Below are 144179 nucleotides of genomic sequence, written 5' to 3'. Positions count from 1 at the left end.
ATTTATTTCTTAAAACTGATACTTTCTAATTTCCTCTATAGATTTTACTAATTATGAATTATTCTGCATTGACAGGTAAATGCAGAAAGTAATTAAAGTAGCTGGAGCCCAGTAGTATTCTGGATACAGGTGAGGTCTACTGGCGGCTGGAACAGGGGGAGGAGAACTAGGTATGGCAGGTTGTATTTTCCAAAAATTTCCATTACAATATCTCCTATACAATATGCTCTTATGTAATGAGACCTTGACATTTCCTCATTAGGAATAGGAGTCTCATTACCCTATCCTGGGCTTGGCATCAGTGACTTGCTTGACCTATAGAATATGGCAGAAGTGACACTCTAAAATTTCTGAGACCAAATCATAAGAAGCCTTTCATATTCCACCTGGGCCTCTTAGAAGAGTCAGTCTTGAGATGTTGCTATGCTGTGAAAGGTCTGAGTCACATGGAAAGGCTTTGGGTAGGTATTCAGGTGGGCAGCCCCAGCTGAGCTCCCGGGAAACAAACAGTATCAACCACCAGCCATGTGACATTACAACCTAACTGAACCATCAGATGAATCTAGCCCTAGCCCCTACTTGACTTCACCTACATGAGAGACCCAAAGCTGAGTTCAGTTAACCCACAGAAATGTGAGATATCATAATAAATTGTTGTTTTAAGCCATACATTTCAGGGTTTCTTATTATGGAGCAATAGTTAATCAGTACCTGGGGTTACAGGGATGATTTTTGAAAATTTCCTTTTTCTGTGGCTAGTAATACTGGGGCCATAACACTTAGAGTTTTCACCTTTAGCAGACTCAGAAATTCACTCAGTTCCCCCCCCCCACCTTCTGATGCTCTAATAAAAAGTTTGGTGGAGGATAAATATAAAGTTAAAATGAGGTTTGGGATTACCTGGGGAGTTTGATTCACAGTGTCTCCAGATTGCCTATTGCTGCACATAACTGATATTTGGCTAGAGCCTGGAGCAGTTGAAAATGCAAAACATTCTGTAGCAAAAGGCCAGTACAGAGAGCGAGCACTGGAGATAATTGAGCTATTACTGAATACCTTAGAGAACCCACACTCTGTTGGTAATTGGCATTCACAGGGGGAACATTTCCAGAGAGATAAATGAGACCTTTCTCAAACAATTAATAACAACATCTGTGCAGCTTGTTATGTTGCTGCATTTCCTCCTGAAATATTACAGGCACCAGGCTATTTCACTTACCTCCAAACCTTCAATTTTTCAGTCTCTGTTAATGTAGGGACATGATGCAAAATGTAAAATGATTCTCAGTTTACAGTCAATTCTCAGTTATCCAAGGCTTATGGAATTACAGCACAGTCCATTAGAGCTCTACTTAAACATGGGCTTCATTGACATCTGGAAGTTCAATCTGTGTAATTTTAATTTTGCTGACATCACTACTGTTCTTTGAAATCCAAATACCCTGTCACCTCTCATGCAGATTTGGGTTAGATGGAAGGTGGAAAAAAGTAAACATTTATAGGTTGTCTTTTGTGCTTGGCATACATTTCCTAATTTAATCCCTGCAGCAACTCTCTGAAGTATTTTTATCCTTATTTTATAGAAAATGAAACTGAGACTCAGAGAAGACAGCTTAGGTCTGCTTCCTTCTGCCATTTTTTGCTTAACATTATAATTAGGAGTATATACTCTAGGATGAAACAGATCAGAATTAACCCTCTCTTCATCACAATATGTTGTCATTAAAATAGGTTTCCTAATGTACAGTTCATCTGTTTTTATATATGGCTGTCTATGATTTAGCTTTCAAAAAAGTTATATTTTTCTCTCAAATAACTTAGTTTTTCCTATTTTTAATTCACAACTACACTTATCTATCTGGTAAGCACCTAGCCTTAGAGGTGAAACCAGCAACCATTTAATGGTACATAAAAGCAGCATCATGCACTGGAGCAGAATAGGAAGGCAAAAGAACACAACAGGTCATTATAAAAGGTACCTGTCCTAGAATTTTTTGACAATGTCTGCTCCTTGTTCTCAAAACCACAATTCTACCAGTCAATGTGTCCTGAGTTTTATTTGGAAAACATGGTTCCCCTCTGTATAGAGAGGAAAAGTAGCCCCAGAAGAGCAGTAGTACCAGCTATCAAGGACTATTTTGTGGCAGCAATTAAAGCATGCATGCTGTCAATACAGTCTTTTGCCAAACATGGGCCTTCAATGTGGGTACACAGATCCCTGCCAATTTTGCTTCATATTTTACATGCAATACAGGACAGAAATACAAATGGTCTGCAATGTGACTTGTAATTTCTGCCTATTAAAAAATTTGTGGTGGTGATTTTCTATTAACTAAGGGAACTTAACTCCAGGCAGATGGTTCTAATTCCCTTTCAGTAGTGTGTTGTTTGCCTGGCTCTCAACTGACAATTGGAATTAAACAAAGACGTGAGTTTCATCCTACAGTATGACAATCTTATGGGAACAGTAAGAGGTAAGTAAAACATTAGTCTACAGTCTCTCATATAATGAAACCATAAAAGCATTTTCAGGCACCATGTAAAATGCAGCAATAGATGCAGTGTTCTAAATCAGAAAACACATAGACCATGCTGAAGATTAAGTAATAACAATGTACAAATTAACTTCAGCACTAATTCTTAAGGAATATCTTTTACTGGAGTAATATTAATCTTAACATAGGCAGGCAGGAGAGAAAGAAACAAATAAAAGCAAAGATCAAAACAGAATCTCTACCAAACAGATGAATTTTTTTTTTTTTTTTTTATTCGTGACCGGTACTCAGCCAGTGAGCGGACGGGCCATCCCCATATAGGATCTGAACCCGCGGCCGGAGCGTCGCCGCGCTCCCAGCGGGGCACTCTCCCGAGTGCGCCACGGGCTCGGCCCAACAGATGAATTTTTTAAATGTAAGATAAAATGAAGAAACACAATATTAGACCTCACCTCTTTTAATCTAAATGAAAGTGTGAAGAAATTAAAATTTTCTGTAAGTGATAACTAATTGGCCAGAGTAGCATGTCAACCTGCAGAGACAAATAAAAACCCAAGTAAAGACAGCACATTATTTGATATCGACAATCAAATAAATATGAAAGTAAGATGTTTAGAAATTAGGAAAAACAATTTAGAAAATTAGACTCACTGAAGAAAAGTTATCAGGGACATGTCTAAATACATGGTAGTTTGAGCTGAAAAGGCCACCTTCCATTACAAACTATAAAAGTTTCATTCATGAATGAAAACAGTTGGCTCTACCTGACACTCTGGCAGCCCAGAGTGGTATTGGACCCAAATATAGGTTCTAGAGGATAATGGCTTGGATTTTAGTGTCTTGGTCTAAATGAGGTTCAGGTTGGGCATTGGGAGACAATACTAGTACTAGAACCCCTGCAGAGAGCCAGAAACTAGTCCCAGGCATCCAATTCATGAAATAGAAACTAGAAAGACCCTGTCCCCATGAAAACCAAAGTGTCAAGGAAACTTACCTTCTTGGTGGGAAAAAAGAAAGTCTTCTGAAAGAAATTTAAAAACTCAGACTTGCCCTACATGCAGAGGTAGAGTCAAATTTTACAATTCCTTCATAGGGCAGGCATTTCCACCCAAGAAATTAACATAAGAATGGTCTGGAACTGAGGAAATGTCTGAGGCACTGACAGAAGCAAATGATGCCACTTTGAAGGGATGTTTCCAACTCACTGTGACTCAGACTCCAATGACACAATAGAAACAACAGCGAAAAGATAAGTTCACAATAGAAAATTGCAAGTCACATAGGGAAATGAGCCACCATGAGGAAGAGATAGCACACCAAAAACTGAAAAACTTTGCAACCTAAAGATTAGATATAATACAACTACTTGAATTTATAAATTAAATGTGTTTGAAATTATTAAAGAAATTAAAAGTAGAAATAATAAATATCTTAGACATTTCTTGATTTCTGAACTATGTCCTCAAACATTCCCTTGTTAATGTTGGAGTAAACTCTCTATTTTTGTTTATCTGAAAATGGGGGTAGGAAAAGGTATTGACTACAAAGAGCATGAGAAAAAATTGAGGGGCAATGGAACTATTCTATAACTTGATTGTTGTGGTGTTACAAAACTGTCTATGCTTGTCAAAAGTCATCAAACTTTACATCTAAAAGGGTGAATTTTACTGTATGTAAATTATGCCTCAGTGCCTAATACTAAAAACAAATTCAATTTCTCTTCTTCCAGGGTATCCATAGACAGAAAAAAGAACGAAATAGATATTTTCATTCAGAGCAAAAGAATTTTTGCAAAGATTTACCAAGAAGTAAACTCACCCCAAAAAGCAAAGTCATGGAAAAATACTGGGTTCAAATCATATCAAGGATTCATGGATTTAAATCAGTTAAGTCTTGCCTGTGCACCAGGGCCCAAAGGCATACACGGGAGACGTGGCTTCACATGGGAAGCAGCTCCCCTGGTGAGATTCAGCATCAACTCACAGCCACATCCATTTTTGAAAAGTTTATAATAACAATATTCATATTCCTTTGTTAACACTCGAAAAATAATAACTAAATCTTTGGTAAACAGGCTATCACTGAAAAGTGATATTAAATTTATTCAATCAGAATATAGGAAAGATAATTTGAATCCAGACTTTGCCAAAAATGAGTAATACGATCTTACGCCAGATGGCTCACTTCTCTGTTCCTTAGAATTCTTGTTTGTGGTGATAAAAGGAATGAACCAGATGATCCCTTGGGTCCATTCCTGCACTCATGTTCTAAGAGTTTGTCACAATTTGGACTTGGACAAGGAACCCTTAAGACTTCAGAGTCAAAATACTAAATTGAAGAAAAATTAGAAACTTGTAAAGTCTAACTGCCATAGTAGATTGAAATTGTCCAATTTTACAGAGTAGGAAAACCATGCTTTCCCCAAAAAGAAAAAAAAAATCTCAGTTTGGGAGGTTTTATTGTAGGAACTAATTTTTCACAGATGTAAACAGAAGGAAAATGTCAATTACAATATTTATGTAAAGTTTAAGAAGAATTAGCAAATAACAGCTTCATACATCATGTCCCATTGCCTTTGTAAGAGATCATTGAAATAGTAGCCCACTCCAGCCAGCTCAAGGAAAACTTGAAGTCTATTAGAAAAATTCCAGCAGATCAAATAGAACCCAAGAATGCAATGTACAACCAAGCCTCAGAAGGCTCTGAATCAGAAACATCAGAACTAGAAATTACTCTTTCTGATTCTCTGGAGCTGTATGATAGTTTATTATGACACAAACTGGTACAGTGCAATTTAATTCTGGCACTAACCACTTGGAGTTAGCACAGACCCCACAGATTAAGAGCTCAGTCCTCCACAAGACTACCCTTACTTCAGACACCAGCTGGACATCAGGGGTTCCTAGGCCACCTACACTCTGACTGACTTCTACAACTTTGGGGGTTCCCACAAACACTTCAGGTTTGATAATTTTCTGGACCGACTCACTATAGCACTATACTTGAGATACAGGTTTATTATATGTGATACAGATCAGGACCAGCCAAATGAAGATACACATAAGACAAGGTCTGGGAGTTTCCATATCCTCTCCCCATGGAATCAGGTAACATCAACTGGTCAACTGCCAAGAACATTGATGGTTTCATCTATCAGAAACCTCCACTGAGCTTTGGGGTCCAGAGTTTTAATTGGTGTTTCATTATGTAGGCATGATTAATTAAATCATTGGCCATGGGACTGAACTCAATCTCCAGCCCTTCTATCCTCCCCAGAGGTCAGACTGGCTCAAAGTCCCAACCTTCTAATCATGTAGTTGATCGTTCTGGTGTCTACCCCCATTCTGAAGCTATTAAAGGGTCTACCTTGAGTCATCTTATTATAAAAAAAACTCAGGTGTGATCCAAGGGACCCATAAATAATAGATACCTCTATCACTTGGGAAATTCCAGGAATTTTAGGAGCTCTGTGCCAGGAGCCTGGGACAAAGACCAGACAATTTCTTTCTTGTACAACATAGCTCATCTCAGCTTCTCTCTGTGCTCTCCTTTTTAATATTCTTTTTCTGAACACAGGCTTTCCTGGCTTCAAGATGCTCATGGATCACAACTGTCTCAACTGCAGAGCCTCACTTTGATAAGACCTTTTTCTTTAACACCCAACTCCAACTAACTAACATCCCTATGTTACCAATTTAAATCCCTGGGAGAGAGAATCCAAATATACCCAGTTTGAGTTGAGTGCACTGGTATAAAAAGTTGTGATCAGAGGGGAAAAGGTCATAGGATGCTTCAAGATGGGCCTAGCAATCTTCTGAGAACAGAACATGGACATGGCATCAGACAATGTATCTAAATATAATTTCTATGTTCACGAAAAGCACAGGTGTGCAAAACAGGCTTGGGAAACATGAACAAGGATGTGCACAGAGAGAAGCAAGTGTAATCAAACTCCAGGTTTGCTGCCTTCCAGCCGATGCTCTCTTTGTAAAATAGCTGTAGAAATAGTTCGGTTCAACTTTACACAAGTAGGATGTCATTAAGATTAATATTTGTGGGAGGCAAACCCAAATTGGACATGTTCTTTCTTGTGTGCAAATGGTGCTATTTGGTTTTAGAGAATCGTTCTAAATGTGAAGAGCAGCTGTAGTGAATGGTAAAAAGAGAACTTCCATTTGGAAGTATTTCCTGGAATCAAAACATGAAGAGCTAATAGAAGACAGATAAAGGCTATCAAATATTGTATATTTAAGCTAAAGAAATAAAAATAAAAAGATAAAGTCTCTCCAGCCGCAAGCGAGGGGAGCTAATGAAAATAAACTGAAGAAAAATGAGAATATGTCATAATGATGAAGGGATAGCTCATGAACCCCAAATGCAGAAGTGCAATCTGGACTAGGACCAAGGCCTCAAAAGCTTCCGGGAGCCCAGGCAGCTTCTCTTAGTATATGTTACCTTCTCTCTCTCTCTCCCAACATTCTCTCATCCACTGTTTCTCAGGCCACAGAACTGTGTATGATGGCCACTTTTCAACCCTGAGTTTACTTTGTCTCCATTTGAAAGACCAGACTACAGAAAGCTAGAATTCCTTAGTTCCAGTTTTTTTTAGGTCCAGAAGACACTGTCTGATTGACTACTCTGGTCTGGTCAGCAATGGCCCAGAGGTGGGCAGCATGCAGGGCAGACATGGCTAAGGGAGGCCCATCACTGTGGGTCAGGGAGGCAGTTAAGGAGTCATTTATGAGTTGAGAGGATGCCCCAGAAAGTGGCTCTGATACTACCCCATTCATTTATTTGGAAAAAAATAATAGTTGCCTTGAAAAAAAGAAAATGTCCTAGCAGCATCTCTCTGGACTGCATGATGGGTTCTGTATTTAATATTTATATAAATTCAGTAAAGAGCAAATGCTCAAAAAATCTCATATTTGCTGAAAAACAAATATCTCTGGAGTATGAATAAGCCAACATGATAAGAATAAAATGCCAATTGATGGACTTCAGTGTGAGTGTAAGGAAAAGGTAACCCATTGTATCTAAGAAACCAAAGGAAAATATTCTTGCATGCACTGAGGAGAATTTCCTGATAAAAACCTGAGAGATCCCTATGACCTAAAAGATTAATGGGGAACTTTTATTTATTGAATATGTTCTAAGACTCAAGCTTGGATCACTCATTTACTAATGAAACAGAAATATAGAGAGAAAGTGGAGGAAGAAGAGTGAGAGGAAAGGGAGAGACCAGGAAGGAAAGAGAAAGGAAGGGAGAAAGGAAAAATTCATCCTAATACATCATGGCTACCTTGTGAGGCAAGAATTATCAATCACATTTTTCAGATAAAGAAACTGTGACTGAAAATTACATAAATTACTCATGATGACCAATTAGTAAGTAGAAGAACTAGGATTTCAGTTCTGGTGTGTCTGTCTGACTCCAAAGTACATGTTCTCTCCACCATGTGATTGCCCCACATTTTTAAGTTTTACCATAAAATTTTTGGTAAAAACATTAGAAAGCATTTGAATAGCTTAATGGAAACCCACAGGGTAATTGAATTTTTCTTTAATACTATATCAAAGTCTGAAGATGAAACAATCCATTTGGAGCCAGATTAGAAAACAAAAAAGTTAAACGCAATTTCTCTCCTCACCTACCTTCATACACTAAAAATGCTGCCCTGTTTACTGGTCAGGGCCTACAATTTCCTAGGGGAAAACTTTTGTCTCAAGCAAAATGAAAATATTCAAACCCAAATGCCAAGAAGAAACAATGAAGAAAAAAATGATATACCACATTAAAGAAAAAAATTACTTTCAGGCAAATAATATCAAAAATAAAGTTAAACTGGAAGTCACGTTTGTAGTATATATGACTGTTACTATTCTGCTTTTTAAAAAAATAAATTTTATTGTATATATTTAAGGTATACAACATGACATTATAGGATACATATAGATAGTAAAAAGGTTACTACAGTGAAGCAAATTAACATATCCATCATCTCACATAGCTACCATATTTTTTGTTGTTTCTGTGGCAAGAGCAGTTAAAATCTACTCATTTACTATGAATCCCAAATACAATACCATACTATTACCTGTACTCCTCGTGTTGTATATTAGATCTGACTTGCTCATCCTACCTGTCTGCTGCTTAGCATCTTCTGACCTACATCTCCCCATTTCCTCCACACCACATCCCTCCCCCACCCCCCACCCTTGGTAACCACTGTTTTGTACTCTGTATATTTGATTTTTTTTTTTTTTTTTAAGATTCCATATATGAGTGAGATCATGCGGTACTTTTTTTCTCTGTCTGACTTATTTCATTCAGCCCAATGTCCTCCAGGCTCATCCACATTGTGGTAGATGGCAATTATCTCAATTGTTAGGGCTGAATAATATTCCACTGTTATGTATGTGTGTGTATACATGTGTGTATATGTACATATTCCACAGTTTCTTTATCCATTTGTCCATCAATGTACACCAAAGCTGTTGCCATAACTTGGCTATTGTGAATCATGCTGTAATGAACATGGCAGTGTAGGTATCTTTAAGACATGGTGATTTCATTTCCTTTGGGTATATTCCCAGAAGAGGGAGTGTTCGGTCATATGATAGTTCTATTTTTAATTTGTTTAGAAACCTCTATTCTGATTTTCATAATGGCTGGACTAATCTACATTCCCACCAACAGTGTACAAGAATTACTATTCTTACTAGCTAAAAAACTCATACAACAAGAAAAGATTAAAAATGTCAACAGAAAAAGGGTAAAGGTGTATATTTTGCAAATATTTTCTCCCACTCTGTTGGTTGTCTTTTAACTCTTTTAATTGTTTCTTTTGCTGTGCAGAAGCTTTTTTAGTTTGATATAATCCCATTTGTTGTTTGAGTTCCTTATATATTCTGGATATTAATCCAGAATATATAAGGAACTCAAACAACTTTACAAGAAGAAAACAAGCAACCCAATTAAAAAATGGGCAAAAGAGCTAAGTAGGCATTTCTCTAAGGAAGATATCCAAATGGCCAACAGACATATGAAAAAATGCTCAACATCACTCAGCATCCGGGAAATGCAAATCAAAACCACATTGAGATACCATCTAACCCCAGTTAGGATGGCTAAAATCCAAAAGACTATGAACGATAAATGCTGGCGAGGCTGCGGAGAAAAAGGAACTCTCAGACATTGTTGGTGGGACTGCAAAATGGTGCAGCCTCTATGGAAAATGGTATGGAGGTTCCTTAAACAATTGCAAATAGATCTACCATACGACCCAGCCATCCCACTGTTGGGAATATACCCAGAGGAATGGAAATCATCAAGTCGAAGGTATACCTGTTCCCCAATGTTCATCGCAGCACTCTTTACAATAGCCAAGAGTTGGAACCAGCCCAAATGCCCATCATCAGATGAGTGGATACGGAAAATGTGGTACATCTACACAATGGAATACTACTCAGCTATAAAAACGAATGAAATACTGCCATTTGCAACAACATGGATGGACCTTGAGAGAATTATATTAAGTGAAACAAGTCAGGCACAGAAAGAGAAATACCACATGTTCTCACTTATTGGAGGGAGCTAAAAATTAATATATAAATTCACACACACACATACACACACACACACACACAAACCGGGGGGGGGGGGAGAAGATATAACAACCACAATTATTTGAAGTTGATACAACAAGCAAACAAAAAGGACATTGTTGGGGGGGGAGGGGGGAGGGAGAAGGGAGGGAGGTTTTGGTGATGGGGAGCATTAATCAGCTACAATGTATATCGACAAAATAAAATTAAAAAAAAAAAAAGAAAAGAAAAAGGGTAAAGGACTAAAAGAGAAGAGCATTTGCCAAATCAACTTATTTTTAAAATGTCCATCCTTATTAGTAATCCCATTATTTGTCTATCTAACTGCAAGTTGCTCTCTCTCCTTTTTTAAAATGATAATACCCAGGGTTGAGGAGGGTGTTGTGAAATGTGCTTTCTTAAATATTGCAAGTGTGTGTGTAAAATGTTGCACATTTCTGCAACATAATGAGTCAATATATATCAAAAAATTCAAATATCTATCTACTCTTTGACCCAAAATTTGCACGTCTAGGAATGTATTCTAAGAAACAGACTTCAATAACAAAGTATCTATAAAAACTAAAAGAAACCTAATGTCCAAAAATAACAACTGCTTCAAGAAAGTTGATACATCCATACATTAAAATGTTTTGCAACTACTAAAAAGTATGCTATAACAGAATATTAATGTTCTGAGGAATTAAGTGTATATTTTTCCAGAAGTTCATGGAAGCATTCTTATTATCTTTTAATTCAGTTTTTCCATGAACTTTTTGAAGTATCTTTGCATATACACTCACCAGACATACATCAAAATATTAACAGTGGTTCTTTCTGGGTAATACTATTATAAAGGATTTTTACTTTGTATATGTATGTTGTTCTCTATTTTTCAGGTTGGATAACAAATTAAATTGCATTATTTCCATAATCAAAAAACAATTATTTTTAAGTTAAAATGCAAATTCTTCAAAGAGGGAGGAGTTATTTCTAGCTATCTTATCTGTGTAAAGGTTTTAATCATGTCAGAGGAGGTCACAAAGGTGGCAGCACATTTTGAGTGCCTGGAAGTAAACTCTTCTCAAATTTACAGAGCCTTTTAAAGTATTTCTTCCCAAAGCAAAACACAACGGTGCATTTCTAATAAGAATAATTAGCTTTTGAAGATGAGTTCTACCAAAATAATTAAGACAGGATTCAGAATCCTTAAAAGCAATAATGCAAACAGTAACAACAGCATAAAACACACAATAAAAAGGATAAAATACAAAATCAAAACAAAGTCATCTCATTAAAAACAAGCAATTACTGTTGAAAATGTCTAGGCTCTCACCAGAAGTAACTTGTTTTCTTTAATAATAATTTTGATTTGTGAATACCAGTGCCAAAATGACTTTATTTTCCTCTCTTAGTGGTGCTTTTACGATTATGTTTGGCTATCGCTGAGAGAGTTCATGTAGCTGAGTGCTAAGAAGAGTATGACTGGAGAATGAGGAAATGTTTTATCTGCAATATTCAAAATTAGCAAAACAAAATAGACCATGCTCATAATTAATAAAATGTACTACTTTTTATTTCCTATAAACATAGTATAAATTGAGTTAGGTTTGTCCCTTCTCTTCCTGCTTTTCTCTCCTTGCCATATATTTCTCCCACCTCATGCCAAAGCGGCCAATATACACCACTATTGAGTCATTCCTTGGATCCTGAAGGCATTTACCTTATGAAGAGTCTTTCATTACTAAAGGTAAATACTCTATGAGCCAAATTCAGCCCAGTCCTTGATTAGTTTCAGCCATCTGAGAGCAAGAAACTGACCAAAAATAACATACATGTGAGGGGACTGTGTACCAAGGATATTTTTAGAGGGAATGGTAAACAAAAGCAAAGCAAAAGGGTAATAAAAGCAAGCAACACTTATCAACTATGTATCTGTGAACAGATAATAGAAATAATAATCAAACTTTAAAAAATTATGTGCTTTTAAAATCGAGGAAGCATCCACTTCGTCTCACCTTATTAAGGCATAGAAAGCAAGCAATCCCACTCCTCGAGATGAGCTCCTTCCTCTACTAACCACGAGGTGGAGCTCTATTTAGGATCTTCTTGCTCTGGTGATATACTCAGAGCTAAAACAGTCAACCCCTTAAGTTAGAAAATCCATTTATAAAACATTCCCTTCCAGGGCTGGCCTGTGGCTCCCTTGGGAGAGCGTGATGCTGACAACACCAAGTCAAGGGTTAAGATCCCCTTACCACTCATCTTTTATATTAAAAAAAAAGAAAAATTCCCTTCCAGTCAAATTTTAAATAGTACTTGTTGCTAATAAGCCGCTCTTCTCGAGTATAGACCTCTATCCAATAAGAACCCTTCATTATTGATGCTGCATTTATATGGGCAAAGTCAATGCTAAGTTTTAGCATTAAGGATCATCATTTTCTGTAATGAAATGAATGTCTGTGTCCCTCCAAAATTCATATGGTGAATCCCTAACCCTCAAAGTGATGGTTTTAGGATGTGGAGTCTTTGGGAGGAAATTAGGTTTGGATGAGGTTATGAGGATGGCAACCACATGATGGGATTATATACACCATGTGAGGATACAGCTACAGGTGGCAGGATTAGGATACAGGTAGCTATCTGAAAGCCAGGAATAAGGCCCTCACCAAGAACTGAAAGCATCTTGATCTTGGACTTCCCAGTCTCCAGAACTATGAGAAATAAATGTCTGTTGTTTAAGGAATCTAGTCTATGGTATTTTGTTATAGCAGACAGAGCTAAGATAAAAATTGGTGCTGAGAAGTGAGGTGCTACTGTAACAAATACCTAAAAATGTGCAAGTGGCTTTGGAATTGAGTGATAGGTAGAGGTTGGGAGAGTTCTGAGGTGCATGCTAGAAAAAGCAATACTGTTGTTAGGTTACTGCTAAAAGTGATTCTAGTGAGGGCTCAGAAAGAAAAGCAGAGAGCTGGAGAGAAAATCTCCATCTTCCTAGAGAATACATAAACAATTATGAACAGAATGTTGGTAAAAATATGGATGGTAAAGGCCATTCTGATAAGGTCTCAGACAGAAGCGAGGAACAGGTTGTAGGACAATGGAAAAAAGGCAAGTCTTGTTATAAAGTGGCAATGAACTTGGTTGATTGTGTTCATGTTCTGGTGTTCTGTGGAAAGTAGAACTTGCAAGTGATGAAACTGGATATTTAGCTGAGAAGATTTCTAAGCAAAGTGTTGAAGGACTGGTTTGGTTCCTCCTGACTGATTACAGTAAAATGCAAGAAGAGAGAAGCAACTTCAAGGTAGAATTGTTAAGCAAAAGGAAACCAAAACTTAAAAATTTGGAAAATTCTCAGCTTGTCTATATTGCAAAAAATGGGAAAGCACATTCAAAAAGAGCACCAAGGTTGTGGCTGACCAACCATTGATAAGAAGATTAGTGTAGATGTGAACCATAGACCTAATCAGCCATCTCGACAGAAGTCAGAAATAGAGATGAGATTACAACAGCAAAAACATAGCCAGTTGGGACTGAAAAAAAACATAAAAAATGGGATAGAATGAAGGAAGGCTGTGAACATGTGCTATTCCTCAAGAAAAGAATCCTCTCTCCACCATGTAAGGATATAGCAAGAAGCCTGCTACCACCTTTGATTTTGGACTTCTCAGACTCCATAACTGTGAGAAATAAATGTCTGTTGTTCAAACCATTTAGTCTATGGTATTTTGTTATAACAGCCCAAATTGACTAAGACACTTTCTTTCCTCAAGCCGAGATTTCTGCTATCATTATGCCTCTTCCTCTTTCTTCCTTTATTTCTCGGATATTGTCACTTTATTTTTGTGTCATTACGAGTAAAATGAAATATCATGCTATAGCCGATATGGAGATTTGCCATCCAGATTATACTTCAAGGAAAGACTTGCTGCCCAGCAGTGGGGAATGCAATCACCAGGCAGTCTCCAGCTGTCAGCTCCTTCATAGTCACAGCTGTAGAGAGCTACCTTGCTCCATTCCATGCCCTTCCCAGAGCAGCCTGCCTCAAGTGGCTGAGCAGAGTGTCAGTGGGGACTCAGCAGGGTAGGAGAGGAATTAGGAATATGGGGACTCAGCCATTTTAACCCAGTGTAAGACAGCTCTGACAGGCAATGCTTGTTCTAGAGCTACCTATGGATGCTTCGCTGGGCCTGAATTGCATGTCAACTTTCCCCTCTAGTTAATTTTTCCAACCCTTCTCCTTTTACAAGTCATAATCTCTAATAAATATCTTGCACCCCAAACTATCTCAGTATCTACTTTCAGAGAGCACAAATTGCAACAATGCAAAAATAAATTGCTTAAATCATCTGATGATGACTGGCACATCAAATAATTTGGAACACTGAGCTTTTGCTTTTGTACAATTTCAGATTTTTTCACTGACTCACCATTTATTCATGTATTCAATAAATATTTGAGTGCCTTCTATGAGCTAGGCACTGGTTTGGGAGAGGATACATAAAAATATCTGGAATGCAGACACAGTACTGGGGTGAAACAGACATCTTGCAACCACAAAAATGAAAGTAACATTTTAAGGGATGGCAGAATAGAGAGCCAGAAAAAGCTTTCATGGAACAATTACTGCCCTGGATTGCCTATTTTTGGCCTTCTTGCATGAGAAAAATAGCCTCTCCTTGGGTTTTCTGTTACTTATAATAGAACATAAACCCTAGCTGATGTGATCCCGCAACTTGGCACTTACTATGCCCAATGCAATTACTATGCCTTGGTAGTCGTTTATTAATTTACTGATTGAATGAATGAATAAATTAATGATAGTGCTTCTCATTATTTTACCCCATAGTCCCTGGTCAAATCTACAAAGTCAGTCAGTAGTAAGAAATAACGCCCTAAGAATAGTCTGGTCTCTGGCTGCCAATCCCTTGGATTAAATATGTTCACTCTATTCTTCCATTTTCATTTCAAAAGTACATCCATGTTACTCCTTTTAGGGCATGAACACATGAAAATGAACAACAAGAAAAGGACTTCTCCAGTAAGGTTATTTTTGACAAGTTTTTCTTCCATATCTCATATTCAAAGGAGAGGAAAATTTGATACATAGCAGGTGGGGTTGTATAAACATATAGAATATCATGTAAATGCTTCAGTTTCAGGATAACTGAGAGATAAATGGCATGTCTTTAATTATCTCTCCACCGTTGACAAGATTCAAATTACTATCTGCTTTTAAATGTAGAGAGAATTATTTTTCATGAAATTTCAGAAGTTGTACATTCATTAATTTGCTATACATTATACCCCTAGACATAGAAGGTATTTTGAGATTCTATTTACTCTGAAGTTCTCAGTCAATCTGTTTGATTGAGATATAAGAAGACCACCAAAAAATAAATAAATAAATAAATAAATAAATAAATAAATAAAAAGAATGTGTGAACAATGAAAGGAGGGGTTTGCACATCATGATGATAGAAACTTCTCTGTGCACTGGTAGCAACTGCAAAAAAAAAAAAAAAAAAAGAAGACCACCAAGATAAGTCTGACCACCAAGCAAATCCAGGCTCTGAGGTTCAGAAAAGCTTTCCAACAAAATTAAAACCACCAATGTTGTGACACTTGATTCACCTTATCTCCCTATCAATTTCCTTCTTCCCAAATACATTTCCTATGAATTAACTGATTTGCATATCTATTAAACAAATATTCACTTAATACTAATAATAGGCAAGCACAGTGACAGGGACTGAGAAAGAAATAAGGCATGGTCCTGAACCTCAAAAAAATAATTCACAGACATATACAGCAGACATGTTGTAAAGCACTTCAATAAAATATAGTGTGCCAAATAGAAGTAAACATGGGCTGCTTGGGGAATCACAGGAGAGAGAAACCCAACCTAGTATAGAGGAAGAGTTCAAGAAATATCTCTGAGAAGGCAGCCTCTTAGTTATCTTAAACAGTGAACAGAAGTCACCTCTACTGTCTGTAAATATTGTTCAGATCCAACTGCTTCTCAGCACATCCCCTGCTACCAGCCTAGTCCATCATTCATCTACTTTGATCACTGCAATAGCCTCCTAACAGGTATCCCTGCTGGAAACGCTTGTCCCTATAGCAGCCAAAGTGAGCTTCTTAAAAGGTGATCAGATGATGTCACTTCTCTAATGGCTTTTCTACATCCTAAAAATAAAAGTCTTTACCATGTCTACGAAACCCTACATGATCTGGTATCTGCCTACCTATTGGATCTCATTTCCTGTTACTCTTCCACTAGCTGACTGCTCTCCATCTATACTAGGCCCTTTGACATTCCTCAGACACAGTTGAGAGCCTTGGTACTTGCTGTTTCTGTCTAGAAATATTCTAATGGCTTACTCCCCTCATTTGAATCTTGCTCAAATGTCACCTCATCAGAAAGGACTTCCATGACCATATCATCTAAAATAATACTCCATCACTCTCTATCCCCTTACTTGGCTTCATTTTTCTTGCTAGCACTTATCACTTTCTAACATTATTTGTACTTATCCGTTGTCTATCTTCCCCTCTAGAATTTAAGTCCTATGAGAGCAAGATTTTATTCAGTTCTCTGCTGTGTCCCGAGGACCTGCAGCAATTTCAGCACTTATTAGGCACCCAATAAACATCTATTGAATAAACAAATTTCATCCCATGCCCCCACAACCCAGAAAAAAGAAAGAAGAAAAAGATAGTGCATTCAGAAGTTGTTTATACGGCAGACCCAGGCTCTTCGCTCCCATTCGAATTGAGCTAAATAATCTATTCTAGCTAACAACATGGAGCCAAACAAACAAACAAAAAATCACCTTCAAAGTGAATAAAGGGGGATGAGGGGAGAGTGTCTGAAAAGCTTTGGAAATACTGCAGTCAAAAATCAGAGCTACAATACTAAAAGCCTTTTAAAACCTGCAAGTTCTAAGTGAATGTGAGGCCCAAGTCCATTCTGAGACACATGTTCTGCCATTTCAGCTTGGTGTCTGCTATGGTTTACATGCATTCCCCAAAGTTCCTGTGTTGGATGCCTAATCTCTCTGCCCTCGTGAATGGATGAATGCATTGAGGGTTCGGACCTCATGAATGGATTAATGTCACTATCACAAGAGTGGGTTTGTTATTGCAGGAGTGGCTTTGTTATAAATGTGAGCTCTCTCTGGCTCTCTGGCTCTTGACTTCTCACCACGTGATGCCTTCCACCATGTTACAACATAGGAAGAAGGCCTTCCTTCACCAGATGTCAGCACCATGCTCTTGGACTTCCCAGCCTCCAGAATCAGGAGCTAAATAAACCTTTTTTCTTTATAAATTACCCAGTCTGTGGTATACTGTTATAGCAACAGAACACAGACCAAGATTGTATCATACTCTGAAGAAAGGATTTTTTGACAGATGAAGGTCCCTTGAAACTTTCCTGTCCATCCACAGTGGAAAGTTATGCAAGAATTTTCCTACACATAGAGGTAAGAGTTTTTAAAATGGTAACCCAGAGACCATTCTGTATTCAGGGATTTGGGGGGAGGGAGCTACATTATCTTTTTAAATTTTTGAATTAGTTGCTCACATTTAAATATAGAATATTTTACATCAAAATTCATACTTTCTATTATCTCTTGAAAATCCAAAGATCTAGCAACATACAATAGTCAGCTGGGGCTAAGTTTCAGCTGCTTCCTTTGGGTGAAGCAAGCATTCTATGGCATGCCACCAAACTTACCATGGCCTCTTTATTATCTCAGGTGGTTTCCTCACTTATTTTATCTCTCTGGACACTTTGGATGTTTAAGTTCTGATCCTAGGCCTTAAACTTGATTGGATACTTGTCTCAGAGACAGAGATCATCAAAGAAACAAAAACTCTCACAATGCACATGAAGTACCACCAACTATTAAAATGACACAAGTCATTGTAGAAATGTAGAATGGGACATCAGAATCAACCAGTCTCTTCAGTATTAGAAATGAGGGAATGAGGCCTATGTGTTTCAAACTTTCAACAGATCAAAGATTAGATAAGATAACCTGATGCCCAATAAGGTTATATATCTCCCACTGAGCAGCTACTAGAATGTATGCGTGCAGGTTAGCAAACATTGCAATGTAACCTGGTCAATATCATGACCATTCAATGGTTCCCATCCCTAATGCTTTGAACAGACTTTTTAAAGCCTAAATATTGGGAAAAGAAAGCATTTCAAGCCATTTAAAGGCAACTGAGAAAAATCTCCAGCATAAAATTCTCATGAGGCCAGGACAAGATTTAGAGAACTGAAAATGTCCTAGATCAGGATTCTACAAATTCCTTTGGTAAAGGGCCATGTAGAAAATATGTTCAGCTTTGTGGGCCATATGATCTCTATCACAACTACTCAACTCTGCTGCTGTAGCATGAAAGTAGTCGTAGACAATATGTAAATATATGGGTATCACTGTGTTCCAGTAAAACTTTATGTACACTGAAAGTTGAATTTTATGTAATTTTCACCACTCATGAAATAATATTCTTTGATTTTTTTCTTTGAACGGCTTTAAAATGTAAAATGCATTCCTCGCTCAGAGGCCATACAAAAGCAGGCAGTGAGCAGGATTGACTAACGGGCCACAGTTTGCCAATTTGGGGCCCAGATCATGAGAGTGGATGAGAGGAACAGCCCAACCTGCTTATGCTGGGATCGCAGGGTTTTGCTCAGTCTGAGTACAAGATCTCCTCTTCTAACCAGATCAGCCTAACTTTTTAATGCTAGTATTTGAATTACCTTACAGTTTATCAAGTTTATACCATTCACTCATCTTCTCATTTGATCTTCATAATGATCCTATGAGGTACATAGGGCAGGTGTATATGTTGCATTTCAAATTTGTTCATTATTTGTACAGATTATAATGACAATTACAGAAGAAAATTTCACTCAAAATATCACCACCTCAAGAAACAATATTTAATTTCTTTGTATTCCTCTATGCCTTTTTCATATGTATGAAAAATTTTACAGAATTGGCATAATGTGGCTATAATTGTATATTCCAGATAGTCACATAATGGATCTATGCATTATACTATATTTCTAAATAGGCCTCATGGTGAATATTTAAGATGCCACCTAATATATCATTATTTAATTTAATCCTTTCTCATTTATTGGACATTTAAGAAGTTTCCAATTATTTACTATATAATTGTTTACTTTATAATATATAAATTATTTACTATATAATTATTTACTATATATTTTCTAAATAATAATGCTGCAATGAATATCTTTATTCACTGCACTTTCATAGGAATATTTCCCTACGATATTCCCAGAAGTGAGATTACCAGATAAAAGAACAGTAACACTCTTTGATCATTAATGCACTTTGGAAATTTCTTTCAAAAAAGTTACATCAAACCTACCGATAATGTATGCATACACCAAAGCAGAGTTTTTGTCAGCACAGGGATAAAAGAGTGGGCCAAGGGGCAGTCCAGCTCTGTCATTTACTCCTGTGTCACCCTGGGAAAGTCACTTCTACTTTAAGCTTTAATTTCCTCATCTGTCAAATAAGGAAAAAATATATATACTTTATGTTAGGTTTAAAAGAGATGAGCTATGTAAACAGGACCCATAATAGCAATTTCCAAATACTAGTGAAGATGATATGAGGATGATGATGATAATGAACTGTAATTTATTAATGAAGAACCAAGATTCAGATTATTGAAGTGTCTTGCCTAACATCACAAAATTTGTTGAATAGCATTTCATGCTTTTGCTGTTTATTTTTGATGGCACCCAAGGATCTCCTGGGATTTTTAATATATAAATCATTTTGATTTCTTGCTCACTGTGAGAGACATTTTGTTTGCAAATGGACTTTTAAGTCTTATATATTAGCCAATCTCTTCTTTCCATAACTGAGAACTTTACTGGTCCAGTCTAACCTTCTATACAAATTGAGAGATGAAACCACTTTTTCCCCTTTATATTTTAAATTAAGCAAGTAACAGATAAACATCAAATGACATAATATTTATGTCTTCAACCTCTCACATCAGCCTAGTCACCAAGCTTGCCACAATAACCCTTTTCCTTCTAACAGTATTTATATTGCTATTTAAAGTAGATGTCGACAAGTTCTAACTCTGAGCTTATTTATATTCGTAATCTTTTATACACACTCAGATATTTCAAGGTTAATGAAATCAGTACTTCAGAAACTGAGAACGAATATCCAAGAAGAATTCATATATGAAAAAAATAAGTTACTTCCTCCTCTTTATTTCTTCTTCTACAAAAACAATATCTCTAAGAAAGGTGAAAATTATAGTCATTAACAATTAACATGAGAATTCAATTGAGAAATAACATGAGAATTTTAATGTGAAAAACATGTAATTTTAATGTGAGAAACCTATAAACTTTTGTCTATATTCTATACCTTTATTCTGAATGAAACTTACTTTGAAGCTTTTGCCAGAGCTTAATCATTCTTTTCAAGATGGTTTTTTGTACATCTACTGATTGAAGCAGCTGTGTTTCTTGGTGTTGGTTGCACTTAGTAGCAGTTTTCATTTAAAATATTTAAGGCAAATCTGGTTCTAGGAATTAATGACATCTGTGGTTATAGACTGGTAGCATTTGTGAGTCTACAGCAGGTCAGCAAACTTTTTTCCTAAACAGCCAGATAGTGAAGATTTTGATCTTTGCAGGCAAAAAGTCTCTGTTACAGACAGTTACTAAACTCTGCTATTAAAGCCCCAAAACAGCCATAGATAATGTGTAAAAGAATAGGCATGATTGTGTTTCAATAAAACTTCATTTATAAAAGCAGATATTAGGCCTAAAGGACATAGTTTGATGACCTCTGGTCTAGAAGCTGGTAGAACTTTTTCTTGTAGATGTCAGTGACTCTAGTAGTATCTTGGCACTTTGTGGCACTTGATAACAATATAATGGCATATATGATTTCAGGTTTTGCTGTTTTTTGGCAATTTGTAGAGCTAACACATGGTGGAGACTTCTTAAGAATTGGTGGGACTTACAATTCTACACCTTGATAATACTTCAGTTTTTTGCTTGGTGATCTCTGTGGCTGTGAGTGCTGATGGCCTTTATGGTTCTGGAAGGTGGTGGTCTATGGCATTAGGGTCATTTGCCAATCCTAATATCATAGCCCTGAGCCCACAGTAAATACTCAAAGAATGTTGAGCAAATAAATGATCCCTATTTGTGTGCCCAAGTGGTGCTAAAAGTTACATCTCTAATATTTACTAATTTGTACACTCCATGCTTTGTATTCAACAACTGGCATCTTAGTTTGGAAAAAATGAGAGACGGGGTTTGAGTTTTCATTAATTCATACCTTCAGTCACTGTGTCAGGAAGTATTAAGGATCTACATGTACAGTACAGAAATACAAACTAATCATGTCATATGTCATATTTGGGTGTCTGGGCTCACCAGCTTTATAAACATCTCTTATCAAAGGTTGGTATATCTTCCAAAAGCACTATAGAGAAATTTCTGCATTCCCAAAGGAATGGGAGTGCTATTATACAGAGATCCTGTTGGTCCCTTTCTTAAATAAATAAATATAGGGTTGTATCCTTCTTCCGCACCACTGTAAGAATATGTTCCACTGGTTTAGAAAACTCCAATTTTACAAGTATGAAACAATGAAGAACTCAGCTCTATCTATTCACTTAAGACCATGGTTAGAAATAAAACATTACTTTGAAAACACAAAACAATTCATTTATATTTAGGGGATTTGTTTTTAAAATAAAATAACTAAACCAAGGCGGCAACATTTCTGTAGAAGAGGGAATTTGCAAACTCCTCTGAAAAGCCCTATTAACTACCAAGGTTTTGGCACCATCATGTGGCCATTTAGATTTATTTTATTTTTTTCCAGGCTTATTGAGGTATGATCGACAAATAAAAATTGTAGATATCTAATGTGTATGATGTGATGCTTTGATATACATATACATTGTGAAATGATTACCACAATCAAGCTAATTAACATATCCATCACCTCACAAAGTAACCATTGTGTGTGTGTGTGTGTGTGTGTTTGTGTGCGTGTGTGTGTCAAGAACACTTAAGATCACTCTCTAGGCAAATTTCAGGTATACAATATATTACTATTAACTCTAGTCCCCACTGTACATTAGGTCTCCAGAATTCATTCATCTTATAACAAACTTTATACCCTTTGACCATTATCTCTCCATTTCCCCCACACCTTAGACTTCTACTCCCTATTTCTATGAATTCAACTTTTTAGATTCTATATATAAGTGAAATCATGCAGAATTTATCTTCCTATGCCTAGCTCATTTCACTTAGCATAATGTCCTCCAGGTTCATCCATGTTGTTCCAAATGGTAGGAGCTCCTTCTTTTTTAAGGCTGAATGATATTCCATTGCATTTGTGTGTGTGTGTGTGTGTGTGTGTGTGTGTAGCACATTTTCTTTATCCATTCATCCATCAACGACAACTTAGATTGTTTCTATATCTTGGTTACAGTGAATAATGTTGCAATGAAATGGGAGTGCAAATATCTCTTTCAGAGAGTGATTTTATTTAATTTCATTTGGATATATACCCAGTAATGGGATTGCTTGGACATATGGTAGTTCTATTTTTAATTGTTTGAGGTACGTCCATACTGTTTTCCATAATGGCTATAACAATGTACATCCCCTCCAGTGATGTATACAGGTTCCCTTTTCTTCCTATTTTCACCAAGGCTTGTTATCTTTTGACTTCTTTATAATAACCGTGAAAATGTACTCGACATCACTAATCATTGTCAACACCACAATGAATTATCACCTCTCCCATTCCATAAATTGCCTTTTCATTTTGTTGATTGTTTTCTTTGTTGTACAAAAGCTTCTTAGTTTGATGAAGTTCCCGTGTTTTTGTTGCCTGTGCTTTTGGTGTACTATCCAAAAAAATTATTGCCACGACCAATGTCAGGGAGCTTTCCCCTATGTTTTCTTCTACAAGTTTTACAGTTTCAGATCTATATTTAAGTCTTTAATTCATTTTTGAGTTGATTTTTGTGTATAGTGTGAGGTAAGAGTCCAATTTTATATTTTTGTAGGGGGATATTCAATTTTCCCAATGCTATTGAAGAGACTATCCTTCCCTCATTGTGTACAGGGTACTTCAAAAAGTTTGCAGAAAAATAAATCTTTCCATGAACTTTTAAAAGTACCCTTGTATTCTTGGTGAAATACTAGTTGACTATACATGCATGGATTTGTTTCTGGGTACTCTATGCTGTTCCATTAGTCTACATGTCTTCTTTCATGGTTGTATCATACTGTTTTGACTACTATAGCTTTGTAATATAATTTGTAATCAGGAAGTGTGATGACTCCAGCTTTGCTTTTCTTTATTAAGATTGCTTTAGCTATTCAGGGTCTTTTGTGGGTACATATAAATTTTAGGATTGATTTTTTCTATTTCTGTGAAAAATGCTGTTGGAATTTTGATAGGGATTGCACTGAACCTTTACAGTTTTACTCCCTCCACACAATTTGTGTTTTTAAAGTCAGTTTACTTCTTTTTATATTGTGTATCCATTAACAAATTTTTGTGATTACAGTTATTCTTAATATTTTTGTATATAACTTTTATATACAAAGTTTTATATACAAAACTTTATGTACAAAGTTTTTTATGCAAAACTTTTATAATAGGGTTAAAAGTAATTCAGGCCCCACCATTACAGTTTTGCTTTATTCATATTTGTCTGTACATTTACCTTTTCTAGTGCTATTTATGCTTTTATATGCTTTCATATGTAGCTGGGATCATGTTGAAAGAGCCTGCCACTGTGGCACATGCCTGTCTTCTCAAAGCAACTCTCCTTGGTCTTGGACTACCAGGGTTTTACCACCTGTTACCTGGATCTGAAAGCTCCCACAAAGGCACTTTTGTCCATGAATGGCGGCCAAATAATTGTTATTGATATAATAATATTATAGTGGGTTAAATACAAGATATTATTTAAATTACTTTTGCCTTTTTTTAACTTTTATAATGAGGACCTAAAACCTGGGTACATAATGAAGCAAATAGGAAAAGTTCCTTTCCCTATGGAGTTTATACTCTCATGGGAGAAACAGGAGATAAACAACATCCATTAGATAGATAATGTAAGATAGTGACACATGCTAAGAAGAGGGATATGAGATGTCAGGACAGGTGGTTGAATTTTAGGTGAGGAATTTTAGAAAAGGCATCATTGAGTAGGTGATTTTCGAGTCCTAAAGGAAATGAGGGAGGATACCCAGAGGAAAACATTATACGCAGAAGAAACAGCAAGGCCAAAAAGGGCAAAAGCTATAAGGCAGGAGCAAACCTTGTCTACTGAAAAAAGAGCAAAGAAATCAGTTTGGCTTAAGCCCAGTGAACAAAACGGAAAGTGTATGTATAGAGGCCAGAGAAATAACAAGACCCAGATCATGTAGACTCTTACAGGCTCTGTTAAGGACTTCAGCTGAGTGAGTTAGGCAATCTCCAGAGACTTCAAATACCACATTTTTGCTGATTCAGTAATTTTTATCTCCAGTCCAACTCCTTCCCTGATTCAAACCTGTATATGCCATCACTAGTTTGATATTTTCCCTTGGTTGTCTAAAAGCTCTTTCAAACTTTACATCCAAAATTGATTCCTGATGTTCTACCTCCAAGACTTGCTCCTCAGCTAGTATTCCTTGTCTTAGTAACTTGCCTCTACATAAATCCATTCAGCACTGTACTAGTCCATTTTCTGTTGCTTATCACACAATACCTGAAACTGGAGAATTTATAAAGAAATGGAAATTTATTTCTTACAGTTTTGGAGGCTGGGAAGTTCAAGGTCCAGGCAAGGACCTCTGGTGAGGCTCTTCTTGGTGGGAACTCTGTAGAGAGTCCAGTGTCAATGCAGGTAATCAATGACAAGAATGGCAATAGTGTTTAATGTACTTACTTGCTCTCCTTATAAAGCCACCAGTCTATTCCCTGAAAACCCATTAAACCATTAACCCATTACTTCATGAATGGACTAATTTATTCATGAGAGCATAGTCTTCATAATCCTATCACATCTTAAAGTATCCACCTTTCAACACTGCCACATTGGGGATCAAGCTTCCACATGACCTTTGGAGGGAACCAACATTCAACTCATAGCAACACTTAAATAAAAATAATTTACGGTAAAAGTCTTCCACTTTCAGCTTCGATATATAAAAAGATTGGAAGCTGTCACTCCCATCTTTCAATTAGGAAAAGTTGAACAAATTGAAAATCAATGACTTTCCTTGGGCCTATCAGAGACTGAGGTAACTGGGCAAATAAATGCCCTGAAATCTGGAGACACAGTTTCATCCAGAGTCAAAGCCAACATCTGCTGACCTGGAGCACAAGCCAATGGAGTCATAAACTGGTAGCCACAGGTTCTACATGGTGGCTACAATTACACTGAGAATTTGATTTGTAGGCACCTGACAAAAGGCTTTTGAAAGTAAGAAATGAAACCCAGAAGTAAAACGCTTACACAAGCCATGAAACCTAAAAAGCAGGTGTGATTACTAAGAATGAAGAACATCTGTGCAACAAAAGAGTGGAAAAGTTAAAAGATAACTGGGAAACAGGAAGGAACTATTTGCAACATCAGTAACAAAAGATCAATACACATAACATAGAAACAGCACCTACAAATCATTTTTTAGAAAAGACAACCCAATATATTAAGAGTAAGCAGGCATTTTGAAAAAATAATTATATCTTGGGAGTAGACTAACAGATTGAGAAAAAATATCTAAGACACAGATAACATTCAATGCTAGTAGAGATGAGGACAAAAATGCACTGTAAAACAGCATTAGTAGGAGTATGTATCAGTAAACCTTTCTTGGCAGGCAGTTTGACCATCTGAGCCAGGAATTCTACTTCTAGAAATGTATTAAGTACTAGTGTGGATATACAGAAATACGCTTGTAACATTGTTTACAATATGGAAAAAATTGAAAACAACCTAATATTCACTGTTAAGAACTGGTATGGGTGGGATATACCCATTCAATAAGATTCTGTGCAACTGATAAAAGGACTATTAACTCATGAATAGCCTTAAAAAAAAAAAAAGCCCATCATTTGTATTTAAATGACAAAAGTATGATTAATATTGAGAATCTTATTATCTCAAAGCTAGACATTTAATTTATGGATTCAAGACTTCTTTTATGGCCCCACAATGGAGTTTTACAGTTTTCTTTCAAAAGATCCTTAATGTTTTTGGTTAAATTTCTGGATATTTTGTTTTGTGATACCAATATGAATGGAAGATTTTCTTCCATTATATTTCCTATATAAATTTCCCTACGGCTTATAAAAAACTTGTTAATGTTTATGTAAGAAATCTTCTGATTCTGCATATTGACTTATAATGGGAAAACAATAAATTATTTTATTGTTTATAGTAGTATGATAGCCATACCTACCCATTCTACTTTTTACGTTTCCTTCTGTATACCCTAAGAGGATCTGTTAAACACAGTTACAGTTCAGTGGAAGTTTATTACTAAACACCTGGGAAAGAAAGAAGGGAATCATAAAATTACACATATTTGGTAATAAACATTTTCCAAAATCAAGTAAGTAACTACATGGTCCCTGAACTAGAGTTCCTAATGTCATTCTCGGTACAGGCAGTGGTGTTCACACATTTTTTAGGCAAACAGCTCTTTCTCCAAATAGACCCTTGGGCAGAAGCACAATTTCTAAAATGGGGCTGATCTGATTGATGCTGTGGTAAGGGTGGTGGTAGCATCCTGGATAAAGGGAAGCCTCCTCTGAACCGTTGAGAGACTCTCCGGGAACAATGCACTTAGCACAGTCTGAAAACTCCTACAGCTTTCTGCTCTCTGTCCTCTTTCATTACTGAGGATTGAACTCAAGATTGTTTTCTTCCTTAGTCCTCCACTGTTCTCTAGAATATTTATTCCTCTTCTGCCTTAAATATTTTTCTTTTTCAATGCATAGGAGCCTCAAGATAACTTTTGTGCACAGCAACAGGGCATTTGCTCACAGTCCCAGTAGAATGTTTCATGATCATCATATTCTGGGATTGACTTGACGGCTTCAAGGAACCAGAAAACAACATACTAGGCATGGTGACTCTTTGCTTTAAAACTTATTTAACCAATTCTTAAAGGAGAATTCATGACTGTTGAACTTAAAAACATACCACAATGAGTGATTTAAATTCCATTGTTTCTGCTGATTTTATTCCTTCTTGAAGGTTATCAATTTAACAAAGGTCTGACTCTGTATACCCTCAGTTACTTGATGAGAGAGATTTTCTCTGCAAGTCAGGAAAATAAAATAAAATCAAAACTGGACAGGAAGCAAAAAATATTAAAACAGTCTAAACCCAGGATAGGACTTTACAAGAAAGAGCAGGGCTTTCATATGAAACTTGCCTAGTATAAATCATTCTTCAAGTTCCATTTACATAATTGGCTAAACTGAGTGGTTTGCTGTCTGACAAGCACCTGCTTATAAATTTGGTTCTTCCAGTGCTATGTTAGGCAGAGCTAGCAGCTGTGCTTTGAAATGTCTCCTTTTACTATTCTGGCACACATCTCTGTGTGCTTGCATAAAATCCCATCTGGTAGTATATGGGGTGATTTTCACTGGAAGACTGAACTTGTTGAGTAGATAAGATAATGCATTAAAAGTTTTTGACATGATGAAATTGCATCTCCTAGTATTATACTTTTTGATTAACTGACTAGGCTAAACTACATTGTTTTTGAGAAAAAGCTTTCTATTCAAATCAAGTCTTACAGAGCTGTCATACTCTGAGAAATCACACTGACCAGAGGGCTTTCTTTAAAGTAAACCCTGTCAGCTGCCAGAGGCACTATAGAAAGTACAGTATGGCACAGGGATTAAATGAATATCTTCGATAACTACTCTGCCAGGATTGTAAAGGGAATAAATACACAATTGAGAAAATTATAGGTATCCAATTCACATTATTTAATTAGCTTAGCCAAGACCAAATGCACTAATCATTTTGCCCTAAGCATGCCCTGCTTTCACTTCTCTTTCTTAAAAGGTTATTGTATAACCATCCCCAGGCTGAGGCTGAACTCTAATTTTCTAAGTTTAAGCAGATTTATAAGCTACATGATGCACTACCTCTTCTCATAGCCAGATGATGCATATATAAGTTCTACTGGTGTCCTTTTCTTTCTGTCCACTTCCGAACTTTTCCATTGATTCTGAATATATTGCACATTTCTTTTATGCATCAAGTGTTCCTGATGAAATATCTGATACCATTCTGATTTTCTTTCTTTTGTTTTTTATCACTGGTAGCTTTTAGGATTTTCTTTTTATCCCTAGTACTTTGAAGTTTCACTTCTATGTGTTAATTTTTGTGAATGGTGTCAGGTTTGTGTCTAGGTTCATTTTTTTGCATATGGACTTACAATTGTTCCAGCACCATTTGTTGGAAAGATTATCCTTTCTCTATTGAATTGCATTTGTTCCTGTGTCAGAGGTCTACTTCTAAGCTACCTATTCTGTTCTACTGATCTGTGTCTATGTGTCTATTCTTTCACCAAAACTATGCTATCCTTTTGCCCTCCATGAAAGGATTACCAATATACACACTTACCAATATTGTTTTACATTGACTTTTTCTTCACATCCTTATCAACACTGAGTGTTATCTCTTTTTTAAAAACTTTTTTCAATCTATTAGACTCCTCCCCCCAAAAATGTTCCATTTTTTTAGATGCCTGCTTGCCCTTTAATATAATACATTGCATTGTATTTTAAAATGATTTATCAATACCATTTACATATTATGGACATTGATTTTTGTTACTGATGTTGCAAATAGTTCCTTCCAGTTTCCTAGTTATCTTTTAACTTTTCTTCCTTTCGTTGCACAGAAGTTCTTCATTTTTATGTAGTCAAACATGTCTTTTAGGTTTCATGGCTTATGTAAACATTTACTTCTGGGTTTCATTTCTAACTTAGAAAAGCCTTCAACACCTACCAGGTGCCTACAAATCAAATTCTCAATCTAATTATAGCAAGCATGTGGAACCTGTAGCTTACATATTTTCATTTGAAAATTTTGCTTTCTCATATCAACATTTTTTTCTAATTTGTATTTCTACTTTTCTTAATGTGATCTAATATCCAGTTTGGCTAATATAGCTAACATTAACTCAATAAATCTTTGTGTGTTACAAGAAATATACTCCCAGAATGAAGTGGGTAAAAATAAACATACATTTCACTCCTAAGTGTCTACTGAAAAGAATTAAAAGCAGATGTTCAAACAAAAACTTGTATACAAATGTGCTTAGTAGCTCTGTTCACAATAGCCAAAAGGTGAAAACAACCCAAATGTTAATCAAATGGTGAACAGATAAGCAAAATGTAGTATATCACACAATTGAACAGTATTCAGCCATAAATAGGAATAAAGCACTGATACATGTGGATGAACCTTGAAAAAATTATGTTAAGTGAAAGTAACCGCACACAAATGTTGACATATTGTATGAGTCCATTTATATGATATCAGGAATAGGTAAATCCATAGATGTAGAAGCAGTTTAGTGGTTTCCAGGGAATTTGGGAAAAGGGTAGTGAAGAGTGACTGCTTAATGAATATGGGGTTTCCCTTTGGAGTGATAAAAATCTTTCAGAACTAGATAGAGGCTGTTATGGGTAAATGTGTCACCCAAAGTTTCATGTATTGGAACTTAATTCCCACTATAACAGTGTTAAGAGGGTGGGAAATCCTATTACGGTAATCGAGAGGTGAGGCCTTAAAGAGGTGATTAGATTGTGAGGACTGTGTCCTCCTAAATGGGTTGATCCATTCATGGAGTAATGAACATGGTTCTGAGGGCTTTATAATGACAGTGAATGAGCTGCTTAGCTCTCTCTCTCTTGCTCAAGACATTCACCATGTGACACACTGCATTGCTGCAGAGTCACCACCAAGAAAGCCCTCACCAGATGTGTTCCCTGGTCTTCGGACTTCCCAGTGTCTGAAACTGTAAGAAATAAAATTTATGTCTTTATAAATTACCTGGTTTCAGGTGTTTTTAATAAGCAGCAGAGACAGACTAATAAGACCGTATGGTTGCAAACATTTGTGAATATACTAGATGCCACTGAATTGTACACTTTAAATGGTTACATTTATATTATGTGAATTTTACCTCAGTTTTTTTGAAAAGTACAAACATTATCAATAAACATTTCTTTTTAAGGTGGAAATCTTAATCTTTACCTACCCCCAAATGATTACTATACTGCTTAGATGACATACAGTAAGTTAAAACATTGTCTAAATATAAAAAAATCATAATCACATTTATTTTCTTTTCTGGAATAAATTTTGCCTTCCTTTCAAAGCCTCTCAGCTATGGTTCATCATATGTAAATATGTTAGGACAACAAATTGCTTGGTTTTCACCTCTGCTGTGCCTTGAATTTCAAAATAAGGAAGGTCATGGTTATAATTCTAGCTTACCTCCATCCCTGCTCCATTTACGAACAGGAAGCTGGTGTTCCTACTAACTGGATTGCAAACTCCATGGGCCCAGAAAAGCACAAAAGGGAATAATTGTGAGCCCTTCCCTGAAGCCAGAGTTCACTTTAGTGTTCTTTTCATATAGTGCTGCTGTTTAATTCTTTTACTCAAAAATAAAACTTTTTTTTGATCACCTACTATGTGCCAGTCACTGTTGCAGGTACTTGCAATACATTCACCAACAAACGAGTCAAAGATGCCAGTCCTCAACAAACATGAAAAAATGCTCAACATCACTCAGCATTCAGGAACTGCAAATCAAAACCACACTGAGATACCATCTCACCCCAGTTAGGATATATCCAAAAGACTGTGAATGATAAATGCTGGCGAGGTTGTGGAGAAAAAGGAACTCTCATACACTGTTGGTGGTACTGCAAAATGGTGCAGCCTCTATGGAAAATGGTATGGGGGTTCCTCAAACAATTGGAGATAGATCTACCATATGACCCAGCTATCCCACTGTTAAGAATATACTCAGAGGAATGGAAATCAACAAGTCGAAGGTATACCTGTTCTCCAGCATTCATCGCAGCACTCTTTACAATAGCCAAGAGTTGGAACCAGTCCAAATGTCCATCATCAGATGAGTGGATACGGAAAATGTGGTATATCTACACAATGGAATACTACTCAGCTATAAAAACGAATGAAATACTGCCATTTGCAACAACATGGATGGACCTTGAGAGACTTATATTGAGTGAAACAAGTCAGGCACAGAAAGAGAAATACCACATGTTCTCACTTATTGGTGGGAGCTAAAAATAAATATATAAATACCCAAATAACCTGTGGAGGTGGAAGGAAGAAGATACAACAATTGCAATTCCTTGAAGTTGATACACAAGTGAACAGAAAGGACATTGTTGGGAGGGAGGGTGAGAGGGAGGAGGGAGGGAGGTTTTGGTAATGGCCACAATAATCAACCACATTGTATATTGACAAAATAAAATAAAACTAAAAAATAAATAAAATTTAAAAAATAAAAAGATGCCAGCCCTTGTGGAGCTTGCCTTCTGTAGAAGGAGAGAGAAAAATAAATAATAAAATTAATAGGAAAGTAAATAGTATGGTCTGTTGGAAGGTGATGAAGTGCTATGGGGAGAAGAAAAGGCAAGGAGCATAGGAGTGTAAGAGTGTGCCAATTTTAATGGGGTGGTCAGGGCAAGCCTCTGCAAGTGTGGCATGTGAACAAAGACATTAAAAAGTAAGAGTTAGACCTCTAAGGATCTAACACTCATCATGGTGCTTACTCCAGGCAGAGCCTGTGCAAACCTCCCAAGGCAAGAGCATATGAGAACAGCAGCAAGGAGAGCAGTGTGGTGGAACGTGAGTGATGGGAGAGAAACAAGAACTGAGATCAAATCAGGGAGACAAAGAGGGGAAAACTTTGGTTATTTCAATGACAGGAACAGGGAGCCATAGCAATGACTTGAATAGAGGCCTTGGCTGTCCTGCTTGACTTTTCATTGCCTTGGGTGGATTTCCCTCAGTGACTCTGGCTGAGCAAGTCACCTCCTAAGTAGGATGCTTCTTTAGCACATTTCAAAGTCTTCTTGGTTCCACCTTTTACTTTAGCCACTGCTGCAGTTACTAGTTCTATCCAGGCTTTGACTTCTTTCTTGCCAGGGCAACAGGATTGCACCCTGCCTTAAGCTACACTGTATACCTCCTGCTTTCTTCCCCAGGGTTACCTTGATGCTGATCCAAGATGTCTTCCAAATCACTTGGAATTCATGCATTCTTAATCCAAATGTACAAAGGAGTTAACATCAGTGAGTCTGCCGTTGACCATGGGAGACAGAAGCCAATAAGTAAAGTCTGCCTTGGAGTATTCCTGTGAAATTATGATATCCATATATTGTTTTTAGTTCACAGCTCCTGGCTCATTCTATTCTCTCTGACCTTCTCCTGACTTCCTTTCACCTGCTCCTTTTTCTCCACAAGGCAGGAAATTCTCTGACTTTCCTTAGCTAATTGTAGGTCATAAGACCCTCATTTCAGGAGGGGTTCTGCCCCATGTCCAGGAGGAAGAAATGTTGCAAAGACAGGCCAAGAAGAACCAGAAAAAACAGGCCTTGCGTGGTTTCCCCACCCAGTCTCTTAGTATTTTCTTAACAAAAAAAAGGAGCATGAGATCCACGGAGGAAGAAAAAGAGAAACTTTACTTCCCAAGAAAGAGAAGAAAAAGGTAATCTGTAGATTGGGGAAATGTGACCTCTGGGGAAAACTTGAAAGTGCGTGCTCCGAAGGAGGGAGCAAAGAAGGCCAGTTTTTATGCTTTGCAGGGTCAGCTTTATATACATATTCAGCAGACTTGGAGGAATTCAATGAATATTTATGAGGGAAGTCATGCACATGCATATTGAATAAATATACATACAGCATACATCTCATGTTTATTTTGGGGTGGAGATGTAGTATTAAAATGAAATAAAATTTGGCCCTTGTCATCAAGAGGTAACTACAGGGCACAAAAGCAAGTTACTATGCAGTCTCTGTAGACTGGCCAAAACTTGTTAAAAGATGACAGTTCTTACCAGAAGAAGAAAGTCCATGAAGCTAATTCTCTGTCCAATCAGAGCCATAGTGGGCGTCCAAGAATGAGAAGGAGGGATTGGCCACTGACGCCAAGTGGACTCATGGAAGGTCAATGTAGAATTCCCAGCTATAATATCTACAGAACATCCCATCCAACAACCTCAGAATATTCATTCTTCTCATCAGCACAGGTCACAAATAAAGTCTCAATATATTCAAAAAAATTGGAATTATCCCATGTATTTTCTCAGACCACAATGGATTAAAACTAGAAATTAATAACAAATGAAACTCTGGAAACTATACAAACACATGGAAATTAAACAGCATTCTACTTAATGACATATGGGTCCAAGAAGAAATCAAGCAGGAAATCAAAAAATTTATTGAAACTAATGAAAATAATGATAAATCATACCAAAACCTGTGGGATACTGCAAAAGCAGTATTAAGGGGCAAATTTATTGCATTAAATGCTCACCTCAGAAGAATGGAAAGATGGCAAGTGAACAACCTAACAATTCACCTTAAAGAACTAGAAAAACAAGAACAATCCAATCCTAAAGTTACCAGACAGAAAGAAATCATTAAGATCAGAGCAGAACTGAATGAAATTGAAACCAAAAAAACAATTCAAAAGATCAATGAATCAAAAAGTTGGTTTTTTGAAAAGATAAATAAAATTGACAAACCATTAGCATGGCTAACTAAAAAAAGAAGAGAGAAGACTCAAATAACAAAAATTAGAAATGAAAAAGGTGATATTACAACTGATTCATCTGAAATACAAGGAATCATTCGAGACTACCATTAACAACTATACACCAACAAATTTGAAAATCTGGAGGAAATGGATAAATTTCTGGACACACACTAGCTCCCAAAACTGAACCATGAAGATGTAGAAAATTTGAACAGACCAATAACAATAAAGGAGATTGAAGCTGTTATCAGAAGGCTCCCAACAAAGAAAAGCCCAGGACCAGATGGATTCACAGCAGAATTTTACCAAACATTCAAAGAGGAATTGACACCGATTCTTTACAAACTATTCCAAAGGATAGAAACAGACGCAAATCTCCCAAACTCATTCTATGAAGCAAACATCATCCTGATACCAAAACCAGGTAAAGATATGACCAAAAAAGAAAACTACAGGCTGATATCCTTGATGAATATAGATGCCAAAATCCTCACTAAAATACTAGCAAACAGAATACAGCAACACATATGGAAAATTATTCACCACGATCAAGTGGGATTCATCCCAGGGATGCAAGGTTGGTTCAACATACGCAAATCAATAAATGTGATACACCATATTAATAAAGTCAAACACAAGGACCATATGATCATCTCTATAGATGCTGAAAAAGCATTTGATAAAGTTCAGCACTCATTCATGACAAAGACCCTCTATAAGTTAGGTATAGAGGGAAAGTATCTCAACATAATTAAAGCCATATATGACAAAACCACTGCCAATATCATCCTGAATGGGGAAAAGCTGAAAGCTTTTCCTTTAAGAACAGGAACTAGACAAGGATGCCCACTCTCACCACTCCTATTCAACATAGTGTTGGAAGTACTAGCCAGAGCAATCAGAGAAGAGAAGGAAATAAAGGGCATCCAGATCGGAAAAGATGAAGTCAAACTGTTCATGTTTGCAGATGACATGATCCTATATATTGAACAGCCTAAAACCTCTACAAAAAAACTGTTGGAATTGATAAATGATTTCAGACAGTAGCAGGATACAAAATCAACACACAAAAATCAGTAGCATTTCTTTTCTCCAATAGTGAACATGCAGAATGAGAAATCAAGAAAGCCTGCCCATTTACAATAGCCACCAAAAAAATAAAATACTTAGGAATTGAGTTAACCAAGGAGGTGAAAAATCTCTATAATGAGAACTACAAACCACTGCTGAGAGAAATTAGAGAGGATACAAGAAGATGGAAAGATATCCCATGCTCTTGGATTGGAAGAATCAACATAGTGAAAATGTCCATACTACCCAAAGTGATATACAAATTCAATGCAATCCCCATCAAAATTCCAAAGACATTTTTCTCAGAAATGGAAAAAACTATCCAGACATTTATATGGAATAATAAAAGACCATGCATAGCCAAAGCAATGCTGAGCAAAAAAAATAAAGCTGGAGGCATAACACTACCTGACTTTAAGCTATACTACAAAGCTATAATAACCAAAACAGTATGGTACTGGCATAAAAACAGACACACTGACCAATGGAATAGAATAGAGAATCCAGAAATCAACCCACACACTTACTGCCATCTGATCTTTGACAAAGGCACCAAGCCTATTCACTGGGGAAGGGACTACCTCTTCAGCAAATGGTGCTGGGATAACTGGATATCCATATACAGGAGAATGAAACTAGATCCATACCTCTCACCGTATACTAAAATCAACTCAACATGGATTAAGGATTTAAATATACACCCTGTAACAATAAAACTTCTTAAAGAAAACATAGGAGAAACACTTCAGGAAATAGGGCTGTGCACAGACTTCATGAATACGACCCCAAAAGCACGGGCAACCAAAGGAAAAATAAACAAATGGGATTAGATCAAACTAAAAAGCTTCTGCACAGCAAAAGAAACAATTAACAGAGTTAAAAGACAACCAACAGAGTGGGAGAAAATATTTGCAAAATATACATCTGACAAAGGGTTAATATCCAGAATATATAAGGAACTCAAACAACATTACAAGAAAAAAACAAGCAACCCAATTAAAAAATGGGCAAAAGAGCTAAGTAGGCATTTCTCTAAGGAAGATATCCAAATGGCCAACAGACATATGAAAAAATGCTCAACATCACTCAGCATCCGGGAAATGCAAATCAAAACCACACTGAGATACCATCTAACCCCAGTTAGGATGGTTAAAATCCAAAAGACTATGAACGATAAATGCTGGCGAGGTTGCGGAGAAAAAGGAACTCTCATACATTGTTGGTGGGACTGCAAAATGGTGCAGCCTCTATGGAAAATGGTATGGAGGTTCCTTAAACAATTGCAGATAGATCTACCATACGACCCAGCTATCCCACTGTTGGGAATATACCCAGAGGAATGGAAATCATCAAGTCGAAGGTATACCTGTTCCCCAATGTTCATCGCAGCACTCTTTACAATAGCCAAGAGCTGGAACCAGCCCAAATGTCCATCATCAGGTGAGTGGATACGGAAAATATGGTACATCTACACAATGGAATACTACTCAGCTATAAAAACGAATGAAATACTGCCATTTGCAACAACATGGATGGACCTTGAGAGAATTATATTAAGTGAAACAAGTCAGGCACAGAAAGAGAAATACCACGTGTTCTCACTTATTGGTGGGAGCTAAAAATTAATATATAAATTCACACACACACACACACACACAAAAAAAAAAAACGGCGGGGGGAGAAGATATAACAACCACAACTACTTGAAGTTGATACGACAAGCAAACAGAAAGGACATTGTTGGGGGAAAAGGGGGGAGGGAGGAGGGAGGGAGGTTTTGGTGATGGGCAACAATAATCAGCCACAATGTATATCGACATAATAAAATTTAAAAAAAATAAAAATAAAAAAATAAAGCATAGATCTTTGCCCAGGTCAAAAAAAAAAAAAAAGAATTCCCAGCTATAACTGATACAGTCTTATCTTCCAAGAGCTAATTTCTGCTTAGTTACAGGGAGAAAAAAGCCCTATGACAGTCAGTAACATATATTTTGTAAGCAGGGGGATACATCTCTGACCCCTCATCCTAAAATGGCCATCTGGCTCTGTTGGTTTTAGAGTGTCTCTTTCAACCACAGAGGGTTCATCTCTATCTTTGGTGGTATAGTTTAAGTTAGATCATGCCTTTTTCTTCCAATGACATTTCTACATGGTTGTCCATGCTTGCAATCATGCCTTCATAATGAAGGTTCCACAAAAACCCAAGAGCACTGGGCTGCTAGATAGTTGAACACATGTAGGTTCCTGGAGGTTAGCACACCTGGGGAGGGCATGAAAGCTCCATGCCCCTTCTTCTATACCTCAACCTGTGCATTTCTTCATCTGCATCCTTTGTAATATTCTTTATAATAAATCGGTAAAAGGTTTCCCTGAGTTCTGTGAGCTGCTCAGCAAAACAATCAAACCCAAAAGGTGAGAGGTCACGGCAACCCCAATTTATAGCCAGTGGACTAGAAGTACAGGTAAAACAACCTGGGGCTTGCATCTGGCATCTGAAGGGGGACAGGGCTCTCTTGGGAACTGAGCCCTTAACCTGCAGGATCTGACACTGTCTCCAGGTAGTGTCACAACTGAATTACAGGATGCCCAGGTGGTGTCTGCTGAGGAATTGTTTGTTTGCTTGCTGGTGGGGAGAAATCTCAACAAACTGGGATGATGATCATGCTATAAAGGCAGAGGAAAACAGTTTGTGCTTTTCCCACTCACAAAATCCCCTAAGCAAACAATTCTCAGATGCATTTCACCGGGCTCCTCACAAGGTCCCACTGGATGCAACAATAGACATCTCTAACGCTGGTCAAGTCAATAATGTCTCCTTATATTGGCTTTCCCTCCTTCCCTGTTTCACTCCCCCATCTTGCACTCCTGCTCCCTGTTGATCATATTTCCAAATAAACTGACTTCACATAAGCTTATATCTCAAGTATAAGGTTTAAGGGAAGCTAAGCCTAAGACACCTCCCCACACTTTCAAAGCCTGCCCTTATTCCACCAGAGAGGAGTCCCCTGGAACATGGTGCCTGCCTAGAATCTCACAAATTGTCATGCTCATCCGGCCTTGATTGACACCCAGTTCTACCCTGGTTTCATCTTCAGTTCGTTCTAGTTTCTAGTTACCCTCCACTCCCTCCTGGCTAAGAAACAGAAAATGAAGCTAGAAAATTTGTGGTCACCAGATTGCAAAAGGCTTTGTATGCCATGCTGAGAATTTAGAGGCAGAAGATATCTACTGGGTGTTTTTAATCAGTGGAGCAATGTGATAATGTTTTAGAAATATAACCAATGGCAGTATAGAGGGCGGATGGGAGGAAGAAAGTCTGGAGTCCGTGAAGATTAGGAACAAAGAAAGTTAAGGAACATACAGTCTGAGAATTGCCATTTTCTCTCCAAAACTGATCATCTGCCAGTAATGCTGGGCACAGGAGTGGAGCCAGGGCCCAAGGGGAATGGTACCAGTGCCCTCAATGAGATCGTTCTGTGGAGGGCTGAGTTGCCGTGGGCTGAGGTCTGGCATGGTAGGTGCAGTGGTAGGATAAACAAGTAAAGGAACTTGGCAATGGGAGGAATATAGTTGAAGAAATGGATCATGGGACACAGATTGGATTAGAAGGTAAAGAGGCCAAGAGGCAGGACTGATGATCTGAAAGAATATCGACAGTAAAATGGGATGGGTTTGAGAGGGGGCAAGGAGGTGAAACTTTAAAATAATGATCTTACTCTTAATTACAATTTCACGTGAAAAGTTTGGTATAGAAAACAGGGATACTAATCACTCAAATGTGGTTTGGGGATTATCTGTGGATTTCAAAGATAATTGGCTCTGTAATGAAATTCAATCCTGCTTAATTTATGGGAACTAATGATTTCACTTTAAAGGCTAAAGTGAGAATGGACAAAAACTTCTATTGGTTCAGAATTAATATTAATATGAGCCCATGGTTACAGAGCTAGAAAAATGAGGCCAGAGCCAATTGTAAAAACTTGTTAATGACAAATAAGAGTTTTAATAATGATTGAAAATAAGACCCAGAGCCATGATCCTAAATTTAATGAGAATAGTGCTCACCATTTAGTCAGAAACTAAATCACACAGCACTTAAAGGGTTAAATAGGCTGATAAAAATATAAGTAAATTAACAATCTTTTAAGCCAACTTTCAAAATAAATTTGGTTCATCAATTTGGTAATTTTTCCTTGTTCTTAGTAATTTAACTTTTTCATTTTCTTTCTGTAATTGAACGACTAATTACTCATCTAATTTTTTACTATTAAAATATTTTCATATAATAATCAAAGCCAAGTTAGGGATCAGGTCTCAAAACTACCAACGAGGTTTTTGCTTACTTGTTTTATTCTTTTTCGTTTATGTAGTTATAATGGATATAAATTGTCAATTTAGCACAATTACATTTATTACCTGAAAAAATATCCAGAAAAAATATATCAAGGTTTAAAAAACTATAAATCAATACAAGTACCAATAAAAAGAATAGTTAGATACCACTGTATCAGTCATCTATTGCCACATAATGCTGTGTAACAACCAATCACAAACCTGCACTGGCATGGAAAAACAAGTGTTTAGTGTTCACATACCCATGGGTTAGGTGTGTGGTTCTGCTCTTCTTGCTGGGCTCACTCATGGGCCTGTGGGTTGGGTAAGATGCACTGATTTAGTTAAAACTTTATTGAGTCAGCTTAGCTAGGGCAGTTCTGCTTTCATTGTCCTTCTGGAACCATCAGGGTAGCTAGGAACGTCCTCATCATGGCAATGGCAGAAGCTCAATTGCAAAAACACTTTTCAAAACTGTGATTCAATCACATTTCTAATATCCCATTGGCCAAAGCAAACCATTTGAGCCCAGGGGTGGAACATTTCATCCTGTTCACAGAGGAAGAATGCTGATCACAGTCTTTGGTGCAATCCATCATATCCACTTTTAAGAATTTGCCTAAGGAAAATTTTTTTTTTTTTTAATTTTATGACCAGTAAAGGGATCACAACCCTTGGCTTGGTGTCATCTGCACCACACTCAGCCAGTGAGCCCACCAGCCATCCCTATATAGGATCCAAACCCACGGCAGGAGTGCCGCTGCGCTCCCAGCACCACACTCTCCTGAGTGAGAGTCCTTAGGGGTCCCGAGTTTCCTTAGGGGTCGGCCCCTAAGGAAATATTTTAACAAGATAAAAAAAACATAAATATGCACAAGAATGTTCATCAATATACTGATTACAATATGGAAAAATTCAAAACCTAAAAATCCATGAATAGGGGCTTCTTTAAGCACCTCATGATATAAGAAAATGAAAAGTTTTGCAGCTATTAAAATTGTCGTAGACCTTTCTCTTTTTTAAATGAAAAGATGTCCACCACATATTACAGAAAAATCATCTTACAAAATAGGATGGATGGATGAGCCCATTCATGTAAAATGCATACATATATCCACACATGTTGATACATAAGAAATATCTGAAACAATGTCATCTGTAGTTTTTTCTGAGTTGTAGAGTTTCAGATGCTTCTTTCTTTGCATTATTTGATTTTTTAAATAATGTACAAGTATTATTTTTACAGAAGCAATAAGGTATTTAGAAAAAGAATAGTAAATAACTCATCTTTAAGATTAAATATAGGGAGAAGCACACCTGAGGACCTCAGCAGCCACAGTGGGCAGCCCCCACCCAACAGACAGTAGGAATGTGCCCAGGGACGTCAGAAGCTTCAGGAAGCCCCCACCACTGCCATAGACACCACTTCCATGGGTAGTTCACCACAGTCACTGCCGCCACAAGGATGGCTCACCACCATAGCAGCAGCCATGGCCACCTTGCAGGCAGCCCACCAACCACTCAACTGCATTGACACAGGAGAGTCACCAGTGGAGCCCAGGGAAAAAGGTGAGCAAGTGCACACCAGTAAGTCAGAGGCCCAGTACACAGGGGGAATTGCACTGCCACAAGAGGTAGCACCTGTGGGAGCAGGAGGTAATGTACAGCCCATGCAACTGCCTTGATCTAGGGAGAGACACACATGGAACCCCCCCAAGAGCAGAAACCCAGGATACCCACATAGAGTATGAAAGAAAATTCCCAATTACCACTAACCCATCCCCCAACCGGGGGAAGCAAGGACTCAGGAGGAGCCTCTGTCTGTAAGAAAGAGGAAAGAGAAACCCCACCCAGGGTCACCCATTCAACCAGAGGAGCTCCAGTGTACACCAGTGCACCCAGCAGGGTCATGGGATTAGCTGGGGTGCCAACAAGTCCACCCAGTGACACCCACCCCAGCTAAAGAGCAACAGCATACCCAGGTGCTTCTCCCAAGAACATGAGAGCTCACCAACATCCTCTATGAACCAACACATTGTCACTAAGTGAATCCATAAGGAATCACTAAATGCCCAGTACCTAATCAATGAAGGTATTCACATGCAACTCCAACACTGAATATGGCCAAAGTATCTACACATAGACTACAATACTGCATCTACCTGGAACCAATACTAAAACATTCTACTCAATGGTGGATATAAAACACATCTACAGGAGGAAGTCTCTCTCCTCAAATCCCACTTTGGAGTAATAGAAGAAGCAACTGCTCTGTCAGATGACTAGACATCAATGTAGAGATTCTAGAAATACAAAACAAACAAACAAGAAAATATAATAAAACCAAAGGAATACAGTAATTCTCAAGTACCAGCCCCCATAGAGCAGGAAACTCTTGAAATAAGTGAAAAGGAATTTCAAGCAACAATCTTAAGGAAACTCAATGAGATGTGAGAAGACTCAGTTAGACAATACAATAATATGAGAAAAAGGGATATGAAGGAGGAAATTTATGAAGATATTAATACCATAAAAAAAGAATGTAGCAGAACTCCTGGAACTGAAGGATTCAACAAAATTGAAAACACAAATGAGAGCTTAAACAGCAGATTAGATAGAGCAAGCAGAAGAAATAATTTTTGATCTTGAAGACCATCTTTTCAAAATAACCCAGGTGTACAAAAACAAAAAGAAAAGAAAAAAGAATCTAAAAAAAATGAAGAAAATCTAAGAGAGCTAGCAGACAACCTTAAGCACACAAACATCCAAATCATGGGTGTTCTGTAAGAGAAGGAGAAAGGAAAAGGTGATGAATAACTATTCAACTGAAATAATAATGGAAAACTTCCCAGGTGTACAGAGAGACACAGACATTCAGATCCAGGAGGCTCAAATATCCCTAAACAGATTCAATCCAAAAATGTCCTCTCCAACAAATTGTAGTTAAGTTGGCAAACCTCAAAGACAAAGAGAAAATCTTAAAAACAGTGAGCAAAAAGCATTAAGTCACCTTAATGGAGGGCCCATCAGACTAACAGCAGACTTACAGGCCAGAAGAGAATGGTATGATATATTCAAAATATTAAAAGAAAAAACTGCCAACCAAAAACACTATATCCACCAAGGCTATCTTTCAGAAATGAGGGAGAAATAGGGTATTTCCCAGACAAACAAAAACTGGAAGTTCACCACCACATGACCAGGCATACAAGAAATCTTCAAGGGAGTACTGCACCTGGAACTCAAAAAACGATCATCACTACCATGAATACATGAGAAAGAACAAAACCCACTGGTAGAACAAAGACAAAAATGAGAAAGAAGAAGAAACTATATCTTACCACCTCAAAAAAGCAACAAACACTGAAGACAAACAATAAAAGGGAAAAAAAGATATTTAAGCATCCAAAAAAAATTGATAAAATGCCAGGAGTAAGTCATTACCTTGCAATAACAACCCTAAATGTAAATGGATTCAATTCCCCACTCAAAAGACACAGACTAACTGAACAAATTAAAAAGCTAAACCCAACTATATGCTGTCTACAAGAGACTCACTTTACCTGTAAAGTCACACACAAATAGTGAAGGGATAGAAAAAGATATACCATGCAAATGGAAACCGAAAATGAGCAGGAGTAGCTATTCTTATGTCAGATAAAATAGACTTTAAACCAAAAACCATAAAAAAAGACAAAGAGTCCATTATGTAATGATAAAGAAACTGATCCAATAAGAAGACATAACAATCATAAATATATATGCACCCAAAACTGGAGCACCCAGATATGTAAAGCAAACACTATTAGACCTAAAGAAAGAGATAGACCCCAATACAATAATAGTTTGGGATATGAACACCCCTCACTTAGCATTGGATAGATCATCTAGGCAGCAAATCAACAGAGAAACACAGGATTTAAATTTCACTTTATACCAGCTGGACTTGGCAGACATCTACAGAACATTTCATCCAACAACTATGCAATATATATTCTTCTCATCAGCACACAGAACATTCTCCAAGACAGATCATATGTTAGGCCACAAATCAAGCCTCAACAAATTCTTAAAAACTGAAATTATTTCAAGTATATTTTCAGACCACAATGGATTAGAATTAGAAATAATAATAAGTGAAACTAGAAACTACAAATACATGGAACTTGATCCTGAACAACCTATGTCTCCAATGAGAAATTAAACAGGAAATCAAAAAAAATCTTGAAAGTAATGAACATAAAGACACATCATACCAAAACCTGTGGAATACTGCAAAAGCATTATTAAGAGGAAAGTTTATTGTAATAAATGCTTGCATCAAAAGAATAGAAAGATTTCAAATAAACAACCTAATGCTATACCTCAAAAAACTAGAAAAGCAAGAACAATCCAGTCCTAAAAGTAATAGATGGAAAGAAATAATTAAGATAAGAGCAGAACTAAATGAAAAAGAGACCCAAAAAAATGATACAGATCAATGAAACAAAAGTTGGTCTTTTGAGAAGATAAACAAAACAGGCAAACCATTAGCTAGGCTAACTAAAAAAAGAAGAGAGAAGACCCAAATAACAAAAATCAGAAATGAAAAAGGAGACATTACAACTGATATGACAGAAATACAAAGAATAATTCGAGACTATTATGAATAACTATACATCAACAAATTTGAAAACCTGGAGGAAATGGACCAATTTCTGGACACCATTATGTAATGATACACAGAGAGACACAGACCAAGACTGAATCAAAAAGAAATAAAAAATCATAACAGACCAATAATGAGCTATGAGATTGAAGTGGTAATCAGCACACTCCCAACAAAGGAAAGCCCAGGACCAGATGGCTTTACTGCTGAATTTCTACCAGACATTTAAAGAGGAATTAATACGCAATCTCTTTAAACTATTACAAAAAACTAAAACAGAGGCCATTTTCCCAAACTCATTCTATGAGGCCAGTATCTCCCTGATACCAAAACCAAACAAAGATACAACAAGAAAAAGAAAACTACAGGCCAATGTCTTTGATAAACATAGATGCAAAAATTCTCAACAAAATATTAGCAAAGAGAATATAGCAGCATATCAAAAAGATTATACACCATGTTCAAGTGGGATTCATCCCAGGGATTCAAGGATGGTTCAACATATGCAAGTCAAAACCACATTGAGATATCATCTCATCCTAGTTAGACTGGCCATCATCAAAAAGACAGAGAATAACAAATGGTGGCAAGGATGTGGAGAAAGAGGTACCCTCTTACACTGTTGGTTAGACTATAAATTAATGCAATCATATGGAAAACAGTATGGAGGTTCCTCAGATAACTACAGATAGAATTGCCATATGATACAGCAATCCCACTGCTGGGTATATACCCAGAGGAATGGATATCATCATGTCAAAGGGATACCTGCACTCCCATGTTTATCGCAGCTCTGTTCATAATAGCCAAGAGTTGGAACCAACCTAAATGTCCATTGATGGATGACTGGATAAGGAAAATGTGGTGTATATACACAATGGAATACTACTCTGCCATAAAAATGAATGAAATTCTGCCATTCCCAGCAACATGGATGAACTTAGTGAAGATTATGTTAAGTGAGATAAGCCAGAAAGAGAAGTACCACATGTCCTCACTCATAAGTAGGAGCTAAAAAATATAATTAATTTAAAAAGAGTAAAGAAAGAAAAATACAACAACCACAATAATTCATTGAACTTTCAAAAGGAGAGAACAGAACTGAGGCCACCAGAGTTGGGAAAGGGAGACGGAGAAGGTGGGCTAGCAAGAAATTGGTAAAAGGCCAGAAGAAATGATTACATTGTTTAATGCTGAATATATTAATTATCCTGGTTTGAGCATCACATATTGCACACAGGTATTGATATTCAACGCTGTACACCACAGATATATACAATCAATCAAGTTTCAATAAATTTTTTAAAAGATTAAAATAGGAAAACATAGGTCTTTCCTCTTAATTTAATTGCTGATTGATTGTCACGATTTAGACTGGAAGTCCTAGTTTTCATCCACAAAAGAGAGAATAAATATTCATTTAAAAACAAATTTCATTTTTTTATTAAACTGGGTGAAAAGCACAAAGTTTTTTGTTATATTATGCTTTATCCTTTTTTATATGTCTTATTTTATAATAAATACTTTTGTACTTTTAAACCTAACCTGTTTCAGTACTCAATATATTTTTATTACAAAGGCAATTTTTATTAGTTCTGAGGTCTTTAATGTCCAATAAGAAAAATTTCCAAATTTCAGATTATGTTTAATAATTTCTAGAAGCCTTTAAGAAACAAGCACTCATTTAACAAAATATTCATTGAACTACTACTATATACAATGCACTATATCAAGGACTAGGGAAATTTTGGGTTTTTTTAACATATGTGACAAAGTACTCTCAAAGAGCCAGAAGCTTCATATTTTGAGAAATATTATCTAAGTATAAAATGATACGAGGGAAATGATACGATATAAAGAATTTTTGCCCCTAAAATGTCTGTCAAAGCTAGATGGAAAGATCTGTCTCATCTATGGGACTCTCATATTAGACATCAATGGTTTGAAATGACCATATAGGTGTTCTGGGCCCATCCTTCTATTGGCTTGAAACCTTGCTCCAAAAACTTCCGCCCAACAGCCAATTTTGTTTGTGCCTCAAATACAAGCATCCTGGCCACAAGGTACCAAAAGAAATATTTATTAAAGAAAAAGAACAAACACAGAGATCACACATTAACCAGCAAGCCTAGCACAGTGATCCAAAGCTGGCCAGTGTTCAAGGTGAATATTTACCAAGAGTACTTAAAGTTCCTGAGAATGGCTTGCTGTCAAAAGTGTCTAATGTATATATGCCAGTCTTGGCTTAGTATAACTGTGTACACAAATTCAGCTGCACATTTTCAATTCATTGTCTTCCACTTTCTACCAAAAACGGGGATTCTAGCTATCTGTATGTTAATGTACACTGCAGGAACTTTGCATCATTACCAAGCAACGTATTGCACCCAGACTTCCTAGTAGAATGCCGAATTGGTGATACATTCATTTTAGTTCTTAAATACCGAATGCCAGCTGGAGGTGATATTTGTTTCTTTCACAGAAAAAGAAATACCACGTTCTCACTTATTTGTGGGAACTAATAAAAATAAATAAATATAGAAACAAATAAATGGGGGAGGGTAGAGAAGACACTACAGTCACAACGATTCCTTGAACTTGTTAAGTGAAATGAACAGATATGAGGTTGATGGGGTTGGGGGAAATGGGGGAAAGGAGGAATTAGTAAAGGGACACAAAAATCAACTACATTGTATACTGATAAATTAAAATAGATTAAAAAAAGAGAGGTAAAAAGGAAAGAATGGGAGAGAGAGAGAGGAAGGGAGAGAGAGGTAGAGGAAAGCAGGCAAGGAGGAAGAAAGAAGGAGGGGTAGAAAGAGACAGAGAGAGGAAGAGAAAGGCTGGGAGGGAGAAAAATGGAAGAAAGGAATGAAGGAAGGATGATGGAGAGATGGAGGGAGAGAAAGAGAAAGAGAGGAGAGAGGGAGACAAAGTCCCCTGCCTCCCAATTCTGTAAAGATGTGATGTGTTTGGAGGTGCTGCAACCATCCTGTGGCCTTGAGGGGCATCAAGAGAATCAAAGAGACAACATTCTAGCTTCTTGAACTAACCTGTATCCACTTGCCTCCAGAGTTCTTTTTATGTGAGATTCTTTACTGCTTAAGCCACTATTTTGTATCCTGTCATGTGTATGCAAAAGCATCCTATCTGATATAGAAGGCATGGGCTTGAGTCAGCCCTGCAGCTTACTCCGTACGTGACCTTAAAAACACTTCTTAGTATCTCTGATCTTCCATTTCTCTATCAAGACCTTCCTCACAGGAATGGTGTAATGAATGGGGAAACATTGAAAACAGTAATTGGCTGTGAAAATTAATTTAATTAAAATTTGAAGCTAAACATATTCTCACATTTTTCAATGATTGTTGACAGATGATGTCTTCAAATCTCAAAATCAACAGGTAAAGAAAAGCATACCATAAAAACAAAATCAAAATCTGCTGATGAACATAGCAAATAAACATCACACCTCTTTAGATTATATTCCTTTCAAAGAGAACTCCAAGAACCTCATGTGACCAACTCCAAGAATTGTTTTTTTTTCATACAATACTACAGCACGATTTAAAATAATAGGGATTTTGTTCTCCCTAAAATATGTTGAAAGTCGACCAAGAGATATTATTCTGGAGCACAGGTATAGCAAAAATGGACTAATTACAGGATAAATCCAAAGGCTCTTTTTCTATGACAGGTTACACACTAACTTACTGTGGGTAATGGCTCAGTCACTTACTGAAGCATATAATTACTCAACATTTACACCTAAGTAGTTTCTGTGCCAAATGAAACCATGCAAATACTATAGAATAGACTTTAAGCATAGCAAATGATTCAGGAAAAGCGTAAGGGTTTTATTTTCCAGTTGTCTGTGATTCAGGATGATTTTACTCTCTCAGTTGCACACATTTGTGTGGGTGAACTCCAGCCTGCTTAAACTCAGACATGCAAACTAAACAATAAAAGTACAGCTCAAAAATCTGCCCTCCAAGAAAAAGTTTGGAGACTTGGTGCTGTACTGACTACTATTTTTGTCTTCTAACTATACACACTTTTCTTTTTCTTTTCTGGTAACAAACTTTGCAGTAGCCACAGGGTAGACATGTGACTCAAAATGAGTCAGTCAAGCACCACATCTTCCTGATCCCAGTGATTGGTTCAGGATTGTGCCTGTGACCTAAGCAGGGCTAATCAGAATTCTTCCCTTGGCTTACTATATGAATGTTAGGAAAAGTTCATCTCCAGTCAGAGAAAATCAGATCAGCACATCAAAAAAAAAAGAAAACAAAAAACAAAACTAGTTTCATTGTTTGGGTCAGTCTTTTAGCTTCTGCGTGACTGCATCATGGCTTCTGGCAGGTTGCCAATTCAGATGCCTTCTGACGAATTCTCACTAGTTAATCCAAGGATGTGATTCAATTCCTCTTCCCAACAATAGCAAACAAAAAATGGATTGTGAATTTAGCTTTAATCTGAATTTAGGTAGAAGGAAAAGACTTGGATTAGCTTATACTATTGGAATAATGATTAACATAACAAACAGAAATGGAGAATAATTGAGAGTAAAGATTAATCAACTCAAAGAAAAGAATCTAGAGCAGAACTACTCAAATATCATGTGTTTTTTCGTAATTTTATCAGCACCATGCTCTAACCAACTGAGCTAAATGGCCAGTCCCTGTAATTTTAAATTCTCTAGTAGCCACATTTCAGAAAGTAAAATAAAAAGTAAAAATAATTTTAACAATATATTTTATTTAACCTAATATAGCCCAAATTTTATCATTTTAACATGTAATCATTATTTTTATATTATTACTGAGATATTTAACTTTCTTTTGTTAGTACTAAGTGTTGACATCCATGGGTATTTTATACTTACATCTCATCTCAATTCAGAATAGCCACATTTCAAGTGCTTGAATGCTCAATAGCCACATGTGGCTAGTGGCTACCGTGTTAGACAGTGAAGGTCTAGAGAATAAAATATCCTGCTTTTTAATTTTTGCTGGCAGCTCCGTAATATCTCTTTGAGCTAAGAACCAGAGTGATTCCCCTAAATCCAAAACCCTACTTGCCAGTAGAAAAATTGGAATAAAAAATTCCAACCTGGAGATTTAAAATGGCAAATTCTGACATTATATGTGGGTGTAGATCCTCCCAAGCATGTGTGCTAAGAATCTGAAACACCTCTTGTGCACTATTACACCTACCTTGCAAAAACACAACTGTGAATCACCTCTTCTGCACTTGCAGTTGGATTGTTGAGCGCTCTCTTGGAGAAAAATAACACAGCATTAGTACTACTACAAATCAAAGCTTCAAACCTCAACTGGGAACTTGGTACTACCCAGAAATCTTGTCCCTAATCAATTCCATTTTTCATTTTCCTCAACAGCTACTTCATATGTTCACCATTTTCCTTATATAGCCACTACCTTTGCATACCACCTTCAATCATTTTTCCATGGGCAACCCTAATCTTTCTTCATAGAGAAATGGAAGCCTCAAGTTAAAACCGCATTTCCCTAAACTTCTGTTTCCTATTTCAACCTTCAGACTTAGAAACCACTTTACTCAACCTTTTGCCTCTTGTCTGAGTCTCATTCCAGTCACCTCCCACTTTCTTAAGTTCCATCAATTATTCTACCCCTTGCATATTCCACCTTTTCTTCTCTTCTTCCTCTTTCTCTTCAGCATATAAACATACTCAAATTTCTCTTATCTTGAAAATCCTGTACATCCAATTACTGTTCCTGCTTGCTTTTTCTGTATCTTTGTGAAGCAATCTACTCTCCTTATTCCAGTAAAACTGCCCTAAAATCATCAGATACCTCATCTTAGAAAATCCAACACAGCCTGCTCTATCTTTATCTTATTGTTTCTCAGCAACATCTGACAGGGTTGAGCCCACCCTCTGTCTTGAACATCTTTCCTCCCTTGACTCCATGAGCCCAATGTCTCTCCTGTTTCTTCCATTTCTGCCTACTTTTAACAACCTCTTTGCAGCGTTTTTTCTTTGCCTACTATTAAATGTTATTTCTCAACTTTCAATCATCTACCTCCTTGGCTTTTCAAGTGTAGTCTGTGAACCAGCAGCTTCTCCATCATCTTGAAGCTTAGTAGAATTTCAGAATCTTGGGCCTCATCCCAGATTTTCTGAATCAGAATCTGCATTTTAACAGGACCCCAGCTGACTTTTTGTTACTACTCAAAAACCAAGACTCTCAAATGTGCATCTCGGGCCAATTCTCTCTCCTGAGCTCCATCCCCATATATAAAATTTCCCACTGGACATCTGCACCTTTTGCATGATAGGAATATCAAACTTTGTACAATCCAGCAGGCATATCTCACCCCATGTGTTCGGACAAGGGGAAGATCATAGGGGACCCCAAGTGTTCAAATAAGGGGAAAACATGAGAGGGGGGGCATCATAAAAGGTCTCATGTGGGGTTGAGATTGAACTTGACCTGAGCCCTAAAGAATGGGTTGGGGGAGAGGGAGGGATTCAGATAAATGGAAGGTGATGCATAAAGCACATTTATCTTCAGAATTGATAAGTAACCTTTCTCTCAAGGCAGTATTCTCCTGCCAGGGAATCGAAGAAGAGGTAACTGTTCAGGGTTTCTTCAGCTGGTGAGACAATTCACCTACATCTCTTGGTCTCTGTCCTCTTCAAATTTCTTTTTACTCCTTGATCAGACATTTATTTATTGAGATCCTACTATGTGTCAGGTACTGTTCTAGGCGCTGGAGATAGAACAATGAACAAAACAGACAAAAATTACTGCACTAATACTCTTGGTAGAAATATTTATTCTCTTCCTGTAATGAGTCATTTAAAAAGAGATTGTCATGAGAGGCGAGTCCCTTTGTGATCAACTACTTGTCAAGCTCCAGGGTTCAGAAAGAATTCCAAAACATCACATGAAATACTTTAAGGCAAAGGCTTTGCAAAGGGAAAATTTACAAGCAATGGTCATTAGGCAAAGAAGGCCTGGATCTTCATGTTCCCATTGCCCCTAGAAAGAGGCTTGCTGGAAGCTGACCCCCTTGTCACCTCAAAATGACTGATTTGTTTAGTCAGTGCTTACATATGCTACACACTGACATCACAAAGAAGAATAACATCTCTGACCTCGAGCAGGGACATGAGGTGAAGTATGAAAGAAACTGCAAATCCACCACCATGACTGAGAAACTTTTTCAAAGTAGATTAATAGGTTTATCAGTGTATATAAAAACAGTACAAAACATCCTATTGTAGCCTTATTTTATACAGATGTCATTTGTGACACATTCCTCATTGCTTTGATAGACTAATTAAAACCAGTACTAGAGTTCAACTACAATAGTGCACCACAAAAAATAAACATGCCCACAAATGTGAAAGTAGCCTATCAGAGTTCAGTTATGAGGAGAAAAATATCGATAACAGAACACTAAACCAAAGAAAATTTATAGAGTAATTATAGGGTAGCTGGAAAATGGCAACTTTCATAAAGTGATGTTTCCTTCAAACCCCAAAGGTCTTACCCTTAAATATGTTTGAAAATTTTAAAACTTTGAACTGTGAGTCACCACATTAATCTCTTAACATTTCTATTTTTATATTGCATCTTAATGCTAATAAAATAAAATAGGGGAGAAAAAAAGTAGAGCTTTGATATTAGGCCTCTTATCTTTTTATTTTATTTCAATCCCATTATCAGATATTTCCAGAAATACACAATAGTGCCAAATCACTTTCTCTATCTTGGGTTGGTTTCCCTGTATATTAGTTGTCAGTGAAAAATTATTGTGCCTCCTACATGGAGACTAAAATTCCAAACAATGGTTACTGACAAATTTCTCTATAGATCACTGATTCCTCAAAGAAAATGAATTTTCTACCCAGCTAAAGTTAATTACCATTTTTACAGACATTGAAGTGCATCTGACAGCTTCAACAGAAAATACTATGTGCTTTGCTTTCCTTTTTATCGTATCAGTAATCACATTCTCCAAAATCAATTAGAATCACATAATCTTTCTAAAGAAATGGTTACTCACTATACACACTTATTGTAGAAAAGTCAGGGGATGCAGGTTTGGGGATTAAGGAAAGGCATCTGGGGATAGTTCATCACCTCTAGCCTGCCCCAAGAATATGCAGCATCTAGAAAAATGGATACCACAGTTCAAGGCAGCCCATGGAGGGAAGTTCCAGGGTGTTTTAATTAGTATTTCAGCCTAACAAACCACTTAATACTTAGTGACTTAAAACAACAACCATGTATTATGTCTCACATTTATATAAGTGGGCCAGGCAGTTTGTTGATCTGAGCACACTCCTGTGCACAGTCAGTTGGTAGGTTGGCTATAGACTGGCTCATGATCAATGGCTTCAGCAGGGACAGCTAGGAGGTCTCAGCTCTGCTCCAGATGGTCTTCTCGCCTTTCAGCAAGCAAGTGTGCCCAGGCTTATTCTCCTGGTGGTAGCAAAGAGAGAACAGAAGCACATAAGGCCCTTCAATGTCTAGACTTGGAATTGGCATACCATTACATCCACTACATGCTATTATAGCCAAAGCAAGGAACCAGTCAGCTCAGATTCAAGAAGTAGGAAAACAGACTCTACCTCTTGATGAGATCTTCAAAGTCACACTGCAACATACTTAAATACAGGGGTACAAAATTAAAATATTTTAACCATAAATCTACCACTCATGGGAAACTCCTGGTTAGCCTCCTTGGGTTTCATATTCTGACACGTCCTTGGGGATCATGTTCTTGCTAAGACTTTATCTTACAGTGGCACTATCTTGCAGATGCTGTTACACTCTACAGGGCAAGTCAGAAATAGGAAATGGCAAGAGGAAAAGAGGAAGATGCTGCCTGTGTCTGCAGGACTTTACTGTTCATCAGCTTCCACCAATAATACATCCAAAACCCTTGCTATGGTCTCACATGGGTAGAATAAACTTTCCTGCTCCTCACTTTTGGGGAAGGCCATGTGCCTTGTTTTGGCCAATGAGATGTGCTTAAGAGAAAAGGCTTAAAATGTACCTATGCATTAAGCTTATACTATTTCACTTAGGTCACTGCCATAAGGAAAACAGACCTTGGTAGACACTATCTCTTCAGCATGAAGCAAAATCAGATCAGCCAACCCACAGGTCAATGAGCCAGAAACAAGTGTTTATAGTTGCATGCAACTGAAGTTGTGCAGTTGTTATAGAGCAAAAGTCGACTGATAAACTGAATTAAGAGTAAAGGCAGCAAGAAGAAGAATGGGTATTCTGAAGGCAGGAATTGGGCAAAGAGGGGGTGAAATCACTGTCTTTATTCCAAGTCATAGTCTTTTCTCTGCACTAAGCATTATAAGCATTGATCCAAGAGCATCTTTTCTAGCAGGCGTGTGTGTGTGTGAATGTATTTCCTGTTTAATAGTAGGTGCTGGTCATGGCCACTCATTAGGAGAGAACTTGCATTATTTTTGTCAGCATAACAGGATACACTGGTGTTTGATCAAGACTCGTCCCATACTCTTCCATTTGTGAAATGGAGATTAACATGCTAAGATACCTCAAAGGTGGTTGTTTTTTTGTGTTTTTGGTTTTTCGAAGAGTAACGGAAAAAGTAATTGAAAACATTTAAGAAATACAAAGTAATATAAACATTAAATAAAGATTACTTGTGAGAATTGAAATGAGAATTGCTTTGCTAAGAATCTTGAGTTAGATTATAGCCCATTATTTGTGAGGAACAGCTAATAAGAACCTTCATTAAAATTTCTAATTTTCTACTGACTGACTCCTGACCAGATCAAAATTATTAGCAAATCCATATCAACCGTTGTGAAATGGAATGATACTCAGGGAAACCAGCTCATTTCCTTCTGGGATAGAGTTGACCAGGATTGTCAGAAGTCACATAACCATTGCAGAAAAATGTGGTACTTCCGAAGAGAGGAAAACAATCTTCCCCCCAGGCAGATAAAGCTCCATAAGTATACTAGGCTGAGGGCCTTTTAAATCATAGATAGAAGGCTAACTGATGTGATATTTGTACAACTACCATTCCAAAAGACTTATTGTTGATTTATTTATGCACACTGGTAATAATAACCATAATAGAAGCTGCTATTTATTGTAAAACTAAAATGTGCCAGACTATCTCTCTCTATATATATATCTTATGCCCAATACCTGTTATGTACAGTTCTTTGCACATTATAGATGCCAATAAATGCTTAATGAATGAATGAATACTAATAAGCTAAGTATTGTTAACTACTTTTTACAGATAAGAAAAATGAGATTCAGAGAACTTAAATAACTTGAGTAGCAAATGACAGAGGCAAAATTTAAGGAAACTTTTTTTTAATCCAAAACTTTGTTTCTTTCTGTCTTGCTCCCTCTCCAGTGTAGACCCAGAGACCAGAATGTAAACTAACAGAGTCCTTGCTCTTTAGACAATTCTGATCTAAACAGGGTGGGGAAGTTACCTATAGTAACTTGAGTTCAGCTGGGTCCAGCTGTTCATGCAAGGAAAGTGGAGGGCAGTGGACCAGATCAGGGTGACTTTCTCTACACTCCTCTCTGATTCCTTTGAGGCTGGTGCTCTTTGAAAATCAATTTTAAGTAAGGTATCCTGGTGCATCCAAGAGAGTCTATCCAATAGGGCTCCCAGCTTCACTCCTTCCCTAGTTGTTCTAATTGGTCTACTGGCCTACAAATGTATGACCTGCCTTGTTCTTCACGTTCTACCATGATGCCCTGTTAGCCAGCTCCAGGAAAACACATGAGTAAAACAAGTTTTCCAGGCTCCTTTATCTTCCTGTCTAATTTTCCTGTTATAGACCTGGCTGCCTGGAACACTCCCCCATCCCACTTAGATCATCATGTTCTTTTCTATTGTTCACTATATTATCATGAGCCCAAAATTTGGAGCCAGAAATCTCAGCTCTGCCCTTTAGTAACTCACTTTGAGGATGTCTCAAAATCACCCTAAACCTTGGTTTTCTCATCTGTAAAGTAGGGATGAACCTAAATAGAAAAAAAAACAAAAAAAAAACCCGCACTTTAATGCAAGCCTTTGAAGTCTCACCAAAGGTATCATTAATCTAGGTACTTCAGATAGAATGCCATGACAAGTTGGGTAAAGGAGAGTGATTTTGTATGAGGGGAGCTTTCTCTTGACCCTAAAATCTTACCCCTCAGAGATTATCTAATCATCCTTCTCCACTAGTCTTGAATCATATCTCTTTTTGGATACAAATATATTTTCTTTTATTAAAGATTTTCACATCACATATTTGATGGGAAACAATTAAAATGTTATGTAAATAATTCAGTAAATAAAATTTTATTATCTCTTATTTTTTAAATTTTATTAGCATATTCATTCTTACAAATCATACTTATTCTTTATGCCCCTTAACCAATCTCTCCCTTCCCCCTCCCCCTCCCCTTCTTCCCTTCCCCTCCTCTTTCCCCCTTCTCCTCCCCCCAATAACCATAGATTTGTTCTCTCCATCTGATAATCTGTTCCTCTGCTGGTTTGTTGCCTAGATAATCTGTCCAGTACTGAGACAGGTGTGATCAAGTCCTCCCCTATTATCATAAATCAGATGCTTCTTCTATTACTCTGGAATGTGCTTTGTAGAAAGAGAGGGCCTCTTTTTTTTTTTTTCTTTTGGTCTCTGCTGGTGCCTCTCCTTGGGTCAATGCAGTTGAGAGTCTGGTGTGCCATCTGCACGGTGGCTGTGACTTCTGCTATAGAGACTAGCAGCTTTTGTGGCAGCCATGGCAAGTGTGGTGGCTATGGTGAGTTATCCGTGTGAAAATGATGTTTTTGGTGCTTTCCCTGGTTGCGGCTTGGTTCAGCTTCTTCTGGTTCCATACCTCAGGACCCCAGCTGGGCCCCAGGGTGGTGGCAGCAGCTTGCTTAGTTGAGGCTGGGTTCAGCTTGCCCCAGATCCACATCTCAGGGCCCTGGCGGGGCCCCGGGACAGAGGCAGCAGCTTGCCAAGTTGCCACCGGGTTCAGCTTCCCCTGGCACCACACTTAAGGACCCCAGCAGGGCATCAGGGTGGTGATGGTAGCTTGTATAGTTGTGGCTGGGTTCAGCTTCCCTCAGCTCCATGCCTCATTCTAAGATGTTGTTGTGGAGCAGTTGCGGGGGTGGGGGGAGAAGGAGAAGGGATAGGGGGAGAATAAAAGGGTTAGCAAGAGGGGGAAGCAGGACAGGTGTGATGGAGGCCCATGGCCCATACCCATTCCAGCAGGGGAGACCAGGGGGCTTCCAGTGGTGGCTGTGTCGTTGATGGGCTGGAGGCAGATGGCAGGGGCGTATGAGTAAAGCCCTTGGCCCCCACTGCCCTGGCTTGGGAGCCCGGGGCACTTCTTGAGGCAGCTCCATGGTCATCGCTGGGCTGGTTGTTGATGTTAAAGAGGCATGGCTGAGGCCCTTGGTCCCCCACTGCCCCAGCTCAGGAGCCCAGGTCCTTTCCTGCAGCAACTTGGTGGTCATCACTGAGCTGGTTGCAGATGTCAAGGGGGTGTGGCTGAGGCCCTCTGGCCCCCACCACCCTGACTCAGGAGCCCACAGCACTTCCTGTGGTAGCTCAGTGATCATCACTGGGCTGGTTGCAGATGTCGAGGGGTTGTGACTGAGGCTGTTGGTCCCCCACCACCCTGGCCCAGGGCACTTCCTGTGGTGGCTCAGTGGTCGTCACTGGGCTGGTTGAGGATGTTGGGATGTGGCTGAAATCCTTGGCTACCAATCACCCTGGCACGGGAGCCTAGGGGGCTTCTGGTACTTCTAGATTTTATAAGTGTTCTTTGGTGGTGTTAGACCTTTACTAGTTAATATCAGACTTTGTCTCTGATTTTTGGGTATTTGGTTTTTCTCTTTCAGTTCTGTGTTGGATTATTTGCTGTTTCCACCACTTAAACTCTGCACTGGAACTAATTTGTTGTACCTTGCTTACTTCTAAAATAGAGGAATTTCCTGTGGGGACCAGCACTTGAGCCCTGTAGTTGAGCTAAGCTAAATTGCTTCACTGCTGCTGATTCCCCATGCAGCTCAGGTTTTAACGGTTGACCTTGTATGAACTTCTGTGTCTCAAGAGGTCTGGTGCACCTGGGCTGTGTGGAAATTCTTGTCTGGGCCTGAGTCTTTTCAGCACACTACACCGCCTGCAGTTCTATATTCCTGAACAGTTTCCACTGAGTGGTCCTGTGCTGATTGGAGGGCAGATCAGCTGTCCTTGCTGTGCCCCAGTGTTCCCCCGATGGGACCGTCTTCCCTCCACCCACACTCCCAATACTTCCCATGGGACGAGCTATGCACCAGTTCCTTGTGGTGACTCACCAGCCTCTGAGTGCTTCCTTTTTTCTGTTGTCTGTGGCTCCTTGTTCCTATGTGGGTCCACAGGAACCCTATTAGTGGTCTTGCTGGCCTGGGGGCCACCAAGGCCCTCTTCTCCCCTGTAGCCTCCAAGCAACTTCATATGAAGGGCACTGCTGTGGCTTTTGTCAGCTCTTGCTCCATGTGCTCACCAGGGCCATACTTGAAGCATCCAGGGCTTGAAATGGTGGGTGCAATCCCTTCTTTCTCTCATCATGGCTTTTCCTGCCTTCATGAACTCTGTAGGTATCTCGTCCTCTTCCCCTGAGCTCTAGTGCCCTGGCTTGACTGTTGTTGCTTTTTAATAGTTGTAAATTGGTTGATTTGTGGGAGAGAGTGACTCTGGGGACCATCTATTCTGCCATCTTGACTGGAAGACCAACCTGAATCATATTTCTTAAAAGAGTTAGATGCAATGAAAGCCCAGTGAGGGCAAGTATCTTTGTTTGGTTCACTGATATTCCTAAGGACCTAGCACATCATCAATGTTCAATAAATATTTGTTAAATGAATGAAAAAATGAATAGGGAAATTGTGATAAGTGACCAAACTGAGAGCAATTCCACCCACTGGGGAAGTATTAAACCCATGGTTTAAAGCAGGGATTTAGGGGTCAAACATACTTGAGCTCCATCTCTGGCTCTTCATCTCACCAGCTATGTGAACTTTGTCAGGAGCTAAACTTTCCTAGGCCTGAGTTACATCTTCTGGACATGGGAATAATAATAGCACTATTTTCTTAGGGTTGTTTAAAGGATTACATTAGATAGTACTTGGAAATCACTTAACACAGCACCTGACACACAGTCTGGGAGGAAGAAAGACACAAAGTGTTCAGTAGGAGAGGCTGATCAGAGGCCCTTCAGCTCACAGAACGCATTTTTGTTCTCTTTGTAGGTATAAGTGACAGCAATTCAGTTATTCATTCAATAACTATGTATCAGACATCTCCTATGTGCCAGACATTGATTTAGGCACATGGAATAATTTGGTGAACAAAACAAAGAATCCTGCTATTAGGAAACTGATCTCTGGCAGGACCAAATAAAAAATAAACAACAGAAACAATAAATAAATAAGTGATAAGGTAAGTTAGGTGACCAATGCCTGAAAAAGTTAAAAAGTAGAGTGGGGTAAGAGTGATCAGTAGTGTGGAAGCAGGGGGCCAAATGTAATATTTATATAGAGTGATCAGGCTAGGGGTCTTTTTAGAAGGTGGCATTTCAGCAAGGACTCTGAGGAGGTGAGGGAGTTAGTCATGTGGGTATCTGGGGGAAGAGCACAGAGGCAAAGAGAATAGCCAGTACAAAGGCCCTACGGAGAGATATGACGGGTGTGTTTAAGGGAGTGCAAAGAGATGGGAAGGAATGGAGTAGAGTGACAGGGAGTGGGTGCAGATTATTTCAGGCTTTGTGAGCCATTGAATAGACTTTTGTACTGATTCTGAATGGTACAGGGACAATAAGAAGGTTTAAGCAGAGGAGTCATGTGACATGGTTTGGATTTTAAAAGGGTTATTCTGGCTATCGGGTTGAGAACAGGTTGTAGAGAAGCCAGTGCAGAAGCAGGGTGACCTGTTAAGAGGCTACTGCAATAATGTAGAGAGGACATGGCAGTGGCATAGACCTGGGTAGCAAGAGCTTGGGAGGTATAAGAAGTGGATGGATTCCAGATACATTTTAAAGATGATTAGAATGGGTATAGAACAGGTTTACCCTCAGAGTTAGCCCTTCTAATCGCCACCTATTTACAGCTGCATGATAAAAAAAAGATAAATTTGAATAATTTCACAATACTGTAGCTGGCAACTTCTCCCCTGTTCAGAGGGACATCACCTTCACTGCTGATGATTTTTATTCAGAATTAGTCAATAAAACTCTGCCTGTCTACTAACGTCACAGACATTATGTGCTGCCTGTGGAGGTACACACTATTCTTTAACAGTGTGCATTCTTGTGAATTTGAATCAAGTCTCCAATTCTAACCACCAATTTATAGGAAATACAAGGATGGAGGAACATGTTCAATGACCCCATAGCCTTGCAACAAGTAAAACACAGGTATGGAAAACTCTAAAGGACAAATGACCTATTTTTTTAACAAATAAATTGCAAGGGGAAAAGAGAGGAAAGCAGACTGACTCCTTTAAGATTGAAAATGACTTCAGAGGTACATCTTTCAAATGTGTTGACCTCATTTGGATCCTGTTTTTTTAATGTCCTTTTTTTAAAACAATGTATGAGACATACATTGTCGACATAATTAAAGCCATATATGACAAATCCACTGCCAATATCATCCTGAATGGGGAAAAGCTGAAAGCTTTTCCTTTAAGAACAGGAACTAGACAAGGATGCCCATTCTCACCACTCCTATTCAACATAGTGTTGGAAGTACCAGCCAGAGCAATCAGAGAAGAGAAGGAAATAAAAGGCATCCAGATTGGAAAAGATGAAGTCAAACTGTCCCTGTTTGCAGATGACATGATCATATATATCGAATAGCCTAAAACCTCTACAAAAAAACTGCTGGAATTGAGAAATGATTTCAGCACAGTAGCAGGATACAAAATCAACACACAAAAATCAGTAGCATTTCTTTTCTCCAATAGTGAACATGCAGAACGAGAAATCAAGAAAGCCTGCCCATTTAAAATAGCCACCAAAAAAATAAAATACTTAGGAATTGAGTTAACCAAGGAGGTGAAAAATCTCTACAATGAGAACTACAAACCACTGCTGAGAGAAATTAGAGAGGATACAAGAAGATGGAAAGATATCCCATGCTCTTGGATTGGAAGAATCAACATAGTGAAAATGTCCATACTACCCAAAGTGATATACAAATTCAATGCAATCCCCATCAAAATTCCAAAGACATTTTTCTCAGAAATGGAAAAAACTATCCAGACATTTATATGGAATAATAAAAGACCACGCATAACCAAAGCAATGCTGAGCAAAAAAAATAAAGCTGGAGGCATAACACTACCTGACTTTAAGCTATACTACAAAGCTATAATAACCAAAACAGTATGGTACTGGCAGAAAAACAGACACACTGATCAATGGAATAGAATAGAGAATCCAGAAATCAACCCACACACTTACTGCCATCTGATCTTTGACAAAGGCACCAAGCCTATTCACTGGGGAAGGGAATGCCTCCTCAGCAAATGGTGCTGGGATAACTGGATATCCATATGCAGGAGAATGAAACTAGATCCATACCTCTCACCATATACTAAAATCAACTCAAAGTGGATTAAGGATTTAAATATACACCCTGTAACAATAAAACTTCTTAAAGAAAACATAGGAGAAACACTTCAGGAAATAGGACTGGACACAGACTTCATGAATACGACCCCAAAAGCACGGGCAACCAAAGGAAAAATAAACAAATGGGATTAGATCAAACTAAAAAGCTTCTGCACAGCAAAAGAAACAATTAACAGAGTTAAAAGACAACCAACAGAGTGGGAGAAAATATTTGCAAAATATACATCTGACAAAGGATTAATATCCAGAATATATAAGGAACTCAAACAACTTTACAAGAAAAAAGCAAGCAACCCAATTAAAAAATGGGCAAAAGAGCTAAGTAGGCATTTCTCTAAGGAAGGTATACAAATGGCCAACAGACATATGAAAAAATGCTCAACATCACTCAGCATCTGGGAAATGCAAATCAAAACCACACTGAGATACCATCTAACTCCAGTTAGGATGGCTAAAATCCAAAAGACTCTGAACGATAAATGCTGGCGAGGTTGCGGAGAAAAAGGAACTCTCATACATTGTTGGTGGGACTGCAAAATGGTGCAGCCTCTATGGAAAATGGTATGGAGGTTCCTCAAACAATTGCAGATAGATCTGCCATATGACCCAGCTATCCCACTGCTCGGAATATACCCAGAGGAATGGAAATCATCAAGTTGAAGGTATACCTGTTCCCCAATGTTCATTGCAGCACTCTTTACAAAAGCCAAGAGTTGGAACCAGCCCAAATGTCCATCATCGGATGAGTGGATATGGAAAATGTTGTACATCTACACAATGGAATACTACTCAGCTATAAAAACGAATGAAATACTGCCATTTGCAACAACATGGATGGACCTTGAGAGAATTATATTAAGTGAAACGAGTCAGGCACAGAAAGAGAAATACCACATGTTCTCACTTATTGGTGGGAGCTAAAAATTAATATATAAATTCACACACAGACACACACACACACAAAATAAAACCGTGGGGGGGTGGAAGAAAATATAACAACCACAATTACTTGAAGTTGATATGACAAGCAAAGAGAAAGGACATTTTGGGGGGGGATGGTGGGAGGGGGGGAGGGAGGGAAGTTTTGGTAAGGGGCAACAATAATCAACCACAATGTATATCGACAAAATAAAATTTAAAAAATAATAAAATAATAAAATAATAAATAAATAAATAAATAAATCTAAAAAAAATAAAAATAAAAATAAAATTCAATGCCTCAGATTGCTTATTTTAAGGGAAATTCCTAAAGTCTGGATATGGTGCTTTTCACATTGACAAAGCTTTTCTCCACTTGATAATAGGTCACAAAGTTAATACAATAATAATGAAAGTGATAATAATAACAAATTGGTATAGATATATAATAATAATAACAATAAAATTGAAAACCAATGCAATTTTCTGGACTTAGCAACCAAGCTGCTGGAGAATCCATTAATATAGAAAAGACCACACTCTTCTTTTAATAGAGGATTACACTTAGTGTATTGATTAACCCTATCTTGAAACCATTGTTGGACAAGTAGTATTATTGACTCCATTTTACAAAGGAGAAAACTGAAACTAAGTGATAGTCATTTAGATCCAGGCCTACTAAGTCCAAATCTCTCGTTTCTCCCATCATGCCACTCTGGAAAGCAAGATCTTCTGATAGGTTATTCACCACCAGACCACCTCTAACAGAGCTTGGCTATGGTAGTATTAATCAGTGAAAGGATAAAGGAAATTCTCATGTGCCATTTGCTGACATGAGACCAGAACAAAATAGCAACACATATTGCAGTTCACTGTGAGGTTGTAAAATGTTATGAGCCAGCGGTGAGGAAGAGCTGACATTTTCTGCGCTGCATTACTTTTTTTAAATGAACATACATGAGTACATATCATACACATCTGTGTTTTTACCTATGGTGTAGATTATATAAATGTATGTATATATGTATATATGTATATATATATAAATAGCATAGTTTTATATATATATATATATATATAAACCTATGGTACACACACACACACACATATTAAACCTGGAGCAGAATATTTATACTTAGAGAGGAATCATTTTAATTTTTATTTTTAGCTTGGGGGTTGGTTATTAGACTTTATACATTCTAACTTAATTTGTCAGTACCTGCAATAATCAATCAGGCCGTATCTTTGTTCTCTTCCAAACAAACAAAAGGAAATGTTCAATCAATCTTACATCATTTCTTCTCCCAACTCAGAACAGGATGCAAAAGAGTTAGTTCTACCCCTCCCTGTAAGATTTCCATTGGTGGGGAGAGCCTATGCTTGCTCTTCAGGAAGGTGGTGGTTAAGAGACTGCTTTTAGGGCCGGGCCTGTGGCGCACTTGGGTGAGTGCAGCGCTTGGGAGCACAGTGGCGCTCCCGCCGCGGGTTCGGATCCTATATAGGAGTGGCCAGTGCGCTCACTGGCTGAGCGCAGTTTGGGTGCCACCAAGCCAAGGATTGCGATCCCCTTACCAGTCACAAAAACACCAAAAAAAAAAGAGAGAGAGAGACTGTTTTTAGGAGTCAGAAGGTACTTTTGAGTCCCTGCTCTGCCACTTTTTGGCTGTGTGACTGTGGACAAACTTTTTAACCTCACTAAAGTTCATTTTCCTTATCCATAAAGTGGGGACAACAGTATTACCTAAATTAAATAGCTGTTGTGAGAATTAATTGAGATGATATTAAGAAAAGTACTTAAGCAATGCCTGGCACACAAGTACAGCATAAGCATTAGCTATTGTTGTTGTTTTTATATAATAATAATAATAATTATTATTATTATTATTATTATTATTATTATTATTCCAGTACTGAAATTCAGCTTTCTAATCTTTTACTGCAAAATTTCTAGATACTCCATAGATAGAAAAATTGGCTGGCTAAACATTTCAGAGAATGTGCTTCCTTGCAAAGTTAGAGCAAGAGTCATCAAACTACAGCTCATTGACCAAATCTGGTTCCCTACAGGACAAATCCTACCATGCCCATTTATTTACGTATTTTCTGTGGCTGCTTTTGTACTACAAGACCAGTGCTGAGAAGTTGCAACTGAGACTACATGGCCCACAAAGCCAAAAATATTTACTATCTTGTGGCCCTTTGCAGAAAAATTGGCTGAATCCTGAGTTAGAGGTATTCTTGTTCAAGATAACATATTTGGTCTCTTATAACTCATGATATGTTGCTTGTGCTAAGCAGTTCTACAGAAATTACCAAGATACCTGTTACCCTTTCCTCTTTGGTCCCAAAGATCAGAGCTTTCTCAAGTAACTAGACAGAGAAAAAGCATTACTGTCTCCACTAATTATGGCTATATGGTCCATTCCATGCACTTACTCTTGACAGTAACAATAGCTCTCTTGGTTTTCTAAGACCATGGATGAACTGCTTTTCTTTGCTGTCCTTCCTGAAACAGAGATATTTTCAGTCACTGTTGGGACTAAATTTTTCTGTTTGTGTTGGTATATGTGTTTATGTGTGCACATGTGTGTGCAACACTTTGGGAATACTATTTTTACTCATAGTTCATAAGATCTCTCCTCCCATGAAGCTTATATTCTAACAGAGGAAATTAAAAATTCCAGAAGATATATATATATATAAAATATACATATATAAATATATATATATATATATATATATATAAAATATACATATATAAATATATATATATATATATATATATATACATATTTTTTTTTTCCCCCTTAGATTGGTGGCTTGGGAATGTCTCTCTCAAAAAAAGACATGTGCTGGAACCTGAATAACAAGAGGAAGCCAGTTTTTACATAAATAAAAAAATAACATTCCAGACCAAAAGAAGAGCACACATAAAGGCAGAAATGAGCTCGTATATTTGAGAAAGAGAAAGAAGACCAGCATGGTTTGAACACAAGCAGTTTGAAGTGAGATGGGAGAGGGAGGTCATGTCCCGAACATATGGGGCCTCACAGACCTTGGTAAGATGTGTGAATTTCATCCCGAGTCAAATGGGAAGCCAATGGAAGGTTTTCAGCAGGGAAATGACATGATCTGATTTATACTGTAAAAAGATCAATTCATCAGCTATGACAAGAATGAATGGTATTTGGGAAGCAGTGGGGAGTGAAAGCAGGAAGACCAAAAAGTTGGCCCTTGCAGTTTAGGGCAGAGATGATAATAGTGGTGGAAATGAAAAGCAGGGACTATTCAGGGTATACTTTGAAAGTATAATTGGCTGGAATTGCTGAAGGATTACAAAAGGGAAAACAGAAGTGGGAGGAATCAAGGATGACTCTTATTAGCAACTAGGTGGTTTGTGGAGTAATTTACAAAGATCTATACATTTGTTCATTTGGCAAATGTTTATTGAGACCAATTTGGTGCCAGGTACTGTTCTAAGCAACAGGAAACTATAGCAGTGAAAGAAACAGCAAAAATCCCTACTCTGATAGAATTTATATTCGAGGGGGGGATAGAGAATAAGGAAGATTAAGAAGTAAGGAATTTGGGAGGGAAGGTAAAGGTAATCAATTACCAAATCCTGCTGATACTACCTCCTAAATTCTTTCCGTAGTTCAAGTTGAAAATGGATGACTGCTGCATTACAGCCACATTCAGGGGCAGACTTGAAAGACACTGGGGAGGGAAAATCTTCCCAATGGGGAGAGCTGCATCTGGTCACTCACTTTGTGCAGCAGAAATGGCCCAACAAGTAAGCACGAGGGTACTTCAAAAAGTTCATGGAAAGATTCATATTATCTTCCAGTTCTATTTTTCCACAAACTTTTTGAAGTATCTTCATACATATAAAAATCACTGGGTAATAGCCAAAGGCCTGACATTTAGTCAGAGGTCTGGAAAGAAAAGGACTACAGGAACAGAAGGATATCTCAAATAGAGGCATGGACATATAGACACTTCCTGAAGAGTAAAGACTTCTGTATCACACATTTATATCCATCAGAAAGCACCCATCACAATAGAAAGACTGAACAACCAAATAGACAAAATGGCTCTGCCAATTGACATTAGCCAGCCTTGTCATTGGCCACCCCATAACTTGCATGAAAGGCACATGAATGAAGTGGCTACAGTGGCAGAAATGGATGCTACATATGGGCCCAAAAGCTTAGACTCTCACTTACCAAGATAAATTCAGCTACTGCTGCCTCCATTTACCAAGTTCAATCTAGCTACTGCTTCCTCTGAATGTCCAACCTAGCTCAAAAGGAAATACCTATGGATCATCCTCACAAGTACAGATACCTATTTCAGGTCTGAATTTGCCTTTCCTGCCCACAGAACTTCATCCAGCACCACTATTTGCAGGTGTATGGAATACCTAATCCACAAGTGTGGATCAATATATATAGCATCTAAGTAGGGGAATCTACTGTACAACACAGGAGATAGCCCGTGGGAATAGGCCTAGGACCATGGGATCCATGGAGCTGTATCACATATTACACTATCTAGAAGCAGCCAGCCTCAAAGGAGCTGAAATAGCCTTCTAAGGGTACACCTGAATCACCAGCAGAGGCAACATTCTAAATGGATGTGGTACCATCCTCAGGATGTAGCATATACTTAAATCGAAGACCTCTCTATGTGGGGCTAAGTCTCCAATAAGAACACATGAGTTCATGAACCATGGGGGACTGGGGAATAGGAGTGGCCCCACTTACTGTCACTCCCAGTGATCCAATCACAATGAGGAATTTCGTGCCCCCCATCTTTGGAGCTCTGGGCTCTGCAGTGTTGAAAGTCCTGGTTTCCAAAGGGTACACACTTTCACCAGTGGACACAGCAAGAATCACATTGAACAACAAGCTGTAGATACCACTAGGACACTTTGGACTCCTTGTGCCTAGGAACCAGAGAGTCAACTTACTGGCTGTGGTATTTGACCCTAATCAGCTAGAGAAGGCAGTGCTGTATTCACACAATTCAATGGGAGAATACGTGTGGAATCTAGGTGGTCTACTTGGGTACCCACTGGTATTTCCTTGCCTCTTGATTCCAGTGCTCCATGACATATGCACCAACCGCTCTCTGAAAAGAGTATAGTACGGCTGCCAAGAGCTCATATTCCTGAGGAATGAAGATTTGGGTCACACTCCTAGGGAAGCCAAAAGGCCTGCCAAGATGAGATCTGAGGGTGAAGGGAATTTAGAATGAAGAGAGGATTAAGAAGAAGATGAGTACCAATTGTGGGCGTGAGACCAACTGCAGCATCAGGAGCAGTTGTTTTGCAAATTTCCCTCTTCTAAATTTTCCCACAGAAAGAGAGGGCCACAGGAACCATGGATGAGTTTCCTCCCCGCACCCACCCCCCTGAACCTGCTTGGAGAAATAGATCTCTGTGACGCAAGGGGTGGACTACAATGGTCATGAGAAATACACAGCTCAGATCTCCTGTTGTGCCTAGGCAGCTCCCAGACAATTACCAAGCACGGCAGGAGTGCTAATGCAGGCCCATTCCTGAGAGATATGGAACTCCTTTAATTCTCCATCAGACCAGGCAAAACTTTCTTAGAACGGCACTTCAGTCTGAGACCCTCCTTAACCAATCCTCCTTCATTCCTGTGCCCCCTCTCTTTCACAGGTGTCAGACTTATTGCAGTCTGAAGGCTCCACCTTTTCCTGCTCTCTTCCTTTATCCTTCACAGGTGTTTCTCCAATAAACTTCTAGCACAGAAAATGCCATTTGGATGTCTGCTCTCAAAGGACCTGAACCAACATAAGAGCTGACCATTATTTTTATTATATTGTTATCTTTCTTCCTTAAAAGTAAAGACCCCATGGGGATAGGGGTGGCATATTTGGGTCCAAAACTAGTCATATATTCTTGGTGCTAGACCACAAGAAATTCTCAAATTTCTAGCAGTACTTTTATTGATCACAGTAACATATATAAACGTGTATGTCCTTTGCTAAATTCTTGTATATTGTGATTTTCAGGGGAAGGATTTTTGCTTTAGAAGCTATATTGGTTCTATAGATTTTTTTAAGTACCTTGTCTTAGTCCTGTTCAAAAGGCAATACATTTTCATTTAAAATATAATAGTAAGATAAAATAAAAAGTTAAAAAATAAACTAAGTAGAGATTAGGAAGAGAGTAAGAGTCAAGGATATCTATATTGATTAAACAATTTTTAAAATTCAGCAATAAAAGAGGAATGAATTATTGACATGCTCAATAATATGGATAAGCCTCAAAAACATGATGAGTGAAAGAAGCCAGACACAAGAGTATTTTCTGTATGACTCCATTTATATTAAATTCTACAAAAGGTAAATCTTATGTATAGTGACAGACAGCTGTTTGGTGATTGTATGGGGCTGAGGAGAATGACTGCAAAGAGTTGAGAGGAAATTTTGGGGTGATGGAGATGTTCTTTATTTTGACTGAGGTGGTGGTTACACATGTGTTCAGACCTTTATCAAAATTCATTGAACTATAGACTGAAAATGGATAAATTTTATTGTATATAAACTATGCCTTAAAACATGCATTATTTTCAACTTTGGAAGGAACTTGAGTCAAAATATATTGCATCATCCAGGCCACTAGCTTTTCTTAACTAGATTTTGCAATACCCTTCTAACTGCATTTCTTTATGGGAATCAAGCTTTATGGGAATCTGTTCTTTACTCTGCAGCCAGAGTGATGTTTCTAAAAGAAAATGTGATGTCACTCCCAATAACCTCCGTTTTTCTTCACACATATCAGTCAGCATTCAACCAGAGAAACAGAATCACTAAGATATAGATATATTCTTATAGATATTTATTATAGGCATAAGACCTTACACAATCATGAGAACTGGTTAAATGGCTTCTGTAATGCTGTTATGCTCACCTGTTAACTCCTGACGCTGGAGTCAGATGTCCACTGGGCAGGCAGTTGGGGAGGGAAGACAGATGTAAAGTTCCAGTAACAAGCTGAAACCCACAAACACAAGAATGAACTGAAATCTGTCAGTTTTTATTGCCTCCGACATTGGTGGTATGGGACAGAGCTAGGGCCCTTCATAATCACGGAGCCAAACATATACCTGGCCCAGGAGTGAGGGAAGCTGAAGAAGGATCTGAGGGAAGATGAAGCAGCTGCAGACTCAGCCACTGCCTCACACCAAGATGAGCCAGCAGATAAGTGACATGCATGAGCCACAAAATGGCTGCTGCTTTACTTCTACCCTCCCGATCACTTTCAAAAATCTCTTACGGCCCACCCTAATCAAAAACATACAGTAGAGGAAATGCTGGGAAATGTAGTTCAGTCTAGCCAAATTGACACATTACCAAAGCCATCATGCCATCCCAAAACCTTAAATGGCTTCCCATTACCCTTACTGCCTAGACAAAACTGGTAAGTTTCTTTGTGACCTGACTTCCATCAGGTTTTCTAGCATTATCTCCTAATTCCCCACCTCAGGGTGTATGCATTTATGTTTACATACTACAAATGTCATAAATTCTAGAACTTTCCACATTGTACTTCCCCTGGCTGGAACACCCTTCCTTCCCCATCTTCTTCCCCTTCAACCTGGCTAAGACCTATTCACCCTTATGGCCTCAGCTTCTTTTAGGAAACCTTCCCTGTCACATTCCCTTTATCACTGGTGACCAGTATAAAACCAGGACTATGTTAGCACCCCAAAAATTTCAGCTGAACAAATAAACATATGGCAATGAGAATTAAAACTGATTATACCTATGTGAACACATGGCTGGAGTTATGCATATTGGGTATAAAGTGCTATAGGTCAAGATCAGAGGGTAAGCAATATATCCGACCTATTAAAATGTGGGAAATTCTGTTCATTTCTGCAGAAATACACACATCCCACTTATCCTCTTACTCACACTATTCTGTTGTTATATAAATGTTGATATGTAAATCCCTATAACAACATGAACTTCTGGTCTTAGTTTGTGTTGACCAGAAATGAGCCTGAGAAAAGGCGGTTTGTTTGGGAGGTGATTCCTGAGAATAGGATTAAAAATCAGAAAGCTGACAGGTGTGGAGTATACTAACATTTATAAAGCAAATGTATTTCACAGGGCCTAGTTTCCAAAGCCCTGTAGTTTCAGGTATAACCTAACCTTTTAAAATTACACATAGAGGGCCAGCCCCGTGGCTCACTCAGGAGAGTGTGGCGCTGATAGCACTGAGGCCGTGGATTCGGATCCTATATAGGGATGGCTGGTGCGCTCACTGGCTGAGCATGGTGCAGACCACACCATGCTGAGGGTTGCGATCCCCTTACCGGTCAACAAAAACAAAAAAAATTACACATAGAAATGTTAAGCTTGCAAAAGACAGGAAACTTTCCCCAGACTAAAGTCTCTGTTGTAGATAAGAATTGTAACACAGCAAAATTGCTGGCTCCAAAGACAGATGCCCTTGGTGCAATTAAACCTAATGACTGTTGCCATGACAATTATCTTACTGTTCCTTTCGTAACCACCTATGTTCCTTTTCTGTAATTTTCTGGCCTGGAGAATAAATACTAAGACCCCAGTTGATTGTTAATTTTCCAAGGAATGCCTCTCTCTTGAGGGTTTGTGGAAGTTAACCCCTTCGGGGCTTCTCATTGCTCAGAAGAAATGGGCTTTGAGTAATCCTTTTTGCATCTCCATCACCCTGGGGGAGAGGTGACAAAGAGAGTGCCACAGACAGGGAAGGGAAAAAAGCAAGTAAAAGGGGTTTTGTTAAGCTGGTTAATGCTATGGGCAACTGAAGCTCCGTCTCATATTGAGGACACTCTGAGGAACTATGTAGAAAGTTAGATATTCTTCTAAAGAGGCTGAGGCATGTACCCACCAACTGCTATCCCTCACTGGTCATGTGCTGCCTCTGGGGAACTTGTCCCTCTCCCCCTCCCAACATTCCTAGCTTGGTAGGGATGAATAAGATTCCCCTGGCTTTAGGGAGAGCCCCAAAGCAGAAAAGTAGAAGGACCACCAGCACTTGTGGTTGGACATTGGGAGAACACGGGTAACTACCATAGCCACAATGAAGTTAAAATGTGGGTGGTCAAGGGGATATGGCCAGGGTAACCAACAATTTCTGTTCCACTTCCCAAAGATATTTATCTACATTAATCACTAGGTGCCAGCATAAATACAAAAAGAATAAGAAATGCCAGACCAATTTCACTTTCTTCTATTAGAGAACTGACGGCTTACGAGGTTAGGAAAATTCTATTAATTTACTGAATTACAATGTGGGTAATATGAAGAAAAGGGGACTAGATAGGTAAGGGGTAAATAGATCATTCATTACTGGCTGACAACTATACTCAAAGGATGCTGATCAAAGATGTAAACTTCCAGTTATATTGAGTTTTACAATGCAGCAATCCTACCTAACAAACAGCAGCTACTCACTAAATGTCTGTGAAAAAGATGGGAGCAGGTGAAATGTCATAGAAAGTTATTTGACCTAGAGTATTAGGAAAACATAGATCGGTGGTTCTCATGTGAGGGTTAATTTGTCTCCCAGAAAACATACGGCAATGTCTAGAGACATTTTTAGTCATCATAACTGGGGAAGGGAGTGCTATTGGAATCTAGTAGGAAGAAATCAGGATGCTGTTAAACATTGTACAAAGACAAAGAGGTACAAAGAGGGGATAGCCTCTCTTTCCTGAACAAAGAACTATCCTACCCAAAATATCCATAGTGGTAAGGCTGAGAAACTCTAACATAGATAAAGGATATCTGGACATTAAAATATAAATATATGCATATATATTATTCCTTCACTTATAAAAGTTTTTTAAAAAATCAATGTTTAATTATAAATGATTTCTCCTACATGCCAGCAATACAAAGAGTTGCATTAGTACCACCAAAACCAAAGGAATTGGTGAGTCCAATACATCTTTTCTCAGTTTTCCATTCCTGTGCTTTTAGTGGAACATAATTGAGATCAAATTCTGATTCTGTACAATCCAGGTTTAAAGTAGGTGGTAGTTTCCGATAATAACAAGCTAGTGTGGTAAAAGCTGCCTCAACTGCCCCTGCAGCTCCCAGCAGATGTCCTGTGGCTCCCTTAGTTGAGGAAACTGCAAGGGCATATGCATGATCTTTGAAGAGATGTTTTATAGCTCTGTTTTCAGCAGCATCTCCCAATGGCGTGGAAGTAGCATGTGCGTTGACATAGGATATCTCTTCAGGTTGTACACCTGCGTCTTTTACAGCAGCAGCCATACATCTAATAAAATAAGAAAAGAAATTTAATTTATCAGGACTAAGTTTAATTTTAACAAGAGATTCTTTATCTGTATGGCTTATGTTAAAGAAATGTAGGTATCCAAGTACACTACATGAAAAGAAAGAACCCTTTACTCTAGTAACAGAACCCCATCTTGGATTGCCATATGAGTTAGAATGCCATCTGCATGGGAAGAATGAGTCACATCCAGTACCTTGGACTGATTGATTCATCACAATGAGTTAAACACACAAACTATGGATTGTATAATCTCTAATAAAATATAATTATATTTATTTCAATCAAATGGCATTTTTTTCTTGGGGAAAAAACCATGTTGACTCAAGACTACAATAATTTTTCTTCTAGGAATTTTTTATGGGTGGGGAGAGCAATGTAGAGATTTCAAATATGAAGAAAAGATTCAAAACTATGTTTTAATTTTTCCTTTCACATTTAAATGTAAAACTTGGTATATTTCCCAATAATCTACTACTTTACCACTTCAAATAACCTTTCAAAATCCTCTTTATTGAGGCTATAAGAATTCTAAATAAAGAACTACAAAACCAGCCATAGGAAAAAAAAAAAAAACCTAAAAATAAATAATTTATCTGAAAGAACCTTTGAAAACCTTTTGAATATCAACACTTTCTTTTTTAGTTGCTGATCTCTGGATTGCATGTATTTCTTAATAAGCAGCTCAGAGCATAATTTGAAGTGTGCTGAAAGGTTTCCCCTGAACACAACTATTTCTTCATCCAGCTGGTCACTATGCTTGACATTTTTAGCACCAGCACTTACTCAGTAAAACTAAAAAGTATAACTTATGGGTCAATAAACTATGTCTGCTTTTGTACGAAGTTTGATTGGAACACATCCACACCCATTCATTTATGTGTTATCTAAGGCTGCTTTCACACTGCAATGGCAGAGCTGAGTAGTTGCAATAGAGACGCTATAGTCCACAAAGCCAAAAATATTTACCATTCCTCCCTTTACAGAAAAGGTTTGCTAATTTGTGGCTAATTGACTAAAACACAATATCAACTAAGAAAGCTAACTGATTAGCTAACACATTAACATGTTATCAGGTATTTTTTTTTCTTTAACTTAACTGTTTATCTCTTCTACAATAACAGTTAACTTTTCAGTGTGTTCCTTAGACCTGCAGCATTACCACTGCCCAGGAGCATGTCAGACATGCAGATCTCAAGGGTCACCTTAGACCTACAGAGTCAGAATCAGCATTTTAATAAGATCCCTGGATGATTAGAGGTTGAGGGGCACTGATTTGAAAAGAACAGAACCCTGTTGAAATAGAGCAAGACCAGACACATTAGAAGGGTTGACTTTACTCTCCAAGTCTGATAAAGGGCTGAAGAGGGGGATTGTGGGAGGGAGCACATTAATGGTTATTAAACACAAATGTAGGCATGAAAAGTTGGCAAAGACACACACGGTCTTCCTCACAACTTTACTGGTCTTAACTAAAATCCAATTTCTGTAAGGACATTCAAACATTTTCAAATATCTCAATTGTTTAAAGCAAAGAATTCAAAAACAATTTGTTCAGTATAAAACAGAAAAACAATAGAGATACTGTACTCCAAGACCAGATACTACAATTTTCTCTAATTCGGGACTCCAATAAAGTGTCTTATTTGAAGAAATATTTTGAAAAAAACAACCAGTCTTTAATTACCTTAATGCACCTTCTCCTTCAGCATCAGGGGCAGTTATGTGACCAGCATCACCTGACAGTCCATAGCCCAAAACTTCTGCATAGATCCGGGCTCCTCTTTGAACAGCATGTTCAAGTTCTTCCAGCACCAGCACTGCTGCACCTTCTCCCATTACAAAACCATCTCTCTTCGGATGAAATGGTCGACATGCCAACTTGGGATCTGAGTTTGTGCTCAGAGCCCGGGCTCTGGAAAACCCAGCAAGAGATAAAGGACTAATGCAAGAATCTGTACCTCCAGCCACCATTACATCAGCATCACCATGGGCTATAAATCTAAAAGAGTCTCCCACAGCATGAGCTCCTGTGGTACAGGCTGTGGATACTGCATGATTGGGGCCCTTGAGTTTATATCGAATGCTGATCTGACCTGCTGCCATATTGACCAGAATCTTAGGAACAAAGAATGGGCTGACTTTATTGTAACCTTTTGTCTGAAACATCAAAGCGGTTTCAGAAACAACTTCAAGAGGAATCATTCCCATGCCAATTGCAACACCAGTAGCCACTTGATCAGCTTCTGACTGAGGATGCCAGCCCGAATCTTTCATGGCTAACTCTGAAGCCCCAATGGCCATGATGGTGGGAGAAGACATTGACTTGATATCTGATTTGGACACAAAGTTTTGTTCACTGAACTGACCTTCATCACAACCTCTTGGCACAAAAGCAGCAACACTGCAAGGGATACTCTTATACTCTTCACCAACCAGTGAAACAATTCCACTCTCTCCTTGGATAAGACGATCCCATACCAGTTGAGTTCCAACACCAAGAGGAGTCACTAAGCCAATGCCTGTAATGACAACTCGTCTATGCAATCTGGATGTCGGCACAGATCCCAAAAACCTCCTTTTACTTTCTGTTAACCGTTGGCATAGTCTTGAATATAGAAGATGAGTGCTTGTAATTTTTAGAAAATTTTGCAAGCAGTTTGACAACATGGTTGAGATTCAGATGATCAGAAACACATTTCCTGTAAGAGACCACAACACACCCAGGAGATATTCCCTGTGCAAACAGCGTAAGCACCTAAGAAACAACGTCCAAGGTGTTCTTTTGGGTGCTTGATGTGAGCTGTTAATGAGCACAGGGAAAATAATGTGACATTTTAATTTACACTTTATCATCAAACCATCTTTTTGGACTTCACTCCTTTCTTAGACTTTAAGTACCCTCAGACATTCGAAGACAAAGAGGTGAGCTGATGATTCATATGATTCACCAAGGTAGAATTATACAATGAAAAATATAAAGGCACCCCTAACCTGATTCGGGGCTGCAGGATACACCCTTTTTCAAGATAGCTGAAGACTTATTCTAAACAGGAATTCTGATGTCAGTGGCACAGAAAACACATTCCAGGGCCTAATCTTTGAGGTAGGGTACGTGGGCTTACTCATTTTCAATACCTAGGGATAATCAGCCTTTTCAAAAGGCCACTCAGGACCAAGAGCCCTAGACTGAGCGTTCAGAGACATGGCTGAGAATCGACTCTGTGACTAAGCTTGCTACTGCGGGTAGGCAGTGGGTTTCTCCATCCCTCTAATCTTCTCCAATCGAGTCATCGGTGGAAGAAGAGGTTACGACTAGTTGCTCACTCCAGAGGGACAAGGCCACCGTGGGGGAGTAAAGGTGTGTGGCCATTCCCGGCATCGCCTCTCAAGCGCCACCACACACACACTCGGAGAAAGCATGCCGAGAGAAAAAGAAATTAGGTCCTCGGACTCCCCTCTCGAAACCGAACCCCGACATGATTTGGCCACGGAGGGGCAGAAAGAGTAAGTTACGGAGCAGCCGATACCTGGAAGACGACTCGCACCAGCTACGCATCCAGCGTTCCGTGCGATGACGCGAGCGCGTACGCGCACACGCACACGCACGTACGCACTCGCACACGCACGTACGCACTCGTCGCGTCCGAGCCGGTTTCAGCCGGTTCTTCTTGCGCCGCGTCACCTTGGCAGAGGTTAGACCTTCGGCAGCGTCCGGGGCTTTAATTTCCTTCGCAGGGACACAACTCTCGGAATCTTGGTGATTCGTCGCAGATAGACAAGGGCCTGCGAATTAACGCGATGGGAGAGCATCTTCGTCCATCAAAAAAAAATTTTTTTTTTTTTTTTTTTGGCAATGATAGTGCCCATGTTGTGGACAAAGGACACCATATTGTACTAGAATGCTAGGAAAAAATTAAGGAAATTACTGTAATCTCAAAGTTTTTACTGTACCTTCTAAGATTATTTATAATACTAAGTAGAGCTAACGAAAATGCCCAACAACGGGAAATTTGTGTATTTTGTGGTAGGTCCAGAGGCTGTGCAGCCATTTAAATCTATAGGTGAATATCTATTAATGTGCAAAGATGTTGAGACAATTTGTTAGGAGATATGTTACAAAACAGTATATATCCAGTTTTTCAAGAAATTTTTTTAAAGGTCTGCAAGGATGTTCAATGATTGTGATGTTTCACTCCATGTTTTTGCTTAACCTTATTTACTACTTTTTCTACAATAAATAATTTTATAATAGTAACAAAGTTTTTTTTTTTAACGTTGGCTGGATTTGGGGCAGTGCTCAAAATATCACACCCCATGTCTAACAAGAATGGAGACATTTCATTAATTTGTTCGGAGTTGGCTGTGAATCTATAAGGGGAAAATAACATGAAAATATCAGAAAGTCATAAGGTGGTATTTATTGACCATCTGTTGTTCACATGCTGTCCCAGGTGTGAGTTTCATTCTTTTTCTTCTTTGGATAAAGGGTTGACCATGAAATCTGTATCTGAACCTTCTGTTCATATTTTGTTTCTTTCTGGGCAATGCCTCTTGAAGTCACTGTTTCCAAGTAGAGTGCTCTGCCTTCTTTCCCACCTCTAGAGAAAAATTTGGGTCAAGCTTAGCTCTTCCTTGTTAGTCCTAGATTTAAATAAGTGTGAAAGTCTACTTTGTCTAAAACAGTTCAGGGAAACCCCGTTTATCCTTGAGTTATCTTTGATGGCAGGCCTATCAAGTCACTTCTTGGTATGACCCTCATTCAATGACTATTAATAGAGTTACTTTAAGAAGAATTAAAACAAACACATGTAGTTATAAATTAAAACTTGATGAGTGAGAAGTACCCAAACTTTCTTTTCATACTTTAAAATAATTGTGTGAGAAGACCCATGGTATTTTCTTTGAAGCTAATCTCATATGAAACATACAGTTTTAATTACTATTTTGTTTTTCTTTTGTAATATCAAAATCATCTTGGGCAAGAAGTGACAGTGAAAGTCTTGCAGAAAAGTAAAAAGACCACTTTTCTTTCTACCTCTGATCACCTTTTCTTTGGTCTGGAGAGGGCTAGGGAATTTATGATGTTCTAATAGCTGTATATGATTTAACACCATATTTCACCAAAATCTTCAGATGGGTTCCACTTATCATAAGCTGGTAAGACTTCTTAGGTTTACCTTAATTCTTTGTAAATCTAATTCAAAACTATCCTTCTAGATTTAGTTCCCATTCTCTATTAAACGAGCTTTCAGCAAACCATCTTTTCACTGTCTCTTGATTGACCCTAACTTTTCTCGTCTCTGTACCCTTGCTTGTATTTCCAACATATGATTTCTTCCTACTTTGTGCTAGAGGCTGAAATACAAAAGTGAATAGGGGTATCGTTCTTGCTTTCAAGAAATTCATAGTCTAGTAGAGGGAGACAGTCATGGAAATAAATATGCAAACTACTGAAACAGGTGCTGGAATAATAAAATATTATTGTAACACAAAGGGCATAATGAGGTCAGTGCTACCTTCTAAAATCAGGAAAGGCTTCAAAGAAGTGATTCTTGAACTGAATCTTGGAAATGAGTGAATATTTGTCTAGATTGGGTAGGGAAGGGCATCCTGGCAGGAGGAGAACAAATGCCGGGAGGCATGAAGTGTCAAGGTATTTCCCACAGACTGCCAAGTAGTTCAATAAGGTAAATATCAAATTTGAGGAGTAGGACAAAGCAATAATAGAAGCATAAGAGTGAGGCAGGGGCTGGATCAAAAAAGCCTTGCGTGTCATACTGAGGACTTTGGATTTGATCTGCATATCAGAAATCATATGCTGGCAGCCGTGGTCTAATTTGGAGTGCAACATTTTTTTTTACTGACTCTAAATCCTCTAGAAACGACATGGTAAACTCTCATGCCCTTCGTCAGTCTACACTACTCATTTTGAACAAAGCCACTTCACACATTTAAGTTACCTGCCTGGATCCTGACACAATTTGACTTTAGAATGTGAGCAGGGGGAGCCGTAGAATACTTTTTACCAGAATAACGTGATCAGATGTATGCTTTAGAAAGACCACTATTGCAGCAGTGTATAGGGTGGATTGGAAGGATGTGGGAATGGACAAAGGGAAGAGAGTTAAGACTGATGAAACATGAGGCTCAGGAACTAAAGTAATAGCAAGGAGGAGAATGAAGGAAATGTTGAGAAGAAAACAGTGCTAGGATATTGTCCCTGGTTAAGCTGGGGGTTGTGGGGGGGGGTATCTCTCACAGCTACAAAGTCCTCCCCTTCCTCACCTCCTTAACCTCTCAAGGGTTCTGTTCAAATTCTTCCTCCTCCATGAAATTACAGCCCACAATGAAATTTTCCTCCCCCGAAACTAATAGTTCTCAAACTTCACTGTGCATCAAAATCACCTGAAGGGCTTGTTACTACACAGATTGCTGGGCCCCACATTTAAAGACGGGGTTTGAGAATTTGTCTTTCTGACAAGTTTCCTGGTAATGCTGTTACTGGTCTAACCAATGCTCAAACTCATTATGACATCCATGAAAGTGGGGACCATGCTTGCCTCCTTTATGATTCCCAGTGTCTAGCACAGTGCTTGGCATTTATTAGTCACTTAAATATTTGATAAATGAGTGAACTATGGAATGAATGAACACATATCCTTACATTGGCTAGTGTAGTACATACACTTTGGGCATTTCTTACCAAATGACTTTCGTTTTTCTCTTAACAATAACTCATTTGTTTTGTCAACTAAAGGGCTATCTGTGTATAAGTCTTCATTATTTTTGTCTTCTCTACTAAATTAAAAATCTTTTGTGTCATCTCAGACTGCTTTGCACATAACAGGAACTCAATAAATAGTTGTTGGTTAATCACTTAATGCAATCCCACAAGAGTGAATCATCACACCAATTCCTAAGAGGTTTCAAACCTCCTCCATGCTGTTGGTCTTTATTGAGATCAACATTTTCTTTTTCTATGACAAAACAAATTCTGGGGAAAATTTAGTGGGTTATTTTTTTTTTTTTTTTTTTTTTTTTTTGTATTCCATTTAAGAATAGCGCCACCATGTGTCAACTCTAAAGATGGCGTTCTTAATAAAGATGGAATCTTAGGGGTGGGGGTGGGGGTGAAATCATTATTTGGGGGGAAAAAAATAAAAGAACAGGAAGTTCAAAGTTGATTTAATACTAGACCATCTTTTAGTACTATGAAGAAACGATGGGTATAAAGAGATTAAGGGTAGCTTAATATCTTCCACTTTTCTAAAGGAAACTGAAGAATCAAAATATCTTCAACTTGACCTAAGGGGAAGAAGCAGAAAGGGAAAAGAGTACAACAACATCTCTTATTATAATGAATTCCCTTAATAACTTCATAAACGGTGGTATCCAAAGGAGATTGCAGTTACTCAAGCACTTCAATAGAAGTGTTGGTAGAAAGTTATTTGGAAAGACTTAAATTTCAAGTGATTTTAAAAAACAAAATGGTGATGTCTATGCTTTTATCGACTGTAAATTATTATCACAGTATTTGGTTGCATGTTTTTCCATAAAGGTACCCTGTGACCATTATATTTGTCAAGGGGAGGCTGAGCTGTTGGTATTGTGCCCTTCCCCTCCCACCCCTGCTTCAATTCCAGAGCATTTCCACATTGGTGTTTTATATAGACAGATTCTTCCTGAGATTTTATTTGAAAAAAAAAGTGTTTTGTTGCTTTTTTACAAAATAATAAATATTACATAATATATAATGTTCACATGTAATTATTTAAAAGATAAATAAATGTACCAATGGAAAAAAGAAATCTAAATTAAGGGGAATATAGTTTGTGGTAGAGACATCTAGCCCTGTACCTCACCCCCTTCCATCACGTAACTGTGGGAAGTGCCTGTCCTGCTAGGGACTATGTTTCCCCAGTCTCCCTCGTTTTATCTAGATGGTGCCTCTTTCTTGCCAATAATCTGGTAGAGAAAATGCTATATTTTCATTTCTGGGCTCATGTGGTTAAGAAGTAGGTGTTCCTTATTTTTGCCCAACCATTAAATTTAGAAGTCTCTGAGGCTCTATGGCAGGACTTAGTAAATTATAGCCTGTAGGCCAAATCCAGCAGGTTGCTTGTTTTCATAAACAAAATGTTACTAGAACATAGCCATGCCCTTTCATTGTAAAGTACGTAGTCTACAGAGCTACAACTGCAGAAGCAGAGTTAAATAGCTGAGACAGACCCTTTGGCCCAGAAAGCCTAAAACATTTACAATCTGGCCCTTTCCAGAAGACATTAGTTGACCCCTGTTCTAAGAGATGGAAGGAGCCTTGGGCCCACTGACTAATGACACTTGCATTACTAGACAGTTATGTGATCCAGAAAGAAATTACTATTGCATTAAACCCCTGAAAACTTTAGTTATAGAAGCTAACAACATACGATTTATCGAACATTATTCTTGAAAGCTGGTCCAAAAACCCATCTATTTATTAAAAACATGTATATCTGGCAGATGAATGGTAATTGAAGTGGATGGTATATCTCAGGATCTTTCTCAGAGATACTGGAAGAAAATTTCAAATCTTAAAAGCAAACACAAGATGAAGCATCAAGAACATTCAAAAAGGTTACTTAGACAAATAACTTATCTTAAAAACATAACGTCAAGAAAAATATTTGTTGAAGTCTGGAAAGGAATTTCTGCAAAGAAAAGCCATTGGTAAAATACACTTTCAAGGACATGGTGAGGCAGAGGCTAGATTAAAGAGGTTAGGGATGCATCTTCTAAGAGCAACAAAGGACCCTCATCATATGATCTACCTGCAAAACAAGAGTCACAAAATAATATCATTACTATGTGGGAAGCTTATGTTTATTTTCTTCCCTTCTGCCCCTTTCCCATTCTATTCGATTGTTTGTTTTATGCTGGTCATCACACGTAAACTGAGTCCACAACCCTTACGTTGCAACCTACGGTTTAAAAAACACTTCTTTACAGAGGAATCACGCTATTTTTAAGCTGACTTAAGCAAGAGATTTTCGATCATTCACCTCATTCTCAAAATAATTCATGTATCAGAAACCCAGCAGAGTTTAGAGCCCCGCTTTTGTTTATGAACATTTGTTGCTCCTTTCTTCTGGGGTCTTTCGTCTACATCTATCTAGGACTGCCTGATTATCTGCGAAGAAAAGGCTGTAAAACTTTTATTTCTGGGGAAGAGACGGAGGTATACACGGTTTCTCCATCTTCACGGCGGGATCGACCGAGGCTGGCCCTGGGGCGCGGAGGAATCCGGGTTTCTGCGAGGCTCAGGCCGGTTTCTGCGAGGCTCAGGCCAGTACCAACTCACCCCGTCCTTCTTTGCCAAGCCGTCCTCCTCCCCGAGCTCTTCGGGCCTGACGACCCAGCGCCCCGCCCCTCTGGGCCAAAGCCCCTAGATCTTACGACTAGGCACTGCACCCCTCCGGGTCGAAGCCGCCTGCCTCCCCCGGAACCCCCGGGACAGTCCTCGAGCCGGGGCCCCCGTCCCCCAGAGCAGTCCCCGCACCTCCAGAACAGCCCCCGCCCCCCCAGGGCAGCCCCCTCCCCCAGGGCAGCCCCCGCCCCTCTCGGCGGCTGCGGCGGCTGCAGCGGCTGCGGCGCCTGCTCAGTGCCAGACGCGGCGCGAGGGGCGGTGACGGCCGCGGGCGCTCAAGCATGGCGGCGGCGGCGGCGGCTTTGGGCAGCTCCTCGGGATCGGCGTCCCCGGCCGTGGCCGAGCTCTGCCAGAACACCCCGGAGACCTTTCTGGAGGCCTCTAAGCTGCTGCTCACCTACGCCGACAACATCCTCAGGTTAGGGGCCGCGGGGTCGGACGGGGGTGCCGGGGTGGGCGGGACGTGGCGCCTGCTCGGCCCGGGTCTGGGGGCGCCCGGCCCGCGCCCCGGAGGGCGGCGAGACCGGGAGGGACCGGGGCTCGGGCTGGGCTCCGCTTCACCCGCCAGGGGCCTCGGGACCCGACCAGGCCCCACCCCCGCCCGCGAAGCGGAAGTTTCTTTGCAGTTGTGACTTGGCACCTGCTGTCGTGGTGCTCCGGGTGAACTCGAGGTCCCTGAGATAGGGAAGAGGCGGAGGGGACGTGGGAAGGTGCGCCCCAGACGCCGCCTCTCATCTGGTTGTTAAGTGACAGGACATACACGGTGACAGCGTTTCATTCCCACTGCTTGGATTTTACCGACCCGACTGGCTTACATTTCCACATGCTTATCAGAAGTTAGTCACTGACAAAGTGATGTTTTCTTCCTATTTTGTGACTATCCTAATAGAGCGCGATACTATTAAAGTGGGTTTTTTAATTTTTAATTTTTTTCCTGTCTATTTTTGTTGATTAAAACATTTACTATAGTACTTTAAAGTTACAATTTTCATATTAATATCTGGATTTTCTTTTTCATCATGGCCTTTTAAATAAGTAAGAATTAGAGAAGATAATCATCTTGGATAAGAGTAATTTATTTTATTCTCCTATGTGCACTTCTAAAGCTCTAAGGGACCTTACAGATTTGGGGAATTGGAAGACAAATTTAATTATTTATTTTAAGTAATTACTCTCCTCAGTTCTTCACATCAAATGGTGTAGTGTCTTGAGAATGGACGTGGTGGGTGGGTGAAGGAAACCTAGGTTAAAGGAGCTCCAGGTGCTTTAATGGTGTTACCTTTTTTTTCAGGTCACCATGATCATCTAGATTCTCTGTCCCAGTACCTGGTGCAATTGCTCTTCTAAGTGCTGTGTATATTGGCATGAAGTCTAAAAGGAAGTTCTTCTCAATTTCAAAGCTGTAGATAGATTTCACCAGTCCCAGTTTTTAGAGATATTAGTTACAAGGGCAGGTTTTAAATCCGTGGCAGTAATATTGTTCATTTAGGTAATGCTAATGATTTTAAAAGTAAATTGAAAGGAAAACATATCGAGCCCTTCTTATATGCAGATTCTATGAGGGATCCAGCATGTGGCGTCTTCACGGCTACATAATTGTGACCTGTGTGGAGACTGCTTTCCTCCTCTGTGACACCTTCTCAACTCACCTTTTCTACCCTTAGAGTACAAGGATGCCAGCGAACACTGTTAATCAGACTGGATTGTCCAGAGCCGGTCAGCTGGGACTTCCCATCTGGAAAGCCACCAAACTACTTAAACCCCACATTCAGAAAAGGGAAGTGGCCTTGTAATGAAGACCCACTTGTGCTTTCAATCCAGGGAAATCAAAAATGTTCAGATCAAGGGTTTGAGGAAGGAGACCTCTGTGTGCAAGTGATGACTTTTGGCATCATAATCATCATTATGAATGTTTACTAAATTCCTAAAAGAAACTTGGCATGCTGTCAGTTCATGTTACCATCTTTACTCTGGCTTGCCTTTCTGATCGTGAAGAGTTTTTATCTAAAAAGGTAATTAGAAGTTTGGAAGTTCTAAACATATCATTGGAGATGGTATGAAAAACTGCCCTTTTTAGTTTGTCAAGTACTAGTGGCCCTGTCCTCATATTAGAATTAAAACTCCTTCACGCTTTGGGGGCTGGGAAGCTACCTTTCTTTCCCATGTTGAAGTCTAGTGACTTACTAACCTCTTAACAGAAAAGCTCCAGGTCCCTTCTTGGTCCCCAGCCACACAGCATTACAGATCTGCTAATCTAACTTATTTGAGAGTAGGGAAAATTTAAGGTCTTCTGTTCCCTTTGCTGTTTTGGGAAGTTCACTACCATTAGAGGTAAGGGACTATGTAAGAGATCTTGTCTTGATATCCCTTCCTCCTACCTCAGCGTCTGACATAGTAGTTTATAAAAAGAGTGCTGAAGTGAGAATTTCACTAGCAGATTTTTTTTTTGGCATCTAGCCAGTATGGGGATCTGAACCCTTGACCTTGGTGTTACCAGTTTTTTGTTGTTTTTTTTTTAAACAGTGATACTTTTAGCTGTTCACACTAAATCTCAAGGGAAAATAATACTTTTGGTTAAGTATTAAATTTCTGATTTGGATGATAGTTATCCTATCCCCCAACTAACAGTCATAAATCTAAATAAATTATAGAATAAAATGTTCTAATTTGCATGCACAAGATGCCATGGATTTGGATCTTTTACCTTTTTTTTTCAGTTCACTGACTTGTAAAGATGAATTGTTCTCAGTAAGATCTGCTTTCTCAAAAATCTGTAATAGCTGAACTGACATTCCACTTGGATTCCTTAGATAATTTGCTGCATTCATTCTTTTAAAAATATGTTTAATTTTCCACTAATTTCCTATGCGTACCTCACACAAACTTCACTAGGTGTGACTGGGAAGAGCCAACGATAGAAAGAGGTTTCTTCAGAGAACATAAGTGTATTTAGGAGAAAGACAGGTATGGAAACAGCTGCAGCATAAAGTCTAGAGAACAATTCCAAGACATTTTTTTTAGCACTTACGTAAGGAAATAGCAAAGGGGTCTGACACGGGACAGTTTTGAGAATAGAGGTGGGACCAGTTGATGGAATAGCAAACATATATCTGAAATGATCGGCGAGAGAAAGCAATTATAGTTTCTAGAGTCAAAGAGCAGCATAATGAGAGAGTTTCGTGTAGAATAATAATGTAAGAAGACATAAAGCTTTGACTCCAATTGTGAAGCTGTTGTGCAATCATGAGTGTGAATGTGAATGGAATGGAGAAAGATGTGTAGTAGGTGGGGACTGGCAGTTCTCAATGATTGGATGCAAAGAGTGGAACTGGTAATGGGAGGAGACAGAGTTATCAAAAAATAACTTCAGATTTCTAATCTACAGTACCATTGACACTTGGAGAAATTGAAAGAGGGTAGTTCTCTAAGGATTGGTGAATTTGTTGGCAGCTAGTGTGGTGGAGAGTATAAGCTTTATAATCACACCAGTGGGCTTAAATCCTAGTCACCTATTTTCTAAGTGTGGTCATAGACCATTTATATAAACTTTCTGATCTTCAATTTCCTCATTTGTAAAAGGAAGAAAAATACTTACAATATAAAATGGTTGCAAAACTTAGAGATACAATGGTGCTTCAAAAAGTTCATGGAAAGATTAGCATTATCTTTTAATTCCATTTTTTCCATGAACTTTTTTTATTTACTTATTTATTTATTAAGAATATTCATGAGATACAAAGCTAGTTGTCTCCCCTCCTGCCCATGTTTCCATGAACTTTTTGAAGTACCCTCATAAATAAAGGGTCTGACACATAATATATAGCTGCTGCTGATGTGATCTGTGTTACCATTTTTCAGTTTTTCATGTTAAACTAGATTTGGTGCACAAGTTTTGCTTATTGTCAGAAACGGAGAAAGGTAGAGCCAGAAATGGTTCCCATACGATTCTTAAGGTATATAGATGTTCTTGAAAAATTTAGGTGTATCTCAGAATAACTGATTTTCAGGGGGACTAGATATAATTTTTTTTAAATGACCTACAAGTCAACTTTTATAATTAATAAAAAAAATACAAATTATAGGAAGTAATCATACTAAATTTTCATTTACATGAACCCTTTCTGGGATTATGCATTCTAAAGAGGAAGAGGGCTAGCAAATGATCAGATATATTTCTCAGAGTTTCTGAAATTCTGAAATAGAGATGAGCATCAAGATTTTTTTCTGAGATGCCTACTGTTAATATGTCTTGGGGTGGCCGGTTAGCTTGATTGGTTAGAGTGCAGTCTTATAACACCAACATCATGAGTTCAGATCCCTGTACAGGTCAGCCACCAAAAAAGTTCTAACATGTCTTACAATCTTAGAAATATGGTAGATTGTGACTTTTGATGTGAAAAGTATGACTTTCTCCTATCATTCAATATTAAAAAAAGACCAATTTTCCATAAGTTAAATAATTTAGTAGATAAAAACAACATGGGAGTAAGACAGGGGGACACAAAAATATGTTCAAAGTGATGGTTGAGTGAGGTACAAGAAATTTTGCTGCCCCGTTAAGACCTCATTCATTTAACATTATCAACAACCAAAAAAGAAAAAGAAAAAATCCCAAGCAAAGTTGCAAAATAATTTCTAACAAGCAAGATAAATGTTACAAGTTACAGAAATAGTTAATGGACAGCAGATAGGAAAAAGAAAAAAAAAAAACACACGTCAAAGGGTTACAGCAAAAACTGAGATAGTCTGCAGAAAAAATTTAAAGGAAGATGAAGATCAAGCAAAAATAAAGATGATCCTTAGAGATATTTTAGACACTGCAGGATGAAGAGTGTGGAAATGAGCTCAAGGATAGTGGACACACTGGGGTGATGCTGAAAAGTTAAGAGTTTAAGAAAGTGTCTGTGTGGCACTTTTACATGGTCAGGAAACAGATGATGGGTTTGAGGTCTGATGGCTCTACAGCCAAGTTCTCTAAGTCTTTGAGGGCTTCAGGGACAGACTTTTCGCATTAGCTATGCTCAAGACTGTGGCCAGTCTGCTGAAAGTATTCAATAAGAGAAAGATAGGATTTGGGGGAACTAGACATGACTGTAATTGCTGTATCCTGTTTGCGGTATGCTTATAATGAGAAAAACATGATATATGAGGTCCAGAGATGATGTAAAAAGATAGAAAATTACTCACTAGAAACTCAAGAAGAAAATCTAAACTATATAGGAACAGTTATATTGCAACAACGACATCAAAATAACAAGTTATAACAGAACAACCAGTGTAAGTTTTATAAGAATTTTTAAAAAGTGGTAAAAGAGGGTAGAAACACTAGAAAATAAAGCTCAGAGGAAGACTCTGAGATCTCTTGTAGAGATCTGAAAGCTGTTGGGAAAAAAATAGGTATAAATAGGTCAAGTAGTTTTGAACCAGTAGGATATATCATCCTGGTGGTACTGACATGTTGATCACCCTGTGGAATGTGTTGCCTGTAATGAAAAGATGCCTCATTTATCTATAACTAGCTTTGATAAATGTAGGATTATTTTATAGGTTAATGGTTTTTGCTTAAGTGGTAAGAGAGAGGCACACTTAGAACACAGTGTGGCACAGAAGCCAGGGATGTTGAACATTCTTCAGTGAACAGGGAAGCCCCCCTACAAATGCCCCAAACATCAGTAGTGCTGAGATTCAGAAACCCTGATCTTATATATAGAATAAAAGAGTAGAAGAGAAGTAATTCTTTGTGTTTCTCAGCTATCTGTGATTTTTTAAATTGTGACAACAGTGTTTTTGTTTTTAATTCCCAATCCTTTGTGGACATATAATTTTTGTGAAATACAGGGAAGTTTGATGACAATATCAAATTGCTATAACAATTACTGAACACTCTCAATTTCTGCACTTCTCATGGATGGGTAGCAAAGAGTTTGTAAATCAGCACCAACCTGTGGACATTTTGAATAGCAGTATTTAGAGCTTTTGTCTCTGAATATTCTGTAATAAGCTTGTGTAAGTTTTGAAATTAGGGAAAAGGTTTTAAAAGATTTATTTCATATCTATGACAATTTGGCAATAGGGAATTGTTTGATGGAAAACAAATACAAAATTTGTTAAACTTGCAAAATTAAAATATTTGGTTTTGGGGTTTGTTTTTATATCAGCATATCTAGGGAACATGTACAGTTAGGACATGGATGGTAAATCCTAGCATTTTCCTGTTCCCCATTCCACACGCCTGACAGATGGCCTCAGCACTCCTTCCTATAGACCACTGACACAGCCTCAAAATCCTTCATAACATTGTGCTTGGGGAAGTCAGTACCATTTTAAGGGAGTTGATACCAGATATGAAACTTACTTACCATCCTAGACTGTGTTCTTAAGTTGTTTTAAGTGTAATGCTGTAATTATCTTAACTTTGTATTTTCTTTCTGATTTTTTGAAAATAATCTTTCTGATTTATCAAGTTTATTAAAAATCTCAAAACAAATCTTTTTGTGTGCTGGTTAGTTAGCCCATGTATACTATTCAAAATCTTAGTTGAGGTAAAAGAGATCTATATCTTCCTTTTATTTTATTACTTGCTGTGTCAAAAATATATCTTGAATGAAGCAGAATTTATGGTAAAAACAATCCTTGGTCTGAGGAAGAAAGAAAATCAAGTGACTGTAAAGGTATACCTAGGTTCATGTTTGTCAGAAGTAAAGTCTTCATGGAACAATGATCTATTTTTATATAGCTTTTTAGTGTATTTTATTAATTTATTTCGCAAATATTAACCACCATCTAAGTGCCACGCACCATTCTAGATGATAGGGATCCATCAGAACAAAACAGGCAAAATGTTCTGCTCCTTCTCTTGAGCTTACATGGATTTTTTTTTTTTCTTTTAGAAACCTAAAAGACTCATAAAGGTATCTAGCTTTAACAGCACAGAATTAAAATGTTACATGGATGTTCCTTATAGGAGCATTAATATTGTCAGCTGTGAAACTAAGCAGTGAGGTTGTACTAAATCTATACTGAGGTATGAATCACAAAATTGGATTACTTTTCCAGACTGCTTCCTCTTTCTTTAAAGTTGGAGTCTGTATGAGGGTACTTCAGAAAGTTCATGGAAAGATTCATATTATCTTTCACTTCTGTTTTTCCATGAACTGTTTGAAGTACACTTGTACTACCATGTGGGAGTGTAGCCAGTGTAAAATGTGAAAAGGAATGCAAAAATACTATGAAAGATATCAATTCTATATAATCAAACTTATTTTTTTTAATCAGAAACCCTAATGATGAAAAATATAGATCTATCCGGATTGGAAACACAGCTTTTTCTACTAGACTCTTGCCTGTCAGAGGAGCCGTTGAATGTTTATTTGAAATGGGCTTTGAAGAGGTAAGTATGTTCAAGGGTTTCTCTCTCAACATCATGTACAAAGCAATCATTATAGTGTTGGTGAATAATCGTTTGAATAAGATAGTATTTTTTTATTAATTGGTCATTTTGAGAATCTGTAGAAATAGTTATTTCTTCACTTATAAGACTTTTAAAAATTATAGTAAATACACTTTAAAATCATAGTAAAATATAACAATTCTCCACAGGGGCAATTCTTACAAGTCTCAGTCCTTTAGAATAAGAGCAGGCCAAACATACAATCCAAGGAGCAAATTTGGTTCCCTTTAGATTTTTAGCAAACCCTGGTTTGTGAGCACACATGAATACTAATAGGGTCTAACCACCTGTCTCTAGTAATAAATAAATAAAAAAGAATCTGAAGTAAACACAGAAAAGCTGGGTTGTGTTCCCACACAGAAGGGTTTTCTTCTGTAACAGGAGAGGAGTCTCAGTGTGGTTTTTTGTTACTACTATTTCCAAAGATAAGCTTGATGTTTCCATCTTCTGGAATCTTGTGGCATAGTTTAATTTTATGATACAATGAAAGTAGTTAACAAGATTGTGGATTTTCTTTGTTTATATCCTTAACTATTTCTAGTTTGTGGAGTATTAAAAGAAGTTGAACTGCATTATGGAGACTCAGTAATTAGTAGCATTCAGAACTGGCAGTTGTGGAAATCGTTAAAGAGGTGCCACATTGCTGTAGGATGCACTTTCCTTCCTGCCTCTCTGCTTCCGTCCCCAGAGCGCATTCCAGGCCCTGTACCATAGTGAACTAAGCAGATCTTATTCCATCTCACATGGAACCTGCATTTTAATAGGTTAAACAGTAGACGTGAAAGCAAAGGCGACAAATGCAAAGAAGAAAATAAGACAGGATAATACAATAAAAAGCAACTAGAGTGGCAGGAAGCTACATAAGTATGAGTGGTCAGGGAAGGCCTCTGAGGAAATAACATTTTTCCTTCTCTATCCATGATGTTGTCTGCCTTTCTTAGTGCTGCTCCACTAACAGTATGAGATCAAATGCTGTATTATTAGTCTATTTCTGTTGCTTATAACAAAATTACCTAGAGCTGGTAATTTATAAGGAAACAATATTTATTGCTTATAGTTTCAGAGGCTGGGAAGTCCAAACTCCAGGGGAACACATCTGGTGAAGGCCTTGTTGGTGATGACAGTGACACAGGGGTCTCACATGGCAGAATGACAGAGCAGAGAAAGGGAGACTCTCGTGCTGTCCTTTTAAAGCACTCCGAACCACACCCAGAACACCATTATTAATCTATTCCCTAGGGCATGGTCCTCAGAAACTAATCACCTCTTCAAGGCCCTGCCTTTCAAGTACCATAAAGGATTTCCCATCCTAAACAGTTACAATGGGAATTAAGCCTCCGTGAGTTTGGGGTGGCATTCAATCTACAGCAGATGCCCCCATATTTGGTTTTAAACCATATGTCTGGTTTTTCCTTCTAGGCCTTATTATAAATGTGAGATGTTTGTTTTCTAATATTGGTAAAGTCATTGTGTTGCCAGTCCATCATGTATGTAATTAGGACAGTTGTTGAGATGTTCTCTGTTTGCTCATCCCTTTCAGCTATTTATGCAAGCTAGTGGTTTTTGGTCTCTGTTCAGTCTAAGATGGAGTCAGTTATAGCATCATGATTAAGGTCGTACAGTTTGAATCCCCACCCTGCCAGTTCTTCTGTAGCATCAGGAAGGTTATGTAAGAACTTTTCTGAGCCTTTATATTTTCAAGTAAAAGGTGGGAATAAACCTATACCTACTTTTCAAGGTGGTTGTGAGAATTACTTGAGACAATGTATGTAAAATGCTTAGCACAGTACCTAGAATACATAAACAAGATAAATGGTAGTAGTCTTTTTTATAGTTATTATGGATAATATATGGAGTTTGTTGGCCTCTTCCAGCTATTTAAAAAAGATTTATATGGAATTGATTTTCATGTCATTATTGAGTAATGTCTTGGTTAGTTGATATACATCTGCCATCACCAGGGAAAATAAGGTCATTCTCAATTGTGGAGTTAATTTAAATGCTGAAGGTCTACTAGTCTATGTCAAATGCATGTTGTAAAAACTTTTTATCTCATTTGCAGTTGGCAGAATTACTCTTTTAACAGTGCTGGTTCTCAACACCTTGAAACTTGATTGAATATATTTTCATCTCTTTTTTTCTTGTTTTGTAGCTTGCTGACTATTTTACATTTTGGGTTTTATTGTAATGTTTACTTTATCTTATAGTACTCTGATCATACTATGGGTATTCATTAAATGAAACACTACTTGAAGACTTGATTTTTATTGTTATTTGTTTTGTATTGTTTGGACCACCTTTCTATAATTGTTAACAATCCATAACTCTGAATTGACTATCGGGGTGTACTTTTTGTTATCTTGGAAATATTAGTGGACCCCTTACACAGACTTGTAGCTTTTCTTTAATGACTTGAGTTTAGAAGATTTAAAGGATGTTATGTAACTTCTTACAATATTAGTTTTATGTGATCCCTGATCCATTTGTATAACTGTATCTCTACTACCATAATTATTTCATAGAGAATAGTAGTATGATATACTGTTGGGGAAAGATAGAAGTTTGCATTTTTGCAACTTTTATGGGTTTCTGACTTATTATTCCTGAAAGATCATATATATTTTTAAAGGTTCTCTGAACCACATTAAATAGGATAAGCATCATATGCTATCAAGGAGACAAATTTTCTGGTTTATGTTTAGGCATTATATAACTTTGACTGTATAAGAAAGTTCCCTAATGGTAAGAAAACAATATAATTGTTAATATGATACATTCTAAAGTATGGCCTCATTATATATATATATATATATATAGGAATGACTGTCAGTATAAAGGAAAGGTTAAAATTTTTCTTAATTTTACAAATTCCAGGGAGAAACACATCTTATCTTTCCTAAAAAAGCTTCAGTGGAGCAGCTCCAAAAAATTCGTGATCTAATTGCCATAGAGAGAAGTAGCAGATTGGATGGATCAAATAAGAGCCACAAAGTAGAATCATCTCAGCAACCTGCCACCAGTACCCAGCTTCCTACAGCACAGTCTTCAAATCCTAATGGGTTAACCCAGCATTCAGGGAACCATCAAGGACAGTCATCAAATCCACCATCTGGTCCAATGGTAATGTTAAAATTAAACCTTTCTTAACTGTTCCTTTCAAAATGTTGAAACAGCAAAAGCTTTGTAATATGTTATGATTTATTCCTGAACTTATGCTCCAGATATTCTTAGTTCTTACAACTCTAACACATCCAGATTTCTTCAGCTCTTTAAAAAATTGTCAAATTTGTCAAAAAAGTGGGAAAAGTGGCTTTTATTTAAATTTTTAAATCTTGTGGCTTATTGCTTCTGAGACAACTTAAGTTTTGTTTAACATATCATTTATAAATGTATCTGTTGCCTACAAATTAGCATATGTCTTTAACCTAAAACAAAATAATGTATTTGCTGAACAAGGGTGTGGCCATCAAATTAGTAGATTTCCTCTACTGCATTGACTCTTCTGATCTAAATATTACCTGCTGTCATTCACCATGAAGATTATTAATTCCAACAGCCCAACCATTATCAACACTTTAATTCAATAAAAAACATCAGTTTCTTTAGGTTTAATGTAAATAAGAATACATCATTTGCTGGTAGTGGATGCTAGAAAATTAATGAAGTTTAGTTATTAGCATACATAGATATATACTTCTGAAGAACTGAAATCAAACTTCTGATGTTTTACAGGCATTCTTGGTGAACTTAAATGATCCCATTTAATAGGAAATTCTTCTGTTTACAAAAATCCTTTTTGATAGAGGTCCTTAAGTATATTCTTCTCCTAATTTTTCACTGTCAGAAAAATTTTTGTGATATTTCTATAGTAATTTCATCAGTAGTCAACTTAAACTCATATCCTCTTATTTTAATTTTGATAGAACACCTTGTCAGTCTCCTCCATACAGCAGAACTTTATACAATTGGCCCTCTATCCACTGGTTCTGTATCCGTGGATTCAACCAACCACTGATCAAAAATATTCTTAAAAAAAAACAAAAAACAAAAAACACCAAAAACTAATAATAAATAACAATACAACCAAAATAGTACAAATTTTAAAAAACATGCAGTATACAAACTATTTACATAGAATTTACATCATATTAGGTATTATAAGTAACCTAGAGATGATTTAAAGTATATGAGATGATGTGCATAGGTTATATAAAAATATGCCATTTTATATCAGGGACTTGAGAATCCTCAGATTTTGATATCTCTAGGGGATCCTGGAACTGATCCCCCATAGATACAGAGAGGCATCTGTATAGAGTCAATTATTAAATCCACCTTTAATTTTTTCTAGCTGAATAATTCTAGAGCCTGTAATCGCTTCTTGATAGTCAAATAATGAGCAGTCATTCCTTAGTCTAGGCTGGGAAGGCCTAAAGCTTTTCCTTACAAAATAAAAAGTAAAGGTGGTAGGGGGTGACAAAAGAAGAGACAGAGAGACAATGTTTTTTTGCCTTTTTATGTAATTCTTGAGTGGTTTGCTAACTTTTTTCATGAAAAATTAACCCCTCTGAGATGCTGTTTTATGACTCAATTAGCTTAAGTTAACCTATGTCTTTAAAATATTTTCTCCTCTTATTACCTTCCCAGTGTTTGTTCATAGTAATGATAAACACAGCTAGTGTTTATGAGTACTTCTGAGAAATTGTTACTAGATACTATTGGACCAAATAATAATGATACTAAATGGCTGTGGGCATTAGATGAGGTAGCATATGTGAAAAGCTTTGTAAATTGTAAAGAACTTTAAAGGTTTGCTCTTAGTAATAATAATTCTTTTGGCAGAGTATCAGATCTGCTTCATTCAGTACAAAATTGTCACAGAGTCACAAAGGTGGGACTACTTAACTCTAAAGTGACAGAATAATAACTGTCTTAGAACAGTGGTTTCCACTCTTTTTTGGTTGTACATCTTATCAGTGATAAAATGTTGAGCACATAACCTGGAGTATATTTATTGATAAATTACTTATTTTTATGCTAATATGTTTTGTACCTTATGCAATAGTCATTTAAAAAATTCAAGGGTGGAATAAAAAGTAAATCTAAGAAGCACTCCATTAGATTCTTGTGCCTCCTAGGGAGCATGTGCATTCCATCTTGGAATCCTTGGTTCTTCTTCAGTGTTGTAGTTAAGGTTGATGTATTAGTCTGTTTCTGTTGCTTGTAACAGAATACCTGAAACTGGGTAATTTATAAAGAAATGAGGTTTATTTCTTACAGTTTTGAAGGCTGGGAAGTTCAGGGTTCAGGGAACACGTCTGGTGAGGGCCTTCTTCTGGGTGGGAACTCTCTACAGGTCCTGTGGCAACCAGGGTGTCGCATGGTGAAAATGAGAGCTGACCTTCTCACTTGCTCTCCTTTCAAAGCCATCAGAGCCATACGCATTACTCCATTAATGGATCAGTCACTTTTCAAATACCATAATTGGATTTCTACCCTCTTAACACTGTTACAGTGGGTGTCAAGTTTCCAATACATGAACTTTTGGTGGACGCATTTAATCCATTGTAGTTGACATAGATACAGCAGCTCACTTAACATCTTTGTTTTGAACACATTTTCTTAAGAGGTTTTAATTATAGTGTTAGAATATATCTTTAAAATTCTCTTTTTCTTTTGTTTAATTGCAGTATTATAGTTTAAAATGCACACTGCTAACCAGTGTTACAAAAAAGCTTGAAAATGTTTTATTATACAAAATATCTTTTTCCTGGACTAAGTAGTAATTTGTTAGTGTCTGGCTCAGGAAATCCACTCACATTTTCAGAATATTCTTTAACCTTCCTCCTTTTATTGATTCTTAACCTTGAAATTCAGATATAGTTTGAGGTCTGTAAAGTCCTGTCAATCACCAGAAAACCTCTGGACACTATACTAAAAATAGAATGTCATTCTATTGCCAAAACAAATTTTAGAAAAAAGTAAACTTTCTCAAAGATGTATGCTATTAGTAGGCTAGTATATATCAACTCTTACTACTCTAGGCCTTGAGACAAAATATCTTTTTCTGTATTTCTTAAAGGAGTTGAGATAAATTAGAATGAATTTTGTTTTTTATAGACAACTCTTGGTTATGCATGGAGCACTAGAATACACATTTTTTAAAAAAGTATTTTGTTTACACTTTTATCACTATTAGTTGCTATATTACAGAACTTGGCAATTATTTTCTCCTGCCTTGCCCATTTTGAGTGGGGATACTAACTGGGAATTGAAATGAACCAAAGTCAGGGAACAAGAGAGAGATTTTAAAAAGCATTTAACCTATATATAAACTAGATAAATCCTGCTGAACACTATAACTATTCTGTTTCTTTGGTTAAAACTATATCCGTAAAATTTTGAAATAAACGTGAAGATAATAGTCACTAATGTTGAAGTTTGCCAATAAGCTTTTTCTTTAAGAAATAAAATACTAGAATATATTGGTGCTCAATAAATGGGAGCAGTGGTGGTTAGAGAGTTACTTTGCTGCCTTTTCTGGACATTTTATGCAAATGGAGTTATATAATATCTAGTCTTGCTTCTGGTTTCTTATACTTTGTGTAATATTACTGAATAGTATTCCATTGTAAGGATATACTACATTTTTATCCATTCATCAGTTGATGGACATTTGGGTTGTTTCCCCTCCTTGCCTATTATCAGTAATCCTGCTATGAACATTCATGTATAAGTCTCTGTGTGGACATATGTTTACAGTTCTCTTGGGTAGTTTCCTTGGAGTAAAACCACTGGGCTGTATGGTAAGTTTATGTTTAATGTTTTAAGAACTGCCAAGCTGTTCTCCAAAGTTGCTGCACCATTTTACGTTCTCTCCAGCAGTGTGTGAAGGTTCCAATTTCTTAGTATCCTCACCAACATCTGTTATTTCCTTCTTCATTATAGTCATTTTAGTGGCTAAATGTATCTTTTTGGCTTAAGTTGCATTTCCCTAATGACTCACCTGATGTTTAAATTTGCTGGTTATGCATGCTGAATGTTTAGTGTTCCTAATGGAAATCACTTTCTGATAACACATTATATATTTTTATACACTTTGCCTCCAAAAGCAGATTCAAAACAGCAAGAACAATTTTTAAGTGACACAGAGCCTCAGAATATTAAAAGCATTATGTTTCTAGTTTTGCAACTTTATATCGGTTGAAAAATTGATTCTGAAGTATGATTTGTTTAAAATATGCATTCAGAATGTTTACACTGCTAGTCTAAATGCATGTCTTCACTGCTGCCAGCCACAGCTGGCATGGTCCAGCCTCAGAGTGCTGTGGCTACAGCCGCCCATCTCCCCACACCATAGTCCTACCTGCTCCCCACCAGTGCCCATCCCAGGTGTAACCAGCTCCACCTCACCCAGATCCAGGTGTTTCTGTGTTTTACCAGGCAGGAGGAAAGAGGAAGAAGGTGAGCAAGCACACCCGTGCACCCACTGGTGGGAACTACTCATAGAGATCACACAACTGCCTTGACACTGGGAGGGTCACAAGCAGAGCCTCTGGAAAGAGAGGAGTAAATGCAGCCCCACAACCCAATGGACCAACCCACAGAGGAAATTATGCTGCCCCTGTGGTCATGCACCTAGGGATGGGAACTACTCACACAGCCCATGCAACTGTATTGATCCAGAGAGGGACACACACAGAGCCACCAGTGAGTGCGGAAACTCAAGATAGCCAAACAGAGTACAGAAGAAAATAGCCATCCACCACCGACCCATCCCCCAGCCAGGAGAAGCAAGGTTCCTGGAGGAGCCTCTGCCTGCGGGAAAGAGAAACCCTGCCCATAGTCACCCATTCAAGCTGAGGAACTCCACTACACCCCAGTGCACCTATCAGAGTCATAGGACACTAGACAGGATGCCAACATGACCACCCAGGGTCACCCACCTCAGCCAAGAAGCATCAGGGCACCCGGGGCCTTCTCCCAAGAACTCAAAATCTCACTGACATACTCGACAACCCAACACAGTATCACTCACTTGAGCAAGGAACCACTGAATGCCTTATTGCCTAGGCCATGGAGGCACTCACATTCAACCCAGACATTGAATATGGTCAAAGTGATCACAGAGAGACAACATTACTGTGTCTACCCAAACCAAAATTAAAACACCCTACCCAACAGTCAATATAAAACACACGTACAGGAAGGAGTCTCTGTCCTCAAAAACCACTCTAGAGTAGTAGAAGAAAGCAGCTGTTCCACCAGATGACCAGACATCAACATGTGGATACTAGAAATATAGAAAAACAAGAAAATATGACACCATCAAAGGAATACAGTAATTCACAAAAACCAGACCCTAAACAGCAGGAAATCTTTGAAATGATTTAAAATGAATTCTGAGCAACAATCTTAAGGAAACTCAATGAAATACAAGAAGACTCAGATGAATGACTGAGATAAACTGAGAAAAACAATCCAGGATATAAAGTAAGAAATTTATAAAGAGATAGATACATTAAAAAAGAATGTAGCAGAACTCCTGGAACTGAAGGATTCATTCAACAAAATAATGCAACCAAGAGTTTAAGCAGCAGGCTAGAGCAAGCAGAAGAATTTCTGATCTCTTTTTGAAATAACCCAGGTGGATAAAGGAATGGAAATCATGTCGAAGGGATACTTGCACTCGCATGTTTACTGCAACTCTGTCTATAGTAGCCAAGGTATGGAACCAACCTAAAAGTCCATCAATGGAAAACTGGATAAGAGAATAAGGAAAACTGTAGTATATATACACAATGGAATACTGCCCAGCCATAAAAAAGAATGAAATTGTGCCATTTGCAGCAGCATAGATGAGTTTGGAGAAAATCATCTTAAGTGAAATAAGCCAGGCACAGAAAGAGAAATACCACGTGTCCTCATAAGTGGGAGCTAAGAAAGTAAAGTGGGGGGGGGAGGAGAGAGTGAAAAAGTGAGAGGGAAGGAGGAAGGACAATCACAATAATATGTTGAACTTTCAAAAGTAAAGAACAAATCTGTGGTTACTAGACATGGGAAAGAAAAGGGGAGGAAGGTTAGCAAGAAATTGGTTAATGGACATAAAGAATGATTACATTTTGTAATAATGGATATACTAATTACCCTGATTTGATCATACCATATTGTACACAGATATTAATATTCAATTCTCTGCCCCACAGATATGTATAATCAGTATGTTTCAGTTAATGTATGCCTGTATTTGGCACATGACTACTTATTGAATGTATATGAAATTGTTAAGAACTCTTCCTCAACCCTTTTTTGGGGGGGAGGGGGGATTGGCAGGTATAGGGATTGAACCCTAGACCTTGATGTTATCAGCACCATGTTCTAACTAACTGAGCTAACCAGCCAGTTCTTCATCAACCCTTTTATTGCTCTAGAAATTACTGCCCATTTTTCACTAAGTATGTATTTATTTAAAAGATATCATAATCTGTGATTATTTCATTGAAATTATGAAAATAATATTATTAGATGATGATATTAAAATGAACAGGGTAATTTTTAAACTTAATCATATCATAAACCAACCATAAGACAACCTTTTGGTTTGGATCTGTATGTGATCTTTATTAAGAGAAGAAATCTTCTATTTGGTCATAGGATTTAAATGTCTAGTTTTTTGTTCATAAACCAACTGCTCTTAAAGGTAAAGTAATACAGTAGTAGTCTCCTCTTATTCACAGATGATACATTCTGTGATCCTAGTGGATGTCTGAAACTGTAGATAGTACCAAACCCTATATAGATTATGCACAAATTTCTTTTTCCTTCTTCACAATTTTACGGAAGATTCATTCTTACTGTTAATCTTAGCAACCTCACCATATGACGTTTTTTCTTTCCTCAAGTAAAGAACTTTCACCTTTTCACTTAAACAAAGCATTTTACGGCTTCTCTTTGGCATATCCGAATTGCCAGCATCACTATTCTTGCTCTCTGGGGCCGTTATTAAGTAAAATAAGGGTTACTTGAACACAGGCACTATAATACTGCAGCAGTTAATCTGATAACCAAGATGGCTGCTAAGTGACTAACAGGTGGGTAGCGTATACAGTGTGGATATATGTGCTGGACAGAGGGATGATTCCTGTCCCAGGCAGTATGGCGAGAGATTTCATCACACTACTCATCACAGCATGCAATTTAAAACTTATGAATTGTTTATTTCTGGAATTTTCTGTACATTTTCAGACTGCAATTGACTGCAGGTAAGTGAAACCATGGAAAGTGAAACCCCAGATAAGGGGAGACTACTACACCTATGTGTCCTTCAATAGGGATTACATAAATTACACTACAGATGCTCCTCCACTTACAACGGATTTATGTTCTGATAAACCTGCCCTAATTAAAAATGGATTTAATACATCTAACTCACCAGAACATTATAGCTTAGCCTGGCCTACCTTAAACGTGCTCAGGACACTTACATTAGCTTACAGTTGGACAAAATCAGTTTTGAATATCTCTTGTAATTTATTGAATACTGTACTGAAAGTGAAAAATAGAATGGTTGTATGAGTACTTGAAGTATGGTTTCTACTGAATGCATATCACTTTTGCACCATCATAAATTTGAAAAATTTCTAAGTCAAATCATAAGTCAAGGTCTGATGTACATTTTTTATATTGGCATACTTGGCATCTGTTATAAATGATGACATCTGTTTTGGCTAGAATATTTATCATTATGTGGAAAAAAGGTAAACTGAGAATGTGAAAATTAAACAACATATGTGTGTGTGTGCAATATTTTAATTTTTCTTATTAAAAACACATTTATATGTTCATTTTTTAAAGTTTTGTAAAGCCATACACAGACATCTTAACCATAATTTCCCCTAAGTGATGAAATTATGGATGATACCATATTATTTATACCATTCAGTATTTCCTGAATTTTTTTTACAACATTTAATTAGTTTTATAAATAGAAACAAAGTGGAAGGGGGGGAGACTATAAGAAATAAGTTTATTGAAGTCACAGTTGATTAAAACTGTCATTTAAAATTTACTGTTAAACAGAACTTTTATGTTTAAAAACAGGTTCTAAGTTTAAAAACCACAAAGTAAGGGGTTGCGTAAAGGTAGAAGGAGGGCTAGAGGGCTAATGGGCTTGGGAAGCCTTGATCCTTTACTAAAGAAGTGAATTTGTTAATCAAACATCTACCGGTTATATCACATGATTTGACAAAATCATATACATTGTATTTTTTTCTTAGAGGCTTAAGTATATCTCACATCAGAAATCAGAATAATTGGAAATATGATTAGTGATGAAAGAAGTCTCTTTGATATAAGACAGATTTCACATTTTAAACTTCCATTTGTACTTCAAATAACTTTTGCTCTCTCAGGCAATGTTACCCCAGCTGCTGTAATTGCCATGCAATCAGCAACCTTCTATTTTTATGACTTAGTTTTTTTGGAGTTGTGCCAATGAATATATAAAGAAATAAGGTAAGAAATTTATTGTTCAAGATCGTTTGCATGCCATTAAAACCACAATGAATGAGGTAATTTCCAGATTGGAAAGAATTAAATTGAAATACTCTGGATGGATTTTTACTCTTTCGGTAAATGAAAATCTGCATTTAAGGAAAAGATACCACCATAAGTGCCTCATTTTTATAAGAATTCTTTCCACTAAAAATGGAGACATTTTTTTTTTTTCTGTTTCTATATCAGTTCTGGTAAAGGAGCATATTCCTCTCCATTGTGAATTCTCTGGATTTCTCATCACCTGATATATATCAAGTTTCTTTCGTCAGCTGTTGTACACATCCCTTCTGTTAATGGATGAAATGGGTCTGTTCTTAATAAAGGCCAGTTCCTCCTCTGTCTTTATTGTCCCTTCTTCTCTGTTCACCATGGAATCTCATGGACGGTGCCCACTTTTGGACCTCCTCTTTTCTTGGAGAGTCTCTTTGCTGGCATTCAAACCTTGCTTTAGGCCAGTTTTCATTTAAGGTTTTTCCACTGACATCATTTCTGGACCTATTCCCAGACTGGCTGAATCACAATGGAAGAGGGTGAACTTGGGAATCTGCATTTTTAACAAGCAGATTAATGTCTAAGGACCTTTTCTGTGAGCTCTCCTATCTTAGAAACAAGCCGATATGCAAATATGTGTGGATCCTGCATGTCCTATATTTCTCACTTCTTCTTCGTATTCATCATTGTGTCTTTATTTCTCATGCTTGTCTATGGGTCTCCATACTTTGTGTGCCCTATCAATAAAATATTTTTGAGCATATCCTCTAAATGTATTTTTGTTTATTCATTCATAAATTATATACATATACTGCTATGGCAATATACTTTATACATTATAAAACAGTATAAGGAGGTAAAGAGTAAATGCTTAATTCTGAAAAATTTAATAGTATATAATTTAATGAATATAAACAAATCCATATTTTAAATAGTCTTGATAATTTTGAATTTGGGGGGCTAACTTTATCAAATATCAATAGAGTGTTAATGATTTTTTTTTTTTTTTTGCATATAAGTGTAGCTGTTGAAGGACTCATACTCAAAAAGTAGATGTGTTAGCCCTGCCATTTTCTCCTCATTCACATGCGCTTACATTATTAGTATTAGCTTCAATGCCTAGAGTTCTTTGTAATCTTTTAAAGCCAGGTTGAGGATTAGTTTACAAAACTGCATAATGTAATCTATAAATCCATTTAACCAGGCACATTTGAATTGCAGCACTTTGCAATATGATGTGTGCAGAAGTAGGAGCGAGTGTGCCACTATTAACCCTTGTACTTTGTGACATTTTTTCTCTTACCTCAGGGTAGCTTCTCCAATATATGTGAGCCACTGTTGATCCAAATATTAAATGTTTTTGTAACTTAATTGTTTATTAACACTAAGATCTTACTAAGATCATCAGGGATATCCATGTGGCTAAATTTAACGGACTTTTTTTGGTTCATTTTTACTTGACTATTCAGTAGTCTTTAGCTTATTTGGTCATTTCCTGAGTTTTCTCCTATGGTAAGTGGTTCAACTACTGACCTAATTGCTCATGTCAAAAACCCATGGATCATTCCTAATATATTTCCCCTTTTCTCACTGCTCCTGACTTCACCGTATAGTCTGTCACCAAGAGTTGTTGATTCTACTTCGTGAGTTCTTTTCTTATCCATTCACTTTTTCTACCAGTACTATAACCACCCTAGTTTAAGCCCCAGCTCTCTTGGAGTTCTGCAGCAGTCCCCCATGGGGTCTTCTAATACCTGCTTTCTCTACATAATATCTAGAAGATATTCTGAAAACACAAATCTGATCAATTTACTGTCTTTGTAAATCTCTTTAATGGCTTCCCCCCACAATGGAAAGAGACCAGAAAGATCTAGCTGTGTATCAACCCAAATTCATCATTAACTTTATCTCTCCAGATTTTTCCCTTAGTTCTCTATGTACTAAACACCCTGATCTCCCTGATCCTTCAAAATAAGCTAAGCATATCCCTCTATACACCCATTCCCCAGTTACCTATGTGCTGTTCCTTCTGACAGGAATGGTCCTTTCCCTTCCCTCTTTGCTAGCTTCTTCTCGTTCTTCATATTTAACCACAAATATTTCTTCAGAGAAGTCTAGGTTCAGAACCCCTGTTGTAAAGTCTCATTTTTATCCTTTATATTTGCTTTATAACTCTTCTCATACATATGAATAAATGGTTTAACTTACCATTATATCCCCAGTACCTAGCAAATAAAGGATCAATAAATATTTGAATAAATGAACATTGTTGTATCAGTATTTGTTTCTGTATCTGCACTGTGAGGGGAAAGTCCTTGTCTGTTTTGATCTCCATTATTTTTCTAATACCTAATGCATTCACACACGCTCAAATATATCTTAAATTACTGTGGTGGTTCTGTCATTATCTGTTTAATGCCCTTTGCCCTTAGAATGTAAAGTGATTGTGGTCTGTCTTGTGCACCCATCCCCAGTGCTTATTAATAAAGTGCCTGACATTAATGTATGTGGTAATGGTTTGGTTTTTTTTAATCAATCTCTGCCTTTTAATATGCACATTTAACCTATTCACATTTACTGTAATTGCTAGTTTGTGTGAACTTATTTCTGGCATCTTATTTTGTGTTGTCTATGTCTTTGCTTTCTTGTTTCTTTCCTTTTTGCTCCCTTTTTTTGTTTAGATTGATCAAATTCTATTATCCCTCTAAGAGTTAGGAAGTTAAATATCTCCTTTTAGTCTTCTAATTATTGGCCTGAAATTTTTAATGCAAATATTTAATTTAATATTTTCTACCAGCATCTTCAAGACACAACTTCTTTTCTGCACCCTTCCTTGCTAACTTCTTTATGAAAAAAATTGAGATCTTGATTTCCAAATGTGATTATTTATACCAATCAAAACTTAAGTTTTACCAATTTGTTTGTTGGTTTAACTTACCCCCCCCCCCCTTTTTTTAATCCCAGGTCCTATTCCTGAGTGTTTTATGTATTTATTTATTTATTTAGGCAATATTCTATTTTTGGCTACAATAACTTATTTAATAGTTCTTTTATATAAGATTTGGGAGTGATATACTTTTTGTGCTGTTACATATCAGAACATGTATTTGTTTTGCCCTTCTACATGATTAGTTTGGCTGGGAATGAATTCTTTGTTACTACTCATTTTCCCTCAGAATTTCAGAAATTTTTCTTGTTTCCAGTTAGATGTCAAATTACTTTTTTCTTTGCACGTTTCTTTTTGCTTGAAGGCTATTAGGATTTTGTCTTTAGCCTGACTGTTATGAAATGCTGCCATTATATATGGCTAGTTCTTTATTTCATTGTTTAAAATTTTATTTCCAACATCCGTAGTTGAGTCTTTTCTCTGCATATAGTACTTTTGAATATTTAAAGGTACACTTTTTTTTTAGTCTTTTGTGTAATTGCTGCCATTGCTACAGGATTAGTTCTTTTGATTCCAAATGCATCTCGTCAGCAGTATGTGTTGCTGTTGTAGATCCATGTGCACTTGAGAGTTACTGCTGGCCTATCTGTGAGTACTTCATTTGCTTGTAGCAACTGCAAGGATGGTGAAAACAAGCTGGGTGGTGTGATGTGCCAGAAGCAACTGTTCTGGACTTGGTTACTCCTCTTTCCTTTGGGGACTCTAAGCATGCACCCTAACTGCTCAGAGGCAGACTTTTTTGTTGATGTGGTAACAAAAAGAGAGAAGCTAAAATGACTTACTGTTCCTCCTGCAGAACTCAGCCAGTCTTCTAGTGCTTGCTCCAAGGACCCTTTCTGCTCTATGGATCCTTGGCTGCTCTGCCTTTGGGATTATTTTAGAAAGTGTTTTTTTTACTTTTCATCACCACCCTCTCTGAAGGGCATATTGCCAGGTTTCTTCCTTTAGTCCATTCATTATTTGCCTTTCCTCTTTTAGAAATTTCTCGAAATTTCTGATCCCTTGAAAGCACACCTCCATTGCTAATGCTGTACATTACAGGGACTTGAAGTGGAAAGGGCTGTCAGATGTATTGCTCAGGGAGCTGTCTTGATCCAAGCTTGTGGTCAAGAATTCAGCATATCCTGTTTAAGTACATCCTCAATAATATATACAGAGGGAAAAAATAGGTATATCTTATACTCTGACACAGATGTGGCTATCTCCTAATACTAATGTAAAGGTCTGGGGTATAATTATTGTATTTCAGTGAATCTGTACATTCTTGTTTATTTGTGAAATCATAGAACCGCTGTTTTTTATTATGTTATTTTTGTAGCATATAGTGAAAAGCTAATTGTATTTTTTTTCCATTAGGTTACTACTAATTCAACCATTCTCAAAGTTCTTCAGTCCAACATTCAGCATGTGCTGGTCTATGAAAACCTTGCACTCCAGGAGAAAGCATTGGCTTGTATTCCAGTCCAAGAGCTAAAACGAAAATCACAAGAGAAGTTATCTAGCACTAGAAAATTGGATAAAGGTAGTGGCTTTACATAATAATTTATTGCTAAATATGCTTCATTTCTAAATAAGCAAAAATACTGAAAATAGTGCCTTTTATTGTACACATTGTAAATATCTAACCTATTTGGAATTTTAAGAAGTACAATAATAGCATGATTTTATTGCATATTTAGGCCTTAATTGTGGTGAATGCTCTGGGTGTCCTTCACAGTTCCTATTCTGCCCCTCTCCTTCCTGCAGCCGCAAAGGTGTCTTTCTTTGTTCATCATAAGAACCTGGTGGGGTTCCTTCCTAGAGGCAAAATGCACAAAAGTCCTCCGAAGACTACATTGCTCACACTCAAGCTAGTTCATACTCAGCTTCCAGCAGTTTGTCTGAGTTACCATTAAGTGTTTTTACCAGTTTATGGCTTCGGTGGCTTCTGCTTCGTGTAAGCAGATGCTGGCTGTGATTCTTTGTATTTGCCTTCTCTCTGGATTTTGGGATGACATTTTGCTCTGTGACTTCAGTTCTCTGGTGGGTTCAAGAAAGATCATTGATTTTTAGTTTGTTGTAAAGATGGGCGTGACGTTTCTACTTGGAAGCAATTGGAAGCTGAAACCAGAAATCCCTCTGAGGGGTGTGTCTTTTCCTTTTGTAACCATTTAATCAGTTTTCACATGTCATTTAGATATTTTGCTACCTCTTGTGTTTTGGTGGTTTTCTCTTTATTTTAATGTAATATTATGCCATTTTCTTATTTTTGATGACTGGCCTGGGCCTCAGACTAAATTCTGCTACAGGTCTGCTAACCTTGAGACAGTTCTTCTTGTAGTAACAGTTTTTTCAACATGTAAAATAAGAATGCTTATCAGTACATTATCACGGAGGCTCTTTCCAGCTTCTAAGCATTGTGGTCCTTTTTGTGGTACCTTATATAAATACCTGTTTATCAGTTACTTACTGAACACTTCTGTGTTTGAGTCATTAGACTGAGCCCTGCAGGGGGAGAAACGGAGCTCTGCCTTAAGAAGCAGCCAAGTAGAGGATGAGAATTAAAGTATATAGACAGTTGGGTGTGAAGCAGAGTCCAGCAAATGTAATGTGCGAAGCACAGTTTTAAAACATTATGTAGCCAAATGAAGTGAGAAATATCTCACAGATAGAATACTCTTGTTTGTGTCCAGCACATTCTCTCCCTCTAGGCAAATAACAATTGGGAAATTTCTCAAGGAACAAGAATCCACAAAAAGGAACATCAGTTAGGTGAATGGTGTTGATATCCTGATGCATCTGCCCATCTGTCCTCAGAGTGGGAATGGTCTTCTCAGTGTACTAAGAATCTTTCAAGGCCAGTAGCTAAGGCTTCAAGTTCATTTCCCTTAAAATCGGCTGATAGTCTTTGCGGATATTTGCTCCAGCGTTTTTTCCCTCCAATTATAAAGGTAATACATGTTTTTTGTTGACAATTTGGAAAGTAGGGGGAAGATAAATCATAACTTCATCATATCAGAGTATGATTCTTAAGATCTGTGTGTATATTGTTTCACACTTAAAATATTTTAATTGAAACAGGAAGGAAAGGACACATCAGGTTGGTAATGGGATATTGTAAAAATCAGTAAGAGATTTGGCCTTTTTTTAAAGGCCGAAAAGGATGAGTTGGATTTATAACCTGAGATGTCAAAGGATATACTGAGGCAGTGATCAGGGATTTTCTTCCAAGTGTAGTGAACAACATGCGTGGAGGCAGAAAAGTATTAGGGTAACAATGACTAATGCAGTTTGGCTGTGTGTAGGATAGGGTGTGTGTGAAATAGTGGATAGCAAATAGGCTGAGACCATATTTTTGTTGACAATAAATTTCAGGCAGAGCAGTGTATACTGAATTTATTTTTAATTTTTTCAAAATGATTAAAAATGAAACAAAGTATATTTCTGATAAGCTTTGTTATAAAAAATGACCAAAGAAATTAAAAAGGAAGCATATATCTTAGCCAGAAGGCTAATGTTGTAATGTTACTATGATTGAACATATAGCAAAAATGTTACATATCCTCATTCATCAGAAAGGAGAAAATAAAATGATTTCTCAGGGAATTCAGGTGTTCTCAAATACTTAACTCAGCAGGGTTAACTGTTGAAGCTTTAAGTGGGTGACATCAGAACCGTGTTTAAGAAAGATTAATCCAATAATAGCCTATAAGATGAACAAAAATCAAGAGAATGCAGGGAGAGAAGAATTAAAGCATGATAGCAATGGAACTCACATAAGAGGAATAATAGGGTGAACAAGGTATTAAGTAAGATTGCAAGGGAGAAGATGGATGTAAAAGTTGAGGTGATAGAATATGAGAGTACTTCAAAAGTTCGTGGAGAAATAGAATTAAAAAATAATATGAATCTTTCCAGGAACTTTTTGAAGTACCCACATATGGAACTCGTATTTGCAATTGATACGACAAGGAATTGTGTATACATAAGGATGATGTCAAAGGTGACTGGCTAGTTTTGAATCCAGGCAACTAGCAAATCAGAGGAGTCAGTAGGAACAGGCTTTGAAAGGAAAGGAAGAGTCTGGTTTGAGGTACCTGCTGGACATCATCTGGACTGCCAGGTGGAAACATATGCCTGGAACTTCAATCAGAGGTCAAACCTTGAAATACACTTTAGGGTGATAGGTAAAGCCATGCAAGTAAATGAAATTACCAAGTTTGAAAAGAAAAGTGGGAGAGGAGGAATTACAGAGATTCTAAAAAACAGCACTAGCAATATGTGGATATTTACATTTAAATTAATTAAAATTAAAAATTGATTTCTTCAGTGACATCTAACACATTTCAAGTACTCAGTAACAACGTGTGGTTAGTGGCAATCCTATTAGGCAGTACTCAAGTATGGATTATTTCCATTATTGCTGAACGTTCTATTGGATGGCAATGTTATAGAAACACAGTAGATATGGGAAGAGGAAGAGTAACAAGTGAAGGACATTTAAACTTACAGTGAAACAAGTGATATGATGGGCATAATGAGTGTATCAACTAGGGTTAGGTTGGGCTATGAGTAATAATGAATGGGCTCCAGTGGCCTAGGGGTTATTTTCTCATGTAAGAGTTTATTGAGGTAGGCCATCTTGGCTGATGGTGAGCTATCAAAGATCTAGGTGCCTCTGTCTGTTGGCTCTGGCATACATGGTTTCCATCCTCCAGATTACCTCATAGTCCAAAATGCCTGCTGCTGCTCCAGCCATTACATTTGCAGATCAGACATCAGGAAGAAGAAAGGGAACAGAAGTAAAAAGGTTATACCTTTCATTCTGAACCTGTTCTCTTGAAGTAGCCTTCCTTAGAGTCACACAGAGCTTATTCATTTGGCCTCACTTAGCTGCAAGGGAAGCTGGGACCTGTAGTCTTTTAGTTGGTGCATTGTCATCCCCCTAAAATTGAAATTGCACAAATTAGGAAGAAGAGTTGAATGGATATTATGTGGCAACTAGTGTCTGACACTGAGATGATAAAGCCTTCACTGGCCAGGTTGGTGATTTTCTTTCGTTCGTGCAGTAGGCACTCATTTTCCTGCCCAGAAACAATTTCATCCTGGGTTTATGAACTAGGAGAAGTGTTCTGGTTTGAAGCAGAAGTACCTTGTAGCCCTGCTCACTGAGACACCTCAAGGGAAGCGATAGTGCTCAGAGAAGCATGGTTTGACAGCTGTGGTCTGGCAGACTGAAGATTTGTCTGATTAAGTTCCAGATAAAGGTAAAACACCTTTTTGGAAGAGGAAGAACCTGTCATTTTGGAAAAGTGATAACAAAATATGTGTTGATCTACAAAATTGAGTATGAAGACATGGGACACAGAATACTAAGTCTTAAGGGTATGTCTAAGGATGAGGCTACCTCTACTGATGTTTTTACCTGTTTTCTTCTCATTCCCTCCCTTTTGTAAATTGATGTCAGTGGTTTTCAGAGGGTAGAGTTAGGGCCTAAACCAGTTAATTTTATTTTATCACTAAAAAGTTACCAGAAATCTATTTATATTTACATGGTATTTTTGAAGATGCTAAATTTGTAAATTGGAAGTCTTAATTATATTTTGAAAATAAACTCTTCACACTCTATTATCTTCACAGAATAAGTGAAACCTCCCTTTAACCCCAATATCTCTGAGATTTCTGAGCTCCTATCCTATATAGACAGGAATCTACTTTTCATTTCTCTGAGCCATAGTTAAGTGTATTGCTTAATAGAGGAACACTAATCCTCACGTGGGCCTTACTCTTTGATAGTTATACATTTAACTTGAAACCTGATTTATACCTAGAAGATGTTAACACAGAAGTATAAATATGCTGTCTTCTTTTCCCTTCTTTTCTTGTCTTGATAATGACTGTTTGGTGAACAATATTGATTCTGAGTAATATTTTGAGGCTTGTTTGTTCAATACTTCCATCATTAATTAAAATATTTTCTGAGCATCTATATATTGTATAGCAGGTGCAGCTCTATGTATTGGGGATATAACAGTGAACAAAACAAAGAATCTGATATCATGGGGAGAAACAGGGAAAAAATAAAACACCAAATACTCAGGTATGTAAAGTACTGATAAGTTTCAGAAGACAAGTCAGGATGACAGAATAGAGTGACTGGGAGAGATGCTGTTTGGTATAAGATTGTCAGGGAATGTGTTTCTGAAAAGCAATGATTTCCCTTTCAGGTAACGGGCACTAGAAACTGCAGAAGCCTCGTGAGGTTGGAGTGAGGTCAGCATGTTTAAGGGATGGCAGGGAGGGTATTGTGGCTGTAGGAGAATGAACAAGAGAGAAAGGTACAATTTGAGGTCAGAGTTTATTGTAGCTGCTATAATAAGTTGCCATGAACTTGGTGACTTAAAAAAACAAAAATTTATTCTTTCACAGTTCTGGAAGCAAGAAGTCTAAAGTCAATATCACAGGGCAAAATCAAAGTATCAAGCAGAGCCACATTCCTTCCAGAGAGGAAAATCTGTTCCTTACATCTTGCAGCTTTTGGTGACTGCCAGCAATCATTGGCTGTGGCCACATCACTCCACTCTTTAAGGCATCTTCAAATCTTTCTCTGTCCCACATTCACATCACCTCCTCTGTGTGTAAAATCTCCTTCTGCTTCCCTCTTTTGAGGATACATGAGATTGCATTTAGGGCCCATCCAAATAATACAGAATGATCTCCACATCTGAAGATACATAACTTCATCTAATCTGCAAAGACTTTTTTTTTTTTTTTTTTTGCCATGTAAACTAACTACATTCCAAGGCTCCTGGGATTAGGACATGATTTTCTTTTGGGAGGCCATTTTTAAGCTTACCACAGGGGGCCAGCTGAAAGAACACAAGTAGGGACTTTGATTGAATTTTATTCTGAATGAAATGAAAACCTATTGGAGGGTTTTGAGTAACATGATCTGGCTTGTATTTTTTAAAAGATCACTCTATCTGCTACATGTAGGTACAACTGAGGAGAAGGAAAGCAGTACTCTATTTCTAAAAGTTTATTTTTGATGTAACTAACTCATGAAAATCTTCTTGCTGGAAAACTTTGATATTGTACAGTCATAACTAAACTCTCCCTGCCAGTCAGTCCTATTCCTTTTCCATCAGTAACAGCTATTATTATGTGATATGTTCCGTTTTATGTCTTTTACTGTGTACTTACACCTATTTAAGTTGTGTGGGGTTTACATAAAATTTATCATCCCATACATATGTAGTTCTTTGGTGGTTTTTATTTATAAATATGTCTTAGAAATCTGTTCAACTCTTCATAGTGTTCTGCAGTACATATATACTATTTTTTATACAGTTCCCTATTAATGGACATTGAAATTGTTTATCGTTTTTCTCTATTCTGAATGCTACTGCAGTGAAGATTCTTGTAAAGAATATCCCCTACTACACATGCACAAATGTTTCTGTGGGATAGACACCAAAAGTGTTAAGGGTGTGTGATACTTTTATACTTCAATGGATCCTGCCAAACAAATTGCCTTCCAATTTATACTGGAAGTGTCTAAGAGTATTTGTTTCCACTCATTGAAATTTTTGAACTTCTTATATGGATTTTATGAATTTTTCTAATGAGTTTAATGTTCTCATTGCTTCATAGAAGTTCTTTAAGTATTCTAGGTATTTATCTTTTCTTTGCTAGACATGTTAACGATTTTTTTCCTCCAAGTGTTCTTTGTTAATTTATTTAGTGTATCTTTTGAAATTAAAAAGTTTTACATTTTAACATGAGAAAATTTAATTTTTTTCATTACTGATTTTATAATTTGTGTCTTACTTAAGAAGTTTTCTTTAACCCAAAGTCATAAACATATTCTCCTGTAACTTCTACTACTACTTTTATAGTATTCCTTTTAGATAGATAGATGTTTTTTAATGAATGAAGTACAGCAGGGATCTGATATTTAGATAGTAACTTGTCCCAATATCATTGATTGAACAGTCCATCCTCTTAGAACTGCTTTGAAATGCTAACTTTATTAAATACTGTGTATTCACTTGGAAATCTGTGCATCGGGGCTCTTGTTTCATTATCTATTTGTTATTCTTCACCAATACATTTTACTTATTAGAATTTTTTAATGTATTTTGATATGCAGTAGACAAATCTGCTTCATGATTTTTATTCAGAGTTGTGTTGGTATTTTCTCTCTCAAGCATTTTGTAGCTAGCTTGTCAAATATTATGAAAAATTATAATTTTAATTGGGATTGCATTAAATTACGGATTAATTTGTGGAGAATTAACAACTTTAGAAATACTGGGTTTTCCCATCCAGGAACATTATATTTCTGGCCTTTTTATATTCTCTGTAGTTTGTTTCTTCTATAGTTTGTTTGTTTGTTTGTTTGCTTGTTTATTAATTAATTAATTAATTAATTAATTAATTATTTTTAAAAGATGACCGGTAAGGGGATCTTAACCCTTGACTTGGTGTTGTCAGCACCACACTCTCCCAAGTGAGCTAACCAGCCATCCCTATGTAGGGATCCAAACCCGTGGCCTTGGTGTTATCAGCACCACACTCTCCCAAGAGAGCCACAGGCCAGCCTGATACAGTTTATTTTAAAATATATCAAACATAAACACAGGAATAGAGTGTAATATATCAAACACCTATGACCAACATCAAACTTTATTAGATCTTAATATATGCCATATATTTTCTTCATACAGTGATATTATCATTTTTTAATAGTAAACCGTTAAAGACAGGGATGAGAGCCCCTATATATAGCTCCCTGATTCTTTTCCCCTCCTTTCCAGAGGTACCACAGTCTTGAATAAAGTGGAGAAATAGTGGGTATAATATTATCTATCATGCTTACTTGGTAGGATTGTTAAATACACTGTAGATATGGTTTTGTTTTTATGTGCTGTGGGATGAGTATCCATGGATGGATTATATTGTCCAGTTAAGGCACTGATAGAAAAACTAATTGGATGATTTTTAAAGTGTCTGGGATTCTGTGATATCTGCCTGTGATTTTGTGATTTCTTTCATGTTTACCTGATAGCAAATTTCATGTAGCCGTTTTTAAATGTTTTTCAAAATCAGATTTATTCTTCTGCCTCCGTTGTGCTTCAAGATCAATTCCAAACTGACCATAGTTCCCTGAGAAATTATGTTCAGCTCCCTTGTTAATGCATAATGTCAAGTTACACAATATGCATTACGAAATAAAGTAAATGTCCAAATATTCTAAATGTGCAGTTACAAGTCGTATTTCAGCCTTGTTCACAATATACTGACAGTTCTTTTTTGCATCTTGAGAAAACCTCTTATATCAGCTTATATTTCAGCTCCATATTTGAGAATAAAATATGTATGGATATTTTTAGGTTTGTCAGCTTTAGATCTTACTTGGTTCTCTTTTAACTTCTAGGTACTAATTTAAGAGATGAAGATTTTCTCTTGCTGGAGCTTTTGCACTGGTTTAAGAAGGAATTTTTTCACTGGGTGGATAAAATTTCATGCAGCAAATGTGGTGGACAAACTAGGTCTAGAGGTAAATTATTATTGCCCGATGATGATGAGCTGAAGTGGGGTGCGAACAACGTAGAAGATCATTACTGTGATGCATGCCAGATCAGCAATCGATTCCCAAGGTGGGTACCTGGACAATAAAGTCAGAGTAATCTCTTAATGAAATGGTTAGAAGTGAATTTTTATTAAGTGAACTTTTAAATCTTCATTTTAATTATTAAAAATATATTCCTCTAAAACAGAACTTGGCAAACTATAGCTGGCAGGCTAAATCTAGCCCACATTCTGTTTTTTAAATAAAGTTTTATTAGAATATGGCCATGCTGATTTGTTTACTTATGACCTGTGACTTTTTCACGCTACAACAGCAGAATTGAATACTGGTGACAGACTGTATGACCTACAAAATATAAAATATTTGCCATGTGTCCTTTTATAGGAAGTTTGTTGACTGCTGCTCTATAATGTAAATGGAATAGAGACATAGCATGTTTTTTTGTTTGTTTGTTTGTTTGTTTGTTTGTCTTTTTCGTGACCGGCACTCAGCTATTCCTATATAGGATCCGAACCCGCGGTGGGAGCATCGCCGCGGTGGGAGCGTTGCCGCACTCCCAGCGCCGCCCTCTCCCGAGTGTGCCACGGGCTCGGCCCGAGACATAGCATGTTTAATGCTGTAAATCTCATACTGTTCTTCTTTTAATTCATAATTTTTAATTTTCTGATAACTTTAATAATAATACTGTTAACATATAATAATGATGATGATCATTGTGATAGTAAATACAGTGCTGTACTTACAACAATTATCAGATAATATGGAAGATAAAAGTATAGTATAATTTGATCATATTATTTTCCTTTAAAAGGCAGAAATGTGTTTTAATCAGGGGCTTCCCTCACCCAACCTAACGTAACCTTCATATCTCTAAATTTTAAACTAAAGGAATTTTAATTTTTCAATTAACTTTTTCCATGCTTTAATTTATAAGTCTCTTGTCAGATTTTCTTAATTGGCAATACTTACAAGGTTTGATTGTATTATCAGGCAAGAAAAGATACCATATTTAGAAATACCTAATTTTGGGGGCTTAGGGTCTCAGTTCTGTCCCTGATTTGGAATCAACCCTACGATATACAGAATATAGGATGAGCAGAATCTAATACCCAATAATTATCTAAAATTACTGTAAGCAATTTCTTCATTCAGCATATACTTGCGCAGGCACTTTGCAAAGATTAGAAGATAAAATGTATATATAATTAAATCCCTCTCCTCTTAAACTCCTTTTCCAGGTATTTGGATGTAAATAATGCAGTGTGGAGTGGCACAGGCTAACAGAGATGTTTATGCAAAGTGTTATTCTTTTCCTTTCTAATCATTTGCTTGTTTTACTTTTAGCTGTTCTCTGTAAAGGGCTGGGATAATGAACACTATTAATTAGAGGTTAATCTGGTCATTGATGTGGCACCAGTAGTGTATATAGAAGATGGAGGCATAGGATGCTCTAATTCAACTGTTATTACTCCTTAATGTAAATATACAACTTTTTTCAATTATTTAATTACCTAAGTTCTAAATTCATTTAGCTTAAGCAAGAGCATCTGCTTAACAAACTTGTCATTGTAGAGCCAGTTCATTCATGCCAGTTTCCTTTCCCTCCCAAGCTCATGGCTGACATCTCTGCTCAGCTGGGGCACTTTTTCTGCTTAGCTGTATCAGCTCAAAGTCCTTCTCAACACAATATGCAAAACTTGGTGTTATCAGTTTTATGATAATTTTATAATTGGAGTAACTTTTGAAATGAATGTTGCTAACATCTTTCAAAAATCAACTTCCTAATTAGCAAGCATCTTTAAATATTTCAGAGGAATAAAATTTTAATCAACTTACCATTATTAGGAAGAAAAATAGCATTTTAAATAAAATTGAATTAAACTAAGCTAAAAACTTCATTGAGTAGTTTGTTAAAGTTGTTTACCTTTTAAATACAATAAGCTAATTATACCACTTGTTAAAGTAATGCTAATGCTTTAAGCAGATTTCCTGGAGAACCTCCCTGTCCAAATCTCATATGTCATTCAAAGCCTAGTTCAAGTATATGCTTTCCTCTCCAGTGACTTTCCCATAACACCAAATCTGACCTATTACATGGTTTGTATCACATTCTCCCACATCATAAAATTAGTTGTATTAATTTCTTCTCTCTTAGGACTGTAAACACCTTGAAGGCAATATCACTGTTTAATCATTTTTCACAAAAGATTCTAGCACAGTTCCTCATGTATTCTAGGCTCTTTAATCGATATTTAAAAATAAGAAATTAAGAAACATTACTGTTTAACATAGAGGTGACATAAATTCTTTAAAAATCATCATTTTGGTAATGAATCAAAGCTGCATTTTTTTTTTTAAACCAGATATAATAACCCTGAGAAACTTTTGGAAACAAGATGTGGACGGTGTGGCGAATGGGCCAATTGTTTTACACTGTGCTGCCGAGCTTTAGGATTTGAAGCTCGCTATGTTTGGGATTACACAGGTACAGAACGTGGTATGAGCAGAGAGTAGTAGAGCTTTGCAGACTTACGGTTTGGGTTTGCAGTCTGAGCTCATTGTTTTCCGTCTTACCTTCTGGCCTTGTCAGTCTGAGCTTCTATTTGCCCTCTGTAAAATAGTAATAATACCAACTTTACAGGTTTTTTGAGGGGATCACAAGTTTTTTGTAAGACTACTAACACTGTGCCTGGTACTTTGCTTTATAAATACTTTTTTATTAACAGTTCACCATGACATGTATAGTAATGCTGTTTCTGTATGGATAAGAATATGTGTAATAATGTGCTATAGAAATCTTGTCTGTAGGGATTACTGTAAAAGATTTAGTAAACTTAAATTACAGTATACAAAAATAATGAAGTAAAAGACATGATATTTATATTATTCTCATTTAGAAATGACTCATGTTGTGTAAATGTTAAAGTTTTCCTTGTTCTTAGAGTTTTACTTGTGTTACCATTATTTTTTAGAATCAAATGAAGCCTTCAGTTAATAGTTATTGTTCTCTTACAATCAAATATAGAGCATAAATAACCAGAGATCCTCCTGCTGGTTCTGGATCTTAAAATTCAGAGAGAGAGAAATTGCGGTTTCAGAAGTGACATTAACTCCTTCACATTGACAAACTGAGCCTTTTTTTTGAGGCTGTTGTTCATTACGTTTACCTTCTTTGGAATTACATTACATATTATTTTTAGTTAAGCCTAAAACTGCATTAAAGGAGATTATTTTGAAAACATTTTTAAGGATTCCAAAGAGACAGAGAAATTAATACAGGTATTCTAGAGTCTTGTGTGCCACAAAATGCTCACTTTTACTGACTAAAATTTAGACTATTACAGATTACCTTATGTAATTTTTAGGAGATTGTATATAGTAATTAATTGGAAGTCTTTCTGGTTTTATAAAGTTAACTTTTATTTCTTTTCCGTTCTTCTCTTGTCTCTTACTTGAGTAGACCATGTCTGGACAGAAGTCTATTCCCCTTCTCAGCAGCGGTGGCTGCACTGTGATGCATGTGAAGATGTCTGTGACAAACCACTCCTTTATGAAATAGGATGGGGCAAGAAGCTTTCCTATGTCATAGCATTTTCTAAAGATGAGGTAGGGCATAAGAAAGAATTTTCTTTCTAAGAATAAAAAATAAACTTTTTCTTTATTTTGGACATGCAATAAGCTATATATATTTAAAGTGTACAATTTAATAAGTTTTGTCATTTGTATACATTGGTGAAATCATCATTGCAGTCAGCATTCTGTTGTATGGATGTACCATAGTTCATTTATTCATTCACCAGTTGATGGACATTTGGATAGTTTCTAGTTTATTACTATTTGAAGTTAAGCTGCTGTGAACATTCAGGCACACAAGTCTTTATATGGGCATATGCTTGCTCTTCTCTTTGCTTAATGCCTAGGAGTAGAATAGCTAGATAATAGGGTAGGTATATGTATAACTTTTTAAGAAACTGCAAAACTGTTTTACAAAGTGATTGTGCCATTTTACATTCTCCCGAGAAGCATGTAAAAGTTCTCAGTTTCTCCATATCTTTGCTAACATTTACTATCATCTAACTTTTTAATTTTAGCCCTTTTGTAGGTGTGTATTGGTATCTCATTGTGGTATTCATTTGTACTTCCCTAATACAGAGCAACTTTTTATGTGTTTATTTGCCATCTGTGTGCCCCCTTTGCCTATTTTTTAAAATTGGGTGTTGGTTTTTATGGTTGAGTTTTGACAGTGCTTTATATATTATTATGTAAGTCCTTTATCAGATATATGCTTTGCAAAGATTTTTCTCCCTGTGTATAGCTTGTCTTTTCATGCTCTTAATGACTTTTGAAGAGGAGAAATTGAGAATTTACCAATTCGTTCTTTTATGGATCATGCTTTTTAATGTTGTATCTAAAAAATTTTTGCCTAGCCTAAGGTCACAATGATTTTCTCCAATGTTGTCTTTTAGAAATTTTGTATTTTTAGTTTTATATTTAGGTCTGTGATCCATTTTTAGTTAATTTCTTTTATATGGTGTGAGGTGTAGATTGAAGTTCATTTTTTTGCATATGAGAAATGAGTTGTTCAAGCACCATTTGTTGAAAATATTATCCTTTCTCCATTGAATTGTCTTTGCACCTTATAAAAATCAGTTGTTAAATATAAATTTAAATAAAAGTGGGCAAAACTTTTACTTGTTGAATTTTGTGGAATTAGCTTTGTAGACAAATCTTAAACAGCCAATGTTCTGGAAATTTCATCTTTTTATCACAGTGTTTCTTGACGTGTACCTGTTAGCAAATGAATAAAAAACATCCTCTCTTCAGTTTTTTCCCACAGGATTTTAACTTTTAAACAAAAGATAGTATTTTAAAATTGCACTTAAGAATTATATACATTCTAGGTATCTAGCAAATAAAGGTTGATGGTTATAATCTTGTTAAATATTTATATTCTGCAATTTGTTTCAGGTAGTTGATGTCACTTGGCGATATTCTTGTAAACATGAAGAGGTGATCTCCAGAAGAACTGAAATTAAAGAAGCATTACTTCGAGAAACTATTAATGGGCTTAATAAGCAGGTATGTGATGGCTATTTGTCATTTTTGAAAGGACATTTAAAACTTTTTATATAATCAAGAATAGCCAGTTTTTAACCCATCAAAATTCTTAAAGCAGTAGATTATTTTATGAGCAAGAATATTTTAATATGTTAAATGTCCTTTTGGTCATTGAAAATTTTGAGGACTCATTTATGTTTTTTTAATTAAATTGTCGCATCTCTTCTCAAAGTTCAGCAAAACAGTTTCAAATGATTGTAGTACCTGACATGAAAAGTGTGTTGTCTTATTCATCAAAGTAACTGTGCCTTGAATATAATGACACACCCTCATACTTATGTATGAATGTACACACACACACACACACACACACACGTCCATGTATGGAAATTTCTGAAACAAGGCACAGGAAATTATTAACAATGACTGCTCCTGAAGAGAGGAACTAGTGGTCCAAGATGGAAGGTTCAATTTTTGTTTTATATCCCTCTGTTATTATTGAAATGTTGGAGTTTTTTCATAATTTAAAAAATGAGCAACTAATTTTGCTTCTGGCAGGCAATTAGATTAGACCAGATCACCTTAATCTAATCAGTGATTGAGATTCATGGAGAGGTTTCATTCAGTCTATTTAGAATTTCCTCTTACTTCCAACTTCCTTTCAAAATTCCCAGCCTGAAAACCTGTAGTATTTGCTCCAGTCCCTCTCAGAAGACTCTGGAATCCAGTTTATTTTCTCCTGAGCATTGTGATTCTGCTAAAAATTCTGCTTTGTTTGTCAGTGGTTTAGACACTCTTTTGTGCTTGGCTTCTCAGCCTCTTCTCCTCATGCCACAGTAATTGGCAAATGCCTGGAAGGGAAAAGAGGTGCAGTATGTTCCCTTCACCTCAGTTTGTTTCTTCCCTTGGGACCTTGACTCCTCAATTTCTGATTTTTTTGTTGCATTCAAACGTGTGTGTGTGTGTGTGTGTGTGTGTGTGTGTGTGTGTGTTCCCAGCTATTCTTGCTTGTGTGTGTGTGTGTTCCCAGCTTTTCTTGCCTGTGTGTGTGTGTGCATGTGCGTGTGTTTTCCCAGCTTTTCTTGCTTACAAGCAAGACAGTTGTTCTAACACAAGCTAGTCCATCATAGCCAGAAATAGAAGTTGCTCCCTTCATTTAAATCTAGGATAGTAGTAGTCATGGAGAGTTGGAAATAGGTGTTAAATTATTTCTCAACATAAAATTTGTGTAATTAAGGTTTTTACAATATCCTTTTTATTTTCCAAATAATATACATGTAAAAATAAAATTGATTGTTTTTTCAAGACCCCTTAAAATGCAAATGTTTTAAATATATTCTTGCTTAGAGATGGACCTAATATAAACAACTTTTTTTAAAATGTTAATTACAGAGGCAACTATCTTTGTCAGAAAACAGAAGAAACGAACTTCTTCAGAGAATAATCGTGGAGCTTGTTGAATTTATATCTCCCAAAACTCCTAAACCTGGAGAACTTGGTGGAAGAATCTCTGGGTCAGTGGCTTGGAGAGTAGCCCGAGGTGAAATGGATCCAGAGGTATTTAATTCATTATAGTATAATAATCTTTTTACTTTCTGCATCCCATATTGTGTTCTTTACTTATAGAAAAATGCATTGTCCATGACCTTTCAATTAACTTTGCAGAGTAATTATTTAAAAATGCAAACATTTGAAGAGAACTAATAATTGACATTATCACATATAAGAGTTAGCAAAGCATTTTAAGATGGATTTTTCTTTTTTTTTACCTTATGTAAATTTTTAGTACATTATGATTTTTACTGAAGAATATCAGAAAAATACACAAATTGTAAGTGTACAGTTTTATGAAATTTCACAAATTTAGCACCCACGTATCTACCAACCAGAGTAAGAAATAGATCACCAAAACCCCAGAAAAGAGCATGAGTTCCTTTCAGTTACTGCTTTCCACCCCTAAAAATAACTATTATCCTGACTTCTGACATCATTTATTAACTTTGCCTGTTATTATACTTAATATAAATGGAATCTCATATATATGATATATGGTACATATGATATATGTGATAATGGAATCATATATATATATATATGGTTAGGTATATAGTATGTACTCTTGTGTATAGCTTCTTTTGTATAGCTTTATGTTAGTGAGATTCATACATGTTACAATGTTTATGGTATGTTTGTTGTTGCTCTGTAATATTCCATTGTATGAGTGTACAATAATTTATCCATTTCCCTGTTTTTGGCTATTTGAGTTGTTTCTATGTTTTGGCTGGTACAAATTGTGCTGCTATGAACATTTATACATGTTTTCAGTGAATACATTTTTGCATTTCTATTGGGTACATACTTAGCAATGGGATTGCTAGGTAATAAAGTATGAGTATGTTCACCTTTAGTAGTTATTGCCAAACAATTTGCCAAAGTGGTTGTGCTAGTTTATATTCTACCCAGCAGTACATGAGATTTTTTCACAACTTTGCCTATACTTGGTGTATTGTCTTTTTTCGTTTTAGCAGTTCTGGTGGTATATAGTAGTGTTTCGATTTTAATCTGCATTTTGGTGATGGCTAATAAGGTTAAGTGCCTGTATTTTTAACTTTTGGATATCCTCCTTTGTGAAGGGCCTATTCAGTCTTTTAAAATGAGATTTTAATTCATTTAAGAGAACTCTGTTTTGCTTTTTTTCCCCATATGAAAACTTTATAATGTACAGTAGGGAAGATACAGAATTGGGGTAATTCAGCTGATGAAAGTGTTTATTTCTTGGTATATGCTTGCATACATCTGTTATTGGCTAGAAATTATTGTTGGTATGATTACTGTTATGTTATCAAACTTATTTTAGGATATTATAATTTGGTTAATCTCCCAAAGTGAAATAATTAACAGTGGAAGTATAATTTCTATAGTTAAGTTCTATAGTTAGGTGAAAATCAATGTACAAGTTTTCTGTAACGCACATTAAGCACAGTAAAGTGTCTCTTACCCTTAAGGAGCTTACAGTTGAATCACTGGAAAGTATTAGTATAAATGTCTGGGAAGATATGTAATGAAAAATGATTAAAAGGGAAATAACCCATCACATTTGTCAATATCAAATAGTTCAAAACATATTAAAGTTTTTTGTCTACTTTCTCTAAATTTGCCTTTGTTGTAACTCATTTCTCTAGCAAAGGAATATGACCAAAAGGAATGAATTATCCCCAGTAAATTTTATGTTTGCTTTTTAATTTATCCCATCAAATGTAGCAGGCAGTTAGAAGTATTGGTTAAGCTATAGAATTACAAGATCTAAATTCAACAAATAATTCCAGTCACTTATGATGCAGTGCAAGTTACAAGTATAAATCTAAGTAAAGCCAGTTAGAAAATGCTAATTTAATTCCCAGCTGTCTTCAATTTGAAACATGGATATTATTTAGATCTTCGTTTCTTTTTCTTTTATGGATGGGTGCCTCCTCATACATGGTATGTACATTGATTAAACTTCAAAAATATGAATTGGATCATATAACCAGATGGTTTTTCCTTAACTCCTCAATTGCTGGGGACCATTTTAGGTCCATGGATTTAAAAAGAAATCTTTTTCCCCTTTAGAAACGGATGTTTGTTTTAAAAGTAAATAGAAAACTGCTAATCCTAAAAAATTGTGGAACTGCATCTTTCAGTCAGTTGGCAAAAGAAGGAAACATTGGTGGTATCATTTCTAGAAAGAAAAGTTTTAATCTTAGAGTAGAAACATTCTATGAAATATTAATATTCTTACTCCAGATTGCTTTGTTCAGTTGCATACATGCTGTGTTATAGCATATCTATATAATATACCTATGTATGCATTTTTATTTTCCCTTTGGTAATTAGTTATCCTTTACAAAATAATAGATAATGCTTTTACATTTTATTTCTGTTTTGTTTATTTCAGCACTTTGAAATATCTTTGATAAAGAAGAGAAGAATTGGGAAATGCTGTTAAATGCTTGTTGCAAAGTAGTATACTAATTAATAATTGTAAAATCAATTTCTAAAAATAATAAATTGCTTTTTTTACGTTATCTTTTTGGAAGCAGTATTCATAGGTTCTATTAGAGAATTATCTTCTCGTTCATACATTTAATGTGACTATTTTAAAATACTGCCAGTGATATGTATCAGTATTTTCTCTTCCTGTCTCTAAGATGTTTTATATTCTGCTCATTTATTCTTGTACATTTCAAGGTTTTATATTTTTTAATACCTAGTTTTTAATACCCAATGTTTAATAAAAAATATTGCTTTTATCCTGATTGATTAGTAAATACTATCTTAAGATGTTGACACAAACTAGAACAGTGGTTCTCAGCAATGGATGATTTTGCCTTCCAGGGGACATTTGACAATGTCTGGAGACATTTTGGTTGTCACAACTGGAAGAGGGCATGCCTCTGGCACCTAGTAGTTAGAGGCCTAGGATACTGCTGAACATCATGCACTGCACAGAACAGTCCCCACTACAAAGAATTACCTGACCCAAAATGCTACTATGTCTATGTCTAAGGAGGGGAGTCTGTTGTGTCAGTGGCACCTAAAGACACAAGAAATATATGTCATCTGTTTCAAACTTTAGATTCATTTAGTAATTTTAGGAAGTAGGCATTATTTTATGTTAAAACAAACATGGATTTATTTTGGACTAGAATGTAATAATTGCCTGGAATTTTAAGATAAAATATGAGCTTTTGAAGTAATTTCATACATGCCAAAGACTGTTTTAAGCTATACCTCACAGGTACTCTCCTAGCTTAGGGTATCAGAAAGAACATTCTGATGGAATGGCTTTAGGTTATTACCTGAACGATGAGAAGGAATCAAATATGAGTATATGAAGTATAGAAGGAATAGCATTCTAGACAGAGGGAGCAGCATGCGTCAAGGCCCTGAGGTAGGAACAGGTGGACCTTTTTCAAGAACTAAAAAGAAGTAATACAGTGGGAACAGAGAGATGAAATGAAAGAGTAACATGAGATCTGTTTGGAGAAGTAGGCAGGGGACAGATCTTATAGGGCCCTATTAGCCTTGATAAAGAGTTTGGAGCTTAAGTACAGTGAGAAGTAGTAAAGTGAGTTAAGCCGGAAAGTCACATCCCAGTTTACATTTTTTAAAAAATCACTTTCATTGCTATATGGATAATGGACGGAAAGGTAAGTGTTGAAAGCTTGGAGTCAACTTTAGGAGACTATTGCAATAGTCCAAGTAAGTAATGGTTGTGGAGTGGAAATGAAGAATGAATGAATTCAAGTTGAATATAAAAATCACAAAAGTATAAGTCAGAGCTCAAACTTATTTTTTCTCTAGTAATCTTTGTTGCTATATTAGCATCATACTGATTATTTTTAACCTATAAAATATTTTCCAAATTTTTCCAATGGCACCAGTTTTTTCTTTCCAATTGGGTGAGTCTCTTATCACTATACATAGTAGTTCTTTTTTTGTAACATCTTCCATAATGCTGAAAAACTAATTCTGCTTTCTTTTTAAGAAAAAAGAAACCCTGTTCATCCCCTCTGAAAATGAGAAGATTTCTAAACAGCTCCACCTTTATTATAATATTGTGAAAGATCATTATGTCCGAGTGTCAAATAGTAATCAAACCATTTCTGGATGGGAGAATGGTGTGTGGAAAATGGAATCCATATTCAGAAAAGTTGAAACAGATTGGAACATGGTAACTTAATGCATGAAACTGTTTAAAACTTTTGTCATTGTTTAAATAAATATAGATTGGCTTCATTTTTCAATTGTGCATAATATGAAAACTGATATATCAATATTATTTTTAGTATTCCTTTAACCTGGAAAAGAAAATTTTATTTCCAGTATGTAATCAAAAATTCATTAGAAATTTTTGCATTTAAGGGCTGGCCCGTGGCTCACTCGGTAGAGTGCGGTGCTGATAACACCAAGGCCACGGGTTCGGATCCTATATAGGGATGGCCGGTTTGCTCACTGGCTGAGCGTGGTGCTGACAACACCAAGCCAAGGGTTGAGATCCCCTTACCGGTCATCTTTTAAAAAAAAAAAAAAAAAAAATTTTTGCATTTATATCGAGGAAGTATCTGTTTTCATCAAAAAGGCTGAGTTTAATTCTTTCATGGGGAAAAACAGTCCAGTGTATAACCAATCCATGTGACTGTTATTTGCATGAATATGAGTATAAAATATATTGCTATTTAATTTCTTCACAGATATGTATTGATTGCCTACTAAGTGCAGGCTGTTTGGGAGTATAATAGATTTAGTCCAGAGTCCTAAGAAGTTAACCATCTAACAAGCTTTCATTTTTTAAGAATGTGGATGATTGAGCAGCAATATTGATTATTTCTTCCTGTGTCATAAATAAATAGCTTTCATTTCATAAGAACGTGGATGATTGAGCAGCAATATTGGTTATTTCTTCTCCGTGTCATAAATAAATGGATAGATAGATAGAGGCTAGGACCGTAGTAATTCAAGTATACGAAGTTGTAGATTTTCACATGCTATCAGTAAAAAGTAAGAGGCTTTGCTTTTAAACAGGCCTCTTAGAAATACACCGAAAATTAACTCAGAACTTAACCACATGACCTCAATAGATCTGACTATGTTATTGATAGATTTTCATAGGAGTTAATAACTTTAGGGAGATTTTAAAGTTAACTTGCCAAGATATTTGAGTGGGAAGGGAAGTTGTTCTCTTGTAAGACATATTGGATAGATTTAAAAAGTGAGTCACGGATGAACAACTGCTAGTCTTTATGAGGATCTACTATATGCTATCACTGTACTAGGCATTAATCAGAGTACAAAAGACATACAGAGATAAGGTGTCTACTTTCTTTTTTTTTTTTTCAATCTTAAGTTTTGTTCCAAATTTTTTGTTCCAAAGATCCAGCGCTTAACATATAAATATTCAGTTTAAGTCACATAACCTAATAATAAAAGTGGGGATCTTTTTGTATTAACCCAAAAATAACTTATAGAATGATTAAAATCGTAAATTTTGGTATTTTCTTTTTTTAGCTAAAAAAGTGTTTAAAAGATAAAATTTTAAATTTCAGATATATATATATATATATGTAATTTATTATATAGTTGAGAGAGAGGATGAACATCTGCCTAAAAATTTCTCTGAACGGAAGGCAGGATAGAAGTGTTATTTATCCAAGGACTAGTCTATGCTTGCTGAACTGAAGAAAGTATACTAGAGAAAGTAATGATGGAGAAAAAAATAGATGTGTCACAGAAGTTGTGATGTGCTGAGAAACAGGGCTACTCTATGGCATATTTCTTCTTTGTCTTATACACTCACTTGTTCATCAGCAAACATTTAATGAGTGCCTGTAGTACCAGGAATTGTTCTCAGCTACATGGATAAAAAGATGAAGATATTGTTCGTGCCCTCACTATCTAACAGGAGAAGCATAAACAGCCATCTTAATCACGACACAGAGTGCTATAATAAGGATATCAACACATTGCTATGGGAACACCAAGGTGGGAATAATTAGCTCTGGCTGTGGGAGTTGGGCAAAGCTCCACAGAGCAGGCAGCATTTGAGCTGGACGCTGAAGTACGAGTAGGTGTTCATCAGGCAAGGAAACAGCAGGAAAAAGGCAATGGAGTACATATTTCGAGATCTCTAAATAGAACATTGTGGCCAGAAAGTATGTGTTGTATGAGAAAGATTTAAATAATGTAAATGAGATGCAAAGGCCATTAAATAGAAAACAGACCCATATTCAAGAAAAGTTTATGCCTTGATATACTTTTCTGAAGGTGACCATTTTTTTAAAGTTGAAAGAATCTTCTAGCTACAATATTTAGTATTAAATGAAGAAGATTAAGATGAACTTATTCTTATTCTCAGAACTTGGCTCAAGCCTCACTCCCTGCAGTCCCAGCTAAGTGGTTCCATTTCCCCCTTTATATAGATTCATTACACCATTTACCTCTCCATTATGATGTTTATTAAACAAATATACGTGAGAATAGATTATTTGTCTTTTTTCCACTGGATTGTAAATGTTCCTCAGATAGAGATCTTGTCTTTTTCTGCTCACTTTGGTACTGTCAGTATTCATATATATAGCATAGTTCTCAATACATAAGTGTTTAGTAAAGATGGTTGAATATAAGAAAGAATGATTGAATGTGTGTAGCATAAATTCTGCACCACCCTAGGGCTATGTAGAGCTCTATAATACTCTGCTTTGTTCAGAGTGTCTCTTGGATGTCTTAGAAATTTTTCCATTTATCACTCTCTCTGTCACTAGAATCATTTTAACACTTTTTTTTGTGCATGGCATTATGTCAAGAAACCATTTAGTCACTCAGCAAACATACACTTTGTCAGACGTTGTGCTTGGCACTCAGGATATAATGGTGAATTAAGAGGCAAGCCTCAGGATGCACATTGACTAGTGTAGGAGACAGGCACATGTGGGCCAGCTGTTTAGATTAATGGGGCAAGTGCTAGAAGACCATGGATCTGTATGTGATACTGAGGGAGAGAAGACGGAAGGAAGAGCCACTAACTGAGTCAGAGAAGGACTTGCAGAAATAGCGATATCTGAGTGGGCTTTTGAAAGAGGAAGAAGAGGGAGAGTTTCTCAGTATGAGACAGGATGGGAAGGGGGGAGGGTGTTTGGGGTCATGAGAAATAGTGCAAAAGCACTGAAGTGAGAAACATCTAGTATATTCAGGGAAGAGCAAGTATATTTAGTAGGGAATACAGAGGAGAATAGTGGGAAATGAGACCAGACAGGTCAACAGTTCTCAGGCATCAGGCATTTTGATTACTTTGCAATTATGTAGTAGGAAACCATGAAAAGGTTCAGGCAGGGGAAGGACATGATCACACTGATGTTCCAGAGGTAATTCCAGAGGTTACAAATAGAATAAATCAGAAGTATACCACAGAAAGATTTAAATACAGTAGGAACTGACAGTGGATTCATGTTTGATTTCAGTGATAAAATGGAATAACCAAAAATAAGATTCATGAACAATACCAGTTTACTAGCATCGAACTAAAATTCCCTAAAATACAGCTGCTGTGCTGGATATCTGTAGGAATGACTGAATGCAGGGTGTCTGCTGTATGGTGAACGTCATTAGAGTGAATCTTAGCAGCCTAAGCAGAATAATAATTTTTAAAGCATACTAAAGGAAAGCTTCAAACAGTGCATGCAACACAAACCTAACTTCTAGGAAACTATAGCAGCCTGACATGTAGTAATCAAAAAATCTTTAAGCAAAGATGTTCTGTAAAATGTAAAATACATAAAGAAGCCAACATGCAAATTGTTCTCAGTACTGAAAGTAGTGGTTACAGCCACAGTTCAAAGGACAGGTTCTACTTGTATACATTGTGAGTAGCACAGCTTAGACCTTAACCCATAGACACACTGGTCTTGTTCTCACTCACAAGTTGTATATGCCTGTGTGTGCTTACAGATGCCAAAAAGGGATAAAGGTGCGTCATTGGTGGGAGTGAAGTGGGGTGTTATATAGAATTTAGTCTACAGGAGAAAAACTCCGTGATTTCTGATTTTACTAGCACTCCTGCTAATGTAGCATAGCAATATTCAACTCTTATTAGACCCACAATTTGCAAAACTGAGCATGTAAAACTGCACCTAGTAGATTAAGCCTAGGAATTTTAAAAGCCAACAGGCAAAAATTTGTGTACCAGATTACTCAGGAAGTTAGGAACAATCAACAGTTATAATTTTTTTCTCTCTAAACTAAACAAGTAAATATTTGAGAACTTAGAAAATATTTGTTTTCCTCCTAAATAGATGATAATTACTGGTTCTGTTGGTACTATAACATAGACAGGACCACAACTGGAGATTTTTGTCTAAATCCTGTTGTTTTGGTGCATTTCAAATTATCAAATTGAGTATAAATATGAGTATTCTTATAACTTCTTAACATCTCTAAAAATGATTCTTTGAGTTGGTTAAAATGCTATGGACAGAATATTTTGTGTGAAAAAGATAATATGAGTTTTCAGTTTAAATGGTGTCCGTTTTATTTCCATGGACTGTTTAGCATGGGACCTTTTATTTGCTCATAATATGTTTGAATATTTATTTAAGCATTTAAGAATTCAATCATGAATTCTACCTTATCCTTTAACTTTCTAAGGTCTTAAAAGCTGATGGCTTTAGAACTGAAAATTTTAAATCTTGAAACATGCAGTTCTCTCATGTGTATTCAATAGCTATTATAAACCATCTATTACAGTTAAAACCCCAGTTCTGACCCACCCACATGGTATAATTAAGGCAATTCTTGGAGTAAGCTAGAAATTTAAAATTAACCTAACTTCATCCTATTGTATTTTATACCAACACTTTTGGGGGACATTTGAAACTACTGAGCTCTGAAAATATACAAGACATAGAAGTACATTTTGAGACATAAATTTGAATGTATCTGTTTTTTTCCTAAGATTACTTTCCCCAAGTCTTTTAGTTTCTTCCAACTGACTTCCAGTAACCCCTGTCTCATCTTTCCCAGACAACCCGCTTTATACTAGCCATTCCTTTGAAGGAGTAATTGAGCTATGGAGAATCCCTACATGCCCAGTAGCTTAGGATAAGTGAAACTAATGACTCCCAGGAAACACTGGTACAATCCTGAGCCCCAGGTTCTCCTTACAAACAGCTGCAAGAGGAGCATGCAGTAGGATGCGTGCATCAGAAGATGTTATAGTGAAGTTGCCCTGAATTTAAGTGGAGCAATTGACAGTTTCACACATGCAGGATGTCAACTACAAACAACAGTTGGCTGTACATATCTAGTCTAAGGAGCTCAAGATCATTTTCCTTTGAGAATGATTGTTCAGTTGTTATACAGACTCTAAATCACTGATTCTAAAAACTTTCAAATTAAATTAACAGGCATATCGAATCTGGAAGAAAAATAGCTTATAAGTTGTCAAATAAATGGTGACTAGAATTGTGGAGGATACTAACATTTATAAAGCAAATGTATTTCACAGGGCCTAGTTTCCAAGGCACTGTAGTTTCAGGTATAGCCTAACTTTTAAAAATTACATGTAGAAATGTTAAGCTTGTGAAAGACAAAAAACTTTCCCTGGGCTAAAGTCTCTGTTGTAGGTAAAGAATTGTAACACAGCAAAATTGCTGGCTCCAAGGGCAGATGTCCTTGGTGCAGCTAAACCTAATGATTGTTGCCATGACAATTATCTTACTGTTCTTTTTGTAACCACCTATGTTCCTTTTCTGTAACTTTCTGGCCTGGAGTATAAATACTGAGAGAAGACCCCAGTTCAGTGTTAATTTTCCGAGGAATGCCTCTCTCTTGAGGGTTTGTGGAAATTAACCCCTTTGGGGCTTCTCACTGCTCAGAAGAAATGAGCTTCAAGTAATCCTTTGCATCTCTGTCACCCTGGGGGAGAGGTGACATAGAATGCTAACAGTGATTGATTTTTTTCTTGTTGAGTAAAGGCTAGAATTTAGAATAGTATATGTAGTAAGGATATTTTCATGGATGATGTGTTTTATATGGTACTTTCCACTATTTGCCCCTGAGCTAAAGAGTGTGGGTTAGATGTTTCTAAAAGAATCAAACCTAACTTGAATATATGTTTGTATGCATATTTTTAATACTTAATAAATACTTAACATTTATTAAACCCTTTTATGAATTCAGAACCTGTGCCCCCAGAGATCTTATGATTTGGTTAGGTTAGATCAAACAAGTATACATGAAATAAAAGTTATATTTTAGGAAGGGAGTATTGGCAGTTCAAGGCAGGGTGAAATTTTGGAGAACCTTGATACTTGCTGTATGTTCTAGAACAGGCAGATGACATGAGGAAAGTGGGATTTTAAAAACATTAAGCTGATCAGAGCCATTTGAACTGAGCAGTATTAGGTAGTCGCAGTAAGATGAGTACAAAGTCCTAACTGTAGTGGTAAATACAGTTTAAATGAGAAAAAGGGTTTTCTTTCAAGACCTATTTCAAAGAAATACACAGATTTTTGTGGGAATTTAGACATAAGGGATAAATGATTGAAGGGTCAGTCAGGAGTTTGAGCCTGGGTGAATGGAGTTACCTGTGAAAGACCAAGGCTGTGGATGTCAGTTCTCATGTTAACACCTTGATGATGTAGATGATACTATGAGAGGGGTGAGCTGAAAGCAGCCAATGAACTTAGATGCCTTAAACAGTATTCATTTAAAGTGGAAGAGGCTTTGATGATGAAGGAACAGGGTGCATTCTGTTAGAAAGATGGGCATGGATACTACCTTTTAAACCATTCGTTAGCAGTGGCTGAGGTATTTTCTTGATTTAGAAGCTATGGCCCATCTCACTCTAGGAAAGCTTATATGAAAATCCAGACCTACACAAGAAGAGAAATTAGGAGCAACATTTAAAAGGATTCTTCCTTTTCAGCAGGATTCATCGGAATTAATTTTAAATAGTTGAACTTCTTAATAGATTTGCCAAAATTTGGTTAGCATGCAGTCCTTTAGAGCTGTACTTACTGGGGTATCTGCATTCAAATACTTTTCTTCCAGAGCAAAAGATGCTAAAGGAAAAAGCTGACAAAATGAAAAGTAAGAATCTTTTCAGTGGGGAAAAATTAGTTTTTTTAATAACCATTTGTACACAGTACACTGTGACAATGATTTTTCACTGTTTGTTTTCTACATATTTGATTATTCTTAACAAGTCCTTTCCTCCCCCTCTACTTTAAAGGTGTATTTAGCCCGAAAGGAAGGATCATCTTCTGCTTATATTTCCTGGAAGTTTGATTGTGGGTCAGTTGGCATAAAAGTAGATACCATTTCAATTAGAACAAGTAGTCAAACCTTTCAGACTGGCATAATACAGTGGAAATTGCGATCTGATACAGCTCAAGTAGACCTGACAGGTGGTAAGTATTGACTGGAGAATTAATCATGAAGTATATATTTACAACTCTAGAGGCTAATTGTACTTATTTTAGACAGAGCTCTGACTTTCTTACATCCAAGAGTTATTCATTCTACTGTACTAAAAAACTTAAAAAATAAAAACCTGTGTAACCCCAATGTAATAGAAAGGTAGTTGCTTTTTGTTGTGAAATCTAAGGAGAAAAATCATTCTTTTTGTTTCAAAGGATGCATTTCTTCATAAAGAATAATTTATTTTTTAAGGGTTGATTTTAACCTAGAAGTCAACCTACATAAAATGCATTTCAAAACAATTTCTCTATGCTCTTTAAATTACCAAAAGCAAAGTGTTAATTTTTTTTTCCTCCAACAGATAAAAATCTTCGCTCCTATCATGATTTTTCTGGTGCCACTGAAGTTATTTTGGAAGCAGAATTAAGCAGAGGAGATGGCAATGTTGCTTGGCAACATACCCAGCTGTTTAGACAAAGCTTAAATGACCATGAAGAAAATTGTTTGGAGATAATTATAAAATTTAGTGACCTTTGAGAACTGGAACATTATAGAAAAGCTGGCAATAATCAAGGACTTACCATGATCTAAAATAGTCTGTTGGTTCAGTGCATGCTTAGTTGGCAGTTTATATCCTCTGCTAGCATATTTCTTTTGCTGACTATCCATCATGTAACCCTTATGAAAATAATCTTTATACTGTGAACCATAATGAAATCTTGAGTTAAAAATTCTCTTCCATATGTGACTATAATTTGAAATAAAGTCTTGTTGCCTCACTATGAGATTTTAATCTAAAAACTGTATGTACAGTTTTAAAAGTAAAATGATAATATTCGTGATTAAATGCTATTTATGATTATAATAAAATCTTGGACTCAGAATAGTAATTTGACATTTTCTGATCAGCCATTAATTTCCTCATAAGTGGTTGGACTTGATTTTCCTAAGATTTTTAATTTTTAATAAATGTGAAAGTATAGATCTCCTAAGTTATATAATGCATGAAAATTTTTATGATTGTAAATATGTAGGCATTTAAGAAATAAAATGAATTATTTTGCCTTATATCTTTTTAGTGGTTACTTTGACTAAATAAAAATTTTTGCTAAGTATGCTAAACATTGAAAACCACTTGAATAGACATGAGTTATGAAAACATTTAATATCAACAGCATAAATTCAAAGATACATTGTAAATACCATAGTATGTGGACACTTGAAAATGCTTTGTTTGAGTTGTATTTTTATCTACCTCATTGAATAAAATATTCTTGACTTTGAAACTATGCAACTGTATTATACAGTACTTATATACTGTATCAAGAGTTTTTTTGTGAGTGTTCCATATAACCTCTTCAATTAATTTTGATGAACATTTATTAAATATTTATGTGCACTGTAGAGGAAGCAGTGGTGAAAAAGACATAGCCCCAAACCTCCAAATTCCTTTGTGATATTCTGCAAAGTGAGTTCTCAACTCTATGCAAGAAAAGGACATGCTTAGAGATTCTTACTCTGTGCAGCTCTTTAGAACATTATATGTGTCATAAAATTTGTAATATTTTATATTTGCTTTTTAATTGCAGTCAAACTCCGTTGTGAATCACTTTCTGCTAAAAAGTTATATTTCAAAAGAAGAAGTTTATGCATCTGCAGTTATTATTAATATGTCCTGAATATTAGAAAGTTTTCTGAAACTATCAAATTCTGAGTTAATCATAGCAGCCTATAGTGGTCACGTACTTAAAATTGGAGACTTGACACTTACCTGTCTTGCAGTGTCTGGTATTGGCACAGTGAGTATTTTGATGATCATGTGGACTAACCCTGTTAACCCTCATGAGAAAACCTACAGATCTATAAGCAGTTTTATAAAGATGGTAATAGAAATGTAGGAACTCAACTGAATGGACTTTATCTTGGAATACATTCTAATTTTTACTGTAGCTTTAAGCGGAAAAATGATTAGAGTTTCAAATGCCTTATGTTTGTTTTATAGAATTGAATTGGCAAAGAGAAAAGGTAGTTTGCATGCTTTTCTTAAATATATGCCATGAGAGTTTCAACCCCAAGCATACCCAATATGTGTTAATAGATATTTTATTATACAGAAAAATTTGGAAACAGTACAGTATAAGACAAAACAATTCTTGACAATGTTTAAAATTAAGTGGCAGTGTACTGATCTTCAGTGCTGTACACACATATACGTACAATGATGTTTCAATAACAAAAAATTTTTAAATGCCAAAAAAAATTTAAGTGACAGTAAACTCTTAAGGCAAAAGTAACTTGTCAAGAATGTCTGATAATACAAACCCCTCAATAAACCAATAATATAATAATAAACCAACTAATATAGAGGAATTAAGATATCAGTGTATCTAATAGTTTATTTAGTAATCATTTAGAATCCTCATTTAAAAGCACCTAATCTGCTGTGGCTAAAGAATGAATGCTAAAGCACTGAGGAAATAACTGCACCAAGTTCTAGAATCATGATTCTGATTGATTAGCTTTGTACTGCCGTCACTCATTGTTTAGAAAGGATTTATGCTCTGCTTTCAGGTCAGATTCCATCATGATGAATTCCATAGTCTGCTTTTTGTTGCAGTTGTTTTTAAAAAAAAAAAAAATCCTTTGCTGGAAATCACATTCTCAGGGTGAACAAGAAATGCATCTGATGCTTTGACCTATTTGCAGGCAAAAGAAGTGCCTCTGATTAAGGGAGGACTAGAGAACATTTTGTCATGGACTTTTGATGTAGGAAAGGTAATTAGGGATAATTTAACCCAGATTTCTCACTTTTCACTGTGGAAAACTCAAGCCTGAAGAAGCTGTGACCTGTCCAGACAACTCAATGAATCAGTGATGTAGGCAAGATTCATTTATACATCTCAGTCTTTCCTTCTAGCAAGTTGCAAAGTTATAGAACCATAGACCTGTGTGTGGGTTGCTGTTTTCGTAGGTGTCTCATGAATATAGACATAGGAATGTTCAAGTTGAGAAGGTATTACAATTGGTGTTAGAACCAATTTTTTTTTTCTAACTATAGTTAAGCTTTTCTAAAGATGTTTTTCTCCTCAACACAATATGCAGTGTTTTGATTTTATAGTCCAAGCATATACACTCTCATAAGCTAACAGCTCTGAGCCAGGTGGCATACGTTCCTTAAATACTCTTCGGGGGAGAATAAGAGTAAACCAATACAAATTATGATTGGTTTTATCCCACTTAGCGTATATTTAGTTACATCTTCTATATTGGCCAAAACAGAGCTTAATTTCTGATAAGAAATTTAGAATGGACTTAAACTAATAGAGGCTACTTTTGGAGTTTCTAAGTGCCAGTTACTTTCAGTGTTTCATTTGGTCACAGTGGCATTGGATAGTAGGTAGTGTATCTTATCCCCATTTTATAGATGATGAAACTGAGAGGCTAAGTGGGAGGCAGTATTTTAATGCCTGTATGTCTAACATTTCTTTCCTATTAACCACCACCACCACAAGTGAAAACAGTCTCAGAAGCTGGGAATTTGCTCTTGTCTCCTTCCAAAGACTTGCTCTGAGATCAACGCAATTGGAGCACTGACTGGAAATCCGTTAGTGAGCCAGAAAAGGTCTCGGAAAAGCTAACATAAGTATCATAATGTCTGACCACTAAAGCTTATATTTTCTATAAGAGGACACAGTGGGTTGTCACTCAAAGCTCGCTATATACTGTTTTTAGATGTTTAAATTATTAAAGCCATTTTTGTTAAAAAATCAAACGACAATATTGTAAAGTAAAAGTGCTGCCTCCTCTCTCTACACTCTAGTTTCCAAAGTAAGTGCCAAAATTTTTATGTATCCTTCCAGAGGGTTCCTGTAGATTTTCACATTCATACATATATATATATATATATATATATACCCCCAAAATTCAGTTTTTGTGTGTTTGTTTTTTTCTTTTTATGTAAACTGAAGTATATCCTCTGTCTGCTTATTTTCTTAACAATGTATCCTAGAAATCTTTCCATTATCAGTCATGGATCTGCAACATTCTTTTTAACTGCTCCACAGTATTCTATAATTTATTTATCCATTCTCTTATTGATAGATATTTAGGTTCCCCACCACCACCTTTTTTGTTATTGCAAGCACTGCTGTAGTGAACGTCCTATTTTAAATCTTACTAGCTCCTGTCAAATCACCCTTTAAATGAGTACACTAATTTATGCACCCTGAAATAGTGGTTGAGAATACCCATTTCCTCCCATTCTTGCCAAAACTAAATGTTGCAATTGTACTACCCAGCCTCCAATGGTTCTTACCTCCTAGCTTGCATGGCTTTGTATTGTCCCTTCCACACTAAACTAGAGCTGGTCTGTGTCCAATAGAATATGGTAAAAGTGGCCATGTGGTATTTCTGAGGCTAGGTCATAAATAGCCTTGGCTCTCTTAGATTGCTCACACTGGAAGAAACCAGTTGCTATCCAGTAGGTCACTCAAGCAGGTCTGTGGAAAGGAACTGAGGCCTCCCTCCAACTGCCAGCACCAACTTGCCAGCCATGGAAATGGATCCACCAAGTCTTCAAAGACTGTAGCTTCATGAGAATGAGACACCCCAAGGTGGAACTGCCTAGCCAAACCACTGCCAAATTCCTTATGCATGTCCAGAAACCATGAGACATAAATGATTTTTTAACACGTTTTGGTTTGCTTATGCAGCATTAGATGATTAAAATAGCAATATTTTTGCCATTCTGAAGGGTGAAAAATACCTAGTTTTAACTTATATTGCTTTGTTTACTTATGAGATTAAACAGTTTTTATATGTTCATTAGTCATTTTTGTTTTCTATTTAAATTTTCTGTTTGTATATATTTATATGAAAATTACGTACATTATTGTATATTTATATATTAATGTACGTTCTAATATATAAAATTTTATATATACACACATATACACATACCCATACCTTTATCTATTCTTTCAGGTAGATTCTTTGTTTTGATAATCATGTTTAGTATCCCTCTCTTTATGATTGATTTTCTTCGTATCAGTTTGTGCTTGTTTGATGATTATAATATCTTCTCAATCTCAATGAAATTACTAATTAAAACTTTTCTAGAGATCTCTTTTATTACTGAATGATCTCTGCTTTCTCCTGGATCATATCACATTATTCATCTTAGTTCTCTTTTATGTTATTCATTTTCCTTTAATGTTTGATTCATTATATTCAGGATTAAGGACTAAGCTGGTAACAGGTAAATGGTGTGGGTTTTCTCACTCATTATGTAGGGTATTTGTTACCAGGCCCCCCCTTGGTTGGGAGGGCTGACTGCAGAATAGTATAAGTGGTGGAAGTGGCATGCCAACCCTCAGCTTCACCATAGGGTGCCGGGGCATCAAGTAGGCAGACAAACTGAAGACTCAGACCTCAGAACCCGCTGCTCAATATTAATTTAGGTTCACTTGTGTCAGGGATTTCCTTTTTTCCCTTTTATGATATAATTCTATTTTTTTTCTTATATAAAACATTTACAGAATTCCAAAGTCAAAACTGTATTTCAAGGCAAGTGCAGAGAAGTCTTGCTTCTGTCTTTTCTCTCTCTTCTCTGTTCCCTTCTTCCACTCACCCCACCCTCACGGGTAACCATATTTAGTAGTTTGGGTTTCACATTCTCCTACTTTTTTCTTTCCAAAAATACTAGCAAAAAGCATTTCTCCCCTTTGCATCACTATAGACATTATACTATATTACAGACACTGTTTTGCACCTCCCCTTTTTTAATATGTCATGGAGATAGTGCTATATCATTTCTGTTACTATAACAAAATACCTGGAACTGGGTAATTTATAAGAAAACAAAATTTATTCTTACAGTTTTGGAGGCTAGGAAGTCCAAAGTCCTGGGAACACATCTGGGTGAAGGCCTTGGTGGTGGTGACAGTGACACACGGGTCTCACTTGGCAGCATAGCAGAGAGAGAGACTCTCACTTGCCCTCCTTTTAAAGCCCACATGACCACCATTATTAATTGATTCACTAGGGCTTGGTTCTAAAATCTAATCACCTCTTCAAGGCCCCACCTTTCAATTACCATAATAGGATTTCCCACTTCAACAGTTACAGTGGGGATTAAGCCTCAATGAATTTGGGGGCATTCGATCTACAGCATTCCACCCCTGACCCCCCAAAACTCATGTTCTTTTCACATCTAGATACATTCATTCCATCCCCAAAGTCTAACTTGTTTCAACTCAAAAGCCCAAAGTCTGAAGGTCCCATCTATAAAATCAAAACAAGTTATCTACTTCCAAGATACAATGGTGGGACAAACACAGAGTACATATTCCCATTCAAAAAGGGAGAAACAGGCCAAAAGAAAAGAGTAACAAATCCTAAGCAAGTCTGAAAACCGCCAGGGCAGGCATCAAATCTTAAAGCTAGCAAATCATATTCAACGTCCTCTGCACTCTGGGGAGGGGAGTTGGGCCTCCAAGTCCTCTGCTTCTATGGCTTTCCTTGTCTAAGGCCATCCTCCAGCTCTCGTAGACTGGGGTTGTACAAATCTGGGGTCTCCATGGCAGTCCCACTGTCACAGCTGCACTAAGCATGGCGCTGGTGTGGGCTTTCTGCTGCAACTCTTACCCCACTTTTTTTTTTTTTTCGTAATTGATTACACATATTTTGGGGATCCAATGTTGACATATGTTGATCAAATCACTATTACTAGTATATATATTGTTATAAATTGTACTTATTCTTTATGCCCCTTGTCCCTATCCCCCTCTTCCCCCCCCCCCCGACCTAAGATAACTCTAGATTTCTTCTCTCCCTATGAAAGAGTAATGGTTACTCTGTTGATTTGTTGCCTAGATGATTTGTCCAATGCTGAGAGGTGTGTTCAGGTCATCCAATATTATCATAGAGCAGATGTTTCTTCTGTCACTCTGGAATGGGCTTTCTGGAGAGAGACATTTTCTTATTTTCTTTGTTCTCTGCCAGTGACTCTCCTTGTGCCTATGCACTCCAGTGGCTGGTGGACCATCTGCATGGTGGTTGTGATATCTAGCCACTTTCACAGCAGACATGGTTACTGTGATAGCTGTGGTGTGGAGGTAATGTTTTTGGCATTCTCTTTGGCACTAGTGCTGTGCCTCGTTGTGGGGGAGGTCTGGTCCCTGGATCCAAGTTCCAGGTCCCCAGGCAGTCCCGAGGCACTTGTGGGTGTGGGGTCCAGTCCCCGGCTCCATGCCTCAGGTCCTGTGGTGGGCCCTGAGGCACTGGTGATGTGCCTGGGCCAGAACTAATTTTTTGTCCTTTGCTTGCTTCTAAAATGGGGGAACTGCCTGTGGGAACCAGTACTTGAGCTGTGTGGTTGACCTTAAGGGTACTTCTGGCTCTCCAGAGACCCAGGGCACCTGGGTTGCGAAGAAACTCTATCTGGGTATGAATCTTTTCATCAAACTGCACCCCATGCAATTCTGTATTCCTGACCAGTCTCCTCTGAGTGGTCCTATGCTGATTGGGGGGCAAATCAGCTGTCCTTGCTGTGTCCCAGTGTTCCCCCAGTGGGCCCATCTCCCCCACCACCCATGCTCCAAACACTTCCCATGGGAGGGGCCTTGTGCCAGTCTCTTGCGATGACTCACTGCCTCTGAATGGCTCCTTTTTTCAGTTGTTCTGGCTCCTCGCTCCTGTGTGGGTCCACGGGAACCCTGTTAGTGGTCTTGCTGTCCTGGGTGCCACCAAGGCCCTCTTCTCCCCTGCCGCCTCCAAGCAACTCCATCTGAAGGGCACAGCTGCAGCGTCTGGCATTTCCTGCTCCATGCACTCAGCAGCTCCAGCCTTAAAGTGGCCGTGGCCCGAAACACTCCAAGCAATTTTTACTTTCTCTCATCATGGCTTCTCCCACCTTCATGAACTCTGTAGGTCTCTCCTCCTCTTCCCCTGAGCTCTAGTGGCCCCAGCTTGGCTGTTGTTACATTTTTATAGTTGCAAATTGGTAGATTTGTGGGAGAGAGTGATGCTGGGGAACTTCTATTCTGCCATCTTGACTGGAACCCCTTTTTAAAAAAATTAGCATATTCATTATTACAAATCATACTTATTCTTTATGCCCCTTATCCAGTCTCTCCCCTCACCCCTCTAATAACCATAGATTTGTTTTCTCCTTCTGATAGATTAACTGTTTCTCTGTTGATTTATTGCCTAGATGATCTGTCCAGTGCTGAGAGAGGTGTGTTCAGGTCCCCCACTATTCTCATATGGCAGATGCTTCTTCTATTACCCTGGAGTGTGCTTTGTGGAAAAAGAGGAGCTCTTCTTTGTTGTTGTTGTTGTTGTTGTTGTTGTTGTTTGTTTTGTTTTTGTTTTTGGTTTGTCTCCACTGGTGACTCTCTTCTTGTTTCAATGCAATCAAGTGTCTGGCATGCCATCTGCATGGTAGCTTTGACTTCTGCTATAGTGACTAGCTGCTTTTGTTGCAGCCATGGCAATTGCAATGGCTATGGTGGGCTACCCACAAGGAAATGGTGTTTTTGGTCTGCTCTTTACCAACTGCAGCTGGGTTTGCCTTCCTCCAACTCCATGCCTTGACCCCACATTTTTGCTCAGCATTGCTCTAGCAAAGATTGTCTGCATTGACTCCACCCCAGTGACATATCTCTTCCTGGGTCCCTGGGTTTTTCCACACATCCTTAGATTAATGCCATGTGGACACTACCAAGGCTTCTGGCTTGTATTTTTCAAAGCTGTGGGTCCAGCCACACCTGGGACCTATTTAGCAATGGCTGGAGCAGCCAGGTGTGGGGGCCAGCATACCAAGGTGGCCCTGGGAAGCAAACCCATGAGGGTGCCATGGACCTCTTCCCCAAGACTGTCCTGTCTCCTTAGGCTTGTGGGCCTATAATGGAAGGATTGGCTCCAGAGACTTCTGCAATGCCTTTAGGGCCTTTTCCTCCTCCTCTGGATATTCATTTTCTTATGTACTAATCTCCTTAGCAGATAGTTGCTGAGCTACATCATTACATTTTTTCCCCTGAAAATGCTCCCTTCTTCTCTACCACATGGCCAGGCTGCAAATTTTCCAAATCTTTACACTATGCTTCCCTTTTAAGTCAACATTCTGGCTTTACATCCTGCCTTTTCTGCCATAACTCAGCGTAGGCTGTTGCAAGTAGCCATGCAGCTTCCTTAATGCTCTGCTGCTTGGAAATTTCTACAACCAAGTACCCTGGGCCAGCACTTTCAAGTTCCACATTCCTAAGCAAAAAACCCCAGAGGTATTACACTAGATGATTTCAAACTATACTACAAAGCTATAGTAACCAAAACTGCATGGTACTGGCATAAAAACAGACCAATGGAACAGAATAGAGAAACCAGAAATCAATCCCAGTACTTATAGCCAACTGATGTTTGACAAAGGCACCAAGAACATACACTGGGGAAAGGACAGCCTCTTCAGCAAATAGTGCTGGGAAAACTGGATATCCATGTGTAGAAGAATAGATTTACTAGATCCATACCTCTCACCATATACCAAAATCAACTCAAAATGGGTTAAAGACTTAAGCATAAGACCTGAAACTATAAAACTCCTAAAAATATATAGAGAGAGGAAACACTTCAGGATGTAAAACTGGACAAAGACTTTATGAATAAGACCCCAAAAGCTCAAAAGAAAAAATTAACAAATGGGATTATATCAAACTAAAAATCTTTTGCACAGCAAAGGAAATAATCAACAGAGTGAAAGACAGCCTACAGAATGGGAGGACATATTTGCAAACTGTACATCTGAAAGGGGCTTTATATCCAGAATATACAAGGAACTCAAACAACTACACAGTAAAAAAACAATTAAAAAATGGGCAGAGGAGCTGAATAGACATTTTTCAAAGGCCATACAAATGGCCAACAGGTACGTGAAAAAATGCTCAACATCACTAATCATCAGGGAAATGCAAATCAAAAACACATTGAGATACCATTTCACCCCAGCTAGACTGGCTATTATCAAAAAGACTGAGAATAACAAATGCTGGCTAGGATGTGGAGAAAAGGGAACTCTTCTACACTGTTGGTGGAACTGTAAAATAGTACAGCTTTTAAAGAAAACAGTATAGAGGTTTCTCAAACAACTACAGATAGAACTACCATATGATCCAGCAATCTCACTACTGGGTATATACCCAAAGGAATGAAAATCATCCTGTTGAAGGGATACCTGCACTCCCATGTTTATCGCAGCTCTGTTTACAACAGCCAAGATATGGAACCAAAGTAAATGTCCATCAACAGACAACTTGATAAGAAAAGTTTGGTATCTATACACAATGTAATACTAAGCCATAAAAAAGAATGAAATTCTGATTCCGGCGGGCCGAAACTAGGAAGAAACTCGGAGCTGCCAAGGTGCCCCAGCCACCCATTTCCGCTGCTCTGTGCCCCGTGGCCAGGGCCGTGCTGAGCTTTTGGGAGCCCCGGTCATGGGGCTGCCCGGGCCTCCTGCAATGGGAGGTTCAGGGCCTCCCTCGGGCTCCCCTGACAGGCTGAGGGTGGGCAGGTGGGAAGCGTCATTTCGGTCGCAGCCCTGGCATCAGGAACATAGACGTGGAGTTCCACATCCAGCAAAACTACCCCTGGAACAAGTTGCCAACGTGAGACAGAGTCTTGGAAACTCACAGAGAGAATATAAAAAGCAGGTTGTCCTGTACAGTATCCGCGATCAGTTTCGATATAGAAATCACTTAGTTAAACATGTCAAGAAAGATGAACGCAAACACTACGAGGAACTGCTGAAGTACAGTGGGAATCATCTCATGCTGCACCCTTACCATTTATAGGATTTATAGTGAAGGTCCTGAGGATAACACCATTTTCATATTACACTGGGATTATGTAGGACATTATGAACAGTGAGAAAAGTTACGATTCATTGCCCAATTTTACTGCTGCTGACTGTCTAAAGCTTCTTGGCATAGGAAGAAACCAGTACATTGATCTTACAAATCAGTGTAGATCGTCAAAAAGTTTTCATAAGGAAAACGGCCAGTGATCTTCTACCAATAAAGCCAGTGGAAATTGCCATAGAGGCATGGTGGGTGGTGCAGACGGGGTATATCACAGAAGATAACATCAAGGTATGCTCTTTGCCTGAGAAATGCACTATTGATAAGATCATCCATTCAGGCCCTCAACTCTCTGGATCACTAGATTACAGTGTAGCACATAGTTTATATACAAAGGATTTATTTATCTGGATGCACCAATATCCAATGAGAGTTGTATAGCAGTTCCTCCTCTTGAAGGTTCTGTAATGAATTTAGTGCAAGGTTATTATTTTGGAACTTTATAAGATATTTGTTTCAATAGATGAGCACGCTAATGGTGCAGAGCTTACAAATGTCCTTGAGATAGACTTATCCCTGGATAAGAATGCTGTTTCAATGTATTGCCGATTGGGTTTTGCCCATAAGAAGGGACAAGTAATAAATTTGGATCAACTTCGCTCATCATGGAAGAATATTCCATCTATAAACAGATTAAAGAGAACTTTAGATCCATAAAAGATGCTCTTATCATGGGATAGTGGAGAAAGTAGGAGTCCTGTGCGGAAAGCTTTGTCAGCTGCCGACACTGATAGAAATAGTCGAGAAGATCCAGCTGACACAGCCAGTCTAAGCAGTTTGAATTTGTCTACAGGACCTACAAAGCATATTGCATTCCTGTTTGACTCAACTCTTACTGCCTTTTTAATGATGGGAAATCTTTCACCAAACTTGAAAAGTCATGCAGTCACAATGTTCAAAGCAGGCAAACTCTCAGATGAGTCTCTGGACAGCTTTCTTGTAGAACTAGAAAAGGTTCAGAGCACTGGTGAAGGAGCAGCACAGGGATATTTTGATCATGCACTTACTCTGAGAAATATAATACTGTTTTTGCATCATCATAAAGATTGTGTTGTGCAAACTGCACAGCCAGACCAGCCCAGTTATGTTTTCCTCTGGATCTCTCACGCTGTGAAAGCCTTTTTGGTTTGGACTCTGCAACTTTTAGCTGAGTTCTAAACAAGAATTACGCACTGCTTGTTTCCATGGCTTCTCTCACCAATGCGATCCGACTGGTCAGCAGCTTCACCCCTCAGCATATTGGACCAGCTATCCCAGAAGTCAGTTCTGTCTGGTTTAAACTGTACATTTACCATATCACTGGGCAAGGACCACCATCTCTCTTACTGTCCGAAGGTACAAGACTTCGAAAACTGCCAGATATATTCCTGGGTTATGATCGATTACTAATAACATCTTGGGGTCATGATTCTGGGGTGGCTCCTATGGCAAATGGGCTCACAATGTTGAATGATGCTTTAACACATTCTGTGGTTTTAATTGAGGGACATGATTTGCATGGTATAAGAGAAACTTCATATACCATTTCCATTTGATGAAACAGAACTACAAGGAGAGCTTATTTGTGTCAGTATGGGTGTTCGAAAAGCATTGCAAATATTGAGGAACAAAGTGGACTTGCAGCATTTCTGTGGATATGTCACCATGATGAATGCTTCCAGCCAACTTGCAAATGGAAAGCTCAGTGATGCTTCTGATGAGAGGAGAACCTGATTTAGCTTCTGGGTCAGATGTAAATGGGCGTACAGAGTCATTCGAAATGGTGATTGAGGAAGCAACTATAGTTTCGACAACAAAACAAAACTTTGGTGCCACAACAGAAGCAGATTGGGTTCTCCTCAAGCTGTGCTTTGGAATTGCGCTGTTTACTTCCGAACTAAACTGGAAAGTCTGCAGGAAAATTACAACACATGGCCTTTGCAGAAAAGAGAGCCTTCAAAACCTCTTACATTCCAGTAGAAAACTCTCTCTACAAGTCCTTAACTTTGTTCACTCATTCCAGGTAACAAAACCCCCCAAAATCCAAAAGGTATTTGTGTAGAGCTTTGTAGCAAACAGAACACTTCCATGTTTGTTTTTGAGTCTCCACAGCAGCAAGATATGAAATAAGCATTAATTTCATTTTATAATTGAAGACTCTGGGATTTAAGAGGTTAATTGACTTTCATATTTCACTGGCCATGTCTTCAAAGAATAAAGCTCGAATTCTTTGTCCTGTGCCAGTCCTTCATTCAACAGAAATGTGTTAAGCCTCTACTACAGGCCACACACCAGGCTAGGTGCTGGTTCTTGGGTGTGATAATAACTGTAGTGATTCACCACTGCTGGAAGAGTTTGTTTCTTTTGGCAGCAAAGGCCAGTGCTCTGGACCTTTTTGTCT

General features: G+C 37.3%; 2 protein-coding genes, 1 long non-coding RNA gene and 1 pseudogene across 5 annotated transcripts; 2 read left to right on the top strand and 2 right to left on the bottom strand.

Moving 5' to 3' along the window:
* Positions 1-48324: 48324 nt before the first annotated feature.
* LOC134390739 (uncharacterized) lies at positions 48325-50684 on the bottom strand. The gene is made up of 3 exons (XR_010024885.1): positions 50595-50684; positions 49240-49301; positions 48325-48498 (listed from the first exon to the last, which is right to left on the bottom strand). It is a non-coding gene; the product is annotated as an uncharacterized LOC134390739 (long non-coding RNA).
* A 20803-nt stretch (positions 50685-71487) lies between these two features.
* On the bottom strand, positions 71488-75522 carry OXSM (3-oxoacyl-ACP synthase, mitochondrial). Of its 2 annotated transcripts, XM_063114450.1 has the most exons (3): positions 75478-75522; positions 73635-74649; positions 71488-71929 (listed from the first exon to the last, which is right to left on the bottom strand). In XM_063114450.1, the coding sequence occupies exons 2-3, from the start codon at positions 74615-74617 to the stop codon at positions 71527-71529; spliced, it is 1386 nt and encodes a 461-aa protein (XP_062970520.1). In that variant the 5' UTR covers positions 74618-74649; positions 75478-75522; the 3' UTR covers positions 71488-71526. The 2 variants fall into 2 exon arrangements, with proteins under 2 accessions (XP_062970520.1, XP_062970519.1); XM_063114449.1 differs by lacking the exon at positions 75478-75522 and having other exon boundaries at positions 73635-75453.
* Positions 75523-81612: 6090 nt separating this feature from the next.
* Positions 81613-131862, top strand: NGLY1 (N-glycanase 1). 2 transcript variants are annotated; one of them, XM_063114081.1, is made up of 12 exons: positions 81613-81774; positions 88632-88746; positions 91681-91926; positions 104657-104822; positions 112719-112941; positions 115238-115359; positions 116335-116480; positions 117843-117953; positions 119325-119489; positions 123460-123645; positions 130699-130876; positions 131248-131862. In XM_063114081.1, exons 1-12 carry the CDS (start codon positions 81638-81640, stop codon positions 131421-131423), a joined length of 1971 nt encoding a protein of 656 aa, XP_062970151.1. In that variant the 5' UTR covers positions 81613-81637; the 3' UTR covers positions 131424-131862. The 2 variants fall into 2 exon arrangements, with proteins under 2 accessions (XP_062970151.1, XP_062970152.1); XM_063114082.1 differs by lacking the exon at positions 130699-130876 and having other exon boundaries at positions 131248-131393.
* A 9514-nt stretch (positions 131863-141376) lies between these two features.
* LOC134390057 (protein FAM91A1-like) lies at positions 141377-143840 on the top strand (annotated as a pseudogene).
* The last annotated feature ends 339 nt before the right edge of the window (positions 143841-144179 follow it).

Source organism: Cynocephalus volans, chromosome 11 (assembly GCF_027409185.1).
Source record: "Cynocephalus volans isolate mCynVol1 chromosome 11, mCynVol1.pri, whole genome shotgun sequence".
Lineage (NCBI taxonomy): Eukaryota > Metazoa > Chordata > Mammalia > Dermoptera > Cynocephalidae > Cynocephalus > Cynocephalus volans.
The sequence above is the reverse complement of the archived record's forward strand: the minus strand, read 5'-3'. Positions and strand labels throughout refer to the sequence as shown.

What these genes read in the sequence shown, in the direction of transcription:
- NGLY1 (XM_063114081.1), top strand. Translation starts at nt 81,638, where the DNA reads ATGGCGGCGGCGGCGGCGGCTTTGGGCAGCTCCTCGGGATCGGCGTCC. An exon ending in TACGCCGACAACATCCTCAG is followed by an intron (nt 81,775 to 88,631) that starts GTTAGGGGCCGC and finishes TTTTTTAATCAG; the next exon opens with AAACCCTAATGATGAAAAAT. An exon ending in CTATGTTTGGGATTACACAG is followed by an intron (nt 115,360 to 116,334) that starts GTACAGAACGTG and finishes TTACTTGAGTAG; the next exon opens with ACCATGTCTGGACAGAAGTC.
- OXSM (XM_063114450.1), bottom strand. Translation starts at nt 74,617, where the DNA reads ATGTTGTCAAACTGCTTGCAAAATTTTCTAAAAATTACAAGCACTCAT. An exon ending in GAAGGAGAAGGTGCATTAAG is followed by an intron (nt 71,930 to 73,634) that starts GTAATTAAAGAC and finishes TTATTTTATTAG; the next exon opens with ATGTATGGCTGCTGCTGTAA.